This window comes from Buteo buteo, chromosome 10 (genome assembly GCF_964188355.1).
Source record: "Buteo buteo chromosome 10, bButBut1.hap1.1, whole genome shotgun sequence".
Taxonomy (NCBI): domain Eukaryota; kingdom Metazoa; phylum Chordata; class Aves; order Accipitriformes; family Accipitridae; genus Buteo; species Buteo buteo.
The window spans coordinates 44,472,146-44,594,814 of NC_134180.1; the positions used below are offsets into that span (position 1 = coordinate 44,472,146).

At 44.4% G+C, this 122,669-nt stretch overlaps 1 protein-coding gene and 1 long non-coding RNA gene across 4 annotated transcripts; one reads left to right on the top strand and one right to left on the bottom strand.

The window, feature by feature from the left end:
* Nucleotides 1–40,297: 40,297 nt before the first annotated feature.
* LOC142035329 (uncharacterized) lies at nt 40,298–113,635 on the bottom strand. Of its 3 annotated transcripts, none has more exons than XR_012651864.1 (11): nt 113,600–113,635; nt 105,590–105,651; nt 93,825–94,531; nt 92,428–92,527; nt 63,802–63,997; nt 58,008–58,137; nt 54,015–54,110; nt 48,528–48,612; nt 47,755–47,872; nt 47,044–47,204; nt 40,298–40,626 (listed from the first exon to the last, which is right to left on the bottom strand). It is a non-coding gene; the product is annotated as an uncharacterized LOC142035329 (long non-coding RNA). The 3 variants fall into 3 exon arrangements; XR_012651866.1 differs by lacking the exon at nt 113,600–113,635 and adding an exon at nt 112,433–112,564; XR_012651865.1 differs by lacking the exon at nt 63,802–63,997.
* On the top strand, nt 113,190–118,765 carry FPGT (fucose-1-phosphate guanylyltransferase). Its single transcript, XM_075037382.1, has 4 exons — nt 113,190–113,377; nt 113,523–113,690; nt 115,251–115,343; nt 116,233–118,765. The coding sequence occupies exons 1-4, from the start codon at nt 113,299–113,301 to the stop codon at nt 117,660–117,662; spliced, it is 1,770 nt and encodes a 589-aa protein (XP_074893483.1). The 5' UTR covers nt 113,190–113,298; the 3' UTR covers nt 117,663–118,765.
* Nucleotides 118,766–122,669: the final 3,904 nt, after the last annotated feature.

A 122,669-nucleotide genomic window follows, 5' to 3' on the forward strand; every position in this document is an offset into this window, starting at 1 on the left:
CCAAGATTTCCCCATAGTGCCTGTAGCCTGTAATACTTTCATTGCCTCCACTAAAAAGGTGAAGCAGTTACGATACACAGAAAGTCTGCTAGCTTTTTTTTTAGACTGGGAGTATCTTTTGGAACATTATCTTGAAAGGAATCAGCTCACGCTTGAAAACAAGGCTTTTGATTTCTTCCCTTATCCGTGGGTTGGAAAGTGTTTAGCACATGATGGGGTCCTTCATAGTAAAATCCTACAGAAAGAACACAGTTTCTTGCAAGTCATGCTCAGTCTCAATGAGAATAGCATTTGGGCAGGGTGTTTGGATTTGAAATTTCAAGGGTGAAAAAAGGGTGTTAAAATACTGAGCTAAAGTGTGTTTAGTGTTCCAACATAAATTACACAGTGGCTTAATATTATTTACTAGTGTAAAAAACGTGCTTATAACATTCAGGCAAATACAGCAAACATCCAAATGCACATATTTGATAGATCTCTCAAAGAAAACAAGGTATGTACTGGTATCCATGACAACAAAGCCACTAAGATCCATGGGTATGTGAGCAAGATACTCTTTAGCATTATGTAAATTTTAAAAAAACTGATACTGTTAAGGGCAGAGTTTTTCACGCATATGTATTAAGTTTATTACCTATCCCCAAGCAGGTGCCTCGCTGCTTGGTAGCTGCAGTGCCGGGGGGGTTGTTCGAGGCAGGATCCCCCAGGCTCGCTGCAGGAGGGGCAGCCCCAGCCCCTCGCCCCTGCAGCCAGACCGGGAGAGCGATGGGAGCCGCACCGGGCTGTTGGGATGCCAGCGGGGCTCTGCATCCCGCAGCAGCACATGGGAGCGGGGGAGAGAAGAGCGGAGGTGGTGCGGGGCTGGAGCGGGGCCGTCCAGTGAGCCGGGAGGCTGACCGGTGCCTGAAGCCGGGTCCGGACCCAGATGACCTGCCGCTCCCGCCCTTGTCCCCTACCGCAGCCCTCCTGCCTGCGGAGGCATCCCACAGCTCCCGCAGACCCTTCTCCCCTCTCCATCACCCAGCCCTGCACAGAGGCAGCGTTTACTCCCAAGCGCAGCCACATTTTGTGTGAAAGAGGCAGAAGGCAGACCCAGGGTGAACAGCTTAGGAGGGGGCTTCTGGGCACGGATCTAGGCTCGAGAGGTCATGTTCATGGCAGGAATTAAACCCTGTGATGTGCTAAGAAGGGAACGGTGTCAAGGGAAAATCAAAGGCGCTCGTCTCTGCCCCGTTCCCCTGCCTCCCTTCGAGTGTCATCTTTTTGATTTGTGGAAGCCTGCCGTATAAAGAAGCACCAGTTCAGAGCTACCTTAAACTGATGTTAAAGTAAAAATAAACTTGAAAATTCAGGGTAGCCCACCGCAAGACCCACAGCTCTCAAAGCAATGCGGAAAGGAATGAGGTTACCTGTGAAATGTGTGTCAGCCGGTCCTATGAGCGAGGGCTGGCTCTCCTTGGATCGTTCTCGCCAAAATCAGCTCCTTTGTGGCCCATCAGTGCTTGCCAACAAACAAAACAAGTTAGTCACCTCTGGATTAATGCAGCCACAGCAGTCCCTCAGCAATCCTTCAATTTTAGGTCCCATAAGCCCAAAAACTCACATGGAGCTATATCTGCAAGAATCAGAGAGAAAGAACCAAGCCACCTGAAATGTGGCCCCGTGTTGCTTTCCTTGGGTTTCCATTGTGTTCCATTGTGGTTCCACTGCCCTTTTTTCACTTCTAATGTGCTCATATTCACGAGGGCTGAGGGACTTCTTCAGGCATAACAGTGATGGTAAACACCTTTGCCCACCACTGGAAGTCATCAGTCCTCCTGTGAAGCCTCCCCTTTCACACAGTGGCTTTTAGGAAAAAAACATCACGGGTGTTTTTCTTTGCTTGTCAATATATGGGAGGAGGGCTGCTAACCCGGCTGAGCGGCAGCCAGGGGACAGTCACTGTGCTCTGACGCGATGAAAAGCTCAGGTGCAGCAAGAAGGATTTACAAGAAAGGTGACCTTGCCGCGAACATGTAGATGGTCTCTGGCAGTGGAGCCCTGCTCAGTGCCAGGGGACGATAAAAAGGTCCGATAGCCTGTTTAAAGCATGTGCCTGGGCCCTGCAAGAAAAAATTGGGTCTAAGTTTGTTCCCTCTTCCACAGGCATGAGCCTGCCGGATTCAGAAGAGGCACACTTGGTATAAATCCAACCTCATTTTGCCCAATCCTGTCCTACCCGATCTGCCACGCCAATGTCTGATATAACTGTGTGAGGAAAAGTAAATTCAGATTTCTTTCTGAAATAAATAATGTGAATCTATAAAGTGCATTTCAACGATTTCAATAGGGAGAATGCAAATGCGTGCAGATGTGAAGGACAGCAGGAACACCAGGTCCTACCCGTGGTGCCCAAAGCATGTCAGCACATCTCACCCGGCATTCTGACGCGTTCCTGAACACGGAGCGGTCACGGCGGAGTCTTGGGCACCAACGGGACCAAGCAGAGCTGTCGGCACGGCTCTGCCGCTCTCCTGGGTACCTGCACCACCACAGATAGTTTTTTTCCGGACATGCTTAAAAACACGGAGTCCCACACGCTGCTGTTTCCAAAGTGTGGTCTTGATAGATTGAAGGTCAGCCTTAGCCAAAAGTTTGGACATGCTCTATATCAGTGTGAAAAAGACTCAGTAGGCAGGATACATGCCATCTGTTATTCACACAAAAAACTTTACATACTGCAGTTTATTTTTAGGGTAGATAGTTCATTCTATTGCCTCAGTTTCATAACTCTTTATTTCTGACATAGCAAATTCTCAAGAGCAAAAGTGAGTAGAAAATGGGTAACTTTGGGACAGAAATTATGATGTCCTTTGAAATGAGGGTCACTGGATAATGCACATGAGTCCAGTTTCTCTCTGAAAGGTTTTTTGGGTTTTGGTGGTGGTTTTTTTCCCCACAAATAGCTTTTTTATTTCCTGAGAAAAAGGCTGTGTGAACCCAGAGCACCCGTTGAAAAATCTGTTGTTATTTTTATGAACTGTACAACTGGCCAGATTTTGTGACATGAATAGCAATTTAGCAAAGGAACAAAAACAAAACAATTTGTGCCTGGGTGAAAACCATGTATGCAAAATGTCAGTTCGGGGCAACTTCTTACAGATAAAACATAGTAATTATAACTCCTGAGAGCAAGTTCATAATGGAATCGCTGGCGCGACCTTAACTACAGCGATAGGAACGAGATGCCTTTAGGTGTTTGCTGCGCCGAATTAAGGAGCGCGAGGCTCTGCGCAATACCACCGGCGCTCTGGCGTCCAAGAGAGAGGGCAGTGACGACCCCAGCTGGCGGGGTGGAAGAGCCAGCTCTCTGCGCGCCGGGACCACGCTCCCCACGGACAGGGCTGGGCTGGGACCCCCACGCCCCCACCCCGGGCCAGCGTGAGCCCCAGCCCTGACCCCCCCGCAGCTCTTCCGCTGCTCAGCCCTTTATGCGGTGGGAAGGGAAATGAAGTGGTTCAGACCGCTTCGCTGCCTGGGCTGCCACACCCTGTCCTTTTCTATCTAGTGGGCCTGAAAATTTCCAGCACCGCATAAATTAATTTAGCCTGCAGTGGTAAAGTGCGTTACAAAGATGTTTATATTCCTGTACTAAAGTGTATGCACCTTAATAAAAGCCCAGCTAAACTACATACGGAAAAGGTAACACTGCAGATTTATCTTTTTTTCTGTATCCTTTTATAGCCTCCATTTGCTTTTGTTCTCTTTTTTTATCCTTTTTGCTTTTATGTTTGCAAGTGATAAATTTTTCCATGTTTTACATTTTATATGTAGTTTATCTCTTTATTTTGTACTCATTTTGCATTGAAAATGGAATGAGTCTTTAGAATAATACAGCTGATATTGAATTTTTTAAATTGCTATTGGGTATATACTGCGTAAGGTGGTTATCTGATCTCTAACTTAATCATGTGAAAATATTGCTGTGGGGAAAGCTGGCTTGGTAACAATGAGACCCCTATGCTTTCATAAAATTTATTTAACTATAAACCCATTATAAAGCATTAATAAAGAATTCTCTTACTTTCTGTTGCATTCAGGTCAGATTTATTGTATACCATTACTGAATTCACACAAAAAAATGAATTCGTAAATGTACAGTCTCTATGCAGGATGCTATTTAAGCTTATCAAGATATACTACTGCACTCAGGATTTCCTAGCTACGAAAGTCAGTAAAAATAAACAAAATGGTGGTTTTGTTGTAGGTCAAAAGTTGAGATTCAGGGGGGAGATAGAACATCATGTATTTGTGCTACTAGAAATAATGGTTGTCTAAAGCAGAAGGACAGACAGTAGATTAAAACCTTAAACGTTTCCAGTACCTTGGACAACCCTTCCTGCAGCACTGGAATTTGCAAACACCACAACCACATCTCACTCATGTCTACCATAGCTGTAAAAATGAGCTCAGCATTTTTTTGCAATAATCATCTATTGCCAGTATACTATTAGCATTGGTTTAATGCTTTGTATAAATATTTGTCTTATGTTCTTTAATGGCAGTTCTGCAATGTTAACACAGCACTGTGCAGTGCACTGTCTTACTTGCACAACAAGCAGCAATCCTGTTGATGGAAATCCTCCGTTCAGCGTCAGTCCGGATAGATCAGCCATTGCATGGGCAAAGTGGAACCATACATCTACTAAACACTCTTCTGCCAGCAGCCCTCATTACTGCCACAACCCAACAAATTACTTCTCGGTGCTGGATTTGAAATCCAAGTACATCGCGGTGATTGTAACGAGGAAAATCCAGAGTCACTCTGCTGGCAGTAGCGCGTCCATCTGCACTCACACCAGGGTGACTGGGCATGAAATTCTGCCCTACGGGCTGGACTCATGGTCCCCAAAATTGTGTTGCCTCAAAGCAGAGATGGCTCATCTGGCTTCAGTAAGAGCAGGTCGGAAGATCAGGTTCTGCGAGGTGAATGGGGGCCGAGGTTGTGAACGGGGGCCGAGGTTGTGCTCGGTCCCAGTCGTTTCGGAGCCGTACTACGTAAACGCCAACAGCAACTCAGGCACCAGGCATCACGCCTGCGCTGGCTTGGGCACCCGTTTCTCACTGAGATGAGCTGCTGTTGAAGAGGGCTTCCTGCTGGACACGTTTCTGATTTTCACTGGACTTGGATTTAACTACATAGCGTTCAGCCTGCCGGGTATTTTGATACAGGTGACAAGTCACGACAAAGCACGTCACCCTTGCCTAATGTCTGCAGGCGCGGGTGTTTCACAGGAAACTTGGAAGTGGCCGTCTTGTAAAGTTCCTTGTGTCACAACTGGGTTTTTATTACTACATTAGTTCGGTCTGTTAAGGGGCTCTAAATTAAATTATTTCTTCCAAAATTTTACTCAATGCAGTATGGATCACAAAGCAGAACAATGGCAATAAAAATCTGACCTTCAGATCATACTGTCTGCAGAGGATCCTGCCAAAACCGAGTGGCTTTGGCCCCATCTGACTCCAGTGGAAGCAGAGGACAGGTGATAGCTTCTGTTGGTAAGCACCCAGATGGACAAATCTAAATATGTATGGACATAGGGGAAAGGAGAGAGTTTGAAAGTAACCTGTCCCTTTTGAGATATTTTTATGTTGATTTCTCTTCACATTGCTAACTGTGAGATATTTTACCTTAAGGATGCTATATATGAAGGTAGAGAATTACATTTAAATAATGTGAATCTGTAAAGTGCATTTTCCCATTCTTAACTCACCCTAAAATGAATTTTGGAGGCATTTATGTCAGACTGTAGAAGCAAGTGGGGATTCTTTATTTTCTGTGTAACCTAATCACTCTATTTTTCATGAGTTTATCTCTATAGGACCATCACAATTTCCATGCTGTATAGGCAAATCCAAAGCATCTGCTCCAGCGCCTGTTTCCTGAAGCGTCCAGCATCAGAGGGTGTACAGGGAAGGCAATAAACCCCTCCACTGATAGTTGACAAACACAAGATGCACAGCAAAGCTACTGTCATGCAATGATAATTTATGCTCTGAAGCTTCTAGCTAATAATATTAAATACTATTAAATATTTTCTATATTTTCTATAGTTACAGCATGTGGAAATTCTTAGTATTTATTATGAATATTGGATGTTGATAATGACTCAGATGACAGCTTTCAGCAGTGATTTAAATAGATATTAATTCTTGATGTAAAGTAAGAGCAGTTTTAAGTTGGTTGCCACCTCTTTTATGAGACAGAAACTTGTGCCTGATCCTCTCTGGATCTTTGCATTTATTACTCTACCAAAAGAAAAGGTGAATACTTTTCTTCCTTTTGATTTCGGGGGTCATTCCAATGACCGGTAGAAGTTGTTAAACCTCTGAAACCAAAGTCAACCACAGCATAAATCAATGGATGGATCTGGTCCATTAGCTTCTTTATGTATCAAGGGGAAGTAGATATCACATTTGATTTTTCAGGCAGTTACCTGCCTTTGATTTCAAAGGTGTTTCTCTGGTATAAAACCAAGGTAACAGAGTGAACAATTAGCCTACCTGAATATAACATCACTTTCCATATACTGATGTGGGGGTACAGCTGTTTCAGCAGAGAGTAAAGGGTTAAAAAGGTAAGATGCTGAAGAAAGTGAGGTGAATACTTGCACAAATGAAAAGCAAGTATAGCAGAAGACTTTCAATGTTAACTTTCCTTTGAGTGTAATTTTTCTTCCATTATGGCAATGGTTAATATAAAAGCATTTCATATTTGTTTTTCCAGAAATTTTTGTTCAAGTACATTGCTTATTCCCAATAGAGAAAAGCAATATCATACAATTGATGAAACACTGCACAGAGCCGTGCTCATTCAAGTCTCTGCAGTTGTGGTATACAATAGGATTTTCTGCATCTCATTTCCCTGTGCAACGTGAGATCTGCAGTTAAGGTTACCTCCCGAATTCCTAGTTGGAAGTGTACTGATTTGAGGAAGTTGTACTGATTATAGCTACTATAGCCAGCTGTACTTTGGCATGTATTAGATCTTAAGTCTTGCATATCCAGCTGTATTCAATGAAGCTGATTTCCCTCACCACCCTGAAGTGAGGATTTGGCCCTTCAGATTAATTCTAATGTGATCGTTCCTAGCTGAGCCCAAAGGATCACCAAGTCTTTCTGAAAGGGGTAGAGTGATGTGAAAAACCAAACCTCACGATCAGGAATATCACCATCAGAACTGCAGGAAAGCCTGCCCAATGCCTTGCATTCCTGACCTTAAAAACAAACCCAAAGTTTATTGGGTTTTCAAGCAATGAGCAGAAGTAACCATCAAATCAAATTACAGGACATTCAGCACAGGGTACTTTCAATGCCGCCCATGAGAAGGAACACAATTCCTCAAAATCCAAACTTTTCTTTCAGGGTTGCTGAGAAACAGTGCTGAGCAAAGTTTGCAAGGAGCTCTGCGGCGATGGCTGGGAGGTATGACACCTTTCCCCACTGTCATTCTGATGACCTTCTCAGGATGTTGGGAGCTCAGATGGTTTAATGCAAATTGCCTTATTCTGTTAGGGAACATCAGATAAGGCTGTGGGTGGCTGTAGACTGGCACGCAGGCACCAGGAATCACTGCAGATAGGACATGCTTCGTGCCAACGTTGACAAATTCAGACTGCAAGAGGCCTGATGGAGAGACGTGGTGTGTGTCAGACGTGCTGACCACGAGCCAGCAACGTGACCTTGCGGCGAGGGATGCCAACGGCACCCGGGCTGCATCAGGAGGAGGGCTGCCAGCAGGTCCTTCCCCTCTACCCAGCACTGGCGAGGCCACACCTGGAGTCCCGGGTCCAGTGCTGGGCTCCCCAGTACAAAAGGGACATGGACACACTGGAGAGAGTCCAGCGAGGGGCCACCAAGATGCTGAAGGGACGGGAGCATCTCTCCCATGGGGAAAGGCTGGGAGAGCTGGGACTGCCCAGCCCGGAGCAGAGCAGGCTCAGGGGGATCTCATCATGTATAAATATAAATAAATTAAGCTTGCAAATGAGGCAGATTAAATATAGGCCATTATTTTATTAGAATTTCAGGCTCTTTCTCAGCAATATGCTTTTGCTAATCCTACCACGGGCACTACCAGTACCCTTCATTCCGGCTGATCTTTCTAACAAGGCCTTTTGGGCCTTCTATACCTTGATTACATTAATTGGAGTCTAACTACTCCGTTTAAGAAAAGCAGTTAAATTTGTAAATCAGTCTTCCTTGACAGCCCAGACCTACAAGTGGCTGGGAATTTTCTGTATCTGGAGGCTAGGGATAAAATTAATAGAAATGTTCTAATAATGATTTAAGGAAAAAAACATCGCACGTGAAAAACTTTAAAGGCAATGGAAGTTCTGCCATTTTGTTTAGCAGGATGAGGAAACTGCACTTGTTATTTCTCAGCTCATTCATCTAGGATTGAGCAGAATCTTGCTGAGAAGCTTTACCACTAATGCCACGTTGAAGATGGCTGCTGAGCAGCCTGCCTCGTCCCGCCGCGTGTTTACCTTCCCCTCGCGCAGGTTGCGACGGTGCTGGTACCCGCATGGTGGGCATCACTGCCCCACTCGGGACGGTCAGCCCCACTGCCACGCAGGGCCACCTCCCCGGGCAGTGCCGCTCTCCCCCGGGGAACGCCGGGCTCCGTGTCGGGAACGCGAGGGCTCTGCTCTGCACGGCGAAAATGGACGTTTCAGGTGGGGGTGCCTCACACGGGGCTTTGGAAATCACGCTTATTCTCCTCAATAACAGCAGTCTGAATTTCAGATGCACTAAGCCGCAGTAGATCCCACTGACAGCTAAAATGCTGCCTGTCTGTACAGTTTCTTAAAAATCAAGAAGTCGTTTTTTAAAAAAAAAACCAAACTGCTTGTTAACTGGTGGTGGGATAGAAAGGAAAGAACTTGCCCAGCTTTCAATCAACTTAAAAGTTAATTAAGATACTGACCTAGATCCTCTGGCCCTGCTAAGCATACCTTGGCATAGATGTAGAATTCACCAAGGACTACTGATCCATGGACCAGTCTTAGTTAGAGCAGTCTAAGTGTTACGTACATTAAGATAAGAGACTGCTCCATCTCCCACCTGTGCTCTCTGCCCTCGCCTGCCTTCGAGCAGCCGCCCTGGGAGCGGAGCCGGACACGAGACCAAAAGCTCTTCATGCATTTCATTCCTTTCAGCTCCTCGGTGCCCTTCATGAAGTCTGAATCTTTCCAGTCGCTTTTTGTTCAACGCGTAGATTTTGCTAGTCTGTATGTAAATAAAGTCATTTCTAACACGCTACTTCTGGTTGTGGGTAGAGGCTGGAACTCCGTTTACCTACGCAACCATGCGGTGTGACGGGCATTAACGGCAGTTACCTGTGTGCGTTAGGAAGGGGTATTCTCAAAGCTTATGATCAGATATTTCCCAAGTAAATCACACAAGACCAGAATTATGTATTGTATGTCAATGAATCAAGTGACATGCAAATTGAAACATAAGATTTTTCTCTGTAATGTACAATAAAAATTCAATGGTTAGCAGTTGATACAAAGCATATAAATATGTTTTCAAATAAGTACAACAGCTATGAAATCAGGAATCAGTAAGTCATAATGCATTTCAGCACAATACTGATGAACCCATTTTTCTGGCACATATGAAATAACTAGCTCATTTTAATTCTTTATAAATAACAGATAACAGCTTGAGAGGCATGCTCTATGCAATTCATTTTTATGACTCCGTCTCCTCCACACTTGATGCTCCCATGACATTGGGGTTGGGAGGAGAGGGTGTATTATGCATTCTTTCTTGCTTTCCTCCTCTTTGCTGCTTTATAAAGCAGCTATCTTTTTTTTTTTTTTTTTTTTTTTTTTAAAAAGCAGCAATTTAGTGCTTCAGAGTACCAGTTGACTGATGTGGCCAGAGATCATGTCATTAGTAACTTTTCTGAAATTTATTTCATTTATCTATGCTTTATATCTCTGCTGTTGCTTTCTAATCATCACTCCCACTAGGCATTGTTTTCCTAGTGAGGCAGCAACTAAATGAGCTGAGAATTAGATCTATATTACATCAGCAGTGGGCATTGCAGATATTACCAACACATTAAAAGAGAAATTCAAATGAAACAAACAAGAACATGTTCTTTCCTATTCCAGAAATTGATCCTGATTCCACAGTTTAGTGGCTGAACAGTGTTCAGGAGAAAGAGATGAGTTTTGTCACAAACAAGCTATTATATGAGATCATTAACTGAAATAGGATTACTGTTACTCTATAATTTCATTTTTCTTTGTTCTTAGAAGATTGACTAGGCTGGCAAAGGATGGATACTTTGTTGTGGCAACATTTTAAGGCTCTAAAATGTGGAAGTATTGGTTGTCAAGGGATTATACTTTTGCATATAAGGAAGACCAGCAAAAATAAACAGACCAACTGCTGATGGAGGTATTCCGTGTTTTGCCTGCAGACACAATGTTGTGGGTGCCCCCGTTCGTTCAAGAGGTAGTGAGGTAGTACCACTGTAAGGTGGGAACGAGCCATTCCTCTCTCTCCTCCGGCCAGGCACGAGGCGAAGGCGATGTCAGAGCAGCTGCACGCGCCAGCATCCATTGCGGTGCTTCTGCCACGCCTGCAATGCAAGCGAAAAAGCACGTTCTGCACCGCCTGAATCCTGCGGCTGTTTCGGAGGGACCCTAATCAGAGGTGCCTCTGAGTGGCCTAAGGTGGCTCTGACAAGGGTCTAAATGAAGGTGATGAGCTGCACAGCTGAAAGCAGCAGCCAAGTGGGGTTTTTTCCCCCAAGGAAACTGGCATCGTAATAATTAAATCAGGTCTCCATTCAGAGAGAGCTGTCCCGGCGGCACTGGGAGCATCCTCCTCCTCCTCCTCCTCGCCAGCAGCCGGGCTGGCACCAGCATCCTCCCGGGGGCTGCTCCTCCTGCCCGGTGCAGCCCCAGCGCGGCTCTCCAGAGCACCTCCACAGGGTCCAGCGGGCTCTTCCCGTGTTCCCCAGCCATCTCGGTCCTCCTCCCCACGCCCCCGCCAGAGCACTGTGCTCCTCAGTGTTTTTCTCCGTTGCTGTATCTCCTCTCACCATTGACATACTCCCTTCTGCCCACTCTGTGGTGTAATCTCATCTTTCAGAAGGGTCATATTCCTGCAAACACCTCTTCCTTCGTTTCTCCATAACCCAAGGAGCAGAAATACGTGGATACCGTTAAAACCGGGAGTACATGGGCATGAGGCTCAGCTGGGTCTACAAAATGTTTATTAAACCAGCATGCTTTGGATTTACCTTGCTAACCAAACAGAATTTAAGGTATAATTTACAGACGGTAAAATAAAGAAGATTGCATTTGTCAGGAGTGAATAAAATTGTTGAAAATATGTCTAAAAGTTAAAAATTAAGAAAAAAAGCAAATGAAAGCCTGAACAACTTTACCTGTTTCTACAGCATTCAGGGAGGAAATGTTAACATCCAGGTGGTGCTGTAGCTATCCTCTCAACAGATTTGGGCCAGTTACATGTTTTGAGAATCCTATTTAGGCAATTGTCAATGACTGTTCAACCAAAGCTAACTCTAAAATAGCAAATGATAAACCTGAACGGTTATTCAACTCCTGCAATGTCAGTTCAATCTAAAAATGCTTTCCAAGGTAAAGATAATTTATACCCATGACTTTCTTTTCATACATTTACATACAAATATCGCACAATAACTTCTAGTAAGCAAAGAACAGCTTCTGATTTCCTTTGCACTTCATCAGTTAAGTGTTAACAACGGGTTTTTGCAACCCTATCTGCAGCTTATTGCATGCTCTAAAGTTACTTTAATCAAATGCTGAAACAGTAGTAAATGTTTTGCTTTACCATTTATAACTCATTAACTCAAGCTTCTCTCTGCTCACTGGAGAGGTGTCAATTTTGTATGGCGCTTCCAGCTGTGCGTTACCTTGAAGAATCACTGGGGTGACCCTTGCCACGCGCCCACGCTCCTGGCTGTGCTCGCCGTGAGCGCAGCGGTCGGTGCACCGCTCTGCTGCACCCCTCTGACGACTGTCCCCTGCGCCCACGCTCCCTCGGTGGTGTTTGCATCCTCTGGGGTTTCTGCCCTGGCAAGATCAGTTAACAGGAATCAACACATACTTCATTAAAGGGAAATATATGCAAAAAATTGTGATGGGAACATCCCGGTGGGCAGCCACCCTCGTTAATATCAATCAATGTTTTGACATCAAGGCTTATATTGTCCCTGGTGTACGTGTTTCTAATGGCAGCACATGTGCACCCGCTGCAGAGATATAAAGCCTCCCATTTGTTACCTCTTTGAAAACAGGTACATTACACGTGTGTGTATTTTAATAGAATTTTTGACAGATGGCACCATCCCAGCTGTGCTGCAGAGGTGAGAGGAGGCTGCTGCTCACCACTCCGACACGAGAAATGCTCTCCATTGAGGAACATGAACAAGCCCCAAAATACAGGCTGGGTTTCGAGATAACACTAAAGATAGTGGAATATTACAGCCTTTGCCTTGTTGGTATTTTGGTGAGTCACGGCATGATGCTTTTCCCCTCCTGCCATGTGTTACTTATTCAGTGATTTTGAGACAATCTGCAAACGTTTTCAAATCCAGCGATTAGGAGCTGAGGAAAAACACAACAAAATGTTTGGGTTAATATTGGCCATCACTCTTCTGTTTCAGAAGTTTCAGTCCTTCCATCAGAGCAGAAATAATATCATCTGGCCAACTGCTGGCTGAAATAATGGATAGCGGCTGATTCTCAGCTTATCCAACGTGTAAATATTAGGCAATTAAATTTATACTTATCTGTGTACTTTTCAGCAGAGTTTAGTCCGTGTCCACATTTTCTCTTAACTCTTTTCCCTTTACCATTCCCCTTGCTCTCTCCTGCCTCTCCCCATCCACCAGCTCGCTCTGCCCCGGAGAGGAGGGGGGAGCCGGGGCCGCGGGACCCTCCGCACCTCTTGCACTGCCATTTGCTGTTTCATTTATTCTTTCACCAGACAACTTATTTTTCCAAGCTCCAGTATGTGGACTTCTGAGTGGTAAATTGCTCCTGGTCTACTCCAACCATAGGACAGTCTCGCTGTGAACAAGAAGTTCACTGCAACAAGAAGCCGAGGAGCAGCGGCACATCGCTAGAGGTCTGTTCCCCAGGAGGAGCAGAACAACTTGTCCGTCGTGGCCGGAGGAGCCACCTCCTGCCACCCTCCTCTGCCCCTTTGTCGCTCACGCTGATTTTCTTCGTCTTGCCATTGCCAGCTGAACACGTGCCCGTGTTCCATTACTATAATTCTGGAAATGTGTAAAGGCTGCAAACCAAAACCTCCGCAAATATTTGCTTTAATGTTTAATGAATTTGCTTCAGCTGTGTTTACCCTGCTTTTGTATTCACGTTCTCCAAACACTCATGCATGAAAGCCTCACAAATACGATTCAAGGCTGAAGCAGTATTCAAAACCAGAATTTCCTCCCCAGTTTCATGCACAGCACTGCCCCAGTGATGCTGACCCCTCCAGTCACAGAAAGGCTCATTATCCAGACTACAGAGGAGCGACCTTTCCCGCTGGGGAGGGAGGGAAGGGGATACAGCCCCGTTACCCGTTGACACCAAAGGGGTAAGAGCAAGATCTGCGAGGTGGTGGCTCAGGGTGGCTGCCCGCGCCCCTGCTGAAAACTTCCCGTTCTGGGTTTTTCGGCACTTAGCTAAGGGGAGCGCTTTGCCGCGCACGCTTCCCCAGACCGCGTGCGGCCGGCGTTACGGCATCGCTCGTGGCACGGCGGGCACCGCCGGGACCCGGCCAAGGAGCGGGGGCCGCAGCCGTCGGTCCCCCACGCCGCAGCTAACCCAGGCAGGAGCACCACGGCGGCTCGCGGCTCGTGTCTCACCGAGGGGCTGCGGGAGAAATCCGTGTTTACAGAGCACTTTGGAAACGGTACATTCCTCTATATGGCTAGCATCTTCCGCTGGATAAAAACAGGCTGCCGCGGGAGACTTCATCTCCCCCCTCGGGCTGGGCTCCTCTGCTCATTTGTACTCGTCATTAAGGGTCACAGCATCTCCCCAACACGGACTAACCCACAAGGACACTTAATTATATAGATAACATAGTTTGTGTCACAACTAATCAGACTTCATGTTACAAAAGAATCTCTTCTGAAGTGAGAGGTTAAACGCATCTTTTTGTGTGAATGACAATACGTACAACTACTGAGAGTAAAATTGTCAGAAGTGGGTGTTATACCCACTCCAGAGATCTTTTTTTAAAGGAGAGGATTAAATTGAACCACTGACATTCTCAACTCTAGAAATTCAAAAAATATACTTTTTGTGTGGATTTGTAAGTAAGGACAAAATAGAATTCATTGAACTTCAGTATATTTGAGAGTGATTAAAATCTATATTTCATCACAAAAAGGGAGCCCACTATTTTTTCTGGCAAGATATGATTGTAATTCCATTGTTGTGTTACTGAGAACAATGGTGGCACACTGTATATTACTTTTATTCACATTGACTTCCACCTCACCCCACTATAATCAATGTTAAAATTCAAATCAATAGGACTATTTATATGCCTTAAGTTGGGTTCATGCATGAAGGTCACCCATGAATCAGGGTCTAACAGTGTAATCATAAAGCTTCAAAAATAAAATAAATGCTAAAGCATAACCATCTGACCTAAACATACTTTTTACAGCAAGCAATACCCGTTCTCTAAAATACGGTGAAACCAAAAATAAAGTCTCTCCACAATGGGGTATTTGTTCCCATTTATTGTGCAGCTGGATCGAGATAAAATAATTGCTGGTTTCTGTAGCCCAGAGGAACATGTGCACGGCACTCCCCTTTCCTTTAGTTACCTGTGCTTGGATTTCTTTGTATTATATGTGATACTAAAAAGTTTGATCCCTGCTTTCCTGTAGTGTTTATACATCATTTCCTTTAATAGAGGAAATAAAATGTGAGTGGGTAGTGTGTCTTAAGACAGATTCATTGCCAAGTTAACATTAGATGTTATTTTAAAAACTCATAAAATTGACAAGTGGCATGGCTTGATAAGTTGTAATAAAGAAATTTTGTTCGCTCTGAACACCAGTCAGAAATAATGGTTATGTCTTCAAACTTACAACAAGAAAATGTTTTTGATGTATTTTAGAATTTGTATAAAGAGAAAGAGAGAGAGCAGTAGTACACGGCGGGGCCCGATGCCTGGAGATTGCAGGCTGAATGAAGCCATTTAGATTAGGTCTGGCTGGTTTAGTGAGCATTTCTTGAGAATGGGTAAGAGTAAAAACATATGGGGGAAAAAAGGGTAAAAGGTAAAACTCTTGCGAGACAGACTTGCTGATGCTGAATAAAAATAAAAAATACAATTAGGAGCACAATGCTACCTGGGAAAGCTCTCTGCTGTTGGCCTCAAAGCATGTTGGTGTTTTATTTAACCCAGGAAAAAAGCAAGCAAGATACAGAGTGCCAACATAAAAATGTCACGTTCCCTTTGACTGCATTCACCTGGACTATTCAGCTGAAATATAATAGTTTCCAGAAACTGGCTTTCTTCCCCGACTGCACCATAAGATCAGGAGATTTGCCTTACAGAGATTTGCCAGCCCCAGGCAGAGAAGACAGAACAGAACAGCCACGCGCAGAACGGCAAAACCCACAACGGCCGGGAGCCGGAGGGCAGTCGCGGTGCCGGGGCGCGGACACACTCGACGCCGTGCGGCAGAGCCAAAGCACCGAGCCGCGGCGGCAGCTCCCGGTGGTGTGCGGCTTAGGAAAGCTGGTTTGGGCATTTCTGCAAAGCCAGTCGCTGCAGGACTTCGTAATTCCAAGGCTGTCGAAACCTCTGTGCCAATGCCCAGCCAGCGCAGGGCCGGCGTGCGACGGTTCGCAGCCGGAGGGGGACGTGCCGGCAGCCCCGGGTTTTGCACCGGCTGACCGCACGAGCGCCCCGGCACGCGGCGCGGTGGGGACAGACGGGTCCCTTTTGCTGCTGCTGCCGTTAAACCAGAGCTCTGCTGTTCCAGCTGCTGAGAGTCCTGTGGCTTCCACATTTAATCCGTGACTGCTCTGTGAGCGGTGTTTTGGGAGCTCCCTTCCACAGGTTCCTAACGGAGATGCTGCGGGTACGGATGCTGCTGCCTCGCCGGTCCTTGTGCTTTCCCAGGCGTGTCCGAGTGCCTCTCCACCCAGCGCCGTGGGACGCGCAGGCAGAATTTTAAACATTTAAACATCCAGTTTCACTGCTAACACTCAGAAAAATTTTCTGTGTTTCATCAGAGGGGAGAGGTGAAGAAGTAATACTACACAACAGTCATCAAGGCTGCAGCAGGAAATACCGATTTCAAGCTATTTTTATTTCTTTTAAAACTAGGACAACACACAATGGGTATTACCTGGTACTTTATGATGGACAAGATTCTCAGATCTCTGTGCTCCTACTGAAGAGTTCAGAGACAGGCAAGTGTGGCAAAATAAGTTTTCATCAGACATTATGCTTCCTGCTGTCTGCATGATGGAAATTAATTGCACGCATATCTTCTTCAGTTTTGAAATAAACAATGCACGTGTTTTCTTTAAAGAAAGAAAATATCTGTTAAGTGCATTATGATAACGACAATCAATTCAGTCTTTGGAGGTCTCTAAAGAGCACAGTAATAGATGCCCATGTTCTGCTGTGGGGAGAAGGCAGGGGCAGAGCCCCTGCAGTAGGGATACCCGCAGGGCACCCTGCCCTGTCCCTGGCATCAAGGGACCACAGTCTGTACTTTCTTCTCACAATACCGATACTCCCCACACTGTTTTACTGCTATGAGAGCTGTACTTTGATAAAAGACACATTAGCAATCTTATTTTATCATAAAAGATTGTATTTTTAAGTTGATACATGCTGAGCCTCTTGTTTCCAGCTCTCTCTGCAAACCAGGGCTGTCAAACCGCTGAACATGCATGTAAATCCTTGCATGTGTGTATGTATACATATATACGCAACTTTATGTGTGACTGGCTTAATGAAACTATAGAAGAAAACGGAAATGCAGTGGGGAAAACCATGGCTGAGCCTTGGGTCGTGGCGACCCAGCTCCAGCAGAAAGAATAAACTTGAAGGCATGGGAAGCTGAAAGCTGCTCTTGTAGCTTTTGTGCTGTATTTCAAGTGAAGTGCAGGGAGCCCGCACACCAGCACTTGAAGGAAAAAATAATTCCTGCTTGTGAGAGGAGAGAAGGCAGCATTTTACATTGGCAAGGGCTGTTTCCAGCAGGAACCGCCCGGTTGTCTAAGCAGCAATCCTGCAATGAGCTCTAAGCCGCCAGTCTCCCGCCGTCAGGGGAAGCCAGCAATGGATGACACAGGGACAAATCCTGTGGTACCTGCAGAATCCTGCCACAAGAGGACAACGACAGCTCTCGGACCGTGAAGAGGTGGACCTTTTGCTTGCACCTGACGGTGTAAGGCACGCACCCAACAACAGGTTTGGGAAGGACCCTGCCCTTTCCAGGAGCTCAGCCTGCAGAGGACAGATTTTTCAGCCAGATTACCTTCTCTGTGAGCACTGAACAGCCAGATTTCAGGGGGATCACCCAATGTGCTGACTGCTTTTCAAAATCTGTTTTGGTGCCCAAATGGAGGAGTGCATTTGGAAGCCCAGACCTCGCACAGAGGGCTGAGCCTGTACCAGCAGGCAGGGTGGGAGAAGGGGCTTTCCAAGGGAAATGTTTATGGTGCACAGCTCTAATGGTTAAATAAAACAGATTCAGAGAAATGCTGACACATTTTATAAAGTGTGTGTATCTGTGCCAGACATGATAGACTATTCAGGAAAGTGCTATAGATATTTAAATATAGAATCATAGTATCATAGAATTTTTCAGGTTGGAAAAGACCTTTAAGATCATCAAGTCCAACCACTAACCTAGCACTGCCAAGTCCACCACTAACCCATGTCCCTAAGCACCACATCTACGCGTCTTTTAAATACCTCCAGGGTGGTGACTCAACCCGTTCCCTGGGCAGCCTGTTCCAGTGCTTGACAGCCCTTTCAGTGAAGAAATTTTTCCTAATATCCAATCTAAGCCTCCCCTGGCACAACTTCAGGCCGTTTCCTCTCGTCCCATTGCCTGTTACTTGGGAGAAGATACCAACACCCACCTCACTACAACCTCCTTTCAGGTAGTTGTAGAGAGCGATAAGGTCTCCCCTCAGCCTCCTCTTCTCCAGGCTGAAGGATGCCCATTCCCTCAGCCGCTCCTCACAGGACTTGTGCTCCAGACCCTTCACCAGCTTCGTTGCCCTTCTCTGGACGTGCTCCAGCACCTCCGTGTCTTTCCTGCAGTGAGGGGCCCAAAACTGAACACAGGACTCGAGGGGCGGCCTCACCGGCGCCGAGTACAGGGGGACGATCCCTGCCCTAGTCCTGCCGGCCACACCATTTCTGATAGAAGCCAGGATGTCGCTGGCCTTCTTGGCCACCTGGGCACACTGCTGGCTCATCTTCAGCCGGCTGTCGACCAGCACCCCCAGGTCCTTTTCTGCCGGGCAGCTTTCCAGCCACTCTTCCCCAGGCCTGTAGTCTTGCATGGGGTTGTTGTGACCCCAGTGCAGGACCCGGCACTCAGCCTTGCTGAACTCATACAATTGGCCTCGGCCCATCGATCCAGCCTGTCCAGATCCCTCTGTAGAGCCTTCCTGCCTTCCAGCAGATCAACCCTCCTGCCCAACATCTACAAACTTGCTGAGGGTGCCACTTGATCCCCTCGTCCAGACCATTGATAAAGACATTAAACAGAACTGGCCCTGGGGAACACCACTTGTGACCCGCTGCCAACTGGATTTGGCTCCCTTCACCACAATTTGGCCCCGGCCACCCAGACAGCTTTTTACCCAGTGAAGAGTACGCCCGTCCAAGCCGTGAGCAGCCAGTTTATCCAGGTGAATGCTGTGGGAAATGGTGTCAAATGCTTTACTAAAGTCTAGGTAGCCAACATCCACAGTATCCACATATGTTCTCCTCTTCACATGGGTAATGTTTACAACACTCAAGGCTTAAAAAATTATAATCTAGACAGAAGGGGGGGGGTTGCAAAAATGTTGTCTTTGTGGCCGCCTGTGTCTTCATGGCAGCCCACCTCAGAGGTCTGGCGGGGCGTGAACAACCCCCCATGGCTTGTGTGATGCTGTCCTCACCCCGCGCGTGGCCAGGACGCTGCAGGCACTGCATACTGGTCCTGCACAGCCATGGGCTGACTTTCCTGCCTATTTTCGGGGAAAAAAATGACTTGCTTCTGAGTTATCAGTCGCAGTAAAAGCCTCAGTCCCATTATAAACAGTCTCCAAAGAGGTGAAATAATCTGATGGGGAAGTATCTGCAGGCTTGGATCAGGGGCTTCTGGCTGAACATAGCCTCCTGACTCTAGTTTGTCCTGTCCTGATCCAAGGAGCTAATTTTTCAAAATATACATTAAATTTGTACCTCTGTAGTTGTAAAACCAGGAATGCTAAGAAATGTATAGCCTAGCTTGCTTGCAGAGCAGTAACTTTACGACTCTGAATAAAAAGGGCATTGCTCACAGAAGTTGATACCAGGCAAGTGCACAGGGCACGACAGTGGATCCCAGTTCTCCGACCCCGACGGTGTCACCAGCCCTGGGTCGGCGTGCCCGGGGCAGGGAGCCCTCGCAGCTCCCCCGGCCAGCGGAGGTGACCACCCTGGTCCCTTTTCCACTCGGCCTTTGAGGAAGGGCCCACCGTGCCCCAGGCTGCCCGCGAGGCCGCTGAGCACCGGGGTCCCGCGGGACCCCGCACCGCAGACCAGCTTGGTGCCAGCTGAGTCTGCTTTCCAGCCTAACGCATCCCAGTCCTCCTCTTAATTTTTTCTCCAACCAACTATAATTGTGCAAAACCATGCTGATAATCTCATATTTTTCAGATTAATTTCAGCAGCATCAGCATATCGGCAATTCAATTAACTAATTATTTAATGTGGTTTTTTTCTTTTAAAATATCCTCAGTAATAATTGTTGGCTCTGTTGTTATAAAAGATGCCAGAATCTATTTCAATTATTATTACTTTTAAAGCACAAATGACATTTTTAATATCCTCCAGGATGCTTATTACCATAGGAAATTGCCACAGGAGTCCAGTAACATCTCTTTCTGTGACTGATATTTATATTCTTCTCATTACTTCCCTGGCCTCACCAAGCACTTATCCAGCAACAATCACATATGATCAGGGACATCATTGCCCTGTACCCGTTTTAGTAAGTTACAAGGCAATGACAAGAGCAAGACTTTTCTGCAAGACTAAATTTGTGACAAACTGTAAAAAAATATTAGAAATAATTTATGATGGCAGACAACGATCAAGTCATACAGTAATGTTGGATGGGCATCCGGACCTGCTCCCTGCCTTCCCTGGGCTAACAGACTTTGGCTGTGAGCTATCCCAATGACCCTGCTTCCCCTGTCACCTGGCAGGAACAAGCCGAGTGAGCTTGCCGAGGCATGTGGCAGTAGGAACCACTATAAAGTATATCGGGCAATCACGAAACCCAGCAATCGGCATTGACAAACATCTGAGAACATGCTGCAGAGGCACGGAATTATTTTACAGAAGCACGGGGCTTGCAAGACCAAGGCCTTCAGTGTCGTGGGGTTTGAACCCCTGCACGGGTCCGAAGACGTGTAGGACTTCTGACCCTTCTGCGCGAGGGGAGAGACCTGCACAGCAGCAGCACGATGGGACCGCTGGGTCCAAGCACAGGCCTGCGGAGCAGCACCCAGCGCACCCTCGACCCTTCCCATGCCGCAGAGCAATGGTGGTGGCCCTGGGACACCCAGGCCAGCAGAGAAAGGCTGCTCCTTCTGGGAGACTCAGGCTCCAGCTCCCAGTTTTGTGGGACCACGTGCCTCACCCCCTCTCTCAGAGAGGCAGAGAAGTTAGGGTTGTCCACCCTGAGCATTCTTGTATTGGGTAGAAAGAAATACAAAAATGTGCCTTCAGATACTAATTTGAATTAGCCTCTTGAAATTTCTTTCTTTCTTAGGACAGAGGGACTGTGAAGGGATGTATGTGTATGAAAGCTGGTGTATGAATCCCTGCCTAATTGCCTGTTTATTTACCTAAATCCAGAAATGGACCCTCACAGTGCACTGAACAGAGCAGCAGAGAGAAGCATCCCCCCCCCCCCCGCCTTTGCTCTTTCAGGGCAATGCTGAATGCAAGTTTTGATGATTTTGCCCCAAATCCCATTTTACCCAATCAACATTTCATAGGAAAACCACGCTAACAACATCTGAAGCATGAAGCTATTGATGTCCTCAGTGAGACATGTACCTCCTCCTCAAATAAGTACTATCACTCAAAACACGCTGACGTTTATGCGGACGGACTTAACGAAGGCACTTGGCTTCAGCCAGTGCCTCTGCCCACACCGTCCCCAGCCCAGCGTGCTGCAGCACAGGCGGCAAGGCACGGGTTTTCCATTCCAGGAACGTGAGGGTCATCAGTGGTGTCCATCAGGAAGGGGCACTGCTGCTGTAAAAAGTCATCAATGCCCAGTGTTTTTCTCCATGGATGCTGAGCTTGAGAAATAAATATTGAAAGGAAAAAAGGAACTTGGATCCTATTGGAACAAGGGCCTTTCATAAAGTTTCTGGGAAAAATCTGCATTGCTCCACTGCTTCTCTCAGCAAACACGAGACTGGGTCAGTGGAGTAGAAAGTGCCCACCCTCCTCTCATCTAAATCACATTAAAATTTGGGTCTAACAGGTGTTGGTACAGTCAGAGCATCACCTTAGGACAGTAACTAAAACCAGAATCCACAACCAAATTAAGAATAAACGTACAAAAATAACACACTAGAGATATGCATTAAAAAGACCCATTTACAAATATACCTTTTAGTATCTGCATCTGCCTTGGCAATGTGCAGAAGATCAGCTGCTTAGCATTTGGATGGGAATTTTTTTCTGTGAACTGATGTGAAAATAGTGGAGCTCGATGCTCATCTTATTGATATGCTGGCCATCCCAAATTTCTCACCTCACTGCCCAAGTTGCTTGCTAAGGACCTGATCCAAAGCCTACTGAAATAAATAGAAGTTTTTCCATTAACTGAGTGGACTTTGGATGGAGCCCTGCCTCTTGCAGGGACCGTTGCTGAAAGCCATCGCTGTATAGGAATTGGGTCATGTTTTTATGAACTGGTTCAATAATATTCTCACTCTGAGCCCTCAAAGCACAACGCACGAAAGAGATTGTTTTTATACAGTTTTAATCATAAACCTTAGTATCTATAAACAGAGAATATATTCTCTTTCCCCCACCTCTGAAAGGTCAGATATCCATCACAAACCCCTCACTGCAGCACAAGCTCATACCAGCCTCGGTTTCCAGGGCTTGCTCCTGATTTATCGCTCCTCTGGCTGCCCAGGTTACGTTTACAGTATGCTGTCCACGCAGGCTATGATATAGATCCGGAAGGATAAATATTGAGGTTCCCATATGGCTGCTCCGTATCCAGGACTTCTGGAGCGGTGAATGATGTTCCCATTACTCCAGAGCACTCCGCTCTCCCAAATCGCTCCAGCCGACTGTGCAACACAAACTCACGCACGGCACGTTGCAGCAGCATACTCAATCACGGGCGACACTGCATACACAGCAGTTCTCTTATTGTCTACGGGAAATAACTGATGTTTTATCCTTTTTCCACCAGCATTTTCCTTAGTCTGATTTTCAAATACAGTCCTCCTTGCAGAGTCCACGACCAGCTGCTGCACATCAAAAAGAGTCAAACTATTGTAGAGTTGAGCTGAATAATTAAACAAGTGAGACAGCATAAAAAAAAAAAGAACTTTAAGTGAAGCTGGCCTAGATTCAGCATCAGAATATCAATTTGAAAGCACAAGGCCAAAACCCGCATCCTACAAGGCCTTACAGCTATCAAGATGCATCTCTGAATTCCTGCAGAGGGGATCAGCTTTCTACTTAAACTTCGTCACATCCTCCTCACAGGAGATCCGCTTTTAACTTGGAGATGTCTCTGACTTCCACTGTAAATGACTGCAACTGCATAGTGTAAGAGTAGTAATTGCAATGCCAGACTTTGGCAGTTTAAGAGAACTGCATCAAATGCTAACAAATAGTTCACTCTTCTTCCTGCATAAGTTAAGTGTATGCAGTAGTCTAATTGTGCAGAAAAAAAGATACCAGGACCCACGTCCGTCCACGGGATGTATTGGCAGACTTGTATCACGTAATCAGCTCCATAGACTGCAGTCTGACCTCTTCTTCCTCCTCTCCCTCCTCTCCTACAAAACAAGGCGTGCAGGGCACTTGTTGTCAGTAACAGGCATCTGTCTGAATTCCAAAGTTATGCGCATACGAAATCAAATCTACTGATCCCAGGTGAATTGGCTATAATAACTCTCTACGTTGACATCACTAAGAGTAAGATTGCAGCTGTCTAAGTAGCACTTCAGCTGCTTACAGAGGAGAAAGAACTCGTGCAGGGAACCCAGAGATGTGCTCTGGCTTCGACTGAGCCAGAGGCAGGTGAAGGAACAGAAGGAGCATGGCTGTGTCCCATTCCCTCCCGTCTGCAAGCTCTTTGAAACTTTTGGTACTTTTCTGTGGCTCAGGCCTGATTTCCCGTGCGCTGAGATGGGACAAGACAGTGATGTGACTGCACGCGCTTGAGTCCCCACCGACCCCGCGGTTTGGTTTGCCTGCTGCTGGTGGGACGACCGTCTGCTCTGACCCTCTGCCTAACGCGGGCCACGGGATTCCCCGGACACCAAGTGCCTCCACAGAAGCCACAGCCCCCGGAGGAGCTGAACAACGAGCTAAAAGCAGAGCTCTTGGTCGTGTTAGTCCTGGCACATTTTCTGTGCACAGGCGGCATGGCTCTGCTGCTTTGAGGGGTCATATGCTAAACAGGAGAGTGAGCCAGTCTGGCTCAGTCTGTCCTACCAGTACAGAATTTTCCTCTAGAGAAATACGTACAGTCAACTTCAAGCCAAATCTGAACCTCACCACAAAATAAAGTGCACATTGGTAATTGCATTAGTCTCTCAGGGATGATGTTAAACAGGATTGACCAGAGAAAGCGAAATGGGACAGCTAGGATATAAGTGTATTTTACACTGTAAATATTTATAATATCAATATACTAGAGCATTAAAGGAAACATAAAACTCCCTTGGACAACGGAGGCAATATTTTCAACACTTCCAAAAGAGTGAGAACTAATGATCAAAAGCTTTCTGCAAGTTGAAAGTCTCACATTTTCTGGGCATATGTCTCAGGTGACTTTTTCATACCTGCAAAATGTATTTGTCAGGAAATTGGTTCCTCGGAAGGAAACACTCAAATTTACCAGTTCCTGGTTTGGGGAATTTGTCCTCCATCTGTGAGAAACATGGCTGACTCACGCAGCTGGAAGAAGAGCCATGGAGGAGAGAAAAATCAAAGACTGATGAATCCTGTGGGGAATCACTGCAATCCACAGCACAGCTGTCAAAGACCTGGATTTACTCTCCAAGGCCTGAGCACCTACTTTGTCTCCAGGGAAATCAGTATTTTGATCAAGCCTTTTGCTAATAGCAGTCCTTAATGCATGCATTTCCTCTCGCGAATGTATTGCAGTATGTGCTTCCCAGGGTGTCCAAAATGGTCTGATAGCATCAGGTTTTCAGCGTGAGACGTTTTAGCAGCAGTGGGAAAGGCCACCTCTCCTGGTAACCCCGCATGACTGGCTGGTTTGTCGCTCAGGCTTCACTTCTTCTTGTCTTTTTTTTTTTTATTTGTTCCCTCTTCTTCAACACTCATGGAAGTTTGTCTGTTGTGTTATCCATTCCTGTAATTATTTCCATCCACAGGACAGAAGAGATTGCACTGCACATCATTTCCTAACTTTGGAGTTAGGAGCAGGGACTTTTTTACACCGTATAATTTCCAGCATGATGTGGCACTTGCTCAGCATCCCTGGGTCACATACGTGTCTGCAGTCCCCTCAGCAAACCTGGGTACGCTTAGCCAATGGCAGACAGCTCTTCCCTTCTGTACCATCCTCATACATAAAACACCTCAGTCTCACCTCTTCTTATCCCTCAATTATAGTTGCAGTATTTCCTTGTGGGAGAGTTACTGTGATTTTCCCTTTGGCTCACAGCATAACCGCTTCAGACCTGATTTCATTTCTGCTGCCCCTCAAAGAAAGAGCGGGGAAGACGGCAAACAAACTGGCTGCAGCAGGGTGTTTCTAGTGCATTTATTCTGTTAGTAACTGCTCTATTTTATGCCTCATGAATCCTCTTGTTCTGCATCATCTCCTTGGAAGACAACCCCGGGCATGGGGCACCGAAAGAGCCACAGATGAAAACAACCACGGCTGCCGATGCTCTGCCCCGCAGGACGATGGACGACCACCACCCAGCCCCCTCGACCCTCCAGCAAATGCTTGTTTCATGGCCTTTTCCCGATGCAAATTTCTGGTGCTTTGAAATCGCCCAGAAAGGCATGATACTTCATCTTTCCCCTAAAACTGCAATCAAATGATAAATGGTACCTTTTCTGAAAGGATCTGCCTACCCTGTTCTGTCACAGCCTTCTCCTGTGAGAAGATGCCTGTGACTGAGCAATGCCATGGGGATAAATTACTTGGAAGACCACGGCTTCGTCAACCCAGCCTGCCAAACACCCTTCCCGGGTCCCCTGCGAGAGCCGCACGGCTGGGTACAGGCACGCACAGGCAGTGCAGACCCTGAGCCTTCTGCTGGGTGGGACGGGGGTACCCCGCGCGGCTCACCCGACAGCATCTCTGTCCAGGACTGCCTGCCCTCCTCTCACAGAGGAGTTTCTTTTTGTTCTCAGACATAACACCAGCTGAAGTAATCCGGTACGGTAACGTTCATGATGAAAGATGTTTCTCAGTCAGAAAACCTCCACAGCACAGGATCTACCAGCCTATAAAAATGTGAGTTTTAATTTGTAACCATGTCTGCGTAAGAGCCGACAAAAAATTTAAGTGAGGAAAGGATAAAGATGTTAACATCCTCTCTCAAGGGTTTTCTGTGTCTAATTTAATAGTTTTTAGCTTTTTAAAGCATTTGCCAGCACAGTTTTCTCACTTCAGCTGGGCACAGCTTGTGACCTCCATCCAAGTAATGTCAAATCATAATGTGATACACTCATGAGCGTACAAATAAAAGCCTGTTGTCTCTTTCTCAGCTTTCTGGACACCATTTGCAAATGCAGCCTTGGCAGGCGAATAAGCCCGGTGGGAACTGCCGCTGATCCGGACCCTGCAGCTGCAGCTGACCCAGCATTTCCTACCTGATTTCCATCTGGGGTGAAACAGCAGTTTGGGCGCATCTGCCCGGCCGCGGGGAAGAGCCTGTCGCAGCCGGGGTGGATGCCCATCGCCGCGGGGGACGCGGAGCGCAGGCAGCCGTGGTCCCCGTGCCGGGGATCCCCCACGGCAGTGCCGAGCGTGCAGGCAGCCAGGAGTTTTGCACACGATTTTGCAATAATCCTGGTGTCTAGGAACAACCTAGGCACGATGTATCCCAAGATGATATAGCCTAGGATTGCACGGACACATGAAAAAAAACCCTGCCGGGTAAAAATGACAAGGTGGGATGAAGAAGGGAAGAAGAGAAATCTCACACCCCCAAAATGAAGTAAATTACAAGAGAGACAACAAATTCCAGATTATTCATATTTAAATAGGAGCTAGATACCTAACTGCAGACTAATTTCACTTGCTGAGATCAGATCCACAGACAACTAGACAGAAAAAAAGCTTTTTTTACATCTTTATCTTTAGCAGGCAAGAAAATTAGCTCCCAATTTAGGTATCCTTACAAGGGACTGCTGTGCTGAACTATGAAACTCTTCTCATTGTTATGCCTTGACTCAGCATTTTGAATAATTCAAGTATTTTGCCATCGTGTGTATCCGCTGGGAGAGGTACCAGCATTTCTCCACCACGCCTGAGAAAAACCTTACATGTGTCATGTGGATTTCGGTTTTTTCCTTACAAGGGTTGAAGAAGAGGGAACTTCAGAGATATGCGCTTTTAATTTCCGTCACTTTAATCAGTTTGCATCATCAGCGTCCCAGTTCCAGAATTAAGAGTAAACTCTGACTGGTGAGTCAACCCTCAGCGTGCGCCTCGTAGGAAACAAAGTTGTCATGTGAAATCGGGAACAGGTTTTCAGCATCCTTTACGTTTACAGTGTCTCTAATTCTGCATTGTCCTGGCAGAGAGATTAAAACAACCAAAATCCATTACAAGCCCTTAATTGTCATTTTCTCCAGAAAATAGATGTTTGTATGCATGAGTCATAATAGTCACCATTCATTTCGATGGCGTTCTTGTGCTGCTAACTTTAAATAAACAGCAATGTTTTGATAAAGTTTGCAAAAGCATAATTAGTGCTACAGGCACAATATTTTCAGATTTCAAATGCTTGTTCTCCAGCTGTACATTTTAGATTTATAATTTCAAAAACAGCTGATCACAGGCTCCACTGAAGCTCAAGATTTGGGGGGTTTGGGCTTAATGGCATTCAAAACCTTATTAAAATACATGCACACAGAGAGATGCAGTACATATTTCTCCATTTTCTTTGTTACTCACATCTGTCACAACCTAAAGAAGTGAGAAAGAAAGAAAAACCTAATATAAACACAGACTTTAACATTAATTCTGTTGGGATTACATAGTATGTAATCCTTTTTTCATGCAGTTTTTTATTTCTTTAATGGACCAAAACACACTGAAGTAAGAGTTGCTCTTTCAGAACAGATGAAAAGGAAATATTGCAGTAACGGACGACAAGGCGAGACAAGAGGAGAAGACCACGATAGGTGCATCTTGCTAACAGGTCCCAGCTGCAAGGCGGAGGAGAAGAGATTTCACCCGGTGCTCATGGGATGTGGGGGCACAAGGGCTGACACAGTTCAGTGCTACGAGGATTGCAAACTCCTTGAAAGCCAGAGCTTTTGTGGCCGTAAGGCCCCATGATGTCAGTTATAATCAACCTCCTCGTGGAGAAACAGACCACTACAGTGTGCTCTTTTTCAAACAAATTCAATATTTTGCTGGTTAGCTTGACTTTTAGATTTATTTCCCAAATGACTAACTCGTAAGAGCTTTCTTTATATACAGTGACTGCTATTCTTAGGCTTTAGGAGCAGTGTAGGTTCTGCTCAGGCTATAGTGAAACAGCAAGTAATTTTTTATTTATTTTACTCTCTTAAAATGTCAAGATTTAATACAGCTTCAAGCTTAGCTCAGCTGTTTCAGCGCAAGAGCTCCATACCTGTTTGCCAAAGCCGGACTTTCTGACAGCCCCGGCATAAATCCAACCACAGGGAGATGAGGTCTTTCCCCAGCCGGGAGAAATTCCCACGGCACTGGTACGGATGTTCGGTGATGCTGTTTGTCCCCTTAGGGTCCAGATGAACTTATTTTAGAGCTGTAAACCAGCCTTTTTCCAAGGGTGGTGCGATGGAGCTTTTCAAGAGGCACAAGTGCATTTCTTTGCTGCTCTGTTCACTTCAGTTTTAGAACAAGGCACAAGCTTTCCATTCCAAGAGACTAAACAAAGAGTAAACTCAAGAGTAAACTCAAGAGAGTAAACAAAGTACATTTAACCATAAACTGTCTGCATTTTTTAAAGCTGCTGCGGGTATTGCAGGTGCAGTTTCCCCCCACAGGGCTGGTACAGCAGCACAGGCAATTGCATCTTCTGCCTGTGCGTGCGGAGCTGTGGACCACCACCCCGAGCGCCTGGGTGAGCCCACACGAGCAGGGAAAGAACCTGAGCGTGGACCAGCCGGGGCCCAGCAAGTGTTTCTGTCCTCAAAGGCGACTCGGGAGAATTGACTCTGACTTTATTGCAGTCTCAGTGGCATTGCTTTTATGGCCTTTCCCACCCTGCAGAACCTGAGGGCAGTAAATCCTCACCGCTACAGAGCACCACCCTGACACCTGAAGATAGCAGAATAGCAATATCTGCGATTTCATTATTGTGCGGAGAAGGTTATATTACGTACCTAAAAGGAAGCCGCTGCCTCTGCTGAGGGTGCGTGGGGCTGTGGCCACGACAGGTTACACTGAGGGTCTGCATATGCCTCCAGACAGGGCAGAGATCCCTGCGGTTTACAGTCCTCCCTCAGAAAACACAATGTCATTTGGGTTTCTGCACTTGAAATGGCAGCATCCTGCAATGTCTTGCCTGCAACACCTGGCACTGTTCGGGCTCTCGGGCAGGCTGGGCAGTCCAATTCCTAATGTGCAGTGTTGGAAGCTCCCTTCATTTTAATTTAACATCAATTTTATAGTTCGTTATCTCAATCGAATCCAAACAGACTTTTCTATAGGCATTCACCAGGCTATTTCTTTCTACAAAATTATAGCAGTTTGGGTTATAGTAATTTACTGTGTTTCACATTGGGAATTCTCTGTATCTTTCAGAGAGCAAGCTCTGGGTTTACCTATGCCTACTGGTTTTTGCTTTTTTAAATCAGCCAGTGACCATTAAGCCTAGCTGGTCCTTAGTTCATGCAAGCTGCTGTTTTCCAGAGCAAACAACAGAAGTTTTGACCAGATTTATTTCCTGCACTAGCTAAGGTAAATAGCAATTACTTTTGAAAACCACGTATTTCCTTGTATTTATATTTGTATTTGAAACCTACGACTGTTTTCTTTGTGCCGGCCACAAGTCCCCTGGAAGGGCAGTGCTCTTGGAAAGGCTGAGCTCCTGTTTTCTGGCAGCCCGGGGGTTCTGTGCTGCTTCTGGGGGCTTAGAGGAGGTTGGGCTGCAAAACTGCACGAAAGACTAACAGAAAAAACATGCACTTCAGAAAGGTGCTGACAGCATCAAGGGAAGAGGCAGTCTGGAGGTGCATTCAAACCAATAAAAGCTTGGAGAAAGCAGAAACCTCAACAGATGTTACCCTAAACCAGAAATGTTTTCATTTCCAGAAAAGCTTCCAACTTGGATAAGCCATGCTTTTTCTCCTCTAGCTTTGATCCATCTTTAATCTGAAAAATAAGATAAAACATTGAAATTGCTCCACAAGTATTGCATTAATGTACTAATGTGCTAGTGAGGATGCCACAGAAGATTTACTCATCAATGCTTTAAGGTTTTATAGATCACACCTAACATCTACGACCGTTCCTAGACTATAAATTCCAATAATTTGGGAGCAGTTTAGCACTGCAGCAGAAATGGAGAAAATGAATGCCTCCGAACAAAAGAGCCTTAACAAACCACACAGATTTTCAAAGCAGGCTGTGTTAGAGGTTAGCTATGCGCCTTCATTTGCTATAGCAACGGACACTTTAGCTGGAATGTGTACGATGTCACAGCATTTTCGGCTTCTTTTTTATTTTTTTTTCCTGTAACCTCTCAGACGGCCTGGAAGTCCATAAGCATCTCTTAATAGACTCTTGTTATGAAAATGCCTTCCTGGGAAACATCTAGAGATAAAGATCTTTCACTCAGGAAAAAAAAAAAATCCAACACCCAAAACCAAACAAACAGAATGGGCTTTCTCTGGTGCAACTGCAAAGCAATTTGGTATGCAATTAGTCAGAAAGAAAGACAATGTTCTGTTCTTATTTATTTTTTAAGCTAACAAAGGAGAATCTGGTGCATGCTTTTTGTAGTCCAAGCACTTCAAAAAGCAAAAATATCCAACTATTTTAGCAGACATGACAGAACAAGCAAAGGTCACCAAAGTGACTTTTTCGTTTCCATAGCAGAGGGTTGTCCTCAGAAATGAGATTTGTTTATTTTGGGTTTGCCTTCTTTCTCAGACCATTTCGTTGGGGGTTTCTGACCCCCTGGGTCTGGGCAGCTGTGTTTGCGATGCAGGCGATGGTTGCGAGCCCGCGGTCTCCCTGGGTGCTGCATCCCACCTCGCTCCCTGCGCGCCCAGGGGCGGCAGCACCAGGCTCCCAGCGGGAGCGAGCGGCTTTTCCACAAATGCCATTTTTTGGACCTTTCCAGTAGCAGGTTGCGTAGCGAGGAATGCATGCTTTCTGGTGCAGATCCGTGATGCCGCTGAGAAGTAAAATCATGACCAGCTCCCCACAGCAGCCTGCCACAGAGCTTTTCAATTCAAAACACTGAAAATTACAGAGAGAGGGAGGTTAATAAAAACTGCAGGGCCTGCAGCAGAGGGGGTCGGGCTGTCAGCTGCTGTAAACACGCTCTGCATGGAAGTTCATAACTGCAGAGGATCTGGCCATTATTTTTTATGAAAATTACTTTCTAAATGGTGGCTTATTGAGATATTTATTGGCAGTAAATATTCAAATGAACACAGAAGGCTAGTAAATTTGGTTCTTCAGAAAATTTGTACTGATTTGCAGCATTAATAAATACAAATACCAAATAGCTACCCAATTGCAAACTGAAGCTCCTTTATTCCATTTTTCATTGTTTGTTGGCTTGACAGACTTCAACAACCTAATCTGCAATATTGTGGTAACTCATTTTTTAACTTATCTCTGCCTGATATCCATTTTATAAAAACATACATGGCTTAGTCATAAAGGTTTCCCATAGTCTCCCAAATCAAGGGAAAGGAAGATAAAAAATAAAGTTCTTAAAAACTGATTTTCAGAAGATGAAATTAGCTCACTGAGTTGAAAAATAACTTAAAAAATGTTTAAGGTTGACTTGGAACAAAGTATTCACTACTGCCACCAAAGTAAAAATAATAGGGGATACGCTTTCTGTAATATAAACGTCGGAAATGTCTAAAGACAACATGTTTGAAAAAAGAAAGCATCATCTGAAGAAAAGTTCTGAGATTGTCTTGATTTGTGAACAGCACACTTGATAGACAATTTGACAAAGCACACATTAATTTGGTTTTAACTTTTTATTCTTTTAAAGCAGAAAAAATACGGGTTGAAAAACTTTATCCACCTCCACTGTGAGATTTGCAGTGAAATACTGAACCTTGTGCTGTCATCAGTACATCAAAATTGTGCTGAAACATTAGAAGCAGCACAGAGCAGACCGACAAGAATAATTTGCATCTGGAAACCTTGCAGTAAAAGATTTGAGAAGATCGACAATTCATTTCATTCTGAAATGTTCAGAAGGTGACTTAAACTGATAGTAGAGGACTCTTAGCGCACAAAACCGTCTTCACGTTATGAAGAAATGAGACAATTGTGAATAAATCAAAATGGATTTTTTTTTTCTAAACAAGGAAAAGGAAAAGGGCTTCAGGAAGGATTTTCAGGTTTAATTTTAAAGTGTCTGTTATGCAAGAGGTCAAACTAGGTGACCACGGCAGACACTTTTGCCGAATAATCCACACATCTGTTAACAGAGAGATGTTTAACCTGTTTCCTACTACTCAGATTTAAAAGCATTATATATTATTAAAACTAGTGTTTTAACTGGACAAAATTTAAGGTGTTACTAAAATCAAAACTGGCAACAAACACCAAGAAATACTGCAATAAATCTTTCAGCTTCAGGAAGGAGGATATTTAGTAGCTGTTACTGCATATTGCTGAGGAATTGACCACCTCCAGTATTACCAAAAAAGAAGATCCACCCCAAGCGATGCTTTGGGGGTTGTCCAGCACCAAACTTCAGAGGTCTGCACTGCAGCCAACGGGCACTGAAACAGAAAAATCTTCCAGGAATCGATCAGAAAAGACTGCTATCTGAATTACACTGTGTAAATCCCACACATTTCACCAGCTTTGGGCAAATTAACACAGGTCTGTGACAGTTTCAACGACCTGAAGCTGGTCCTTGACATCAACTGAGGCAGCAAACGCTATGAGCTGATGCTTACAGCAAGCCACACCGGTCACGGGTACACCGGCACTGTTTTTGGATGGGAGTTTGCAATATGTATTGGAGCACCACAGCGGTAATGCTGACCGTGTCAGAGAGCAACGCTGCCCGGCGAGCGGGGGGAGCTGCACAAAGACCCGCGATGGTCGGAGACGGAGCAGGAGATGTCCTCGCACACCCACAGCCGGGAGCAGGGGCTGGGCGCAGCGGGGACTCCCGAGGGGGTCTGCCAGCTGTAACATCCCTTCATCTCCTGCTCTGACAACGGGGGACGAGCCCAGCGCCCTCCCAAACCCCTGCTCAGCGTGGCACGCTGCAGGCGGGCAGCGTGGGAACTGGCGCGATGCCAGCCCCTCCTTGGGACCAGTGCCACCACCATAGGGACCTCGTCAGCCGTCGGTACCATGGCACAGGGAAAGGCAGAGGATGGCAGAAACCACCGGGTTCAGAGCTCTATGCTTACTCAGTAAAATGGCCCAATCCTGAAAGCCGTGGTTTCCTCGCTCGCTTTTTGCAAGCAGAGAGTGACAGATGCATATGTGATGCAAAGGAACAGCAAGTACTTTTTGTAATACTTACCCTAAACTCACACACAAAACTAGTAAATAAAAGTATCTCATGTCCTTTCTCACAATCAGCAGTGACACGTAGCTCGTTTCAGAAATAATCCTTACCACATCGAGCGGTCCAGCCCCACCACCAGCACAGCTGCTGGAAAAGGGACCATGAGGGCTCATAAGGATCAGTAATGGGAGCACCACATATTTCACACCTCAATAATAAAACAGTGTAGAAAGGGTCTGAACTCTTCAGTTTCACAGGCACTTAAGGAGCTTAGAGGAAATTAAAGGATATTATAGAAATATGAATTATAAAGAAGGAAATACTAAAGGATTTTTCCTCCATTATGTCCCACAATTATTTTAATTCCTCTCTAAAGGCAAGAGGCTTAGTGTGATCACAGTAAATCACCGAGGAGTGTTTGTCGGGAGCACCAAAGTGGGTGCTGGGTCCAAGCCCTCAGAAACCAAATCCCAGCCCGGCGCTGGCTCCCGCTGCCCTTGGACCGGCGGCTGTGCCGTCAGAGGGATGGATCACCGGCACCGGCTCAGCATCTGCCCACCTGAGACACCAGCACCAGAAATGCATACTCACACTGGTAAGAAGCTCTTTTCTTAATCCACACAACACCATTGTGGGACAAAGGCATAAAATTAAAGGCGTTCCTCCTCCTTTTCATAGCCTCTCATTTCCTACACATTCAAGGCCATCTTTTAATTATGTACACAAGAGAAATGCAACATCTGAAAGGACAGGGTTGAAGAGAAACAGATGCAAAAGGGAAGGTCTTGAATCTATTAACTAAAATATCAATATGGTCTAAACCCATAATTATCTTCTTTTAAAAAGAACAGTTACCAGGGCTTCTAGGCAGGAGTAATAGTCAGAGAATGCAGATTATAGGAGTGCCATATTCTTACCAAACAGGTTTCTAGTATCAGTAATAAAAATGAAAGGCACTGACCTTGGTGGGATCTGGGATTGTTCCCTGAGCGCCCGCAGGAGTCGGGATGCTCCCGGCCCCGGCGGCGCCAAGCAGCCCTGGGCGCCCAGGGAGGGCACAGACACATGCTGCACTCTGACGTAAAACAAAGTGTTGCCTCTTGTGACTAATAGGAGAAATAAGCCCGTAATGTAGATTTCCAGTTGGAAATTTATTTCTGAGCAAATGGTAAGTAAAAATTTTGACTTTGGCCTCACCACTATGTGATGCTCTAGCAGCCTTAATAATGAAGATAAATTTCCGAGCACGTCAAAACATTTATGGAGAAGAGTCAAAGAATTAAAAAAGCACAGTGATTCCTTAGACACTCAGACCAAAGTTCAAGATAGTATCCCATCTGTAAGATTTAGTTTCATTTCAGTTTCAATTATAAGATTTTATTCTTGCTATTAATTTCCACTGTCATCTGAAATCTAAGGATTTGTTGTAGTAAGACTCAACTGTGGTGGGAAATAGAAGCTTCTCTACCATTTGCTGTGTTCGGTCAAGAAGGGCATATTTTTAGTATTAATAGAAAAATCAGTAATATTATGCAAAGATTACTAGAAATTGCAAAAAAACTTCTTTATATAAATAAATCAGTGAGTTTGGTTTAGACCAACTTCCACCCACCATTGCTGATCATTTCCCATCATCTTTAAATTCCTTTTTCGTTGCTGATGTTGAATTGCCCTTGCCGAGACGCCGGATTTCTGCCCAGCCCCACCTCGCTGTTCATCTCCACTTCCTCATGCCCGCTTTGGGAAGGGCACGCAGGGGCTGACACCTCTGCTCTTGGGACTTTCCAGTCACTTGTGGGTGTGTGTTTCTTTGTGCTCCCTTCCCTGAAAAAATCATAAATCTTCTACCGTGCACAGGAATTTCATGCCAGCAGTGGTCTGTCTGGCCAATCTGAGAGTAAGGCCTGCACAGATCAAAAGGCGCCTGAAGAGAGCTGTTTAATGATCTGCCTTCACTTGCTCTCATCCTCCTCTCTAGGCTCCTGAAGTCATTGCCAATGCAGAGCTAAATGAAACCAAAATCCTCAGAAGCTAAAAACTAAGGGAAGAAATCAGAAAGCGGAGCTCTTTTCAAGTGCAGACATAAACGAAAGATAACTCCAGACTCAGCTCTCTGCAGGAAACTTTGAGTTAAGATCCAGCTCTCCCTCTACTCCCCCGACCAGCACCAAAATATACATTTAATTTTTCATGTCACCTCCAACAAGCGTGCAGAATCAGCTGCTGGCTAACGCTTTACAAAGATAAATGCATGCAAGAGAGAGAGACGAGAGCCAGGCTGCAAATGTTTTTGTGGGGACGGAAGCATCAGCCCGTGGGCAAACGCGTGCGCCGAGCTGGGCTCGCACCCTCCATCGCTCCTCCGCCAGCGGCTTCGCCGTCGCGGCAGGCTGTCGGCGTGCGGGACGCGGTGATCCGCGCGGGAGAAGCCAGCAGCGAGCAACATCGCGCTCGGGTATTTCTACGGGACCCCCGAGCTGCCTGGCCCTGGAGGGGCACAGAGAGGACGGGGGCACGGCAGCGGGGCCGGTGGTGACGAACTCCCGGGGCTCGCCGCAGCCGGCGGCTCCCAGGCTCTCACTGCCCAGCCTCAGGGCCCTCGCAGAGGGGGGATCACCCCCGGGGTGGGGACCCTGCCTGGGGTTGCTCGGGGACAGGAGCGGCGCGGGGAAGCCCCGGGAGCAGGGAGGTTGGGGCGTCCCCGCGGCACCCGGCAGCCAAGGATCCGCGCCCTGCCCGGCATCCGTGCCTGGAGGGTGCACCCGCTGAACGCGGGGAGGAATAAACGCACGCAGCGCGTTAGGGAAACGCATGATCTGAGGCTAAAGTTCTACTATTTATTAGACTAATTCTTTTCTGAAGGCAGATGGAAAATCTAGACAGCCAATATGAATAGGCAATTCTGCGTTTTGTCAGTTTTCCCATTACGCCGCAAGGTCATCTCTAATTGACTTTAAAATCCATCTTAAAGGAGGCTTTGCAAACGAGCCGAGAGCCTGCCCCACCGGTGCGGAAGGTGCCCGTGCCTCTTGCTGGTCCCCTCACCGTCACCCCGCGGGGACGCCCGCCTGGCCGCAGGGACCCCGCGGAGCCAGCATCTCTTCCCGGCACGGAAGGAGCCCCCCGCCTTTCTGTCAACTGGGGAGGACAGCAGAGCTGGCGGGACAACCGAGCGACGTCGCGTGTCACGGGGCTCTGCTGGGGTTTTACCCCTTTCCAGACACGACTGCAGGCGCAGCCGGTCGGAGGCAGAGGTCTCCAGCTCGGATGTGGAGGTGACACAACTTAAAGGGGGCGTATGGCTATATGTCTTTGACATTGCCAAGTGAATTTGAGAATCAGTGGGTTTTCACCTTCTGCAGACGAGCAGTGAATTTCTTCCTTTGTTGTTTGATTGCCTCTGGGATTACTATCACTTAACTGCACTGCAGTCGCATGTAGGAACCCCTTGTATCGACCAGGGCCTTCTCTGTGCAAACTTAACAAAAAAAAGAGATTCCTCCCTGAATTCACAATCTGAACCTATTGTATCAATTCCTGCGAGGGCTCAGGGAGTTTTGGTGGTGCCTTTTATGAGGGTAATCTGCAGCTGAGAAGGGATTGCCACCTGGGCACAGTAAGAGCTGACGCTCCCTATTTTCAGAGGTCGCAGCCCACCCCCCGGGATGGACGGGCTGTGCGTGCAGAAGCGCTCATGGCTGCACCCCCACGAGCGTAAGGACTGGACCGCATCCGTACCGCCACCTCGCCAAAACCCATCCTGGCTCATCCTCGCCACAGCATGAACAACTCACTGCAGCCAGTGCCCCCCCTCCAGCGCTCCCAGTTTGCTTACCTTGGAGAAGCGCCTGTTTCCCAGCGATGAAATGGGACCTGCCCTTGGCTGCTCTGCTTCACATCCTCACTGCGAGTCCTGTCCACCTTAACCTGCTATTAAGCTTGTGGACTCAAAAGCTAAGTCTTAAACTTTTAAAGTATTTTCAGCAGAACACAGCTCTTCTGCAAATGTCAGACTTTTTCATGCATTTTTTCCCATTGTATTGGGGATTCTGTTTAATCATAAAAAAAATTAATCCAGCAAAACACACCCCATTTAGTCACTAGCGGCAAAATAAAATCTAGGGGTTGGTTTTGGTTTTTTTTTCAGTTCATGCCACTGGGTATTCATGTTCTAAAACACTTGCCTGTTGGCTTTCTGTACTGTCAGGCCAGCCCAGTTTCAGCGCCGTGTCCCCTGGCCACCCCACACCCAGGCGGGACCCCGCGCAAGCATCCCCCTCCGCTCCCCTGCCCACCTCCTGCTTGCCGAACCAGCCACCCCGCCGGCACGATGCATCAGAGCGGAAAGCTGGCTGCAAACCCGCAGCGTTCCGCTCCCCGCACCGCTCCCCGCTTACACCACTCACAACAAATGAATCGTATTCACCGCGAGCGCGGAAATTATTTTTTATACCCTGGAAGGGAGTGTCAATAGACAGGTCCTATTTCATTTTTACGTGGCAGTCCCCAGGACAGTGCCAGAATGCCGCGGCACATCTCCAGGGCCTGGACCATCGAGGACAAAACACAGGAGTGGGATGTGGTGGGGAGGCCAGGCAGAGGGACAGCCTGACAGCAGAGGCTGATTCTAACGGGGATTTTAACAAAGTTATCAGTTTTGTGTTTAAAGTACTAAAGACGTGATACTGACAACAGCACAAATAAATTGGATGTCTGTTACACAAACACTCCTGAAAATTTTATATTTGCATGGCAACCGGCTTATTATATTTACATGAACATCTGCTGCAGGTTCACTAAAATCTTTAAAACAGATGGACACGAAGAAAGAGCTAGTAATTAACAAAGCTATATGTTGATTAAATCAGCGTGTGGTTAATTTTAATGATTACTGATCTTTATTGGGGTCCATAAGACTTCTCAAAATCAAATCCACTTTAGCGGATGTGTTGATTAGCCGCAGAGCCACAGACACCAGTGCCGCTCGCCCATGTGCCGCAGTGCTGCGACCGCCATCGGCTGGGTGAGGGTCTGATCCTGCTTTCAGTGAAATTAACTGGAGCAAGTAATTGTGGGTCCGCAGCCAGGAAGGGCTGTTGTGAGCATCCGCTGTGGCCTGGGCATAAAACTTTCCAGGATTAATTCCTTTCCAAGTAGAGCATCCTTTCAGAAAACCACAAACCGATCTCCATTAAGACATTTTGGCAATGAGGAGTTGGCCATCAGCTCTGGCAGGATGCTCCAGTTACCAAATTACCCTCGCCATACACATAATGTGCGTTTATCTCAGCCTCCAGCTTTACGTCTCCTTATATCCCCATCCGTGCAATTTAAAAGCTTTCTGTTCTCAAACTTCTGCTCCCTGTGTTCATACTCACAGGCTGGGATCGAACCATGCCTTGCCCATCTCACTATTGAATTCAGCAGACTGACTCCTTCGAGCCCGTCGGTGCCTGGCTTCTTCTCCTGGCCCTCACCCTGCCGCTCCCCACCGCCTTCCACGATCCCTCTGTGTGGCCCCTCTCCCCACGCACATCCACCACAGCTCAGCAGAGGCTTTCCACAGCAGCCGGACCCGAGCAGTCCGCACCTTCCCTGACTGCCCATCCCTGCGGGCACAGAGGGTGCCGGCCGAGCCCTCTGCAGAGGTGCCGGCCGCCTGATGGTCCGGCACGCGTGACGCTCCAGCAGCATCCCAGTTCCTCCCCAGATGTCACGCTGCTGTCAAAGCAAATGCCACACAGACGGCTGGTGTATCGATACTCTCCTCATCTACCACATTTGTCATCTCATTAAAAAAAATAGTCAGTCTTATCTGCTGGTCCTATTTTCCATACCAGCAAGTTGATTGACACTAATTAGAATACATTCTAATTAATTATTCATTAATCAAGTCTCATATCAGCTATTCCGTTATTGTGCCTGGGGTCAGTGATGTGCTAACAGGCCCGGACTTAGCTGCGTCGTATGGATCAGTCCTCCAGTACTGGCACAAATTTGCGTTCTTCCACCTCCTGCCCGTGCGGAGCCTGGCCCCCGCTGCCCAGTCCCCCGGTGCTCGGAGCCCGCGCTGGCAGCTTGGGCTGGCAGGGACGCGGGCTGCAGCCTGAACCATCGCTTTTCCACTTTTTTCTGGCCAGTTCTACTGGCGAGGAAAAAACAAGGAGATGTTAATTTTAGAACTTTGAATTCGTATGATTCTAAACTAATACACAGACAAGGAGTACCAGTATACCTTCACGGCACCCACCAGCGAAAAAGTGGCCACAGTTCAATGGTCTGAAGCAAAGCACCACTCAGGTATTTAGGCTACTGCTTAAATACCACTGCAACCAAGAAAACTGACTGCATTAGTGCCAGCTGCTTGTGGAAGAGGAGAGAATATGACTACCTGGGTGGACTACGTCTGAGAAAAAAGACGTGGCTCAGCTATGGTGAATTATCTTACCTGTAAAAATTAAGGAATTAATGAGCACAAGCAGGACAATTTCTGGTGATGTCCAGAAAAATATGGCAATTCAGCAGTACAAATCAGCTGGCCAGTACAAGGTACCAACACTGACTCAGAGCTACCAGTCAAGCCACCCTACTTCTTCCCTAAAAACACACATAGGGGGGGCAGGAGAGCTTCATCCATCTTCTTGTCACTTATTTTAGGCGAACAAGGGTAAAAATTACTTCCGGAGGAAAAAAATAATTAAATTTAACAGGGAACCTAGACCAGGATTTGCAAAAAAAACCAACAAAACAACCCAACTTCTCTTTATGCTATCTATGAAGCTATCTATGATTTCAAATGAACAAACTGCAAAAAGGGAAGGCCAGTATCATAGGTTTAATTGATATCTAGGCAATTATAATTTTTCTACAGAAAACAAAACAGAATGCCACTCCCACGCTGTCTGGATCTTCTCCAGGGCAGCAATCTGCTTTACCCAGCAAATTTGCCGGAGGTCTGTTCAGCAAGTCACATTCACAGGACACCACACGAGCACAAGTTTCTTTTAATAAATGATGGAAGAGTGGTGAACAGCCACATAAGCATTTTGGGATAAAGCATAAAAGAAAATTCTCTTGAGGCGATTTCTGCCACACATTGTCTCCAGATAGCATTGTAGGGCTTTCTGCACATCCCAGAGAAGAGATGTAGAATAAAACCGGCCCATCCCTGGGGAAAAAAAAATTGTATTAAATATATGCAGACTGATTCTCTGTTTTGCAAGTCAAAAATAAATCAAATGGGAGTAAATTTTTGATTGGCTCCTTTGTTGCCAACATAAATAACTACCCCAGAATCAGGATAACAGGAAGGCAAACCCACTGGTCTGCAGGTACAGCATGACATATTGCAACAGTGACAGTACAGATTTCCATTACGGTATGAGAAGCACAGTATATTGCACTACTGGCTCCTGGGGACTGGTGGAGAATTGCTATCATCCCTTTGCATCAGCAGGGCCAGGGAAGTCATCGATTCAGAGGCAAGGGGTCCATCTTGGAATCCATGTGGGATGCAGCCAGGCCCTTGGTCCACAAGTCTAAGGAATGACCAGGAGGACCTGTGTCAACCAGCCGTTGAGTTACTCACCACTGTTTCAGTAGAGCTGGAAAAACACGTCAAATAATCCAAACAAAATCAATGTTTGTACTGTAGATGTTTTAAAGTTTGATATACTCAAAGTAGAATGGCTTAAACAGACTTGCAAATCCAGCCTGGTGTTACACTAATTGCTCTAAACGAATTCACCAAACTGTGCAAACTGCTGAGTCTGTACTATAAAAACCTTCCGTAAATACCAGGCCCTGGGATCCAAAACACTTCAGCGCATCCTTGGAAGACAGGATTGTCATCGCAACTCTCAACTCACTGGCAGTTTATAAGTAAAGAAACATTAGCAATATAAAATCACTGTTTGTATAACCACTGAGGGCTTGAAACTGTACCATTGCCCTTACTGAGAGTAGTCCCAGATTAATCTAATCATGTACTTATTTAAAAAGCATTGTTCTTTCTGTAAATGTTTAAAAATAAACAACAAATTTTAATACTTCAAAAAAAGCCTGTGCACCACACCACTTCTTTGCATTTCACTGTAGCAATGCCCTGTGATTTTGTGTATGAAGCTTGCTCCTGCAGAAGTCTGTGGGAACACAATAGGACTTTACAGAACATTAAAAAGCACATTTTTATCAATGAGGAAGCACACAAAAATGGCGTAATCTCTAAGCAAATAGACAACTCTGATTAAAAGAAAAAGGACTAAAAAAACCCTCTAAAATGCTAAACTTAGCCACCACAGATAAGAAATACTGCCATATGCTGCCACATAGCTTCACTCTCATTCAGCGATCACAGGGATCAACAAAACATTGTCAGGAATTATTTCAGTTAGCATGGATGATACTGCAGAGATTAGATTAATTAAACCGATAAATCCCAAGCACGAATCAAAAGCATCCAATACAGAGAAAGAAAGCCGAGTGAAAGATGGGAAGTGCTGCCAAGAAGATTTGCAAAGGTCCCACCAGTCCAGCGTGGCTGGCAAGCCTTGAATGCTAAAATAAAGAAATAAGCAGAAGGAAACAGAGAAAGTGCCAGGTAACTGCAGATGTGGGGTCTGACCCGGCCGCAAGGCTGGCACTGAACCACCGGTGCCGTCCACCCAAAAGCGGGGCTTATGCAGCCCATCCAGGCCAGGTCTTACCAAAAGATGGCAATGCAAAAGAGCTGCCAGAAAGGAAGAGGTCAGTAATTCCAACCACAGATTTCAGAGAAAAGCCTTTACAGTATACCTTAAAAATGTACTCTACACAAATGTACTTTAAAAATCAGAGGGAGAATGTGTATTATAATTACTTTTACATAGCATCCTCCTTCCCACTCAAAAGGAAGCAGTTTAGTGACAATCACAAGTGACACTACTGTGGAAAATTAGCAAACCAGCAAGAAAGATAAATAATATCAGTATCACCAGAGGAAATACAAATGTAGGCAGAAACAACCAATAAACCTCCAGAGTAAACCTGTGGAACTCATTGCCAACGGATATTACTCAGAGTGAACATTTAATAGAATTCAGAAAAACATAGATTTGTACATAGGTGCTGAGATGAAACACTTATTTCAGCTGGGAAGAGGCTATAAACCCTCCTGCATCAGCACAGAAATACACTATGGATTTTTCCTATGGACAAAGGTTTCCACAATGATCCATTTCTGTGTTTTTTCTGTGCCTTCTGAAGCATCTGAACCTGGTAAATTATAGAAGAAAGAATAACAAAATGGATGGATTGTCAGTCTGACCTCATATATCGGTCCCTAAATTTTTGAGTAATAAGATGAGACTTAACTGGCAAAAAATGAAAACTATTAAGCAACGGGGAAAAGCACATATTGAATAGGAAATGGAAACCTAGAGAGGCAGTAAAAGCTAGAGACCTTGGGGCTGGATTGGACAGTAAATTAGAAATGAAAATGCAATAGAATTTGGCAGCAAAAAAAGGTCAATGCAATTTGGAACTGTATGTGCCAAGACTTTCCGTCACAGAGCAGGGAGGATAGAGCCTATTACCAGTTTTCTAGATTTAAGCAGCTTGAATAAGTTTCAAATACATAGCCAAACATTTGGATGCTTAACTAAATCAAGCCTCAAAACCCTTTTGGATTTTCGCTTTGATTTCTAACATCTTTATGTTTGGCCTCTTTTCTGAGAATTCAGTCTGTTGTAAAAATGAATCGTTCAAGATAAGCATCTGCAGTTGCCAAGAGACTATTGTGTTAAGCCCAAGGATGATTTAACATCCTTGCAAACTGGGGTTTTGGAATTAGAAAAAATTGCTTTGCTCTGAGTAGTAGATACATTTCAGATGCCTGAGAACATGGCCGCTGCTTCTCAGAACTTCTGATTTAGTTATTCCCCCCCAAACCACAGCTATTTTACTTAAACAACACTTTCTTCTGAGGCCCATTACCCCGGCCACTGGATAACACACACCAATAAATAAAGAGAAGTCTCTAAACGAGACACAAAATAGTCCTTTCATTTCCAAACGCCCTGCAGCGACCTTCCCATTGCCAGAGCTCCATTTACTGCCATTTACTGATCTGTAACACAATGAAAAGCATGACCAAAGTACGAGATTTCCTGCACAGTTTTTCCTCTGAAACTCAAGGATCTGACAGACTGAGTGGGGACTAAGCTTCAGAGCCATCAGCTGCCTCTAAATGTGTTTTACTAATATTTAATGCCGTAAGTATTTAAATATTATGGTGCAGTGAATAGTAAGAATTATTTTGTCTTTGAACATGTAGTTGCTGCACTCCTTTTATAACCAAAATTACATCTTTCAGCTGTTCATTACTGTTTGATGTAACTAAATCTTCCATGTCAAGGAAGTTAAAATCACTTCAGCCTCGACATTCACTAGTAATTTTCTTTGAGGAAGGCAGAAATTTATTTGGCTTGACCTAATGATTGAACTAAGTAGGTTTTCTTCAAGCCGTCTGCCAAGCTAGACATATTTACTTTGTGTGCTCTAAAGTTGCATTAGAAATGCTCCTTGTAAGTACAAACAGCTCAGGAAGCTTTTAAATGACTGTGCATTGTTGAGATAAATCCAGTGCTAAAACCTGGGTGTTTTTTTGAGAGCAGTCTTGAAGGGGGAGGGACGGACTTCCCATTATTTCCCTTGAAGGATACAGAAACACATTTTTCCAGGCATTTCACTTAAAGGCTAAGAAGCAAATGCAGTCATTTAGAAAAGGTAATCATCTGTAAACAGCATATTTCCTAACAGGATGGAGAAAACATTAAAAGTAAAATTTATCAAAAAGATCATTCATGAAATTTCAGGTTAGACAGGGACAGTAAATGTAATAGGCAGTTTGCAATAGGGAGCCCTGAGAAAGCCTGGGCAGGTCGGCAGAGCGAAGGCGTGCGATGCTGGGGCGCGTGCCCTGCTTCTCCTCTCCTCGCCGCATCGGCCGCAGAAGCTGGCGGTGCTCACTGCCAGAATCGCCAGCAGCAGGGTCTCTCCCCGCGTTTCCCACGGCCTTTCTGTATCAACTTGGTTTCACCACTTTGTGCCGCGTCAGACCTGGGGGGTTTGCAGGAACCTGTCTCTGAGGTGAGGTCTCTGTCCTGCCCAGTGTCGCCCAAGACCAGTGTCAGCACCAGCACCCAGTTATCTTACTGCTGCTCTGAAATAAAGCAGCATTGCGCTATGCAAACTGATGCAAGAGAGTTCAAGACAGGAATGGGTTTGCCAGGAGAGGCTTGGGCAGGATGGAGAGCTGGAACTGGCCTAAAAATAGGTGGGGTGGGCACTACAGCTTCTCGTGCGTGGCAAGCCTGTGAAAGCTGCAGGAATGGTGTGGGGTTTCCCCTGATGACCCAGCAGGCTTTGGCGTGCAAGATTCACCATTTCCAAAGTCCCTTTAAGCCTCCACAGTCTGACTCCACAGCTGCAGTTCTTGCTCTCTTTCATCCACTTTGTAAGAAACTCACAATTATTTCTTGCTGGTCGAACTCTTTTAATTTTTCTGTTGTTCTTTTTGACCTACAGTGCAGGTTAACTGAGACTGAAATTATGTCTGTTGGATACAGCAAAGCACGTAGCAAGTAACCTTAAAAAATGGGAGATTATTTAAAGATCAAAAAGGCTTGATGTTGCTAGTTATCCTCAGTCTTTAATTCTTGGTCATTACACCAATAAATTATAGGTTCAGATGAATGTACTCCTCTCTGGGTTCTTGGAAGATAGCAGCAAAAACCTGAGAAATGTTTTATGCTGCTCAGTACAATAATAAATGGAAATTCGTATTTGGCATCAGACTACTGGAGAAGAAAACGATGCTGAAGGAACTCTTGCTCAGAATTGCCCCAAAGTGTTTGCCTTCACTCCATGCCAGCCGCAGAGACAGCTAATGATGATGCTAGAACAGTTTGCTGACTATTACGGAACTATCTGAAGTACCTTGAATTGTCCCAAATGGCAACACTTGTGCTATAATATGGACAGAAAGGTCAGAAATAATGGAACTTTGCCACTAAGCTGTTCGCAGTAACGCATAGCAAACTCAGGGGCAGCTCCCTCTGCTTCACTGGGAAAACAAAGCTTTGCTTCTTTCCCTGACTCTGCACCTTTGATGACTACAGAGGTTCCTGCTCTCTGCATTGCACGCGGGTGAGTCTAATTAATGGTGGTTGCAAATTTATATGAGAAGTCTGCCCATTAAAAATTCCACATAAGTCACAATATTGAGCTTTTAGTGGAAAGCAGAATGAAGATGCATTACAATGAGGACATCAATCTAAAAACCAAAAATTAAATTAAAAAAAAATATCATCGTTCAGTAGGAAGGATTGGCTAGAATGCATTACAAGTTAATTTTTAAAACAACTGCAGTGAAATAATGCTGGTTGCTATTCAGAGGCAGGCAGGAAACTGAAAACTAAGGTTTGTACCTGAACTCATCTCATACCCATGAAATGGCTATTCATTATAGCATCAAACAAATGGGAATTTGTCAGGCCTTCAGGTGGTGTAAAGTAAGAGCACTTCCATTTGTTTCAGTGTAATGATACCTGTTTACACCAACAGAGAAAACGTGGCTTGAAGTCCTCCTCCTTGTATTTAATCTTCTGGCCTTTGCTAAGCTATCAAAAGAACTTTGTACAAAAAATTACTCCTGCTAATTTTATCAGGCTGCCTTCAGAGGCTGGGAGAACTGAGCCTGATTTTTATCTTGGCTAAGTTGGTATAAAATCGGAGGCGCACGCTGCTCTGGTGGCAATACCCTGAACTTCTGCAGAGCAGCGGAGATAATCCTCTGACAGCCCTCCAGGGTTTCTTTTCTAGTTGAGAGCCCACATTCAAATACCGATGAAGGGCAAGTGCTGCCTGGCTCCCTCCATGCTGAAAATCCACCTAGTTCTGGTGGATCTAGCCCTGCTTACTATTCCTGGACCCTAAAATAATAGCTTTTTCTCTGCAAAACTTCACACTGGGGATCAATCTGTAAATTGCAGACATAATCAAACATATACCCTTTAGATAAACCTTCAAATAAGACTTTCTAAATCCCACATTTATGACAGAGGGAACTTGGTTCTTTTTTTGCGTTTTAAACTCAGATCCACCAGTCATCCATTTATTCATCCCATTATTTCTTCCATGTAAGCCCCTGAGCAGTCATGTAGCTCTTTAAAAATAATTTTAATCACACTATTCTAATGCTTGAGCACAATTATTTCAGAATCAAATAAACCAGGAAATCAGTGGGTGAAAGAAAATGGTCTGCGCGTACCTGGGTGGTAAGCAGTGACAGCCACCGAGGAAACACCAGCCGGGGGATGGAGCAGCAAAAGCAGGAGTGCAGGGCAGGGGAGGGTAGGGGAGGGCAGGGGAGGGCAAAGCAGGGCAGGGGAGGGCAGGGGAGGGCAGGGGGAGCCAGCCGCAGGCAGCAGAACCGAGTGCTGAACGCCTCAATGCTTCTTCTCGAGGGGTCGTAGATATCTCACTTACCACGGCGTTTCAACACACTGCCGGAGGTCATGTTCTCTTTGCTCCGCTTGAGCCTTACCTGTGTCTTGCCTCGGTGCCACCTCCCCGGGCAGGAGCTGGTGGCGAGTTCTCCCACTGTGCCCATGAAACGCAGAGCAGCCTTGCCAAGCCTTCGGTGAGGGAGCGGGGCCTTGGGCAGCATGGGACAGCTCACAGGCTGCAGGGATTAACTCCTGTTTACTGTAATGAGAAATTAGATATCTATGTGATTCTAAATTACTTGCCCAGTATTATGCAAGCAGTCTACAGTAGAGCAAGACATTGAGCACAGACAGGATAAGAAGTAGGCTGGTGACTGACTCGCCTGTGACTGCTCTGCTGCTGCTTCGTCTAGCTGATGATCAAGCACACAATAGACGGTTTGTAAGAATATCTGTTTACACCAGGCTGGAAGACCTCCATAATGCAGCAGCAGTGATACAGTGGATGATGGCATCAGTAGGAGCAAAAAGAGTGACAATATGAAACTGGAAAGCCAGCGAGCAGTGGGCATGCAACTGGGATTTTAGAAGAGTGATTAATTGGAATTTATATTAGTTAGGGGAATCACAGGCCTACTTAAAACATGCTTATCATACACAAACGTGAAGTGCCATCTACTCCATGGGTACACACTGGGGCTCACAGCAGTGCCACAGAGAAACAATTCTCCCATACTGGAGCATGCCCATCTGCTCTGGTATGGAAATCTCATTGAAACACATGCTCTGGAAATAGAGCATATGGTTACCTTCAGTCAAAAAACAGCGACGCTGTAGAGCAAGCAGGAGCTCCATCCATAGCCATTATAATATATTCAGAGACAAATCCAGTATGGTCCCCATCTCCGTTCATTCAGTCAGAGGTTTCTGGAAGAGAAAAGCTGCAAGGTCTCTGCAGCGTGTGATGGAGCGCCCACCAACACTCACACAATGAACAAGCCACGCCGCACTTGCTGAAGATCAGCCCCAGATTTTGTGCAAAGGCTGTGGAGGGGCAGTGATCTTTACAATGCTAACACCTGCCTTGGGCAGCACGGGAGGAAAGCAAGTTGCAAACTGCCTGAGACCTAGTTCTGGCTGGTTTGAGTACTTGCTCCGCCTGAGATATGTGTTTCAGTTTCACAGGCATCACCGTCATCAGAAGTTCAAGACATATTTACACCCTTTTTGTACAAGGTATGTTGAGCCTTGTTTTGGTGCTGGGGCTCCTGCATTTGCCTGGCTCCGGAGGCCGGCTGGGGCTTTGGTCTGGGAGGATGCTGCTTCTGGAGCAGCTTCACAGCATTTATTTCTACAGCAGTCCGGACGGGCCCCATCCGCACTACCCAGTGAGGGCAGGTCCAGCTGGCTGGGCAGGGGATGCTGTGCCCTGCATCACCCCCACCGCCCCACATTGCTGCAGGGGGAGTGGGGACAGGGACCTGCGAGGGGGCTGCAACCCACTGACATCGAGTGAGAGCAAGAGCATCCAGGGAAAACCATTTAAAAGAATTTCATCATCTGTATGTGAATATACTCTTACCCCAGGATATACCATTCTCTGCTTCTGTTAAGGCTCAGCTTCTTCAAACACTGGCTTCAGCTTCAGAGCCTTTCCCCTTTTGCTGCTGGAATAAGAAGGGTTTTTTAAGGGGGTGGTAGCAATTTTTTCACAGTTGCTTTCCATGCCAGGGGTGCTTTGCTAAATATCAACTATGCATTGCTACAGTAGTGACTGCTCTTAGCTTCTGTTCTTTGCTACTTTTATTCTCCAACCATGCCCATCACATCCGCGTGATCACATTCAAGCGGTTCTTGAGATACATGACACATATCATTTTCTCTCCAAGAGTCCTGATGGCTTTGCAAGTTAATTAAAATAGAACTTCAAAGTCTTTTTGTAATAGATTATAATATATTTGGTTTCATGACATCTGTTAAAATTTACAACTAAGGATGTCATTTTTGGTGAAAAACATGTTCTTCTACACCCAGCCCATTTATTTGTGTATTTATTTAGTGACAGAGCATCTCATTTATAAGAAACATGCAAAAGCAATCATTAATCATACTTTTGTCATAAAGCAGCTTCCCCAGCAGTTAACTAAAAATCCACAGACAAGCTGCTCAAATGAGGGTGTTCTGAGGACAGTCAACGAAACCTCGCCAAGAAAGCTGATAGAGTCACCTCTTTTTTTCAAAGTCTAGCAGAGATTTGGTAAAGGAAAACAAAGAATTGGCAAATTAGACACTGGAGTTATCTGGAAAGTATACAGCACTATGGATGAGAAAGAAAAGTAAATCAAAAGCAGTTAGTGCGATCAGGATTTTCAGTGTATCAGAACCATTTCAGGATAAATTAAAAAGTGGTTTTATATCACTTACACAGCTCATAGGCTGTATCATAGCAGCAGTTTGAAGCATTCCTGCTCAAGTGGGAAACAAGTGATCTCAGCCACAGACAGCCCCGTTTGACAACGTTTCCACGCTCGAGGCTATGCTTATTTTAGTAGGCAGGTATTGTCCAACCCCTCCTGCCTGCCAATGCCCCTGCCCAGAGCCCCACACATGCCCAGGGTATGGTGATGCCCTGGGTGGATTCGCCCAGGACACTGCCATGACAGTGCCATTTATGCACAGTGGAGGGTCAGCATTTTGTTAAGTTTCCCCTCGTTTCTCCCTGCCATGCCTAGCTCACATCAGGAGACCTCCACTAACATCAGCCCTTGACATGAGGTGACTGATCTTGTGTTCGCTCGGTGATTTGCATTGCGTACCTCCCACCCCCGCCAAAACACCACAATGAGGGAAAAGGAGAAGGAAAACTTCTGGAGAAAAGGCAGAAAGTTGTGCTGAATGATAAAGTTTGATCTCACTCCAAGAGACATAGACAAAGATCCATTTGATCTCCGTGGTGGACAATTTGGCTGAATACCCACGCATCGCGAGCATAAGGACCCATCCGTGAAGCTGGGTCAGACTCACATCCCCGGTTAGCCTAAGTGCTGTTTTTGTAACTTCACAGAGCATCCTCAAAATCATCCCTCCATGTGGCATGCGCTTTGGTTCTGGCTCCCTGCTAAGCATCCGTTCTGCCCATCCCTGCCTGATGCACGTGCTCCCCGAGGCACATGAAGTGAAGTCCACCTTCAACTCTCCATCACAGCTCCTGCTGGAGTGCTCTTCCCCACGTCACGGGTGAGGAGGCAGCAGGTGAGGGAACGACACACCATCCTTCAGGAGGGCACAGGACCATGCTGGGGTACACTGGCTTCCAGGCTGCTCCAGGCTGGGCAGCGTGAGGGCAGCACAGCACTCCTGCCTGCCCCCATCCCTGCCCGCAGCTGCAGGGTTGCCTCCTGCAATAGTCCCGCAGAAACACAAGCCAAATATCGCGTCACAAAAGCTCTGATGTAGGGGATTAAATCACTCTTTAATGTCAAGTGGTGAGGTTGTACGGATGCTGGTTTCGGCAGCTATCATGGGCCATAGTCTCTCCTTCACAAGGTCCCACCGCGTTTGAAGCAGCCCACAGCCGCAGCAGTGGAGGACACGGTACCAGCACAAGCAGAAATTTCACTCAGGCTGAACATCTTATGGCTGTTTGTGCTGTTTTTGCAGACAGTCTTTGCACTCTGTTATCAGAATAGTTGCAGAAAAGGTTTCATGCTTTTGTACATAATTCCTTTTAAAGAAATGTGTTCTGCCTTGTTCTATGCTATAACCACAGTTTTAAAATGCTGGCATAATCATTGAAAGCACAACATGTCTGTCCATTTGATTTCCAATTTGCCTTAATGATCATTCCTAGCCACTGAAAAGGACTCTGGACAGGGATCAGTCTATGCAAATAAGTTGTGAGCAATCTGTACAGGGGTTAAATTCAGTACATCAAAATGCTAGACTCCTCTCTCTGTGGATATCAGCTTTTTAAAGAACAACATCACCTTATTCTGTTGCTGAAAACCTCTCTGCGCTCCATTACGCCTGCGGGCACCCCCAGCTCCCCCAGCAAGGGCCAGGTCCAGCACGGGTGCTGATGGGCACGGAGGTGGCAGGGGGGGCTGCTCTCTGCCAGGGTCTGCTGGGACCGACTGCGCTCCTGCAGCTGTTTGCTTTTGGTCGTACTCTTTATGTTCTGGGATGACCTCTTTGCACACTCACCCTGCTCCTCGCAGGATGCTGTTCCTCCTGTGGCCACCTCCGGAGAGTGCACTGTCCTGCCTCTCGCTTGGGCTGAGAATTAATGTGTTTTGGCATTGCCACTCAGGGTGACATGGCTGGCCACTTTGACATATAGGCATGAAGGTCATTATATGTGCAAGTGATTAATGAACTAATGTCTTTCCTGAGTTCTTCTCTACGCTTTAATGAATATACTCGGTATTCAGCATGAACCTAGAGTGTATGCAGCTCAGCTGATAAAACCCATCTTGCAAAAATCAATGGAAGATGAAAAGACCCATGTCCATTACCTGAAGGGTTAGATGCAGTGCATCATCTTCACAACAATATAGCAGTACTAGTCTATAAAGTACTGTCTTATATCTGAGGTTGCTGTTTATTAAACAGTAATAAACAATGAAAAACAGCTTTGTGTCTGCACTGTGCTGCAGCAAACTAGAAATTTTCCTTGTCAGTCATCTATTTAAAGGTAAAAGAACTCAACTAATCCAAAATCCTCCATTATTGTTATTTTTTTCTTAAACATTACCTCTGCATTTTGGAGAATATAGACTTTGAAACACAAAAGTCTGTGTTAGAGACTGACTTAGAGAGATTTGCAGAGAGCTGAGTGTCCAGGAAATAGAACAAAGGCTGGGTGGCAGTTCCACAAGATCATTCTTCTAAAATGTGTGGTCAACAAACAGGACTGCTCCCAACGCCCTTAGGATTTTGAGCGAACACCCCAGAGTGAGGGGGAGCAAACCAAACCTTAGTTGTGGATGGTTGTCTCAGGTGAGGAGCCTTTATCACTAGGTATGGACTTCTTCTTGGTAAGTGCAGAGGAAGAATGCAGAGCAGGTTGAAAATAAACATTATTCCCCGGTGGGTTTTGAGGCAAACTCTGTAGCAGGATTACCAAAGTAGCTGGCGTGAGAGGACAACAGCAAAGTCACCTGCGAGAGTCCCGGGCTGCGGCGAGGCTTCTGTGGGGTTAGTCGGACTTTAACCAAGGCTGTCCAGGGTGTGGGTGGAGGGCGAAGAGCTCCAGCCACCTTCCTGCCCCAGGTCTAACACCACCTTCAGCCATGGAATACAGTTCACATTGTGTGCAGCTGTAATTGTCACTTCTTTTCATAAAAAGCTAAAAATATTAGCCATGTTACAAGTGAACCTCAGAAAAGTAGTAAAGATTCATGCTAGTGCTGTAAAAACGCCCTCTACCTCCCATTTCAAAAGGCTGTCTTCAACCTCTCATACTTTGATTTCTGAACTTTTGTGCTTTTTAATTACGTAGCAGTGAGAAAACAGCAAAGGCCATCTGAAAAAACAAGGTTTAAAACTGAAAATAGGTTAGGATCACTGCTATTCTGAAGTACAAATATAGACAGTACCAGATTGCCTAGGCTACCTACACCACCTCCATGCATCACAAAGCTCAGATGGCCTCAAACTAGCCCAATCTAGTTGAAAAACATTATAAAATCATTATTTTACTTTGCTATTTTTTGCTAAACTGGCTGGGATATTCACAGCCTCAAATACTTGTATTAGCTCATTGTAGATAAGGGACTTTTTGCATTATGACATGGGTTGATTTGATACGTAACTTTCCTTGACTATCTTTCCACGCTCTGCACAATGCTGCAAATGCAAGATATGCCAAGTAGCACACAGCTATAGCAATTTTTTGGAACCTCTCTAGAATACTACTGTGAAGTGAATTGCGACATCTTTTGAAGTAAAACCCTCTTGCAGAAATAAAGCAGACTCCTAAAGAAGAAGGATGGTGGCATTACATTAGTTCAGTGTGGCACAATATTCTTTCCTAGAAAATGGCATTTAGCAAACCTTGTATTTGCTTTATCCTATTAGAGAAGACAGAAATCCAATAACATTCACACATTTTCATAATCTGTTGCGAAGTGCATATATCTATGTGATATCAGCATGGGTTAGAAACAAATATCTCAATATCTGGAAGTGTGTTGGAAATGAAAACTGCTGAATGTGAAAGAAGATCACTGTCAAACTACAACAATAAGATAGGTCTTGATTCATCGTGATCTCAAATTTGTCAATATCTTCATGTAAAGGAGTGAGTATCCCAACTCTATTGTCTTTATTAACCATTAGCACAAGGATGACCAAACAAGACATCTTTCGTGTAATTCTTACAAAACTCACTCCTGCTTGACTCTTCCACGTGACCCACTAGGTACAAAGGCCAGAGATACAACCATGGTCATTGCTCAGTCCATCCACCATCAGCAACCTGCTTCAGTCTCATGTACGTTGCATTCTTCCTATAGCACATAACTTAAAACATTCCGTGACCTTCACTTGTTGCGTGTATCCAGCGTAAGGAATTAAGAATTGGGGCTCCATCTTTTGAGAAGGTCTTTGCTACTTCCTCCCTCATCTGCAATGCTCAGAACCTGCAACCTTCCCTTATGGGATTCCTTATATGCTTTCTCAGAGCACCTCTTCAACAATCAAACATACTATTAGAAGAATGACAATCTCCTAATGTAAATTGACAGGGCAAAGAACCTTTCTTAGGTAGTGCTCCAAGAGTGCCAAAAATCACAATAGCCTTGCAGCATCACCCAAACGTAGGGGGTTTTTTCAGTTTGCCCCTAATACATTCAACCCAAAGTAAAATTGTTGTGAATTAAGGGCTTTCATTCAGTCTTCTTGTAAAATTAGCTTTTATCACACCTACCGAAGATGGTTCATGTATTCATAAATGTGGAAACGTATCATTAGGATGAGATGCCTTGGTGAAAAGTCAGTCATTAAATGCAGGTAGTTGATCTACTGAACCACAAAAGCTACGGTGCAAGGCTTGCCAGGACATTCTTACCTTCACCTTCTTCCTTCAGCAAAGCGCCTCTGGGGGCAGGGGGGAGCTACTCACACGCCAGGATGTTTTCCAGAATCAAATCACCACTTCTGCAGTCTAGGGCAAAATATATCTGAATCAAAGGGCATCTGTAGCAATAATATCAAATATGACAAGGCAAGTATGAACTGGGTCTAACAGCTAAAGACTTTTTGACTTTTTAAGATGTTCAATTGAACATTTAAAAGGTTTAGTCTCATATCAGGTCTAGAAAGCACCCTGGGGGCAGGCTTAAGTAACTACGCCATTAGGCAGTGAGCTGCAAATTGCCTATTAAGTCTGACTGAAACTGTAAAATTGCTTTTCACAATGCAAATTAATGTAAATAAGAACAATTGGTTACACATATCACAGACTATCAAATTGACGACAGATGATGCATACTGTTTTTCCCCCTGAATTAGCATTGCTTTAAAGTTAAATTTAGTGCGTGTTTAAGAGGTCTGGATGTTCCTATGATAAATTCTACCAATGCATTATAAACAGCCTGCACATCAGGATGTATATCCTCTATTATATGAAATATAAACCTCTTCTTAGGCAAGTCAGTGATACTTTCTTTCAAGCCTAATAGAAATACCACAAAGCAAGCCATTTACTCAGCAACATATTCAGCCATATCTTAACCTCATTCAGAAGAGTGAGATTATGAATCAGTTATAAAGCCATTAGGACAGAAGGAGAAAGGCTGTGCATTTCAAAAGCATAGACAAATGATCAAAGCACTCATGTCAAGCCTTTGGGCTCCAGTCAGTCACTAGTGGAAGCAGCTGTGTGCAGTAGCTAGCACCGTCATCGCCAGGAGCTTTGACTGGGCATCGTATTTTTTAAATTTGTTTCCCAAAGATGCAACACAATGTAAACCAGAAAGTTCCCCTTCTTTGCCTCAACTTTGGTTCAACAGAGTCCCCATACACAGGCACAACCAACTTAACTGCTTGGGAAGAACAAGGTCTATGTCAAGTGACGGACACCTTCAGTGTTGGTAGTCTACTTCTCTTCCACAAAGTCATCCTTCAGGAAAGTTCCTCACTGACAGCAAGGGGCAGCAGAGGCACTACAGCAGTCAGAGCGGAGTCTTCCTATTTAGTGGTGGTGGGGTGTCCTTATCAGAGATTTTGCTTATCAGTATTAACATATGTTATCTGAATTTTTACATTCCCATTAGCTACAGAAATAACTGTCATAACTTTATTACAGACTCTTGCATAAATCAGATATCCTGATAGCTCCCTGAGGATTACAGCTTACCTTGGTGAGGGATGTAAAGCTGTAAACGAGGCACGGGTAACGACAGCACTTGATAACAGATGCCCATACCCCGACGTGTGAGGGGCACCGTGCGGCTGCGGTCCCACGACCCCCCATGCTCCCCGTGCTTGGCACGGTCCCATGCCGCAGCCGATGCTGCTCCACGTGTGTGGGCGCGAGGGGACAGCCGAGCCCCGAGGATGGACAAGGGCAGCAGACGGCCGCTGGCAGACCTCCCTGGGGTCCCATGGCCATGCCTTACTCCCTTGGAAAATGGGGCAGAGGCACCTCTTAAAGGAAAGCTGAGACTATCCTTTAGCCACACACTTCCAGGCTTGGGTTCTCAGGAAGAAAACAGCAGATGTCATGAGACCCATGAGGAAAATCAGCAGGGCTGGAAACTCAGCCCACGTCTTGCATGGCCATGCACAAGAATGACGAACATCTTGATGCAGTGACTGCTGTAATCTCAAGCCGTGTTCATCCTCTTTCTTCACTGTTGTGCTGCTGTGTTTTCAGCAGCATTTTCTTCTCTTTTTCTATCATTTTAATAGCTGTTTTAAAGAACAGTATTTGGAAAAAGAGTCTGGTACAAGGTGCACAGGTCAAATAAACATCATGTTTGCTTATCTTTCAGGGCATAAATTTCAAGGAAAAAAATAATTAGCCACAAGCTGAGACTGTTTTCTTTCAGCCTTGGGGACGTTTGAGTGGCAGTCAGCTTTCTGCATCTTCCTCTCATTAACATATTGGTAGATATAGATTAATTAGACAAAAAGAACTTACACCAAATTTGAAAACATTGACCTATATTTTAGGTTGGTTGTCTTGGTGTCCTCTGGGGTTTGTTCAGGTCTTGCTGTGTTTGGCTTTGTTGAATGCATTAGAATCCTTTTATATCACATTACTCACTATCTGGGACATAACGTTAAAAGATTTTAATCCCTGGATCAGCCAAGCCGCCCTTCTTTTCCTATAACATTATGGCTTTAATTGATATGTTACAGATAAAGGCTTCATTTAAATAAACTACAGCTCGCAAGTATTCAACACGAAGATAAATGGCATCAACTACGCTGTATTCAGCATTCCCCCTTCAGGGTCAGTCCCCTGGAAACAGCTGGAAGCTCAGTGGCGATGAGTGGCAGGAACCCACACCAAAGGGCACGGGGGGACCAGAGCCGCTCGGCTGCGAAGCCTCCCTGCGGCCTTTCAGCAGCTTCCAAACGCCAGCATGTCTGCGGCCTGTCTCCACCTTGCCTCCAGTAAGTCTTTCTCCTCTCCAGCATTTTCCATGGTTTGGTGGTTATGGAACTACACCTTCAGTGGCCGTCCCCTCGGGCGCTGCTCCTGAAGCTCAGGGTTGCTCCATGGTGGGTTAAGAAGGAGGTCTGAACGCCAAGTGCTTCCCCCGTGACCTCCAGCCCTGCTACCGGCAGGGTCTCGGTCGGTGCCCAGTCTCATGGCCCTGCCTGAGCGGCGCTGGCTGGTGGCATCAGCCTGTTCGGGTTCCCCCAGCTCTCGCATGACTCGTGCTGGTACAAACAATGCTCACGTCAGCTTCTGCAGAGGATGGAAAACGGTTTTCTGTCTCCTACCAGGGTCGTCCTGTCCTCCCCCATGGAAAAATCAATAGCCCAGACTAAAAAATGTCTGGATCCACAGCATTTCCATTGCCCCAGGTCTCAGCTGTGGTCTTCTTTACAGTCAAGCAGTAATTCAGTGGAAGCTGTTGTTGTAGTCTGTATCTGAATTTATTTCCTTGATAATAGTGTTCAGCACATGCACCTGGTCTGAAAACCTGTATTACCCGACAGCAAAGTATAAAATGAATTCTGAAAACCACCAAATTTGAATGTTAAAAGGCTGTTTTCTAAGCATCATGGCATTCCCTGTAAATCACTAATGATAAAATACAAGACTTTATGATACTGTTACTAACAGACACAGTTATCTATTAGGATTTTTGAGATGCTGGAAACAGGATCCCTATGCACATAAAATCATAGTGATTTATTTTAATGCATTTTGTAAGTAAATTCTTAACAGATGGATAGAGCACCAGAAGGGTAACACAAGGGAGTCAGCAGGTGGACAGAGAAGCCAAGAACGGACTGGCACTGATCAGATTATCAAATCCAAATACCTTGAGACAAGCACAAGCTGCCCACAAAATAGGCTGGCGCTGACCAGATAAACAAACAAAAATAGCATGGAACTGCAGACCTTTCACAGCATCCTTTTCCAGACCCAGGGCTCCTTCCTGGGGGCTAAGGCACTGCCACAGAGACTTCAGACAACCGTTCCCCATGTGCCCAAGGCTGGTGAGGCCGCGCAATGGGAGACAAAGTGCTGTTGATTCCCAGGACTTGTGGCAGGAATTGGCTGCCTCACACGTAGGCAAGAGCACATGCCCAGTCTCTTTGGCACTGGCATGTATACATGTGTTTTGAGAGCTCCCCATTGCTAATGTGTCCTTATAAATGCTCTTGCCAGAGTAAATCAAAATTGAATTATCAGGCTGTCATTCAGTTGTTACAAATAATCCTCGTAATTTTGCCCAAATACAAAATGTTTTTTAGAACAATTATAAAGCTAATGACCAGATATGCCTTTGTCTTCTCCTGCTTTCTGATGCTACCTGTCCTGTTTCACCCTTGTGTTGACTTCTCTGAATATTCATGCCTGGCGTGCAGCTCTTACCTAGGTCCAGCTGTCACTCCAGAGGTGGGGTTTCACTGAAGTCCATACCAGCATCACCATGGGAATACTTTCACTTCGGCCTGAAGAGCTGGCCAAGGCTGAGGTCTTGCTATCTCTCCTGGATAACGGCCTTACCGAGAAAGAAAGAGATGGAAAATTCACAGCGTTAAGTGTTCAAAATAAGGAGACTCAAAACCTGCAGAAGAAATCAATCCCTCTGGGTCTCTTTTCTGCTGTAATGATGGTAGGTGTTGATGTAACAATTCCAGAAAAACCCTCTCCATAAAAACTTGTAATATGTACGTCAGTAGTACCTTTTAACAAGATCAGCCTGAGGGACAGTCAATGTGTGCCTTTCCACTTGTTACTTCACATCTTTATATATGTCTCTTGACAGGCCCTTCTACAGTTGAAAAGATTGTTTATGATGTTTTAGAGGAAGAGGAGCTTTGACTGGTGAAACCAAAATCCTAACCATAACTGAAAGTTTGGTTTCTTTCTCTTATCCTTGAAAATAATCATTTACTCCAAACACATTTCCAGAGCTTATTATATCCATGTTAAACATCCGCAAAAAGTCAAGGAGTTATGCTTGTCAACAGAGAGGTAAGAACCTCACATATTAAAATGTAACTGAAACAGCCTTTTGCTATCTTATAAACATTTCCTGGACTAAATCTTGCCTGGTCCCTTGCTGTTCTGAAAGCAGTTGCACAGTTTAGTAACATCTAGATGGGAATACTGTAATTCCTTGTTTGCAGTTCTGCCAGCATCGCCACTGCAGAAGCTGCGTTTTGTGCTCAGCGCTGCAGCTTGAACCATCTAAGAGTGGGTCCATCACAAGGCTCCACCACCAGATCCTCCCCTCACCACTGCACAACTTTCCTCTCAAGCTCTCCAGACAGAAAGAGGCTTGAGAATAGATTACTGAAGTGAATTTTTAGCTACACACAAAGATCATTAAGGTCTCATCTTGCAGTCCGGTGAGAATCATTACATACAAGTGAAGTCAGCTAAAGTCTGAGTGCCTTGTTTCATTAGTACTTAACTATTGTTCACCATAAATCTCAAACGAGATATTTTGGACAGTGTGTTTTACCCTTCTGTTTTGCAGATTTACTGCTTTTCTGTGGCTCCTTCTCCCAGAGCTTCTTTTCTGTGTTTGCTTTCTTTTACTTTTTCAACAGAAAAACTTGCTTCGGCTGTCTGAAATGTAATTTTCAGCCACAGTCTATTTAATACTTTAATGTGATTGTAGCAACATTCTTTGAGTGACAATACAAATAAATAAATCAACACCTCTTTAGAGTTGCTGTAGGACTGATTTTTCCCCTTGGCTGAGTTTTCTACACATTCATGTATTGACTTAATTCTCAGTGATCAAAGCACATACTGGCTTCTGGATAGAGCACTGGTATGTGTAAACTGAGATGTGCCTAACAAGCCAAAATATTGCTGGTCAAGATTTCAAAAAATGACTGACTGCTTTGTGTGTTCAGCTTGCAACTCTTTCAACATGTCATTTCTCAACATATTATTTCTTTTTTTTTTTTTTTTTTTTGAAACGGAGGCCCTCAAAATAACTATTCCTTTCAAAAATTTTGGCTGCACTCTTTGTGCAAGCAGTGTTTCCACTAAATATGAAACATGAAACATGAGCAAGTGTTACCACCAGCCTTAGCATAAAACAAATTACAACCCCAGATACAGTGACGCTGTAAGAACCAACAGGTCCTTCAGCATCCAGGCCACAAAAAAAGACTCAAGTGCACCTGCACATTCATTGCAAACAACCTCAGCAGTGCTGTTGTGGCAATCATGCTGGCGAAAGGATGCAAAAGGAGGCAAGATTTTCAGGGAGGAATAACGTATTTTAGTAAGTCAATGAATAGCTGACTTCTGGTATAAATGGCAAAAATACACACAACTCCTACCTGAGAACTGAAACAGAAGCTGTAAATGTTATTCATTGTCACCATTTATGGGAAAAATGGAAGTCTAATGAAGACTTGAAGCGAGTTGCACTCTGCCATTAATATCCATAGGCAAAAGGATGCCTCATGTTACTTTACTGCTGTTTAAGTGCTTTAATAGCACTCAGCTGAAACATTCAATACCTAGTTAATATCCAAACACTGAGTGTTTTGCTACCTGAAGTTTTACCACTGAACTGAGAAACCAAGGCTAAATCTCCTGGAAAGCCCAAGGCAAAAGAGAGCACTTTGCTGTCCTTATCCTCAGGGTCATAGCAGGAACAGATCCTAGACTTGTAGGCTTGCCACTGCGGCCATGCTCCAGCTAATGCTCAGCAGCCACACACCTACCACACTAAAAAATATTATCCAAGCCTGAGTTTATCAACACCAGCTTAACTTCACGCTGAAGATTTGTTCCTGGATTGTACCCACCTAACTAATTAAGATTATGGTCTGGCCAGATAACTCAGACGAGCATGGTGAGGGGAAAATAACTCCTCAGACAATGTGGCCACGCTTCTAATCTCTTGGCCAAGATCTCCAATTTCCTTTCAAATCTGGTGAAAATAAGCACAAGATACAACATAATTCTGCTAGTGTAAATACATCTGTCATATCGTGTTAAGTAGCTTCTTCCTCTTCAAACTTTTTTCTTTGAAAATCCCCAAAAAGTGAGATTCCTGGCAGCTATTGTCACTCTGTTGTAGCCCAGAGAACCCCCCCAGCCCGTGCCCGGCTGAGCACTCGTTAATAAGCCTTTGATGAGTGCGAGGCAGTAACATCTGTGCTGCGCCCACCCTGGGCGCTGAGCTGCTGCGCCGGCTCCAGCGGGTCGTGCTGGCTGGGGCTCTGCAGCCGCTGCCAAACTGCGCTCCCAACGGCACGTGGCCGCGGTCGAGGGAGAGATGGCCAAGCGCTGGAGCTGCCTGCCACGCTTCTAATTACACAATGAGCTTACATTTGGGTCAAAGAGGCTGACATTTGAAAACTGAAGCTTTTCACAAGAATGACTGCTCGGAGACAGCAAGCGAGAGAGAATTGCCGCTTTGCCTCCTGCAGAAGAGGAGGGAGCCCGACGGCGTGGGCATCACCTGGGACGGGGCAGCCTGCCGAGGGCCCTGTGCTGCCCGTTTCAAGGTGGATCTCTGCAGCCAGGGTGAGTCGCTGAGCAAGAAGGCTACAGAGTCAGTGTCTCTTAGTCCTAGTTAATTCATTTTTTATAGACAACGCCAATTGTGTAACTCTGTCACCATGTAATTAGAGCCTTGGTCTGGAATAATGTTCAGAATCAGGATATAAAATTGTTTCAAGATGAACAACTGATCCTAGGTTTCCTTCATGCCCAAAGATGCTCTAGCAGAAAGCCTGCTCCAGTTTTCTTCCCTCCTCTTTCCCCTTTGCAAGCTGTCCAAGGTCTCACTACTTCAGGGCTGAACAGACCATGAATCTCACAATCCCAAGCAATGTGAAAGTTCTGGATCTATTCCCAATTTTTCATTTTAAGCCCTGGTTTTAATTTGCCAGCCTAGCATTTCACAGGTGATGGAGTGGATTGCTGTGTTTGAGTCTGCCGGCATCGTGTTCGCAATGCTTGTGTCCCAAGGACAGCGGGAGCAGGGTGACTGTTCGAAAACCCATGCTTGAGATCCAGGGGAAAAGCTGTGACCAAAGACTACAGGCAGAAGCAAGGACAACATGAGCTCTTGCATCCGATTAAATCAAAATCCTTCCCCAGCAACTTGTCGCCTAGGCAAAACGAGGCACTGACCCAGTGTTTGACCCTACCCCTTTTTAAGCACCAGAGATATTAAGTGTGAACTTAAGTGTTTTGCTGGACCAGCCCTTCCCAGCCTGATCTCTCTGTGGCTGCAGGCATGTGGCCAGGTAAGATGCAGGTAGAACGGCTCCCTCAGTCAGGGCTCGGGAACGTGACAGACAGAAAATAGCATTCAGCTTGCGTGCAGTGCAGGGGGAAGCTAGATGGCATAACGTGAAAAGTTAATCAGTTGTACTAGATAAGATGCCAGGAGAAAAGTTCATCCTGGCACATGTGCTGGACTTGCAGTGAAGCAGGGAACGCTTGTAGGAGGGCTGGAATATGCATCTTTGAGATGACAAGCTTGTCACTCCTTCCAGCCTTAGAGATGTATCTGCTGGGAATACAGCCAGGGATGCCATTAATGGGTTAAACATGTTAATAATGGACACCCTAGGGAACCACCCCCTACCAAAAAAAAGAAAGAAAAAAATAAAGGAAAAGAAACCTCTGTAACCACTGTAATGGGCCAAAGTACACCAAAAATCAGCATGAAAGCAATTTCCACATACGTGCTGTCACTGCACTTCCTCTGCGTTTTGCAACAGAGCATTTAAAAGGTCAAATAAAAAGACTTTGTTTGCAATGTAAAAGTCAATGGCTTGAAAACATGTTACACAGTAATCTGCCAGCGCTGAGTGGTGCCTCTTTCGAGCTGCCTTGCCACGCTGATTGCAATGCAATTTACACAGCTGGGCAGGCCCACAGGTGGCCAAAGCATGGCAGGCAGGTGGCTGCCTGTTAGAGAGTGAAGGATTATGCAAAAGAGAGGACATTTCCCAGGGAATGAGATTTCATCAGCTATTAACACCAGTGACCACCTAAAGCAGGTGGCCATAAGTACAGGGGGCATAAATACAGGTTTCACTGTAATGCAGGACACTCACAGTAACCATCTAATCATGGCAAACAATGACTTGACAACTGCCTTCTGCATAAAGAGAGCTAGAAGCCCCCCCTTTACATCCCAGAACTTTAAAAATCCCTCCGGCTGGTGAAAGCAGAGCATCTTTAAAAAGGTCTTTGCTGGCACATGCTGAATATAACCTGCAGAGAGAGAAGTGCGCAGTCAGGTTTTACTGCTGCTAAACCAGCACCCCAGCAGTATCGTGGGGGAACATCTGGATTAGAAGGCAATCCAGAGTCTTGACTGTTAGGGTCATTTGAATTTCTTTTCCTTATTTCTCTGCATGCCTACCAAGATAGCTCTTAGGCTAGCTACCATGGCATTTTATGGATACCAAGGAAATACTATCCCCACTTAGTTCAGGCTTGCAGCATGCCTGTAATTATGTAGAACAAGAATAGATTGAAGAGAGAACCTAAACTAGCTGGCTAAATTTATATGCAAGCCATCAGTGGCAGACTGCCACTATCTGGCCTCACAGTTGTTCTCCTTTCTTATGCCTTATCACTCCTATCTGATATGGAGCATTTAAACACTACACCAAAATCTAGATTAGATAAATATACCTTCTTGCTTAGTCACCACCAACAAAGATTCCTCAGGTTCCTCAGATAGCAATATCAGACAATATCTTAGCATAATTCACAAACTTATGACAAAGATTTAATATTATATGCGTACAAATGAGTCTAGTAAAATAAAATAAAGGCTAACAAGCCACCTGCTTCACAACGCAAACTTCCGTAAGTGTCATGAAATTTTATGCGCTCATAAAATAGTGCAATGGAAAAAACTTCCATTATTTCACTGCAAGGGGCAAAAGCTTTCATGGTACTTGCCAGAACTTGTTCAGAGAAACACAAAAATAAGCACACAGAAACATATCGAGAAGAAGGACAAGGCAGTAAAATTCCCCAGAAAGCAGGCTGATAATTGAGGCTTCCCAGCATGTCTTTGCATGATGGTGCTCTCACATCACAGTTTTTGATTGCAAGATTTCTGGGACACAGACTGTGTTATCCCTCCCTCCTAATAATGATTTGCGGTTTTTACCACCAAATTTACCCTAGCCTGAGTGAGAGTCATGAATCATACCTGTGAGGAGGAAGAAAACAGTAATGCATTTCTTTTGCAGACAGAGAAACTGAAGCCAAGCTGGGGCGCAGTGAGGAGGGAAACCCAGGCAATGGTCCACTTCATCCCAGTAATATTTTTGACACAAATATTGACACAACCACAGTCCAGATTACTTGCCTTCTTTTCTATCCACCAGTCTGCACATGGTCAGTTCCTGAATAAAACAAGAGAATAACACTGCAAGATACCAAAATATTAGTGCTTTGTCCCCATAGTCTGTGTTGTTTGGAAATTTTCTGTTGAAACTTTTCTGCTCACAACGTCATATATATATATATATATACATATATGAACAATGGGAAATATGCAAAGTTAGAAAAGATTGGGCTGCAGAAAAATAAAAATTAAACAAAACAATTCAGTAACATCAAAGTACCCTGTTTTGAATATATACATTCAAAAGAGCACATTAATCTTTCATTTCAACATTATTTTTTAACTTTATTTCACATGTCTCAACTACTTCATTCTCATTCTTTGAGAGAAAAAAAAAAGAAAAAAAAGATTCGCATCTCAGAATTCCTTGCAGAGCAGAAAACAGGGATGAACATGTTTTTTTTCCTGAAGGAGTGCTAGTCCCCTTGCTGCGCTCCAGCAGTGCTGGCTGCCCTGGCACCTTTGCTGCACAGCTGCTGGCACCACAAAGCTCTCTTTGGCTTGTCGGTGGTCTGCCCAACCCAAGACATTTCAGACAAGTATTTTGAGTAACATTCTTCAATTAACTTCCCTTTCATCAACACCACAAAACCAAAAATGTGAACCGCTGGTGGTTAGGACTCGGTGCATTTTATAAACTTCTCTGAGTGGCAGAAGAGGAAAAGCCACCTTGCAGGCTGGTCGCTCGGATGTCTGCAATGGGCAATTGCTGCCCAGCAATCATGGAAGCTTCAAACATTAAGAACAGTCCCAGACAGGATGGATTATTAGGTGTGATGCAGGCAAAAATGTTAGGGGATGCAGAATAAATGTAACAGCCACGGAGTTATGCCATTTACCCTGTTAATGTAAGAGGAATGTATTGAATGCATATGTGTTGGTATTAAAAAAAGAAAGTGTATACATACCAGATATCTGAAAGGTTGTGTGCAATATATCCTTTGAAACACACTTGCTAACATGAGGTTTTACTGCATTGTGTTTGCTATTGTAAACTTCTTGCCTAGATGTGCTTCAAGAAACAACAACAAAAAAACCCCCAGCTTGTTAGTCTTAACATTTTACTTAAATTCCTATTGAGGGATCTGCTGCCATTGATTCCCTGAGGTTCATCAGAACTAGTTCCCTGAGTGACATACCGAAGGAGGGCCAAGGGAACATTCTGTCCTACCCGGTAGGTAATCGGGTGGCATCACACGTTTCGAAATCATTTTGCGTACTTCAGAATTTAAGATCACGTGCAGCAAATACCTGGCAACATTCCACACAGACAAGAAGGGAAACAGAAAAGTAGCAAATTCACTGGATACAAATAACTGTGATATGTTTCAGATTTTATGTAATATTTAAATCCCAGCTCCCAGGATTCAGCGTCCTGTATCAGCAATAATGACTAAAACTATTGAAAGTCATTAAAGAACTTACTAATCAGTCTCTTAATTGAGGCTATCTGCTTCCCATTACACAGAGACAAATTAAGCAGGTTAAAACAGTTCCCAGCAAACATCTGCTGAAGCAAGTCAAAATTAATGGTAAATAAAATTGAGTTCCCTTTGTGGTTGACTTTTCTCCCATCTGTACCTATAAACGTGCTATCACTACTTGTCAATCCAAAACAACTTTGAAGTACATTCCTATCCTCTCACAACATCTTCCCAACAGCCTTTTAATCAAAGGTGAACATAATCTGAAAGACTCTTTTCCCCACTCGAACGTGTTCCCTTGTCCACTTGCCGACAGCGGAATACCTCCCATGCCTGGCAGTGCGCCGAGCTGCGCCGGCACGGGCCCTCAGTCCGCTCCTGCCCGGCACCACACCGGTGCCCGTCCTCCCGGGTCAGAGCCGAAGAGAGACGTCGAGGTGTGGAGCCTTAAAAACGCCAGGGGTGGGGAACTGCATCTCAGGGTCACCATCGCTACGCTCCCCGTCTCCAGGTGATCCTTCCCTCTCCACCGCAGCGGTGCAAACGGCGTGTGACACACTGCAGATGGCCCAGCAGTCACCCGCGCTGCTCCTCGCTCAGGCAGCATCTAGCAACACAGGTGCCGGAGTTGGCGCTTGCCAGCTAGCTAGTAGCAGCCAATAATTTTTTAAAGGAAAGTAGTAAAATCCCAATACTAGACCCACTGAGAAAGTGCTAGTAACCATCCACATTGCCTGCTTAAATGCTAATTGGTACATTGGAGAAATAGATGTAGTACACCATCTGGGCAGATCTCCAGAGTAATTTTCGAGAAAGGTATGTTCAGCACTGCATGTACCGGGCAAGGCTCTTCCTCCATCCCAGCGCTACCAGCACCGTTCAATATAGCGCACAGCATGCTCTGCGTATTGGCTGGTGCCCGAGTAGATAACCATGATCTTCCTTCCCCCAGAGGCAGCTATCTCTGGACGTCAGTAAATTAGAGAGTCTCCTTGACACTGACAGACAAGTTGTCATGGAGCTATTTTTCTCTTTAACAGAGCGGCAGAGAGCTCTGCCTGCGTATCTGGCTCATGATAAATGGCCCGAGGTATTCATTTGCTCGCTCACTTATTACATTGTCCACTAATATCTTTGCTCCAAGTGCTCGCATTGCTATTGCTGTATGGTGCCTGGTTCCCACACTCCCCACAGGCAGAAGCTATTTTGGCAGTAAGAAATTTAGAAGGGCGCCAAGATCAAAGACCTTCTACAACAGCTTCTCGGTCTAGCAGATAGCAATGCAAATGACATTCCCCAGCCCAGGAGGAACTTCTCCAGACCTCACCGAGTGCCAGGCGCCCGACAGCTCGCATTCCCCTGCCGCTGCAGCGCTGCCCTCTTTCCCAGCTCTGAACGTGGTGGGCAGAGCCGGCCCGTGCAGCCGGCCGAGGCTCAGCAGCCACTGGGAGATAAACCATCCACTCGGGAACTTACCGCTGTCATCCATCATGGCAATAGTGAAAGGCCTGACTTCTGAGGAGTTTGGGGTATAAATACATGCTCATAACCACTCAGACAGCCTTCCAAACTACCTAGATGCCCAGCTGAAATTGAAGTTGATGAAAATACTGATACTAGTATGAATTAGGCATATTTCCAGAACAAATAAGCTCTCAGAAAATCCTAGCGGGCACCTAACTGCATCTTTAGGAGCCTATCATCTTTTAAATAATGCCTCTCACTGACAAGAAGTGTCTGCTTTTGTTTAACACACCTATACAAAAGCTCAGATAAAATTCCACAGAAGATGGCCAGGGAAAAGCTGCATTCAAAATTGAGCTGCTTTAGTGAATACAAGCAAATGAACTTGGAAGGTCACTGACATCTCTTGGCTGCCAGCCCACAGTCTGGTTTTGGAGCAGTGGATGTGAGTAGCCCAGGCACTGTGCACAGGGTGGCCCACAACGTCGGCCAGAGATGCTGAATGAGATGTATTTATTGTACACATAGACCAATAAACTGGGAATCCTATGCTTGGTTATTGCTGAAACAAGGTCATTTGAATCTCCCATCTACTACAGAATTTTGGCATTTACATTTTAATAACAGTTTTCACCTCCCTTTCATGTTTTACATGTGCAGATGGATTTGACACATGCTACCAAATGCTTTTTTGTGAATGTAGGTTTTGGGGTTTTTTTTCCTTTTCAAACAAGAAAGCTGTTCTACGAAATCTAATGCATGAGTTGTCTGTCCTCCAACTTCATCAGTGCCAAGTTTCCAAGCAAGAGCCATCAGGAAGCTTTCAACCATATACATTCAAGACAGAGCTTTTACATATGAAATGAAACAAAAATCCCACCGGTGCCCCAGAACCGGCAGGGAGAGGCCAGTTTGCAGGCACGGCTGACAGCGCTGGCATGAGTAGTACCTTGCTGATTAGCACGGATGTGAGAAGGAGCAGGAGCCTGAAGTCTGAACTGCAGCTGTGCAGCAGGACCGAGGTGAGGCGGGGAGAGCAGTCCTGGTGAGAGCACACTCAGAGCTTCCTTTAATTGTATATCCTTAAGTAACTCAGCAGCAGAGACACTAGTTATACTGGCTAGGCACAGACCCATCCCAGTGGTCCTTCTCAAACAACGCATTTCACATTCCAATGAAAGGAACCTGCTTCTAGCACCTTGGCACATGAACCCAGAAATTACTGTTTCCAATTATTGTCTTACCTCAACAAATATGGCAATTCACAGAGGACGAGTGGATTTGCAAAACCAACCTCAGCTCTTACAAACCAAACTCAGCAATCCACATTAGAAAAATCCTCAGCAGCCTTGCATAAACACGCCTTCGGGCTGGCACTCCAATTGCAGTGAGCTGAGCTCGTGCTTTTTGATCCTGGGAGAACAGAGAGAGGAAAGTGCATGGGAAATATGGGGGGGGGGGGGGTTACAGTTATATCACTGCTCTAGAGAGCTTGCTCAGAATCCATTATTAATGTTCAGATGATGGTTTGGACAGTTAACAGCATTGAGCCAAGAATGCAGACATGTGGCTTTCTGCAGAGAAAAGCAGACCAAACCCTGGAGGTCCGCTGCAGAAGTGCTTTGAGCACCCGAAGTCTCAGACTGAAAATATGTAAGGAACGGTGTTTTGCAGGCATTGCATGACCCCACTTCACAAACACGAGTCAAGAAAATAAAAGAGGGAAATACTCTTTCTTTTCTTTTGATCTACTGCTAGCAGACTACTAGACTGAATTCATGCTGCTGGTTGTGTCATATCCTCTTTCTCCTCTTCCTACACCTTTCATGTGCAAGCAGGTGTATTAGCTCACCTCGAACATATCTCAGAGATAACCCAGCTTTTTCTGAACAGCTGAGACACAAAATTTCCTAAAGTAAGAAGCTGCTAGGGCATATAAAACAGGTCAAAATAGTAAGACAAAAATACTTAAGTGGCAGAAATTCCCTAGTTAGAGTCACTGTTGGGTCTTATCATAGCCTCCGTGTCTTGAGAGTTTTGTATTATCATCTTTTATAGAATATTGGGTGAAAGGTGTCATCAGGAGAAAGAGTGAGGAAAATGAGAATAACATCACAAAAAAAGAAAAGCAGGTAAGTTACCAGAAAACTTAGCAAGTTTCAGATTTAAAACATTAAGTTTGGTTTAATTTCTCCTGTTCTCCAGACTCACATGTCCCAAACAGAGTCTCTGGTAATCAGCCAGTGCATGTACACCTTTGGAGGGTTGTGCAGAGCTGGCGATTCTTGTAATAGTGCACTTCTAAACCAATATTTTAAAAGTTTTCTACTCTTAATTGTCCATATCACCACCCGCTATAACAGGGGCACTGTGCAAATGTTTTTCAGAAGGAAGCTGCTTCATAGACCTCTGGCTGGAGACAGCCTACACTGAGCATTGACATCTTCAGATGTGATAAACACTCCTGTGCTAGCAAGGCCTATGCAAAAACCTTACTCTTCCTTCTGATTCTAATCCATCTTGCACTATACGCAACTATGAGCACTTGGTCAGACCAAGTATCTGACATGAGCTCACAAAGAGCAGGAAAAGATTTGCACAAATATTTGATTGTTGGCAGCCAGGATGTATCTGTATCCACTACTTTTGATGGTTAAAAAAGTTAATTAGAACTTCTGAAACAAGGAGACATCCAATTTTTCAAATATGATTCATCCTGTGTCTGAACTAGTCTCTCGAGGGTCATTTTCATAGTAAATTAATCTTCCTAATGTCAGACTTAAATTATCAGCAGTGACACCATGACCACAGTGTCAGCAGCAGTGATGGCCTTGCTGCAGATAGGCGTGGTAGTGACACTGATGATATTGAGTCTGACAATAGAAAAAATTAGCTTAAAATTAAAATAACTCCAATGACATCAAACACAACAGAGGCTCATTCAGATCCTGACCATGTCTGCCTCTAGCCACAAGCTCTGTTGCTTCATTTTCCCATCTGGAAACGATGGGGCTAACACCACTAGCCTTCTCTGTACAGTGCTTGAGAGGTGCTGTTGAAAAGTGCTAGACACCTAGACTAAAGCCTCCTATTCCTGCTGCTCCTAGCCAGTGGAGACACAAGAGTTGCAATGACTATTGCTAGGACCTTTTAGGGAGGGAGGAGATATATGGGTAACCAACTAGCTGATACATCCCTGTTGGACACGCATCAATCACATCGCCTTCTAGTCACTCAGCCATGGAGGAGATGGGCTTTAACACTGCTATAATTAAACAAGATTTTCTTTTAGCTTGACTTTAAGCACTGAGTATTACAGCAGAAGCTCCTGAGATATGTTCAGTTGTGAAATTCTAAGAGGTCACAATGTGCACTGGGAGTTAGGTAAATAAAATATAGCAAGTAACTGTTCTAACTATTCAACAGCCTTTGCCTCAGAGACCGCAGTTCTCTTTTATGGAATTTTAAGCCATTCACTGAATACATCCTGGAAGTAATTTTGTCTGCTGCCTGTTTGCAAGCAAGTCAGATAATATTTCATATTTTTCTTGGCAAGATGAACTCCACAATTGGGTTCTAGCAAATACACTCTGGGATCTAAACCCTCACTTTATATGCCATCAAAATTTTACAACATTTGACCAAAACTTTCTTCTTTGGCAAGCACTCTTGCCAGGAAATTCATTAGCCAGGATTTGCAGAAAGTGAAGGAAAAAAATCAATATTAGCACAGGCAGAGCAAATTCATTTGCTGATTAATGCAGATATTGCTTGTATTTTCTCTTACAGTCTCAGTTATCAGTGGCATTATACAGGATGTGGCAACTGTTTAACTACATCACCTTTAGCGTCACTTACAAACCAGGCTTAAATCATAGGCAGGCTGCAAATTTCATTAAGCCTGGAGAGGCATTTTGCTGAAGAATCCAATAGTAACAGTCATTAAAAAAAGTGACAGTTAAAAATGAGATGTGTGATGTTTTTCCTTATGCATTTCTCATTTGACTGGCAGGCTGGACTTCCCCGTCTGCCCTGGTACCTGCCGCTCCCCAGGGCTGCCGACACAGGCTCCCTTCAGCTCTCATGCAATGTGCCTTGGCCAGAGAGGTGGGACCTCCCCAGGGCAGCTCGGTGTGCCCCTGAGCTCCTGCTTCACCTGCTCGGAGTCACCCGTCCTCCACCACGGGCATGGAGTCTGCAGCCCCACTTTTGGCACCACGTCCCGGGGAAGGGCGATACTCCCCTCAGTCTGTAAGCATGGCGTTACGAACCCAGCGAGTCGGTGAGTAGATGAGAGTGTTGGGGCACTGGAGGCAGCAGGGTCCAACCAGTTCCCCTGTGCTGGGCGTTTGTTTAATAGGCACCTGCTGGCGAGGACAGCAATACCACAATGGAGACCTCTGCCTCCAGCAGCCACCTGGTCTGAAAAGGCAAAGACATGAAGAGAGGGGAACACGAGCACCACAATCAGACATGCAGAAATATTTCCAACAGTCCTATTAAGCGGTGGAAACTTCTTCCTGGCAACAAATGCCCTGTGGACAAAACACAAGCAAACTCAATGCCTCCCCACACCAACATGCTCATCTTCAAGAAGGCGCTTGGCAGAGGCTAATCTAAATTAACAAGAATTGTGACTCCAGAGCAGATTACTTAAATGTCATTGTATGTTTGTGTGGACACTCTTATTCAGAAGGAAAATTCCCCTGATTGCCTTAAACTTAATTCTCTTACAAACTATATTACAATAAACTGGCAGCTTTCAGGGTTCCTAGGATTTGCAGGCACCCAGAACTGTCGGAGGGAGATGCTGCAGACCACCATGGAGCAGTGCACGGCTCTGGACAACATGCTTCTGCCAGATTTGCTTTTCAAGCAAACCCCAGGGCTCCCTGAAACAGAGACTGAAAAATGGCTAAGTCAAAGAAAAGCCACATTAGTTCTGCCTAGGAAAGTTTATGCATTAAGTAATCTACGTTAACTGTTAATTTGGACATTTTCCCCTCAGTATGCCACCCAGACAGATGATTAGTACCACAAGCCTGGCTGGCTTTTGGTAGCAAACTGATAGACCTATAGATAAGTATTTTGTAAACTTCAGAAAAGCTTGGCAATTTACATTTTGTTATTTTAAAAAACCCTCCCAGACGTGCAATTTAACACTGCATTCATCAATCTTACACACAATTAAGAGGCACATTTAAATCCCGTAGATTAAAAGTCAATGCACAAAGTACAGCGCCGGGAAGTCATGCTGCCTCAGTAGCACCGAGCGCCATTTTGGTAGGAAGAATCATACACCATCTACGCTGCTCGGGGCCCGGCCGCGGCATTGCCGCAGGCTGAGGGAAAGCCGAGGGCGCCGGGCAGAGCCATGACGGGTCCCAGGCCGCTCCGTGCCGCCCAGGGGAGGGATGAAGGCAAGCCGCCGGTTCCTCCACACCCCCGAGGGGCTGCCGGAGCACTGGCCATCGCCGCTGAGGGCCAGCAACCACAGGGGCCGGGCCACCAGAGCCACTGGGGCTGCCCAGCGCCGCAGAGCCATCGCTCCGGCCAGAGCCACCCGGGGCCCCAGGCCTTTCAGTCGTGGCTTCAGTCACGATCGAGGGGTGATTCGCCCGAAGCAACACATAACAAAACGGCACGGCCAGCCCTCCTTCCAACCAGCGACATTCGAATGGCTTTGCTGGCCTTCCTCCGTGGGTGACCGAACACCCAACGCCACCTCGGGAGCATTCACCGCTCCCGAGACAGACACGCACCCAACGCAGCCCAAGAGCCAGCCCTGCCAGTCAGCAGCCACCATCCTTCGATAATTACAAAACAAACTATGCAACAAAATAAATGAGGTTGGTAATTTGTTATCGTTTTACTGCTTCGTAAGTGTGCTGAAGATTGTAAATTGGGTGCTGTATTAAAAATGACAGAAACACATTGGATCCTGTACTAAGAGAGTGATTTTACTAAGTTGTTTGTGCATTTCAGCATCTGCAGACAGTAATGGGGAGGACGGAAACAGCAACGCAGAGATGCCGAGAGGTAGCTACGCCGCTAGATAATGCACAGAAACATAAATCAGATGGGGAAATGACAACGCGGCCACACTGTGTTTTGGAGCAGGGTCCTGATGGTGACAGCACGGCAGTAGGACGAGAGGCAGGGCGGCACCGGGTCCCCAGGCAGAGGGCAGCCGGCAGCGGGCAGCCTGAGGAAGCTGCATCCCCGTGGGGATCCATCCTGAGCTCCGCTGCTGCTCCTGGGGGAGCGACTCTCAGCCATCCTCAAAACAGCGCGTCACCTCTCTGAATGCACTGTGGTACCCTGGACCGAGGGGCACAAGGAGCAGATGAACAGGCAGACATAGTTAGTTAGAGAGCCATTGTCTGTGCAGGCTCATTAGCGCCAGGGAGCAGATCACCCAGTGCCGGCAAAGCGGCAGCAGGAGCACAGTGAAAGTGAATGTAGGAACAAAATCTTGGAACGCTGGGAGGGTGCTGGGCCCGAAGAGAGCGATGCAAACCATAACGATCAAACGAGTCTGGAATGTACTAACAGCGGAGCTGTCTGTCTGAAACAAAAAGATCAGTGGCTCCAGACAGTTTTTGTTTATTAAGGTTTGCTCTTCCTAAAGGGCTTTACTTCAGGGTGATCTTGCATTATAAGGCAGGATTACCCTTACTTCCTCAATTCTGCCAGGCACAAAGCACTGTTTATGAATTATTGAACTCTTCATTTGCTGTGCGCACTCTGGGTAATGGCAAGCCTGCGTGTTAAGAGGACAACCTGCCGATTATTCAATTTTCATGTGCTTTATTAACATGGCACATCAAGTATACACACATCAACAGCACACTGAAAAAAACCCTGTTTGCTTTAGACTCAAATATTATGCAAAGCAAAGAAATTATTACAAAAAGGGCTTCCCCCCATTTGTTAGCAGGTTCAATTATTGTGCCACTTAACCTGACTATTTTAATGTTCATCTCCTTACTCCACATGAAAGCTTTATTACCAGCACTATAATCATTTAAAAATAAGCTAAAGACTTAGACTGCTGAAGAGTTTTGGGTTTCGAGCTTAAGTAGAGGTGCATAGCAAGAATTACTGAATCGGAAAAAAGTTGGCATGTACTGTGCCTGCTGTTGGATACATCTCCAATACCATTGCAGGCAACAAATTAAACAACCCCTAGTTTTAATTAAAGGCGAAATTATGGCTATAGCTCTTCTGGTGCCAGCATGAAACAGAGAGGCTCAGCGGTTACCTACGTCCCTTAGCACTGGGCAGGCAACTTGATAAGATGCTGTATTTTTTTTGTTTGTATTTGCTTCTATCAATCATGCATATCTGAATGGGTAGTAGAAAATATGGCCAAATCTAATTTCTTTCCAGAAAACAAACAGAAATTTTCAAGGACTCTGCGTTATTTCCTCAGCAAGAAGCTAGATTGCATTGAAGGCAACTACCACAACTACACCGCAGCAGTAACGCGTGGCTTATAAACACCAAGTAGTAGGCTTCACAGCGTGCACTCCACTAGCTCCTTCTAGGTGTCCATACAGACTGATCAATCAGGGGCTATGTTTTTATCAGATATAGTTTGAAATCGGATATCAGCAGCTCTTTGATAACTCAAGCTTGGAATGGCCACTATAGCTTGGTTCTACATAAAACAACTGCATGCAAAAACTTCATAAAACTCATTAAAGTAGCATCAAAATTTCAATATGACTTTGGGACTTTCTTGCTGTTCTTTGATTCTCTTATAGACTTTATTCCTCCAAATATTTAAATAGGTAAAGTGCATTGAAGGAAAACAATCAGGAGGGTACTAAAGGACATGACTAATTTTTGACATGTAGAAACACTGTTGACATACACAGGATTGCTCATGTACGTAACGTTAATTGTGCATGTAGGAATCCTGCTGGATCAGAGTCGACACACTGTGAATCCCAGCTGTACGATTTAGGTCTGTGCCTAAGGATGCTTCTGAAAAGGGATGTGCTTTAGGAACTGCCTAAGTCTAATGAGGTACTGCAGGCTTTGCTGAAATAAGGCCTACATAAACTGGATGAAAACTTTTTTCTAAATTTGAAAGGGAAATGTATTTAGCAAGATATATAAAGATGCCATCAGGAGTTAGTAAAATTATTCATATAAAATAAAATTATTCAGTATACTTATTCAAACATACTCTGTCATTTATCTGTCTTTACATATGTAGAAGAGAAAGATCTACTTCTATTTGTTAGATGCTTAGCTTTTTGAAAGAGTAACATAATAAGTGAATTGATAAGTAATGAAAGCATTAACTGTCATATAAAGATTATGACTCTAGTGCTCGGTAGTGCAATTAAATTTAATGTTTGTTTCTCTGTCTCTGTGAATAACGATAAGATTTCCCTTGTGAGTATCTAAGCAGCTGACTGATAACATTAGGACAACTGCTCTGGGTAGCCAATGCAATTCATTACTAACCATGTCATTAAAACTAAGTTTTGCAATTACCTTAAATGACCTTAAGTGCTAAGCAAGAAGATAATATTTAGGTGTGATTACCTACACAATAAACATGCATAAAACTATCCCCAAACCAGGTCACCCATAAAAAAAAGAAAAAGAAGAACTCATTTGAATAATACTGAGATGTAAAGATGCATTCATTTTTTGTTTTATTTTCTGTGATGAGCCTGTAATACAGGTATGATTACATTCAGAGATACAAATTTATAGTTCTCATCTCTGGATAAAACAGCCAGGAAGGCATTAATAACAACTGAAGATCAATCAAAATCAGAAATGCTTCCTGAAAAAAGGGTAATTGAGAAACAGAAAACTTGACACTTACAACAAATGGTTCTTGAGGGAGAGACATTATTTCTGAAATATGTTGACTGTTATCTAATTAAATAGAGGAAAACATTCTGGTGGCTAGACTCCCAGAACCCTAACATCACAGTTGTTCTTCAGGAGCGCTTATTAGTAAGAATAGTGGTATTGTTTTAGAGTAATGTGCATGCTCTTACAGAAGAGTTTGATATTATTCAATAAAATTCACTCTTTTGGGGACAATGAGCATCTCACATGAGAGCAGAATTTGAAGACTTCAGGACCGCATTACTGGCTGAATCATTTAATGAGGATTGTTTATCTCACTCACATTGGAATTTCTGTGGAATACATTACTCACTGTTTCCTCCTATTACTTGACCAACCTCAGTGATGGCTCAGATGTCTGGATGAAACGATCAGTCTTCAGTAATGACAGTAATGATCACCCTGTCCTCTGCTCATCCAAACTAAGTTTCACCATCTCACACAATAATGCCCTGACAACCCTGGCTGCAGCTGGTGCTAATGAGAAATTAGTGAAGCCCTAACAATAGGAAGAAGCTGAACAAATTTAAGTTGGGTGAGCTATAGTTGCACTGGGCTAATCACTGGAACGTCATCCCAGCAAAGCTGGGGTTTCTGTCGTGCTGCCTGCACACCTGTTCCTCGGCCCTGCGCTAGCAGGGCTGCTGCCACGTCCAGCAGACAACAGGTCCCAGCGAGCTGGGTGGCTCTGGAAGCCAGACAGCCGTAATGCTATTCCTGTCTGGTTTTCTGAGTCCAAGCTTCTCATTTTCCTTTCCATTCACTTTCACCATTATGTGCATCACTGTTTATCCAGGCCTTAGAGCAGCAAATCACCCTGTCGTTCAAAACACAGTTCAGCGCCACAATGCCTATCGAATTTATTGAACGCTTCCTTGATCACCTGAATTCTTGGTGATCTGAACTTATTTAATGTCCCCGGGAGAATCAGTAAGTCAAGGTGGTACGATACATGATATACAGGATATGACTGATGTTAAATTGACTACAAGATAATTAGATGCTAATGTCACCATTGTGTCAGGATGACATGAATGTCACTATCTAACACATCTGTGTAATTTCTGAGTGACTAGGTGTCACCTTGAAGGTTGTTTAAGGCACTCTGATGGTGGTAATGATGACATGATTGCAATATTGCCCCATGCATAAGGTGTGCCGTTTGGGTGCAGCAGACGCTAGGACCGCTGCAGTGGCATAACACTGTTTCACCCACAGTCATCAAAAAGCCTGCAACCAAAGCAAAGCTAACAACAAAAATGAACCAAAATAACTTTCTTCCACCTTCAGCTTAGCTCTCACTTGAACTCCTCCCGCACGTGCACTCACACACTTGGAAACACTGCTTTCTCCATACTCTGAGGCTTAGATCTGGTAATCCTGAGCTAATGACCACAGTCCGTGTTATACACAGAAGCTAAATGAAGAGTAGGCAGATTTCAGTGGCTTTTCTCTTTTTTTGTCTCTTCTCTGCCTGGAAGAGCATGCTGTCTGACAACAGCTAGGACACGCGAATGCAGCCCTCAAGGGGTGATCTTGGATGATGCCCGGTGTTCCTCCTGGCTCACATCCCCATCCTAAGTGCTGGGTCAGGCGGGAGCTCGCCCCAAAGTGCTCGGGGGTGGATGTGGGGTTCACTGCTCTGTGCCAGCTCGTGGCTCTGCAGGCCTGGCCACTCGCTAACACCAGTGTGATGGCAACACGCGAGTCACCAGCAGTGGAGTTGGGGGGAAAGAATGGGGGAAAATAATCCTCTGAACCTACTACTTTGGAAGAATGAGTTAAGAGATGCTGTGGAAATGCTTATTCTTTCAGAACTTGAAGAAAAATACTTTTAATCGAGAAACTGAAGGGGGGGGGTGAGAAAGAAGGAGCTTGAAGACCGACAACAGCAAAACAAGTGGTATGTGTCATGTTGAATGTTTTCATGGATTAACGTAAACAGAGTTGCATTTCACAAAACTGCACTTCTCTCCCCCCTTTCTTTCAGCTCAATAATCAAAATCTAACCAGGTATTAATCATAATGTTATACATAGGACAAGAAATTTTGTCCCTTTAAAGCGGACAGGATTCCCAATTCTTCTCCTATTGAATCTACAGTATTTACACTGATCCATGAAAGAAAAGCATTCCTGAAGTGAACTGAGAAAACATTACTTGGGTAACTGAAGTATTCAAAGCTCTCCCGTGACTCACTCCCATTTGCTTTTCTTTTGCTAATTACACAGGCGGGTCTCCTCCCGCTGCCCACCTCCTCCTGCCCGGACCAGCCTCCCCCCCACCTTGTCCAGCCCCTTCTCCCCAGCCTTGCAGGAGAGAGGCCTGTGGGGACATCCTTGGATGGACGTACTTTAATCCCCAGACAGGTGAGGACATAAAGCCCGGCCTTGAACATACTAATTAACATGTAACTGAAGAATGAAGGCACAATCTGGGATATTTTCCTACAATGCCTCTTTAAAAGCCAAACAAGCACAGAAAGAGAGCATGCCATACCCATAAAAAGAGAAGATCACAATGCATTGTGTTGAAATATTAAGAAAGAAACAAGAAGCTACCCTACTTGACGCAGCCAGGTCTATGCAACTCTGCCTCCAGGGTTTGTTTTCCGAGCTGACTCCCGGGCCAGACACCCGGACATTTTCCAGGGTGTATTTCGGTGACAGTTCCTCGCCCTGGAGCCCTCCTCTCGGACAACACCGTCCGCTCGCACCCGCCGTTCTCTCTCCACTGGCGGCAGCCACGCCGCAGGAGATCAAATACTGGCCCTGGCTGGAGGGGAAATGGGGAAAGCCCAGACAGCAAAACAAACTCGATGTGACAGAGGAGAGGTTCTTCACAAGGAATTCCACGCTGTTGGCAAGAACTTCACGTGGATAATTACATCTCTGACTCCTCAGCGTCGGGGAAGCGTTTGTGACAGAAGAAACAGCTCAGTGTTTAAACGCTGTAATAAAAGCCTTCCAATGGCTTCTGCAGCGTCAGGACCGAGCACGGGCTTCTGTTCCAGGGGATATAATGAGAGGGTAAATGAGAGTTCAGCACCCACCACACATACATCTCTCCTGCTTTTATGAGATCTGATATGTAAAAACTGTTCTCTTCTGTACCACAAAACAGAATTTATTTTAATCTCAGTTGGATCTTATCAGACATGCTGTACCTATCAGCTCTTTGACACAAAAATCAAAGAAAACACTCAAAATAAAAGGAGACGGACATAAAATGAAAAAGGAGGAGGATATCTATAAAAACATTATGAACTTTAAATGCACGAATGTATTTCAGAACCCCCTTTTTTTAAAAAAAAAAAGTTGTTGAAGCCAGATGTCCAATTCAGAACAAAGACGATCAGGAGTAGTCCCATTGCCTACAATAAAACCATTCCTACCTATCCTGGCCCTGAATTTAATTGAGACGTCAATATTGGCCTTTGCATTTTAATTGCATTCTGAAAACTTTCTTAGTTAGGGGGCATTTAGAAGTGCAGACAATCCAGGTCCTCATAAATACATTTGCCTGTGGTTTGTGAGATCCAGGCACGTACATCTGAAGCTTAAATGCCTTGTACCGGGAACTCCATGGAAAACCCGATATTGAAAGTTAAGCTTATGAGGCACCAAATCATTGCATACTAACGACCAAGAAAATGAACTCTTTTTTCGCAGCTGTGAGCCTGGCCAGGGGAACCTGGAGCTGCAGTGCCCCGGGCAGGGCAGCGTCCCCCGGCAGGGAGGCACGGCAGGGCAGGGCAGCCAGCCCAGCCCCAGGGAGGCGAGGGGACCGTCCGGCAGGGACGAGCACCCGGCGGCAGGGACAAGCACCCGGGACCACGGTGGGGCCGGTGGAGCTAAGCTGCCACCAGCTGCTCCCACCGAGGTCCTCGGAGACGAAAAATGGCCAGATCGCCCACATCTGCCAGCTTCTGTTTAAACACCCGCAACTGCGAGGGACGTGTCCTGGGCCAGTAAACAGTATTTATATATGCAAGTGACCGGTTGGGTGTATAATTGCCCCTTTATATTCATTCTCAGATGGAGCTTTTGAGTGCTGGGCATGTTCAGAGGCGTGACACTAAAACATGCAGAGCAGTGCATTAAGGCATCAAAAAGGGTAACTTAAAAGTCATTGCCATGGCTACATGACAACTTATTTTGCAGTATAATATGTTCTATGAAATATGTATGATCCTATTTAATATATACCATTTGTTTTTAGCATTTCATTTCTGATAATAGCCTTTTAATGGTAATCATGGTCTTTTAATGATTGTAATAATTAGACTCTTATAAATCAACATGTTTTATGTTAAATATGCTGAAATCCTTTAAAAATATTTATTTTTCCCTGCACTTTAGAAGCTGCTTTGCTCTTTTGCAGCATCTGGAATCTGTTCAGAGCAGCATTCAAAAGTCTTCCCAGAGCCTCATTTCCTTCCCCAGCTGTGAAGGGCTCCTCATACCTATTTCTTCTTCCCGTAAGGATGTGATAAAGAGGACAAAATCAAGCATCCATTGTTTGCATCTAAAATGCCATCGATCACATTCTTCATCTTTTTATCAACCAGAAACCATTACAGGACTAAATCTTGGCAATGAACTTGTAAACAAAGGGCTCAGAACAACAACACAACACTTAAGATATACTGTATCCAGTCAGCTAAAGGCATTGCCTGGTCTCAGGTGTCAATACAACCAATAATATTTCTTTACAGACTACACTTTTTTCCTTTCAGAGCTAGTTTTAGACAGCTACATAGCTTACAGCTTTCCCATTCTTTGAAATACCCACATCCTTTCAGTCTTTCTTGTTAAAAAATATTGACAGCTTTCAGTAAGGTAATATATCCAGAAGGGAAATCTCATAATTCATTTGATCTTGCAGTGCCCCATATTACACAGGAAGGTTTAATTATACATCTAACAGTTACTCACCCATTTTGACATGCTTTCATTAGACTTTTTTTAAAGACAGGGCTAGGAAAAGAGAGAATTATTTGTAAATTTTTTAACTTTTTTCTTTTTTTAAAGGGAAAAGTAGCTGCCATGAAAGTGTTTCCATGTGTCTTCCCAGTGGCCACTGATACAGACCAGACAGATCTCCGCTGGCCACACAAGGGTAAGATGAATTTTTTTTCAGATAAATAGGAGACTCACCAAAAAGTTTGAAATGGGCTTGACTGAGACTGTACATGGATTTGGGTCACATTCAGGGTCTAATTCTGTCAGAACATAAACATATCGGCATTTGGCTGAGCTGAGGTCATTTCCCACCCACCCAGCTTCCTACCTGTTTTTGAAAGCAAGTGCTTGAGTATCTTAAAGATTTCCATCCTTCTTTCAATGTTACTTTGGCTTAGCCAAGAGCTTTCAAAGACCTTTGGGAAAAACCTAGACAAATAGAGTATACCACTGTTTAAATCTCATTTTCTCAGGAACCCAGTTTACAGAAATGAACGTATAGAGTCATTCTCCTAAACCCCAGATGCTTACAGAATTGCCTTCACATACCACGAAGGCTGTTGAGCTGCATCTCAGGCTGCGCCTCAGCAAGTCACATATCAACAGGTTCAACACCTGCCTGAATTTGTTGGAAAAGCACAGGACCTTCTGGTGTGGGCTTCAACTGTGACTGGGGCACACTGGAAACCAGTTAAAAGAGAAAAAGATAAGCCACGTCATCCCATTAGTTGGCTGGGTGACCACGTAACACCCCAAGCAGTGAATAACTAGGAAGAAGGATCCTACCATGGCTTGTGCTGCAGACACAGAGCAGCCGATACACTGAGCCCGCGGCAATGGGCGGTAAAGCCGAGGCCCCACAGCAGCACCCCGTGAAGACGCACAGAGAACTACGCTACCTCCTGCTCACAAGCTGCTGCTGCCTATGCTGAGGCAGCAAAGGTGAGAGCGAGGGTAGCATTGCTCCACAGCAGTTCTGGGGGCAATTAACGGGCAGTGCTTCAGTTTCCAAAGAGAGGTCTCTTAACATTTTATGTAGTCAGGAACAAAGGGACTCTGAAGGGAGAAAAATGGATTTTCAAGGACCTAGCAAGAACCCCAGGATAAATGAATGCCATCAAATGACAGTTTGGCCCATGGCTTTTGTGCCTCTCTTTGCTCAAGTCTTCCTTCTGCAGCCTCCTCAAAGCAGCAATTTGACTGACTTTCCAGCATCAGCTTCTCCTCTCTGCTGCTGCCACCCACGTTCAGCTGTCTGTCCCTGCTCACACCCATAACTGCTCATGGCATTACAAGCTGGCACGGAAGCTGACGCAAGCCCTGTCCAGGCGGGCAGTAGCTAACCCAGCTTTAAGGAAAGTTGTATTTAAAACAGATAATACTAAACCACATTTGAAAGCTGACAGCACTCCCAAAAGCATCATGTCAGGCTGGGTCTGAGATGAACACATCTCACGTACATCAGAGCTCAGCTGTAGCCCTGTAAAACATTGGAACACAACTGTCCAGTGACTGTAAGCAACCAGCATAGTTTTAGATCCCATTATTCCAAGTAGCACAAGCACTGGGACAGCTTTATCTGGGTGATGGCTCAACCACTGAGCAGACAGCACTGCTGGAGCAGTGTTTTCTCAGACGTTTTTTGGTGGTGTAAACGCCGTCCTTCTGGAAAGGCGCAGAAGAATAGGTAAGCCACCTGCCACTGGCTAACAACAATGCCTGAGGAATCAGACTGTCTCTCAAGAGGACAATGAGTACTGCAGCTCTTTGTGTGTGCACTGAGGATGCAGCACTCCGCATGCTGCTGTGGCTGGTGCAGCAGCACCCGCCCGCACTGTGTCTCATGCCTCCTCTCCTGCCTGCACCCCCAGCGCAGCCAGGTCCTGTCCTGCACACCCACGACAGCAGGATGACCGAGACACGGAAGGAGCATCTCTGCCTGGCCTGAAGATGACATATTTGGTAGATGTATGAATCCATTATCATGCATCCACAGCTATTTTAACATTTTCAATGAAGAAAAACTCAATTTAAGCAATAATTATAGCAGATCCCCTCTCTATAGTAACAATGCAAGGAGAACATTATCACCACTGCTTGTGGCAACAACTTCAACAAAAATGGGTTAGAGGGGAAAAAAAATAATTAGAATGAGACATGCATGCCTGACTCTGAAAGAAAGATTGTTTATGCCTAATACATTAGAGAAATTGCTCAAGAAGAGTTCAGCAAGAACCTGGCTTATCTGTCACGTACAGTACACTACATGCTGGCTCCACGGGCTGAAGAAGCCCAACGGCTACGAACTGACTCCGGCAGCCAGCGGGAGGCCTGACAGCACGAGGGCAACATCCCCTACAGATAGGTATGTAAAATCACCTCACAGCTTTATCTTTAAGAGACTCTTGGGAAAAATAGAGCTGGAGAAGAGCAAGAGCATCATCTAGCACTCCACCCGCCTCAGGAGGATTGCTCCATGCTGCTCCCTATTGTGAACAGCAATGGAAGGCGGTGTGGGTTGCCAGGAGCCAGACGACGTGTCCTGCACATTTGCGCTGGCTGTGGGCACACCAAATCGCTCAACACAGACTTTTTTGCACCGTAATGGAGCACTTGTTTCATTCTGCTCATACAGAGGTAAGTGAGCAGAACACACTGGAACGCTTGGGTCTCCTTCCAAGGAGAGAGACATCAGGATCTCATCAGGGGGGCCTCAAACAACGGGGGAAGGCAGCTAGTGTGTGTGCGCACATAGGTATGCGTACCTATATACATGGATATACATATAATATATTACATATTTGTTTAGGTGTGCATTGGTATGTTTCATATACACATGAGATTTCTCAAAGCACCTGCAGTCAGGATGGAAGCCTCCTGCCCCGAGCCATACCCGAGGATGGATGAAGATGAAAAAAGTTAACTTCACTGGCTGGTCTTTGGTAGCATCTGTGGTGCCCGCCCTCCGTCTGTGCTTGAAGGCAGCATGGAAGGAACGGGCGACTCAGTGACACAGTTCACTGCCACCCCCCGTCAAGTCTCTTGGTCTGAAGGTCCTGCTTTAGTAGTCTTGAATTCAATCAGTGGATTTAAAAAAAAAAAAAAAATAGAAAACCAGAATTTTCTGCTTAATATACAGAAGAGTCAAAACCCTCTAAAACCACAGCTGGGGTAAACACTTTGACTCTTCTTAAAAAAACCAACAATGTAGTCATGTACTGTCTATGTGCTAGTGAAAACTTGTAACTCTTTAAGAAATGTCATGAAAATGTTGAGATTTATCTGAGCTGTGCTACTCACGGAGTTCCAATACTTTAGGGACGAACATGAGTTCATGGAAACGAATGGAGAAATGCCAGTTATATCCCCTAAAACCACTCACCCTTGTGCAGAGTTCATCATTTGTGTCTGCCAGGTGTTCCCCAATTCAATAACAAATACACAGAGGAAATGGCTGTGGATCACAAACTGGACTCAAACAGGGGACATGAATCCCCCGGTTCAGCTGGAGACTTGGGAAGCTACTCCAACTCCAGCACTGCTGGCACAGCCCGGTCGTCTCTAAGGGGAAACCATTTACTGCTTGCAGAAGAGCCAGGATGCCCTGGGGTTTCGCTCCCCGCTCATGAGACGGGGTTGACAATACTTCCCTGGTTCACAAGATAAGTACACAGCATTCCTGCAGAAACGAAGCACTGCTTTGTGTCAGAGGCTATTTTTTATGTTTATATACTCAGTGGTGCATAGCATAGGGCTGTTGAGGGGGGGGTGTTGTAACAGGAGAAAACAAAAAAAGGGACTCATCTAGTTCTCTGGGTATCTGCCAAAAGCTATAAAATAAAAACAAACAATAAAGACACAAGCTGCTTCTAACTCCCCAGGCCAGGTATTAACCAGCCACAGTATATCAACCCTAACCATTGCATCCTGCCAACACAACCATTTGTCCCTGCCTTGTTTCTCCATCCTCTCAAAATCTGAGCATTCTCACATGCCCTGCAAGCGCGTCTCCAGGGTCCAGGAAGGCAAAGGATTTTGGAGCAACGGGTGCAGGCAGCCCTCTAAAGCGCAGGAGAACAAGGTGGTTTCTCTAATGGTTAGATCACGTATGGCTTTATGTAAAAGCACTGCTTGACAAGAGGAGTGCTGCACACACTTGGCTTCCATTGCCCTGGCAAGCCAAACTCAGGCTGGACTTGTGTTGGGACACCTGGGAAGGGCAGGGATGAACTCACACACATGGGATTTTGACAGACAAAGCTTGACCTTGCTCCAAGAGCCGTGCCGTCGCCTATAAGCACGGCGGCAGCTTCCCGTCAGCAACATGCTGGACACCCAGCAGGTGTAGTGTCAGTTTGGACAACCATGCCCCGTCCAACGCAAGTGACCTCCTCTATCAGCATGGACTTATATAAAATCAAGTACACGCCTTGGTATCTAGGTAACTTTCCTGTAGCCTCAAAAGTCAGAGTCACTGACAGGTAGCAGTATGGAACGTGGTATTTTGAAGGAGCCTCTCATAAAAGAAGTTGCAAATCCACCCATTCTGTGGGCAGCACTGACCAGGCCCAAAAGCAGAGGAAAAACTCTTTTCCTTTCCTCTTTTCTTCCCTATCTTTGAAGGAAAAAAGTGCCAAAAGACATCAGTGCAACCAGTAGCAGAATTATGTATTTATAATAAGTAACAGAAACAAAAGTTATGTATTAAAGAAAAAAAGTACAGTATTGAAAAGGGAAAAAGAAAGTGCTGGCAATAAACAGAAAATAAGAATATTGAAACCACTGCCGAGAGCAGTACAAAATAATCATTCACGTCTTCCTGCATTAGCATCACTTTTCAGGGAGCATACCTAGCGAATGCAAAGCACACAAGATTTTGCTACAAACCCCCTCATTTCCATGCAAGTGTGAAGTTACAAGGCTAGACCTCTGTGGGTCAGAGTCCCCCACAGATGCTGAGAGCTGGCCTTGCTCCGAGTCCCTCCGGGTCAGGGCCAAGGCAAGCGAGCCCCTTGGCTGAGCTGCAGCCTGCCACGGCATCTCCCCGCAGCAGGTAATCCACAGCGCTTGGTACGACAACCCAAGAGGTGGGATCCTTGGCTGCTTTTAAACAGCACTGCAACATGGGCTATATAAAAAAAAAAACAAAAAACCACACCCAAAAAACGTTTCTCAAGGTGTGTTTGATATTAGGGAACTTGAATCAAAGCCTTACTGCAGCATTACTTTTAGATTAAAGCATGTGTCATAGGCCTTCATTTCCCTGTGGGGAAAAAAACAGCCCCACACCCCTGCCTTTGTCATTTGGGTTTCAGGGCCAAAAAATACCCTACAGTCAGAAATAGAGACTTTCTTACACTTACTGCACACTTCACTGAATTTTCTCTATTGAGCTCCTACAGTGTGCGACTCAACAGCAATTTCTAAAAGGATTTATTAACATTAGGACCAATAGTTATCAAATATTCAGTGATTATATAAAAAATAGATACTTGTAAACAACATTGCAAAGAATATATTTTGGACTTCTGTAAGCATTTCCTTCACACTTTCTAAAGATTTTACTTTTTTTTTTTTTTTTTTTTTTCCCCTTTAAATAAAGACTGAATATATGCTGCCATCTACTGGAAGGTGTAACTTCACCAAGCAAAATTTAAATGTTTTTCCCCAAAAACCTTGAGAAGGTATCAACTTTACTTCCCTACAGTTGCTCTGCTTAACTCTGTTCCTTAACATTAAGCATATATATACAATACTATATCTAAAACAGTGAAAAATAAGCTAAAACGTTAAACAAAAAAAACCACCTAATATGCCTCAACTGTTTGTTTGCCCCATACTAGGAGCAAAACTCACTGCAGAGGCTTACTGCACCTTCTGCAAGTTTTACTTGTCACTGATGAGAACGAATAGGTAAATTACATTTTTTTTGCTGGAATACATATCTGAGCTTTTGGTAAGGAAGGAATTAGGTGGTATTCATGCATTACTATCTGGCCACGCTCCTTACAGCCTGCTGACTCTCAGAAAGAACATGGAGAACAGTTTCAAAGCACTGCTAGATGCTCCGTATTAGTCTCAACTGAATCTCTTCCCCACCCAGACTGATGCTTCTCACTCTGCTCTTCAAGTCAGCAGAGGATTAGTCCTTGCCCTCCAGCATCCCACCCATCGTCACCAGCGGTCAGCGTTGGTGTGCTCCCCACCAGGCACGGGGAGCAAACCCAGGGAGCAAGCAGTGCCCACGCCGAGGGGAGAGAGCCCCGCTGCTCCCCGGGAGCTGGAGTGAGCCCGTGGGGCCAGAGCGCTCCATCGGCACAGCCCCGTCCCCAGCCACGCACGTGCCCTTCACAAGACGGCCGTTCAGCTGCAGAAAACACACTATGTTCAGGCACCGCTTGTCAGGTCTATTGCTTACAGTACAGGGGAAAATACACAATGACTATTTCTGCACGTTTTGGTAGGGCATAGCCCAAGTGTCCTTTTAAAGTGAAACCTCCAGCACTCTTAACCTGCATTCCTAAGTTTTGGTCTCTAAAGCACTTACTGGTGTCTCAGGAGACTCACACTATTCTTCTGCAATTCCAGTTATTACCATATTAGTGAACCAGTGAAAAACAGCTGTTTCTCCATTTTTTGTTTGGGGGTTTTTTTCCAGGTCAGAAGAGGCTGTAGCTGCCAATACAACAGCATGCCAAGCAGGAGTGGTGACACAAATGAGAGCTGATGCACAGGACACTCGTCACTCAGATGTAATTGCCCAGTAAGAGAACTCCCATTCCTTTTGAGACAGCCAGGGGATATCTCAGGTATACCCTGGGGAGAGCCTGCCTCACCTCAGCTACCCTGCACTGCTAGAAGGATGCCCAGACCTGAAGCGCCCAGCTGGCCTTGCCCATTAAGACAATGCAGCTTTTTTGATGCCGGATAAAAGTTCTATTTAACTAGAACTAGAGAACATACGGAGGACCAGGAAGACAATAAGGTCTAGAAGCAAACATCACTAAAAAAAGCACAAGGTATTATGTTAGTAAAAAGTGCTTACAGAATTAAGAGCTGTCTACAGATTCCTCTGCAAATTCAATACATCCATTACAGGACAGTACTGGGGAAGAAATAGAATAATCTCTCAAATAAATTTGGGAAGGAAGCAATAGAGGATGAGGTACAAAGATGGAGAAGTACAAAGGGAAGTAAAAGAAGTCTTTCACTTAAATATTCATTTCTGAGTAAACACAGCTAGGTGATTACAGAGGTTATTCAGTTAAAAGTATCAGTGAAAAATTTGTTTTGACAGCACCTAGGAATGTTAAGTATACAGCCCAATATAACAGTAGAAGGGGCACCAAGAGACCAGTAAATGGCAAAGTATTCACGATGCCCAACAGGAGAAATGCCAAGAGGGTCTCAGCTGTGGGGTGCGCAGTGGGAAAGCATTGACCAGTTTAACTCAACACACAGAGAGGTTTGGACCAGCAGCAAGGGAATTTCAAAGCAAGCATTTAGGAACAAATCCTCTTATGCTGAAGAAGAGCAACAGGTAGAGAAAGAATATGGACTAATGAAAGCCGAGTCTTGGCAAACATTTGGCCTAACAATCTTTAAAAAGGGGATTATCTTTGCAGCATTGGACAGCTAGAACAAACTAGGCATGATTTAGCTTTAAAATATCATTACCAGGTAACTTGATTTACTGACAAGATGAAAACAAACTATTGTCCAAACAATTGAAGGAAAAATATGACCAAGAAAACTGCCACAAGCAAGTAGCTATTAACTAGCAAAGTACAGTGATTAATTTTCTCCAAATATGGAGGGTTCTGTGAAGCTCAGTCCTTAGCAAGCTGTACTTTCCTGTCCCTTCGCTGGTAATGTGAAGGACAATGCAAAATCTTACATAAATCCCACATGAGACGGCGGGTCTGACCCAGAGGAGAAGGCAGCCACCCCTGGCCTCCTCCCCGACTGCACCGACCCAACTGGGTCCTCCCCTCCCCACCAGACCTCTGCACTGGGTGCCCTTTTCCTCTGAAAACGCACAGGCAGCACTGGTGTCATCAAACAGCACTTCTCAGCCAAATAAACTGAAATAACAGCCTGCACTTCTTCAGGGCAGCACTTTATTGCCAGCTGAAAAGCAGCAAGCCCAACGCGGTGTCCTGTGGACGTGTCCGTGGACACCCACATCGCTGCCCAAACCTCCTCTCCCCAGGGCAGCAAACTCTCCCACGCCGCAGGCGGCAGCTCATGAGCTGCTCCCGGCCCAGCTGCCGGCGGGAACCGCTGCAATCGCCATCTCTTGCCCACCGAGGCGTCAGCACCTGACATTTTGTCACCACCGGGAGATCAGAGCTAATGGCAAGACCTGAAATGCCAAGGTGGCCTGGTGCAGGATGCACAGGGGAAAGGTTTTAGTGGCTTACGCTATCAAACTGTGGGATTAAAAGAACTGACCTAAGGTTACAACTGTTTATTCTTCACTGAAAATTAACTTTGCCTGTCCTTCGTGAAGTTCGAAGCAACTTCATATTTACAGATAAAGCTACTCAGTGGGATTTAATTTAATTTGCAAGTTCACATGAGTGGCAGGTCAACCTGTGAAGTTAGAAATAAGGAGGTAACAGAGATGCTCACCCAGCTGCATCCCCTGCCCCTCCAAAAGCAACAAATTCTCCTGAGAGCTAGGTGCATTTGCTGCAGCCACCATCACTGTTTCAGATGCAGCTGAAACCTTGGTGAGACCTCCTGGCCCTCCCACAGCATGAGGTGGGTGAGATCAGGTAAAAGGGTCCATTTCAGGCAAGCCCACCTCCTCCTTTTCTGTCGACGAGCTGTGACAGCGGCTCCTGCAGCGGGGCAGGCATCGGCACCGACACCGCACGAGCAGCATGGCGAGGGAAAGCAATCACCGCAGAACACAAGAGGCGGCATCAAACACTTCACTTCCAGGAAACACGTTACGGAAAGTCCTTGTATAACCCTGCACTGTTCTCTCCAGCTGACTGACCCACACCGCCCCGAGGACCCCATCTGCCGAGCTGCTGCTTGGGCAGAGGAGTCTCGTGGGCTAACAATTCTCCCAGGGCCAGCCAGCGAAGGATGCTCCTGTCGGAGGAGGAGGTGTGCGCGCTGACAGGCACGCACGCTCTCGCTGCCAGCTCGCCCCGATCCCGGCCCGCCACCAAGGCAGAGGGAGAGCTCGCAGGATGAAACCAGAGCAAAACAATGCTCGCAGTCAGACACGCGGGGACACGGGCACCCGCTGCGTCTTCGCGGTGCCGCCGTCACATCCCAGTGAGGCCGGGAGCAACGGAGGAGACGCAGGACCGCGGGGTAACGGCGCAGGCCTCGGCAGAGCTGAGAGGACGATGCTGGGGCGCAGGTTACAGCTCCGACAGTCCTTGGCTCCCAGCAGAGCCGCACCAGGACTGGGCAGGCACCGGTGAGGCCGCAGCAACCGTGCCGCGCTGGGGGGCCGACCACGCGGCCAGCTCGCAGCTGGACGTGCCCTCACGGCTGGCGTGCAAAACCCCTCCGTGAGCACCCGAAGCCGCTGGACCTGCGCGTCCCCCGGCCCCAGCTCGGCTCCCCAGGCCCCGCCAGACCGACCCGTCTCGCCTCCTGGACAGCTCGCCTACGCCAAAGAAACCGGGAAGGCAGCTCTACTCCTGATCTATTATTTAACAGCATAGCTTAGCTTCGTATTTGGTTTTATACATATGCAGTGAGACTTTTTTTGTTGTTTTCTTTTTATAACAGGTATTAATGTATGTTTAATTTAAACATATTGCCCCATGGGTCTCATTAGCAGTTTAACAAAATGCCTGGGTAAAAATATTCAGCAGATAAAAAGACAGAATTTTAAAATATTGTAGGCCTACAAAAATAATCTAGATGAATGATGAAAGGTGTCAGAGAACTGCTCGACCACATCAAACAATGAAAACATTCTTGGAGATGGGCTACTTAAATATTAAATAAATACCCAGAATTTCTGTAAATGCTGAACAGGAGATATGATGGAATGTTATTTTTCCTAATCTGTTCATACTGTAATTGTGGACTCTATAGTCCAGCTAAAAAGATCATTTATCTTATGCTGAGTATTTCAATTGCATTTTCTCCAATAAATTACAGATATTACCTTCAACTAGTAACTAAGCACAGCAAAGAAGTTTCAGGCACAGCTGATGTGCTTGTAAAATATTTAACATTTGTCTAACATATGACTTTTATAAAATATTTTATCTCTATTCTTTAAAAAATTTTTCTAATCAAATTATGTATGGCTAAAAAATTTGCAATTCTACGCAGAAAGACTAGTTTTAGGGGGGAAAAGGCTACTTACATGCAAATAACCTGAACACACAGTGGTGTTAATACTAATAACAATACATATTTGATCTGGGACCTAAAGGAGGATGTCTGTAGTGTGGCCACCAACACGCATCAGGTATATTTCCACAGTGACACAGATACACAAATTATTTATGCAAAATAAACCCGAAGCATAAGTAACTGTATGTATGAACACAGGGAAACTAATCAAAGTAGAAAATGCGTTAATGACAGTTAGCAGCCAGGAAAAAATTGCTGTATCAAAAGTGGGCTGAGGGAGGGTGAAAATGCATCCCTGGGGAAGGAGCGGTGCCAGGCACTGCCCATCCCCAGGCTCGGGGCACAGCCTCAGCATGGCACCCGCAAGGAGCTCCAGTCAAGGTTCTGATTTATATTTTGCCACCTTAACAATGGAGGCATTTCCTCCCATTATTATGCAGTATTAAAAATCTAGTTCTAAGAAAAAGGACAGGTAACTGCACAGATCTGCAGTGCTTATTTCATCAACATAAATATTTAATGCCACACCATTCAGTCTGAAATATCAGATATTTACTGTTCGGACGGGATTACAGAAAAATCTGAGCTAAATCAGAGACTACAGTGTGGTAGTTAATTTTTTTGTGGTTGTTTTAGCTGGGCAAATGTGAGCAGTGGGTCTAGTATTACAGTTCTGTACTTTCTAAGAACGAGTGCTTTTTCATTGTGTCTGTATAAGAGCTCAGTTCAAATTATAAAATTTACATCAAATTTCAGCACTTCCATAAATATTGAGGGTCTGAACATGTTTCATCTCAGGCATTAGAGTGACTATGTGTCTTCCACTGGAAGCACACGTTGCTGCTTCTCATACCGCAAATGTAGGAAAGCTATTCCTGGTAAAGAAACACAGTTTGATAGGGTTTGGGTTTAGCCTGATGACGTTGAATAATCATGTTCAGAAATAAATGCTTATGCTTGTTTTATTATATCATACTCTAGTATTACCGTTAGTGAAGTAATATACCTGTTTAGGGATAAATCTAGTAGTGGGAGAAACCTGACCAAAGGGGTTCCTCCTCAGAGCTGCAACCTGTGTGCATTCAGAATCATACCCACTGACATTTGTGACAAAAATAAGCATTTACCGATTTGCTGATTTTACAGCTAGAAAGAGACTATAATGACTATCTAGCCTGACCTTCTAGATAACATAACCAATTTTCATACTGTGATTTACATATGAAGCCCATAATTTCTGGCTGATTAATGCAGAGACATCCACCCAATTTGATTTAGTGACTTCAAGTGATCGACTACACCTCTAAGTGAGCTGTTCCTATGGCAAATTGCACTGGCTGTTAAATAACTGCAACTTACTTATTCTCCAAGTTTGCCTATAGCATCGGCTTCCAGTCACAGAAGAAATTCTCCACAAAGGTTCTCACAGACCAGGATGACGTCGCTTCCTCACCATCGCCTGGACAAACGAGACAAACTTCTCCCGTCAATTCACAAGTCTCTCCGTAATTGATTTCTCTTTTGCAACACCATTATTGTTTCTTGTTCCACTTAGCTTGAAGAATAAACAGCTTAAGGGGAGTGAGCAGCACTCAATTATGTTTTGTGCATCATTTATTAATTTACTATTCATCCCAAGTGTAAATCAAAAGAGCATAGTCGATGGGCTTGGGTGACACGGAGGTCATAAATCGAGGGATCAGTGGCACAGCTGTAACTTACTTCATCCCACAGAACTTTTACAAACACTAATGAAACTTAAAATGGAAATGGATTATCTCATCTCTCCAATCCAACAAACACAGAACTTCACATTTATTTTTAAGTCAATTTTCAGAGCAAATGGCAACTTGTAAAGTGCTTTTGAGAAGAATACTTACAAATAAAATGATAAAAAAGCAATTTCTGGGTATAGAGAAAAACTGTATTAGGCAATTTACTTTTACCATTCATTTAAAAAAATTAACCTTTCTGGTTCAAGATCTTATCCTAACTGAACCAGGATAAATTCCAAAATACATAGCGACGTGCTTGATTCTTTTTTTTTTGCACCCAAAATGGCTTAAGTTAGGAAACACTTAAAAGTTTCGCATCACTAATTTCAATTCAGCATTCAATTTAACAATGTACTGTGCAACACATAAATAGATTAAAGTGCTTGTGTCTAACCTAAGCAAGATATTACTAAGCAAATATTTTCAGCAGCAGCATGGCAGAGTATAAATATTCATTATTATTTTCTGTTATTCAAAGACGCAAAGGAAAGAGCGAGCCACCCACTTTAAGTGAAGCTCCAACCCTGCAATTTTCTCTTACAGCAAGGGCAAAGCACGAAGGACCCTTCCCCCAGCAGTGCTGGCGAGGGGCACCTTCCACACCATGCATCAAGTGGGACCCACGCACAGCCCCTCTCCATCCACCCTTTGGGCACGTGCTAGTATTTCACCACAGAAGCAAGTATATGACTACACGAGCTACTGGAGTCCTAAGATGATCTCACTCTTCCGATTTACCAGAGGAGTAGAAGACTTTATGTTTCTTTTGGGGTTGTATTTTTTATTTTAGTAGAGCTTTTTCTTTACAATAGTATAATCAATATTTTGATCTATGTGAAGCTGAATATGATTTATTTGTGATTGGGTTTATTCAACAAACAAGTACTTACGGAAAACATCCTTCAAGCACACAGATGCATTTACGTATACAAAAATAAACTCCTTTTGTGCAATACATTCACATTTATAGTAGCGACATACCTCTCATCCTGAAAATCTTTAATCAGCTGCTAATATTTCTTCATTTGTTCTCTATTTTCCTCAACAGTTCTTTGTCTTGTCTTTATGGTACCTTCATGATTCCTCCATCTGTCAAGTCTTAACCAAGCCCGTGTCAAAGAAACACATCAAACACTGAAGTCTTGACCTAATGAACACTGAAATGGGTTTTGTTTCTTGCTTCCGAAGAACCAAGTATACCTTTGCCTCACAGTTTCAATAATCTTGATCTTTTCATTTGATGCTGTTGTAAAGCTCTTCCAGGTCTCAAGACCTCTTCTTCACACGTTTTCTGAATTCCACATTGTTTCTCTTCAGGGAACTCTAGAAAATACCAGCTGCCTTTCTCTGTGTCGGTTTACATTTGTGTAACCCTGTGCAGCATCGGAGCACAGCTGTCATGTTGTTCACTCTTTGAGTAGCTTTAGCAGCAAAATGAAATGGGCCAAATCTTCTAGATCCACGCACTCCAGCAAAATTGCTTTTTTCTAAGTTAACTGGGTGGAGTTGGGCATCATCCTGCGGAGCAGAACGACTGTGAAAATAAGACTTGCAGGGCACTGCAGGCACCCCACTCACCCTGCAGGGCTGCCAGCTTATCCCTTGCTGCTGGAACAGATTTGTACACCTGGAAGCCACATTTCATTTCTGTTTGTTTCTCTATATCAGTGTTTTCCATTTTTAGTGAGCTGATGAAGAAAAGAACATAGCATTAAATCCAGTCTTTGGACTATAAAAATGTACAATTACAAAAATTCACATTTTTTTTAGAATTTAGTATTTGTTGACAACAGATTTATTGTGTAACATGAGCTTCTGTCTTGCTGTGTTGAATTAAGTATCATAGTCCTTTGAAATATGACTTAAACAGGTTGCCCTCTACATATTATGCCACCATCTCCCAGAATCTGCCCAAACACGCTGATGAAGCCTACACCATGGCTCAAAGTAAAAAGCTCGTAAGGACCTTCCCTTGAGACAGCACAAGTGCTCGCTGTGACTGCCAAGACAAAGTCCAGCATTGTTCCCACTGAAGTCAAACGAAGCCTTTCAATAAATAACTTCTAGACCCTAAACTCTATAAACAAAGTAAGTAAAAATCAATAATTTTCTGAAAGTTTCATAACTTTCTACAGTAGCTGCTTTTTAAAATAGATTTTTAAAAATCTTCTGACAATGCAAAACTCACTGCATAAAATTGTATACGAGTAGAAGATAATAATACAAATGATGTTTCTGCATGTCCATATTTGAAATGTATTCCTTCTCTACTGGTACAATAGTTCTTCCAGTATCTCCTTTGAAATTATGAATCAGATTTATGTGAAAATGTATATTCCATCTACTATATTCACACTTAAAATCCAATTCTCCTGTTTTTCATAATCCAGATATAAACCAGGCTAAAATAGTGTCTATTTTACTTTACTTACGAGGAAAATTTTCTCAGCATGACCATATACAAGACGGTGAATTATTTTTGCAGGGGATTTTGGTTGCAAAACAAGTGTTCTGTTTCTAAGACTGTGCAGCACTCCAGAAGTTACAACACATCCTTCTTCTGCCTGATTTTTTGTACTTTCCACTGATACTACTTTGGAGGCAGTGTGAACAATTTATCAAGGGCAGATTGAAAAGGATTAGCCTTTCCACTCTCGGTACAAGGATCCCCACTGGGATGTTCTGCTCAGGGAGGGAAGCCGGAATTCGGACTGCTCTTCCCGCGCTCACGCTGCTTACTGCCGAGAGCGGATTGCCAGGACTCAAAAGAACCCCAGTCTCCCCCTGTTTAGTCTAAACTTCATCTACTCCTTCAACGCTCTGTATATCAGATAGGTCGAATGTCTGTGGCAAGTTCAGAATTTGTCTGGCGACAAGACACTGTTTTCTGGAGTCGCCAAGCTGCCACAGTTTCACGAGCCTTTGCTGGAAGGCGCCCGCCTGCCTGCACGCAGCCGCTCAAGGAGGAACAGCCTTCATGTACCGTCACTTAAATGAGGGACACCGGGCAAAACGACTGGGCTCCCACGGACACGGATGCAATGCTGCGGACAGGGAAACTGTAACTTGAACATCTCGTCCCCGTGGGGCCACCCATGACAGGGAAACGGAGAGGTGAGGGGCCCCTCGGGCCTGGGAGTGGGTGGCTGTCAGAAACCGGGCTGCAGAAAGGATAAAGTTCAGGAAGACCACTGAGTGAAGGAGCAGCTAACATTAATACTTCAGAACTGATGTATCAACTCCTAACTGCTTCACACATCCTCATTAGCATAGTTTTACTAGCTGGTACTTGCAGTATATATCCAAGCGCCTCCCTAATATAGAATCATAGAATCATTTAAGTTGGAAAAGACTTTTCAGATCATGGAATGCAACCATTATCTAATGACAGTTTTATATTATCCTGGAAGATGATGCATGGTATGACACGTACCAAGCATGACTATGAGGATGGGTATTAAGAAGAACTAAACACAACTAGAAAGTCAGGTTTTTGCAACCGAAAGGATAATCACATCATCTTTTCAACATTTGTGTAACTAGAGCAGTATGTTTTATAAACATCGGCACAATTGACATATTTGTATCCAAACGTTTTCCTTTTCATTAATAGAACGTAAAAGAATACCGAAGGCCCCAACACTCAGAAACAAGCAGTACAATTGGCTCCGAATCAGCCCACGTTACAACACCTCCACAGGACACGACCCGCTGTCCTGCAGGAGCCCCAATGCCACCCTTCGCCCTGGCGCAGCAGGGACTGCAGCTGCGGCCAGCAGCGCTCACCCCTCCGGCTGCCGCACCTGGACACAGCAGCCGTGACAGCGGCGGCACGGGGACGCGAGGACGAGCCCCACGGCAGAGCGAACCCGGCGTGGGCGCCGCAGGTACGGCACAAGGCAGGACATGCCAGGCGTGGGGACGTTTCTGGGGACAACTCTTCTCGGGCCAGGCGCGGCACGCCAAACTCAAGGTCTGCCTCGGCAAAGCCAGGGCACGTCGCAGCCGCGACGCCGGCAGCGCTGCTGCTCGCCTGGCTGCGCGCGGAGAAGCGGGGCACGGCCGGTGCCGCCTGCGCCGCGTTCCCCGAGCCTGCGTGCCACCGGGAAAGCAGGTGGCCGATGTTGTGCCACGTCACAGGTGAAACGAGGAGCCGAGGGACCCTCTCCCATCCACCAACCCCTCCTCTCGCTACACTGCTGCCGTTTCCCGAGGCCTTGTGGGTTTTTTCCAAATCAAACAGTAATTTTTCATCCCAGGAGAGAGGGAGGCTGAATGCACAGGAGAGACCAAGCAGGACCTGCAGCCCTGGCCCCGGGGCGGTGGCGGCAGCTGCAGCACAGAGATGGGTCCAGCACTCCCAACCTGGCCAGACCCTCACGAGAATGGAACACAATAATCCCTGCCACAGCCGATCCCTACCAAGCTTTCCAGCTGCTGTATCCAAAGCCAATTACAAGAGGAAGACCAATTTGATCTTATTTTTCCTAATATGGACAAAAAGCAGTGTTTTCACCACATCTTATGTTGGAAATAGCTAACCTTCTACTAGAATTAGACCCACAAATGTCTGCTTGAATGTCGAAGCTTGTGTTTGCCAAAGCTTAACCCCCCCGTAGATGGATTTCCAGCAGCTGGGGAAACAAGCAGTCGGACCTTGCCCGCTGCTTCAAGACCACTCCCACGCACAGGCAGAGACATTATGAGAAAACCTGATGTAACTGTTGCTGGCTCAGGACTGTCTGGTTTGAAAGCATTTCAGATCTTACATCAGGAGTAATTGCCCTTTACAAAATACTCCCCTCACAAAATCCTGTGCTTTCTCCTATGATAAACCAGTACACACCTGTTTTAAGACACCATACCTCTCTGTTACACCAACTACTCTTCCACACATTTAAACAAAAGTTCTTAAAAGGCTATTTCATTTATATTTATAAATCCTCAAAACCCTTTTGCTACAGGATTTAATATAAATGAATACCTTGGTGTACTTCCCAGAGCTGCTTCCACCCCTCTGCTCAATTGCTCCTGTAACAGCTGCAAGTTGCCAGGACTTTTCTCAGTGTCTTACTCAGGAACAGTACCTTCAGCAGCACATCTCCTATGAGGGTCCCAGTTATTGCTTTCCAGAGTTCAAAACTTCATTAAGTTACAGCTTATGTTATTTACGGAAACTCACTACACCGATTCTAAATCTGTGCCAAAATGCATTGCTGCACTGAAAAGGATAGTGACAGTTTTAAACTCCAATAATTCACAACAGACAGATAGAAATCAGCCCTGTGCATCATGGGGAAGTTCTGCTGTTCATTTGCTTCTCTCTACCCTTTACTCCAACTCCAGCTATAGCACATACACCACAAACAGCACGTTAAGGGCAAGGCAACATGTATGTGAAACCTCTTGATCAAGTCACTCGATCAAATGTTAGAGCCTGACCTACTGTAGCCAGTGACCAAACTCATAAGAATAATGCACAGATCTGCTCCTCTCATACTTCATCATATGCTTGTTAAAATACATGAAATGAGTCCAGGGAAAGGAAGGGCAAAGTCCTAATACAAACTGTCATATTAAGGCCAGATATTTCCAAAGTTATCAAAGACTTGGAAGAAATGCTCTGTGAACTTTTCTGCTCTTCTTGGAGCAGTGGAAAGAAATGTAAAATACTTTCTCCAGAAAGACACATGACAAGAAAAAACCCAAACATTAAAGACTCCATAAGTGGTTACTTTATTGTGTCTATCGTTGAATACTCGGTTCTCAAAAAGGATGGCTGAATCCACCTCTTAAGCAAATTTTGCTTTTCAGGTTCAAATAATCAGCATTGTTAGTTCAAAATTAATAATAATCTCACTCCCCATTATGGCAGGAATTTTCTACATGGAAGTCATTATGAAATTAATATTGTAGAATATAAGCCCATTTAAAGAAGGAACAAAGTAATGTTGTAGATAAGTCACCTAAAGAAAAGAGAAAGGACCAAATCCAACAATTGTACCAACCCTCTTGCTCTGAACTTTCCTTCATCTTTCTCACCTCCTTTTTCTGCCATATGGCCTACATGGTATAATTTTGTTATTTTTAAACTTAAAAAGAAAAAAATCCTAGTTCTGTTCTCTGAGGTGAAAATTATCATTAACTGAGAAAAGCAGGACAATACATCCTACCTTGAAACTGTAAAGGGCAAAAAGGTGTTGGAAAGGCAGAAAAGCGGAAAAGTTACATCTAAAAAGGAAGCAAACTTTTTCTTCTGTTCATAAAAGTGGAATTTCTAATGCTTTTTATACTTGATACAACTAAGATAGTACAGCAGTTCTTATTTAAGCACCATAAAAGATGGCACATCTAAATATGCTCCTTGTGCTCAGCGGCAGGGAGCTCACACAATAACAACTAATACAGCGAAGCTCTATATATGCATAGACATAACCTAGAGATGACTGCAATACATAAATACAGAAAATACATAATACCTACCTGTGTTTCAGTTGCAGTAGCAATGGGATCATATTGCAGTAACAGTATAACAAAAATTACCCCAAAACCACCCCCCTGCAGTAACTCCCAGCCCCTGATTCCCTGTACCCCCCTCCCTCTTGACTCTCCTTTGCCTCCAGTCCCCCACCCACTCCTCAAGAACTTACTTTCAAGCACCAGGACATTTAAAGGCCAGCTAACTTACCAAGGCTTCAGATTTCACATACATAAATACAGGATTTAAACCTAGAGATCTACCCCATCTCATATTTGTGTCATATGTCAACATAACCGTAAGAAAGTCGGCAGTGTCCTCGGACTTTTGAGGAGGAGGGTTGCCAGCAGGTGGAGGTGGTCCATCCCTCCACCCAGCACCAGTGGGACCACACCAGCTGTGCTGGGTCCAGCTCCTCAGTGCAAGAGAGACATGGACACACTGGAGAGAGTCCAGCGAGGGGCCACCAAGATGCTGAAGGGACGGGAGCATCTCTCCCACGAGGAGAGGCTGGGAGAGCTGGGACTGCTCAGCCTGGAGCAGAGCAGGCTCAGGGGGATCTCATCCATGTGGATAAACACCTGCGGGGAGGGTGCCGAGAGGATGGAGCCAGGCTCTTCCAGCGGTGCCCAGTGCCAGGACCAGAGGCCACGGGCACACACTGACACGCAGGAGGGTCCCTCTGGACATCAGGAGACACGTTCTCACTGTGAGGGTGACCGAGTACCACCAGGGAGGCGGCGGAGTCTCCATCCTTGGAGATAACTCGGAACCTGTCTGGACATGGTCCTGGGCCACCAGCTCTGGGTGGCCCTGCCTGAGCAGGGGGTTGGACTAGACAACATCCAGAGGTCTCCACCAACTCCGACCAGCCTGCAATTCTGTGACAATTTCCTATATGTAGTCTCTGTTTTTATCACTCTCCCAGAATTCTTAGAATGGTTCTTTCCTCTGTTTGCAGAGTTCATTTTTCTTAGGAAAAAAATGTTTTGAATAGTGCACTTACTCGTTTCCCAGATGAATGCTCTTCACCCTTAGTGTTCTGTTCTGGTTTAATGATGTGGTACATAAAGTTTTTCCTATCACACACTGAGGGTGTGCTTTGACTGTTAATTCGTTTATCTTCATCTCTGACATAATGTCTCCGCAGTGGAAGTTCAGGCAAAGGAATTCTACTGTAAAAACAACCTTTGTGACTATTTCACAGTATATAAAAAAGTAGGTAGTACTCAAAATTGGAATAAAGCTGAGTAAATTCTTTTGTCGCAGCTGAAATTAAGTGAACTGCCATACTGAAATGTTTACTTAATATTAATGAAATATCTAGTCTGAAATCTTAGAAAATTTAAGAAAATCCATATTTAAACCCCTCAAAGCTTATTTAACATATCTCAGCCGGATGGATGAACAATGAAGGATTTTTTCATATACAATATGCAGTGATATACGCAGAGCCAATACAAACATAAGGGTCTTCTCAGATTCTTTGGGCAAGAAGTCTGCCAAGCTGGGGTGGACTGACTGGCTGCCATCAATAACAAAGAAAATAGGCTGTAGAAAGGTCTGCTTATATCAGTCAAAGTTAGACCCATCCAAATTAGGATTTGCACAGCCTGCTTGTAAGGTGAACCTGTCTACTGAAAAGGGGAATCTACCCCAGGGTTACTACTTGACTTAACATCCATAAAAAGAAAGTAAACTATATGACAACATGAATAGAACAGTATTCCAGTAAGGATGATCGAGTCTTCCCTCTGTTTACCTATTTACAATCAACAATCCTACTTAGCTACAATGAGTGACATATTTATTCTCACTTGAACAGCATTAGACATAACCAGTCTCATACCGACACAGTCCAAGAAACGATGGTAGTGATCACAAGAACTGAATCCATGACTTACCATGAAGAGGAGCAAATTTTCCCACAGCACTGTAGCACCACCATCAGGCAGTGAGAGGAAATCTTCGGCTCTCTGGTCCCAACTTTACTCCATCTCACTGTCACAAAAACCCAAAGCTCTATTTATGCCCCTTCCACCCTCGTCCAGGGTTCACCATGCGCAGAGTGGATTCTCCCACCAAAATCAAGCACAGGACCTCACCCCATGTAATCCCATGCAGAACTGCAGTATTAACTTGGGGTTTCTTTGAAGGATGTGTAAGCTGAAGGGTGAGATGCTAACAGAAAATACTCTTTCTTGTTTAAAATCAGTGGCTACATAGGAGTGCCAGTGTATGGTAAAAGCCCCACATCTTTTTATGGTGCCAGCAGTAATCCTGCAAATTAAGGACCACTAGTGAGACCCATTTCAGTGCCAAATAAAATGACTGAAACTAAAACAGAAATAGAAGCTCCCATACCTTATGGACAAAGCAGCAAAGTTTCTGAGCAGAAAGAAAAATGCCGCCTTGCTCTCTGCTGGCATTTTAACAGGGCAGTACACTAGCAAACGTGGTCGGTGTGACTCAGGGCATATTCTCCAGACCTCTAAGGAGGATTTATTAACCATCTTCAATAAATATCATTTTGTGAAATTGCAAAAAGTGCATCTCACGAAACGAATGAGATAATACAGTCTGGAGGATCTTTAGAGGAGCCTAACAGAGGTAAGCAAATGAACAAATAGCAGCTGGTGAAATTCAGTGTTGATAAATGCAAGGTTAACACACATGTAAAGGAATATCCTGATAATATTGATATGTTCTGATAATATGATGTTATTGATAAAACTTCATTGATTTCTAAAATTCCCATAAAATTGTGAAAAGAAACAGTGCACCATCAATGAAAAAATGTAACAATAGTATGCAATAAGTGAGTGACAAAGAAATTAAATTGGATATGGTAACACTTTTTAGGTCAATTTTATATTCTCACCCAGAATACTGTTCAGTTCTGGTTATACCAACTAGAAAAGATGATGTTGGGGAAAAGTTCACCTATGGAAAAATGAAAATTATATAAGGCATAGATAACCATTCTAATGAAGATCACTAATATTGGTAAGGAATAAAATAAATACAAATGCGCATTGAAACAAGTATTCAAATAAATCCAGTAAGGATCAGAAAGGAGACTGGAGACTCCCAGTCTGTTTCCCATAGTACAAAACAGGCAAATAAAACTCCATTTAAAAATGTCAAATTCAAAAGTGATCAAAAGGAATGAGATAATGGTCTTTAAGGAATAAGTGGTCTTTAAGGAATGCATAATTCTGCCTGTGGAAGGGCAGGACATCAGCACAGCGTGGTGATGGGGAGAGGAGCACTCAACCCCAGGGAAAGAAAGCCCAGCCTCTCCTCCCCCAAGCCCACAACTGCTGGGAACTGAAGAGTGGACGCTCTCTAGTGTAGCATTCCCCTTATAGTACTGGCATACTGCCTAAAGACAGGCTTTTAACATATAAAATGTTAAATGTGGGTTTCCATACATTTTATGTTCATATGTTTCCATAAGTTTAGCATATGAAAATAAGTTAAATTCTAGAATCTCGATTTTTCATGAATTTTCTTACACTTCTTCTCATCCAGATGGTACTTGTAAATGAAAAAGACATGGTACCAGGTTCATCTTTGGTTTAATTTAAGTCTGGTTTGTTACTGAAGGAGCATCAGTCATTCTAAATTAATTTTACACAGGTATTTCTTGCTTAAATGTAGAGACGGATTTTAATGTCTCAGAAATGAGAAAAATTAGGATTTTTTATAAAACGACGTTTTTTGTCCTGAAAGCTTTGACTCTGGTCTGTTACGAAACCAAGAGTTTAATCAAATGAAACATTATCTGGAAGTGATCTTCACATTTCAAGGAAACCCATACTAGTCACAGTTAATATTCAGTAAGTATAAAGAATAAGTATATAATTTTCAGAATGTAATGTACAGTACTTCAAAAAGATTGACGAAACATTATCTGCAAAGGACTTCATATTAACATAATAATGAAACAGTTTTCAAGCCATTATGGAGACACCGAGGTTTTTATGGTAATATGTAATATGGCAATAAAACCCCGTAAAATGCATAAGCATGAAGAACAAAAATGTTAAAGGTCCCTGCTTTGAACAGCTATTTGTTTAAGAGTACAGCTGTGTTTAGTAATTGCAGCTATTTGCCTCTGTCTGAAAACAATCAGGGCATCGGCACCATTTCCATTCTCTCCTGGAAGGACAACATGAGACTTGGACAGAAAAGCCTGCACGACAAGTCTTGTTGCTCTGTAATAAACACAGCTCAGCTGCTACACTGGAATAAATAAGACAACGTGTTTTCTGTCCAATTTGCAGAAAAACGTGCAAGCTTTGTCACTGTGGCAATGATCATATTTAATCCTGCTATCTGTTTTAAGAACCCAAAATTACCAGTGCACAGTATGTTCCTTGTACCTATTTGGAGTATTTGGTATCAGGCTCCAGGTACAACCGGCAAGAATTAAGCCCACGTCCTCCTTGGAATCACATCAGCACACACATAATCTCCCAGCAAAGTATTAAAGCAAGGTAGTGCTTTTCTCCTGCCATAACCCCACATCACCTTAATAAGGGTGTTTGAAAAATCACCCTCTCGGTGTGCTTGGCACCTGGCTGACTCGGGGACAGAGCGGCTATTCCATCCCTGCCGGCTGCGTCTCCTGCTGCGGGTTTCCCTACTGTTGGTGCCGTGCCACGCTCCCCGCTTTCTCCCTCCTGCCTCTCCCGCAGTACCGCTCCTGCTCTCCCTCCTCCCACTGTTTCTCTGCTCACTCGGAATCCTGACCCACTCACTGCTGCATCCTCCAGTGCCTCCCGCCCATTCCCCACGCGCACACACGCTGCCAGGCGGGACAAAGGGATGCTCTGCCATCGCCAAGGTGCCTAGCTCGCCCTGCCACCTCTGCAGCGCGTCCCACAGCCAGCGGCGAGCGGACGGACGCTGGGCTTCACGCTGCGAAGGGCCACTGCGGGCAAGCTCACCCCGCCGTGCACGGCCGAGGGGGGCCTGCCAGCAGCCCCCGCCTCACGGGGCCTCTCTGACGGCCCAGCGCCATTGGAAGTCACCGCCAACCTTGCACAGCGCTTATCTGCCAGCCCTGTGGTGGTGGTGGTGGTCTATCCTCCACGTGATTAGGCATGAGTTAATAAAAATCGCAGACTGTTTTTTTCTGGATCACTTGGATATGAAGTTACCATAACTTGAGGATTACGCAAAATAACAGGCAAAATCAGGCAGCCCAATACAGCGGAACGGAAAATTCTGGAGATATTATTTCTCCATTTTAACACTTTTCCCCCTCAGACACCCAGACGACGTTTTTAAGAGCTGCAGCTGGTTAGTGAACTAGTGAGGTGGTCTACCGCCGCTAACGAAGACTACAGCTCTTCAGATACTGCACATCAAACAGCATGAGCAAAACCCCTTCCCACCATTTCAAACACAGCTTCTGAGACACCAAAGGAAGCTCGCAAGGTTCCCCAGGTACCCACGCCGATGTCCTAGTCAGAGCACGGTGGTTAATAACCAGTTCCATCAGCCTTCCCCGAAGGCAGCACACTACTCTGCATACCCACAGCATTAGCGTTCCAAGATTGTTTTTAATTATGTAGCTGGAGTGAGAAAATGTCACTCTCCCAGAGGAAAAACTTGATCTTTCAAAATAATACAGACACTGTCACTCTTCACAAGCTTAGTAGTTCAAGAAAACTATCACTGAGGAACAGAAATTTATCTCTTTTATTTATCCACTAAGTAAAACCAGACTAAAATATCACTGAAACAAACTGAAAGAAGAAGGATCAATAGGCAGAAAAATAATGCCATGATCCTCTGTCTGTCTTGATTAAAATTCTGATGGCCAGAATACAAATAAAAAATGATCCTCAGGAAAAGAATGTGAGTTGAGGAAATACAAAAAATACCAAAAAGATCCAATTATAGCACCAGTCGTGACCAGGGAATTTTTCACAAGATCACCCAAAAGGCAAGTATTCCTCTGGAAAAAAAAAAAAAACAAGAGCTTTTAACCAGATATAAAATAAACACATCATTTAAAGACAGGAACAGCAACCTATGCAGGGTAAATTCCATGGAACTTAGCCGTCACTACAGAAAGGTCAGGGCCAAAACTGACTGTGCTGTACTTGAAAGTACAGTTCTGCAAAAAATTGGTAACCAAAGCTAAGGCTGCACTTAAACCACCACCTATTTTGGGGAAGGAAGGAATAATCTATCCTCAAAAGCAATTTTTTATTGTCTATGTTCAACAAAGTTGAGTAACTGTATGTTTTACCTCCTCCACAGGCATTCTTCTGCATTTCTGCCTCACTTGCTCATGAGAACATGCTTTCAATCCTAGGAAAAGAGCATAAATATGCTACAGGTTACCAAAGCTTGTGAGAGTCAAAAGAAGGAAATTTTGTCAAATGCAGTTAGCACCCCTCCTTCCCCCTTTTGAAGAATACTAATACTGTGATGTTCCATTAATACATTCTTATACTAGACAGTAGAGTTGGTAAAGAAAAAGTAAGGTACAACCTTGTTCTGGAAAGCTGCAAGAAAATAGCCTACTTCATGAAAATAATAAGACAGCATCTGTATGTTAAAATGTCAACAAACTGCACACAGCCTCCAGGCCCAGGAAAATCACGCCAATCCAAGCACACAAGTAACGGTGGGGAATAGCACAAATTTCTGTACCTGGTAAAAGCACAGCTAAACATACAAGCTAGAGAGAAAGGCACAGAAAATAAACCATGTCACCTACAGAGTCAGGATGCACTACACTGACTTATCAAAAAAGGTTTGAATGAAGAAATGTTTTGACCAACAGAACTGCATCTGTTAGCTTCACCAAACAGTAAAAATGCATCAAGTCTGCATAACTTCTGTAAACAGTTTCAGCACTGGGATCTGACAAAACACTAAAATCCTAATACATAAACTTTTTGATAAAGTCATCCAACTGAATAAATACAGATATCAAATACCTTCTGCTTTTTAATATTATTACTGGAGTGATTGTTCTTATAGTTACGAAGTATGGGCAGGTTTACATGCAAATTAAGTTATTTTACATCTTCACAATGAAATAGAATCAAGTTCTTAACAATGTAAGAGATAAAATGAAAATGCAGTAATGATTTTATCTGCAGTAGATGCTATTTACAATACTTGTTTTCTGCCATTCACCTGAGTTTAACAATTTAAACTAAGTATATTAGTAAACAAATGCTGAGATTCCAAAAGTTCATCCTCAATGACAAAAAAAAGTATCTTGTTGAATGCAGAGTGCACACAGAATCATAGAACACTTCCAGGGAGTGGGCATCTACAACTTCTCTGGGCAATATAGTTCTAATATAACATCCTTGAAAGCATATGGTACGAAAGACACCAAGTTCAGAGTTGTGCAGATCCAATGTCCTGGCTCACAGTACAGTCATTGTGTATTTTTTATTTTGAGGTAGAATCTCATGTTACTGTACTTTGGCAAAAGCAAATAACATAGAAACTTTCATATCTCATAACATTAGTGGATTTACATATCCTGTAAAATCAAATTATCCTATGTTAAGTAAAAGCATAGTCTGTTCTACACACAGGATTTTTCATACTGCTTTTTAATTTCTGGAAGTATTATTTTTTAGACCACTAGCATATTTAAAACTGTATAGATTAAATAATGATTGACTATGAACAGACCTTGAAATTATTTCCATAAGCGATAGTTTTGTTACATCAAAAGGGACCTGAGTAAAACTGAGTGATTATTTACAGAAATATGGTCAGAAATTTTAAAAGACAGTTTAAATGCTTTTGCTGGTGTCTTTGCTATCCTTTGTCACCAAGGCAACAATCAATTTACAAATAGCCTACGAATAATATTGTCCTATGCACAAACAGTAATGTGAGAGCCTGTCTGTATTTAAGTCATGGATTTTGATGAACATTTGTAATAAAAAAAATAGCTTTATCATGAAATGTCTCCAGGTAGCTAGTTTTGATGAAAGATTTATCATATGCCCACTGGCCTAGAAAATGGAAAATATTTTACAATAACTACTAGGTTTAGAGAATGGTTAGAAGCAGGAGAATGAGTTTTTCCCTATCTGCTTGCAGGCAAAGGACTTGGGTTCCCCAAAGACAAAGTAACAGAAATGATAATGAAAATGTTTAGGAAGGACTCACACAAAGAATAAATGGGGAAGTTTTAAAAAGCCCAATGGAAAGCCTTGAATATAGAGAAAAACAAATTAGTATGATTTTGCAGTAAACAAGAAATATTTCGTTTAGCTGTAAATCTAGCCAAGTTGAGAAAATGCATGCTGAAAAGACTTCTAGAGAAAACAGACGTGGGAATGTAGAGAAAGATGGGACGATATAGTCCGGGGTGAGAAGGGAATGCCAGAAAGCAATAGAGCACTGGCTTCCTATCTGTCTACATCTGCACCTTTCTTGTCCTACTAAGTAATGAGGGATGAAGTATTAAGTAAGATTTCTAAAAGATCTCCACGCAGGCCATTTGGCCCCAGGGGCAGAGCAATGTCCCCAGCTTGTTTAATTCACCTGCCAGAAGGCAGGGACAAGAGACGGCAGTGGGGCAGCCCACGGGGCTGAGCCTGGCTCGGAGCAGAGTCCCTGGGCTGCTGGCACAGGGGGACCGCCAGCCCCCCACTGCTGCCAGGGCTGCTCTAACCGCATGCAGGCAGGCAAGCACCACTTCTACGCATCTCAGGAGCAGACCCCAGTACTGGAACCCAGCACAAGTTCTGCAAAAAGCTCAAACTGGGAGGCTCAACTGGTTTATTATGCAGCCACACGAAATAAACATTTTCAGTAACGGATCCCTAATCCTATTAGATTGAACACAGTTCAATGAAGTATTGTGTTAATGACTCTCTAATCAAACAAGAGCTATGCAATTAGAAAAAACATCCTCACAACCGAACCTTTTAGAGAACAGCATGCTACAAGCTGGCTTACCTCTCTAGCAACAGGAGAGATGTCAAGGAGAAGACAATGGCAAAAACATTTCTATTTGTCAGGAAGTTTCCATTTCCCAACAATTTCCTCATCAGAAATTACATAGTAACCCCGTGCTTTGAGGAAGAAAATGCCATTAACAACAATACGCCTACAGGCTATTTGCAGACTCAGTGGAGTATCAAACAGGGAGAGGCCTATCAGATTAGGACTGAAAGATAATGAATGCACATTAGCCATTTTTTCAATTTCATTATCACAAAGATACAGCAGACTTAATTCCTTCATGCCTTCCCAACACACTGGACCTGGAAGATGCCATATCCAAAATAATGATGAAAATTCATCCTTCAGAAAAATGTAATTTATTAACACCTAAGATTATAAACCATCATACACAAGCCAGCTCAATACTGGAATAAATAGAAGTAAATTTACTGACTAGACAAGGGCTGAACCCGGCCTTCACAACTGCAGGATGATCATGGGAAACTCGGAGGTCATGGCAGCAGCTATGAAACACCAGGCAGCCTCTGAGCCATTCCACATGGTGCCATCTTTTTACACATGTCACAAAACTGGGCCTACTGCAAATCTTCCATTAGACTGGAATTTTGGATTAGGTTGCTCTAAGCAGTGTTGCAGAATTTTTCTGTTTCTGGCTTGTTCTGTGTCATTTTATCTCCAGCACATATAGAGCTCAGAAGGCCAAATGTGAAACTGCAGGTTAAAGTTCAACTTTTGCTCCATGAACTGAAAGATTAAATAGTAGATTAACAGTAGATTAAGACTGAGAGCTGGAAAATGTATACCAAATACCTACAGAAAAACCTTCTGAGTCAGTTTGGGGATAGGGGTCAATGCACAGTAGGAACAATAAATCATTACCAGCTTACAATATGTAAGCTGTCATATAGACTTTTCCTACTGTTTACTTATGTCATTTAAAACACGTACAAAATACTTGCAAGAAGTTGTTCTATCGTCTTCTCTGTACAGCAAAGACTTTTATTTTCCCAAACCACAGCCCTTAAGCCAAATCCATTTCAATACTGAAGAATCTTGAATTCACATGTAACTAACCATGTTATCATCATCATCCCTTCCGCTCATTTATAAAGGAAGGGAGACCTCAATCACTGCAACTCCTGGTACTAGGCCTTCTCACCTAACAGCAGTGTGGACATGGCAAAAGCACTGGCCTTTTTATCACAAATGGCAAAAATTCTGTGAGGCCAAGATGTAACCACTTGTTCCTAGTAAAAAAAATGAATATACTCAGTCAGAAGAGTTTTGTCCATGAAGAAATAATACCTTATTCAAAATATATATTGCTCCTAAGGAATACAATTACACAAGTCTAAAGACACATCAACTTCATTTTTTGCATCTTCACAAATATTATTATTTACCTGATGTGGAGCTCCAGCACAACACCAAGTGAATCAATATTCATAACGTAATTATTTCAGAGGATGTATATTTTAAGGGAAAAAACAATACTGCAAATGCCCCCCATTCCTTAGATACAGCCCATTTAACTAAACCATGACCAGACCTTCTAACTTTTTTACAACAGACTTTGATCAACAGTTTGTTGATTCAAGTATCAGACTTTTTTGAAGTAGAAACAAGATGTTCAGTATTCAGTTAACTTCCTCATGATAAGCTCCCTGCTTTGAGATCCAGGAAAAGAAGAATACAAAGACTATGTAAAAGGCTACATGTCCAGCTTTAAAAGGAGAATTTCAGATAACTAAAGAAAACATCCAAGTATTTGTTATAACACTACTTATGAAATACTATACACCCACAGGGTAGAAAAAACTCCAGTGGCACTAATTGTTTAAGTAAGAAATACTGTTGTGCTAACAACATATTGTGCACGACATATTGCATTCCAAAGGGTGACAGAAAGTACTTTGCTAACTACTGGCAAGATTCCACAACACTCACAACCAAATGCTCATACACAAATACAATGAGCTGTGTATCAATCCATTCTCTCTATTTGACATAAGGATTGTAGACCCAGGCTGGATCTAAGGCTGTTTACACCAAACACTGAAGGATAAGGGAGACCAGCATGATCAGGTGGGAGGTGAGGTAGCTTTCAGCAACACACACCAACATATGAGTTTTCTGCTGTTTTGTAACCACAATTTCCATAGGAAAACACAATTTGGGGACCTACACTTCAGTTAAATACCAGTGTAAATAGTTTTGCTCTTACAAAAGCTCTCCTGGGATTCTCCACTAAGCACAAACAGTTACCTCCACTTCCCTCGCTCGGACAAAATGTATTTCCTGGAGCAGCTTACTGGCTCTGCCACTGAATCTAATGAAGCACCAACACCACTTTATGTATTATTTGAAATTTTGGGGGACAGAGCAATGCAGTATTGATGAAAATCCATTACTTCCTGGAATCAACTATCAGGTTAAGTGATTATAAAATACTACTATTTAAAGTATGAATAACCACCTAACTGAAATAATTTTAAAAGAAATTATTACCATGAATAGTTGGATCCAATAATTATTCTAGACTTGGATTATCTTAGAGAGTGCAAAGATTATTCTAGAGAGTGCAAACAGAAATGTATGCATTAGGAAGTTTGACTAATGATGAAAAGTTCAAAACAAAAATTCTGTTGAACTGCAGCATTATTTTCCTGCAAGCATTAGGGTCCCAATTATAGCTTCAAAGGCTTGCTGCAGTTAAAAAGAAGTTAGTGTTATTGTCAGTAAACCATTAATTACTTTGTATCTCTAGTAGTTTCCTAAATTACTTGTAAATTAGCATGTACTTTTAATCACACTGTGAAAACTGTGTCACTATTGAGAGAAATATATATGAGTTATAAAAGACACCTCTCCCAAACTGTATTTATTATATACAATGTCTTAAGACACATGAGTCAGAGATGGATTAAGAAGAGCACAATCAGTAAGGGGGAATCTACCATAACACACTAAAAAGATTTCCCAACTTCGATTCCTTTTTTCCAATTCAGAAAGCTAGGAATTCTCCTTTGGCAAATGAATTACTCATAAGGAATGGGACACAGGAAAACTTGCTGGTTAATATGTGAGGGTTCCCAGCTATGTTAAGAATCACTCATTCTTCTGACTTAACATGGAAAATGTTTGCCTAATGTCTAGACCACTTTTTAATGTAAGTGGGGCAATGCAGTTTTTAACTGGGTTCCTAAAATTCAGTCAATTGATAGGATTCACCACTAACGCTACATTAGCCAGAAGGTAAGAAAGGGGAAAACAGTATTAAAAAAGACAACTGTAAAAAGCAGTGAATCTTCACCTGTTGTAACTAAACCTTACATCTCTAAAGTTGGACTTGGGATTCAGGAATTTTTTCTCATTGAGGTCAAGAGAGTTGTTGTCAACAATGAAAACTCAATGCAAAAGAAAAGAGCAAAAGTATAGTTCCAACAAAATAGACTGTGTTCCTCACTAGAGTAAGTTAAGAACATAAGGAAGGATCAAACAGATCTTTGTGGTGTACATTACTCCGATTAAGGCTGTTACCACATGCATCACAGAAAAGTCTCAAACTGATAAAGCAGCTGTGAAGTATTCGCCTTTTTTTCTTTAATCTTCTCTATCAGCTGTTTACAATCATGAAAAACTACGGATTTTTTGAACTTTTTTTTTTTTTACTCCTTAAATTCTTTTTTTCAGTAGCTCCTATAGGGCTTTTACAGCTACTTTTTATTGTAAGATTTATGTATAATGAGATCTTATCAAGACAAACCCTCCTTTCATTTTCATGTTTGTCTTTGGTATCTGTAGTCAACAGACTCTAAATTCAGGAAGACAAATGAAGTCCACAGATCAAAAATCACAATATCCAGGGGAAAGAACTGCAGCAGGAAAAACTTTCAGCTGTGTGAATACTGCCAGCAGATAACAGATAATTACACACAATCAAAGAGCCCGCAGCAAGCCCTTGTAGGATCAATTCATCAAATCCAAACCCTGTTCAGCAAGCGTACCCCAGGTACGGCTGGGGAGCGTCACAGCAAACGCCAACAGGTCAGGTATGGACAAGGAAGACTGAAGTGAACTAGTTCATGTGCAATTTGGAGTCCATTCCTAATTAGATTACCAAACCAGCAATCTGACTCACCCTACTCGCTCCTGTGACTGCCATGGAGATGTAACCTGGGCCTCAACAGGATGATCGATTTCTACCAGCACGCAGGCTGAAGGCTTCCGCCCCGGGGAAACCTGGCCCTTCAGATCCTGAGCTCCGCCCGGGACCCGCGATTGGGGCAGCCAGGTACTCCCCGCCCGAGCCTGCACGTACGAATGTATTTTCTGCAAGTTGTACACCTAAGAAGAACGGGAAAGAGACTTCTTTCCTTAAAAACCCTCGTTTGCATGCAGTAACCCAAGGGCTGTGGCGGACAAAGCGCAGGTGAAGGAAGGCGCCCGTTCAGCGGGCTGGCGCACCGGCAGGCAGCCACCGAGCTTGGCGGACGCGGCGTGTTTTCCAAACACCACTTGCCACGTCTTTAGACCCAAGAACTTAGTGAACGGGTACTACTTAAAAAAAAAAAAAGGAAAAATAAAGCGCAAGCGAGGGCGGTGGCAGGCCAGAAAAGGCCTCCAGCCGGCCCGGCCCGCCGTGCCCCTTTCGGCGCCAGACCCGACAGAGACCCGGGCCAGGCGTCGCCTCACAGGGAGGCCGAGGCCGAGGCCGAGGCCCGGCGCAGCAGCCGCCCCTCTCCGCGCCCCGCTCGGGCCCCGCTGCCCGGCCTCGCACTCTGCGCACCCCCGCCGCGGCCCGAGGCAGGCGGCAAAAGCCCTCCGCCGCCGCCGCCGCCCAGCCCCCGCCCCGGGCGGCCTGAGCTCAGCGCCGGCGCCGCGGGGCCGAGCCAGGGCACCGGCCGCCCCGCGCTCCGCCCCGGGCCCCAGCCCGGCTTCTTCCGGGTCGGGCGCTGCCGGGCGGCCTCGCACCGCGGTTTCGGCGGCGGGCCGCGGCCCTCGGCCATGCCGGCGGCGGGCGAGCGGAGCGCGGCGCGGCGGGAGGCCACGGGGCGGCGGCTGGCGCGGTTCGCGGCGCTCAGAGGTGGGGCGGGCCGGGGCGGGCGGGGAGGCGGCGGGGGCACGGCCCGGCCCGGCCCGGGCGAGCCGCCCTCGGCGCGGGGCTGTGGAGCGCTCGCCCGCGGGCGAGCCGGGCTTTGTCCTGACGCGGATGCCGCTCTGCTCGACAGGGAGGGCCGCCCGCCCCGGCGAGTTCTGGGACGTGGTGGCGGTGACGGCCGCCGACGCGGAGCAGGCGCTGGCCTACCGGCAGCAGCTGGCTGAGAAGCTGAGCAGAAGGGAGCTGCCGCTGGGGGTCCGCTACCATGTCTTCGTGGATCCACCTGGACCGAAAATCGGTGGGCACCCGCTGTCGGCTCTCCCCTCGCCCCCGCGGGGAAGAGGGGCTGGTCAGGCCGAGCCGGTGTCGGCGCCGCAGGCAGCCCGGTCGGGCTTCAGAGGGACGGTGGGGGCTCCGTGCGGCGGGCCGGGCCGGCCGAGGGCTGCCCTGGCCTCGGCTCCCGCTCCAGGTCAAGCGGGGGTCGGTGTAGACCCAAAAAGAAGGAGGAGTCCGGCCCCCTCGCAGGCACGGCCCGTGTGCTGGGCACGGCATGGCATGGCATGGGGCGCGGCGAGCAGGCCCAGCGGCTCGCAGGGTCGCTGCGCGAGTTGCTCTCACTTGATATCCCGTGCCTTCGTGTAATACATTGATGCCCTTATAATAATACACTTACGTAGTTGGACTCGGTTTCGGTCAGGCAGAAGCAGGCTCTGCGTGTACGTGCTACGACAGCTGTCTCCAAAACGCTGCTAAAGTCTGAAGTATTAATTAAATCACAAGCGTAGGGTCTGATGCCTTGAAGTAGTGCGTAGTTTTGGTTCGGTTGTGCAACTGCTAGCATCATGGGTTGGCTGCTTTTTGGACTTGGCGTAAGTTAATTTTGGCCGTTACACTTCCCATTGTAATATCTGGGACTCCATCGTGGGGGTGATGAATGAGTGCATGTTGATGATACCGTGTGGCTCTTCTGAGTGTATCGTATGGAATACAGAATAATACTGACCCATGTTTTGTATAAATTCATACTACTTACCTTAACGTGTTTGCTTAAACAATTTGCGTATGTTTTAATATTTCAGCCAAAGCGCAGCAAAAAGCTAGAAGAAAGTAGCCTGACTGTCCGTAATACGATCCTATAATTCTTAATTCCTGTTCACTTTGATGTAGAAAGTAACTAATCTCAGTAGTCTATCTGCAGTGTACGATAATAGGCAGAGATTAATTTTCAGAAATCTAGAAATTTTAAGTTGTAGGAGCACATAAAAATATCCCAAACCATTTCCTCATATCCCAAACCTTTCTCCTCATTTCCATATTGTAAATGTCAGAAGCGCTTTTGAACGCTTGCTTCAAGTCGTTAGTGAACTTTGTGTGACTTTTTTCCTGCTGGAGCTAGTTTTTATGGTTATGGCCTGTTGAAATGATGAAATGCTTCAGGTGCTGGGGCCGTTCAGAGAATGACTGGGAGGGGAAAACACGGTGTTTTCCCAAGAGCTGCCTACTCCAGATGCCCTCCCCTCTGAGTGCACAAGGCTTCCATAGTGACTGTCCTTCCTCTTCTTTGCATGACTTTATCGACTACGGTACAGTAGATGGACTGTTCTGTCAGAACTGGTTTAGGAAATTTCAGAGAGGTATCTGGGCATCCGTTGACACTCGGTTTGTTTAAAAGATCGTCTCTGCAGTTATAAGGACTTTTTAAAAATAAACGGCAACTTACTTTCTACAGCAGAAGGCAGCATTTAAAACGTGCCTCCTGATCACCCTACCACAGCACCAGATCCCAGTATGCTTCACATGTCAGTGCAGATATAATTGGTGCTCTTTTCAGCAGATACTAAAACATTTTTTTCTTTAGGAAATGGTGGATCAACACTTCATGTTCTTCGGTGCTTGGAAGATCTGTACGGTGATAAATGGACTTCTTTTATTGTACTGCTAATTCATTCTGGTAAATTCTGGTTTACATTTCACACTCTAAAATTGTGCATCTCTTTTTTGTTTTTTTTTTTTTTTTTTCCTAAAGATAATATGATGGCAGAGGAGTCAGAGTTCTGAAATACAGTTCCCTCAGAAAAGTAATCCCAAATGTATCTGATCTGATCATTCAAATTTAGATTGATACTTAGGAGATATTACTCTCTCTCAAGCATTTCTTCTCATCACTTCAGTTGTTCGATGACACAGTGGAGAAAGAAGTGTAATTCAGAGTATCTGAATTAAGCTTCTTCCTTGAAATACCCATTTAAGGAACATGGCCCTCTCTGGCCGGGTGACCCAGGGGTCCTCATTACTACAGGCAGGCTGAATACTTGCTGCCTTACCCAGTTAGTCAGAACACTTCCAAAAGGGCCTTCAGTTTTGCAGAGGAGAAACAAACCAGGTAATAACAAGTCACCTGACCAAACCACTGCTTATTTGTCTCATCCCTGACTTAAAATTCCCAGCGGGGCTGTGGGGGTCCTCCTTTTTTTCAAGCAAAAAGCAGGCATCATTTGCTTTCTTCACTTCACTTGTAGACAAGTGGTCCATATTCCAGCTCTGAAGCAAACTAGTTAATGAAATCAACCACAATTTTAATATAAGCTATTTCAGGCATGCTAAATTTTGGACATAAGGTCAGATCTGCTTTGAGAAATGTTTGAAGAAGAATGATTGATGATGTTTTTTACATCTGTCATTTTTTGAGGAATACATAGTAAATGACCAAGCTGGGCGGGGAGGGGACAGGGGGTGTGTGTATAATACCTTTCTGTCTGTGTAGAATAGCTGTATAGGTTTAGGTTTTGCTTACTTATGTACAGTGTTTCTGTATAATTAAAATTGTCTTTTTCTTCAAGGTGGTTACAGTCAACGTTTACCAAATGCAAGTGCCCTGGGAAAGATTTTCACAGCTTTGCCTTTTGGCGATCCCATTTACCAGATGTTGGAACTGAAGCTCGCCATGTATATTGATTTCCCTAGTCACATGAAACCAGGAATTCTCATTACGTGCTCGGATGACATAGAACTTTACAGCACTGCAGTTACAGAAACCATCACATTTGATAAACCTGGATTTACCGCATTAGCTCACCCTTCAGATTTGACAGTTGGGACTACTCACGGAGTGTTTGTTTTAGATCCATCCAGTTTTTCAGGAAGAGGAGGGCTTGAATACACGTCTTGCCATCATTTCCTGCACAAGCCTGATATTGAGACGATGCGCCGGTGTGGTGCAGTATGCGTAAGAGGGAATTGTTCTCAGCTAAGTTCCTCTGGAGACCACAACGACTCAGAAATGGACTTGGAGTGTGTGTATACAGACAGTATATTTTACATTGATCATAGCATTGCAAAACAATTACTGACATTTTATAAGCAGTTGGGCACTCTTTGCTGTGAAATAGATGCATATGGTGACTTCCTCCAGGCCCTGGGGCCTGGAGCCACTCAAGATTACACAAAAAACACAAGTAATGTCACAACAGAGGAATCACAGTTAGTAGAAGTACGGCAGAAGCTATACTCTCTTCTGAAAGGAACTGCGCTTAATGTTATAGTCTTAAACAACTCTAAGTTCTATCACATTGGAACTACTCAAGAGTATCTGTTTCACTTTACATCTGATAGCAAACTGAAATTTGAGCTTGACTTACTGTCTGTGGCTTTTAGCATCTCTTCTGACGAAGCCAAGACCTTGGATCAATCCACAAGTATCATTCAAAGCATACTTGAGCCTGGATGTTTTGTAGGACCTGGATCTGTTATTGAATACTCTAGAATGGGACCTGAAGTATCAGTAGGAAAGAGCAGCATTATTAGTGGATCGTACATAAATTTGAAAGTAGATATACCTTCAAACTGTTTCCTGAGCTCCTTAAGTGTAAAAATTAACAATCAAGTAAAGTATGTAAGTATGGTGTTTAGTGTAGAAGACGACTTGAAAAAGAGTGTAAAATCGTTGTCAGATATACATTCACTCCATTTTTTTGGAGTCAGCTTACTGGAATGCTTGGACCTCTGGGGTATAGAGGTTTCAGACCAGCTCTTCTCCAATGAGAGCACACGTTTGGGCTTGTGGACTGCTAGGATTTTTCCTGCTTGTTCTACTTTAAGTGAATCGGTTAGACTGTCGTTACAAATGTTAAATTCTGTGCAGCACATGTCAGCTTTTAAATTGAATGGCTTTAAGCTCTTGTCTGTTGAAGAAATGCTCACCTACAAAGATGTAGAAGATATGTTGAAGTTTAGGAAGCAAATTTACAATGAAATCCGTCTACAAAGATGAAGAGAAAAGTCTGATTTGTAGAATGAACAGTACTTGAACGAATTTCCTGTTTTCATTTGTGGACGATTGATTACTCTCCAGCTTGTAAAAATCATAAGAAAAAAGTACACAGATCTTTTCTCTGATTTCATTGCAGTAGAAATAACGAATTTGCATTAACAACGTTGTTGTAGCATAACATTAATAATGCAGCAAATGCAGATAAACTATTCTTTTAGTGAAGTAATGAAATTTTTCAGATCTCTGAAAACACGAATTGCTGACTTTTCTAGGGGTGCATATTATTATATTTTTGTAGTCTTTGTCAGTATGAATATTATATAGAACAAATTAATTAGAAATTTGACTGAAAACTGCTGTAAGTTTTTCAGAGTAGAACATTAGCTCCAGCAACTTGGAATGATATAGCAATAACTTACTTTTCTCTCTTTTCATGCTGCCTTCTGGTACATCTTCAGAGAAACACACAATACCTATTCTCTCTTCCCCTTCTCCACCCTTTACTAATAAAGATGTCCTTTTGTTTCTAGTTTAGGTGCCAAAGATCCAACTCCAAATAGATAAGTATGCTTTTTATACTTTTTTTCCTGGCCTGATCAAAAAGGAAAGTGCCTTTTTTTATGTGCACAACTTTAAATGTACTCTTCTCTGTTCCCTCTTCCGTGCCCCCTTTTTTAAAAATACAGGAAGTGTCATAGCAGGCCATGCCAGTGCTCTGTCTAGCCCCATATTCTGTCTCAGGCTGTGGCACCGCAAAGATGCTGTGCAAGGAGACCGTGGAAGCCTATCCAATTCTGTGATCCTCTGTGTTTTCAACAGCTCTTTACATAAACAATTGTTATATACTTTAGTGCTACAAGGTGGAAAAAAGCTTGTTTGCACTAAGTTTATATTCAGAGACCCCAAATAATTTATTTTTAATTCTGCTTCTACAATGACTGCGGTTTTAATTTTTCCATTTCATGCTATTTTTAAGAGTGTGCTGTGTATTAGATCAATGTAATTTGACTGTAAACACAATGCATCTTTTTCTCTTGCATTTATCTATGGGTTTTCATGTTTTATTTAATGTTTCATTACAACAGTGTTTATCTCTCTACTGACTCAATTCCCTAATGGCATCTTTCTTATGCCACGTACAAGGCAGTAGTGTAATATCTCCTGAATATTACCCAAGCTGGTTTAACCTTCACCAAGCTTCTTCTTCACTGATAAAGAAACCTTTGAAGAGATGTATTTTTCCTGAGGATCTTTTCTGAGCAAGAAGAAATACAAAGGAGCTAGACGTGGAGGTTGGGAATTGCTGAGGTTGACTTCAAAGGAATAAGGAGAATTTCTGAGCAAATAGAGGTTTTAAAAGTCATTATAGAATACTAGTTTAACAATGGAAACAGCAGCAGATTTGAGAACACTGAGGTCCAAGAAAACGCATAAAGTCACAAAGTAAAAGTAGTCATAGAACGTGGAGCATGAAATTGTGGTTTGTGCATCATCCTATTTGCATAATCTATTCATCTATTGTTAGAGTATACAAAATGTTTTGGGAAAAACAAATGTTTGACATAGACTTTGCATCTTCAATTGGGAGACCAAACTTTGTTCTGAAAAGACTTCTTGATGATTGCTTTACTGCTAGACAAGCTTTCTGGCTGTTTAGTAACAGTAAAATGAAGTTGCATTCATTTAACATGATTATTCACTTCAACTGTTACAATTGCATTTATTCTAAATTTCCTAAGTACCATGTATTGATTTCATTACTGAAAGCAATCTGGATATAACTAGAAAATGGATTTGCTTCTGTCACATAAGTAATGGGAAAAAACAAAGAGGAAAAGCATACTGACTAAACAGCTTTTGGAAAGTGTTGGGGTAGACTTGATCAAGCAGCAGCTGCTATCCAAGCAACACTGCTTCCAATTAAAAAAAAAAAGAACAGGAGTGGAATCCTGGTTGTAGTCTTAGACCACCATGCCCAGCACCTGGGTCAGCAGGCTGCCTCGGGCTCTGTCAGTCCACCAAGTGCACGAGGAGAGGTAAGAGGTACTTGTTAGAGTATTTCTCTCTGTTTTCCTTTCCTAGTGTGCTGCTGTCCTGCCTGTCCAGCCCTGGACTGCTCAGAGGTGCTGACACAGCGGCAACTGGGATGGGTAAGAAGTAGCTACTCGCACCCCTGCAGAAAGTATTATCCTCTGGGATGTGCTGTCCATTACTGTCATTCCTTAACCTTGCCTCTGCATCAGAATCATCCAAGTTACTATGAAGCAGTAAGCGTTACACAAAAATTCTGTCATTCTGACATACTGTGTTGGCGAGTGACTCTGTCAGTTTGACAGGGCAGTAATCTCCACTGGTAATCCCTTAACCTCGGCAGCCTGCAGGTCTGACTGTAAACCTGGGCTCACACTCTTGTGGTAAGTGTTGTGAGCCTTGTGGGTGCTCATTAGGGTCCTGGCACTTGCAAACAGTAGAGGCTCATAAAAAAACCAGATTACACAATTTACAGATAACTGCTGGAAAGCTCAGTTGTGTCTTTCTCACCGAGGGCAATAACACTTTTGCTCTGCTTAGTCCTGCTGTCAAGGACCTAAATGAGGAAAACTTCTGTAAAGATTTGCTGAAAGTATTCTTTGGCCACAGCCCCAGGGAGTGTGGCTGTACTATAGGCAGTGCACAGAAGAGCTGGGTGTTGGCACACCTCAAAACATGAAATTTTTTCATTATCTTCTCTTCCGCTATGCAGTTTGTAGAGTGCAGCCCCATGAAGCTATCGCTTAAACAAATGGTGTTTAAACACACCGAATGTGCAGATGCTCCTTCATTTCTAGCTCTTAAAATATGTGACCAAGTTGAAAAGCTTTGTGGCTAAACACTTCAGTGAGGAGCTAGAAATATTTTCTTAACCTTTGACTGCAGGCCTAAGGTACCTTTTTCGGCAAACCTGTGAAGCATGTATGTCCAGTCTCATTTAACAGTTCTTAGCAGCATGTCAATGAATTGCCCTGTTAGGAAATAAAACATTTAGATCTCGAGGCAAAGAACTTAATTAAAAAAAAAAAAATCTGTTGTAATGGGATAAGCCTAGATTTGATTTACCAGCTAAGACACATTAGACTGCTTTAAGTCTTTATGCCACACCATGCATTCCTTTTACGGTAAATATTATTGTCTCAGATTTTCAAAAGCAGATTTTGGTCAATATTAGCCATTGGTAATGTCAGCAGACTTAGTGAATTTATTCCACAGGTATTGAAATACCTGGATTTATACTATTTTTTTTAATTTTTAAACTGCAATCAATTTTAAAATTTTATGGAAAACATTAAAAATTTTATTTAATACAGAGCTCTATTTTCCCATATGTTTTTCTATTATACAGGGTTACGTGTGTGCCTGTTCACACACACATTCTGTAAATTCATTCTTGGACTCCACACTTAGGAATAAACACAATTTTGTATATAAGCTTCCACTAACTTCCTTTAAGCCACAGAAGGCACATATTTGCCCGTTGAATTTCTGATGCATCCGTAATCCTTTGTGGTCTTTTTTACTGATAGTAAGATTATCATTGTGAAGTATGAGATTAGAAAGTTTATGGAAATATTCAGAGAAAATGGACTGTGCCATAGAGAATGTTAGTGCATGAAGATTGATAATGGTATTGGCAATCCAGACATCCATCTGTCAAGGGCTGCTGGAATTTAAAAATTAAAATACACATCCATTGCACTTTAATGAATTTTGTTGAGAGGATTTGGTAGATAGGAGGCATATTTTTCTGCAGGCTTTTTTGTAAGTCTCAAATGCTGAAATGCAGCTTTGCTCTGTCAAGCTACAGAAAGTATCTAGTTTTGTTGATTTTCCTGTACCAGCTTCAGAATAAAATCTGAAAACCTGGAATGAATACCCTATTTGATTGAAGTCACTAGGAGTTCTGCTTTTGATTTAAGCAGGGGCCAGGATTTTGCCCCTGGCAAGCATATTGATGGAGCAAAGGTTTCCAGAGTCCATCAAGGATAGGAATCTCTGAAGAAGAACAAGAACTGCAGGGCTCTCATTGAGTATCCTGACAGCGAGTGTTACAACCCTGCATACGCCTGACAAGCCTTCACTAATCTACTGCACCTCACTATGCAGCTTGTTGAGTTGTGTTGGGCACTAGGTGAGCAAGAGATCAGTAGGCAAAGAAAGCACTGGAGCTGCAGAGCACAGAAGTAGTTGCAAAGAGAACAGTCAGTCTGTAGTGGATGTAACATCATTTTTGAGTTAACGATATTTCTGTTGAAGGAGAGAGAGGAGATGACAGATAAGCGAGTATTTGTATGTATCCTTGACGTATCTGAAAAATAATGTCTTTAGGCATGCAATAACTCTTTGCTGTATGTATTGCAGCTATTTATGAAGTGTGCATGATTTTTAGCTCTAACAAATTCTAGTCCTTAAAAGAGCTGTGTTATAGTGTGATCAAATCTTATTAAAATCAAAAAGTCTTCAGACTGGACACTTCCTGACTAATCTAAGTTTGGTGTACACAATATGTATATGTATTTTATTCATACTGCATCTTACAAGCTTTAGCTAATCTTTCTTTTTCATAGCTTGCTGTTAAGGTAGATGACAACAATTTTCTGTTGCAACCAGCTGGGATAAACTTGTCCCAAGGAAACTGAGACTTGTGCAAGGCCACACAGTAAAACTTAACAGCAAGATAATAGCGATATGGGTTTGCTGGTTTCTAATATCAGATTCTGAAAACAAGACCATCAGGGCATCCTGGCTCGTGATTGTCCTCCAGTCTGAGTAATAAAGGATGCAATGCTGAAAATGCCAGTCAGGTAGGACCTTCTAAGAACAGGAGGCATCTATTGAAATTTGGAGTTTGATTTTGATTAAAGCTTACTGGGTTTCCTAGATGGATGCAGTTTTTGTCTGGGTGTCTAGATCATTGCCTGGCTCCATCTATCCTGAAATGCAACTCGGGCTGGTACAGTCTCAAATAAAGCC

Coding starts and splice junctions, on each gene's coding strand:
- FPGT (XM_075037382.1), top strand. CDS start 113,299: ATGCCGGCGGCGGGCGAGCGGAGCGCGGCGCGGCGGGAGGCCACGGGG. Junction 113,691..115,250: donor TCCACCTGGACCGAAAATCG/GTGGGCACCCGC, acceptor TTTTTTCTTTAG/GAAATGGTGGATCAACACTT. Junction 115,344..116,232: donor TGTACTGCTAATTCATTCTG/GTAAATTCTGGT, acceptor TTTTTCTTCAAG/GTGGTTACAGTCAACGTTTA.